This window comes from Ixodes scapularis, unplaced genomic scaffold (assembly GCF_016920785.2).
Source record: "Ixodes scapularis isolate PalLabHiFi unplaced genomic scaffold, ASM1692078v2 PGA_scaffold12__126_contigs__length_90152505, whole genome shotgun sequence".
Taxonomy (NCBI): domain Eukaryota; kingdom Metazoa; phylum Arthropoda; class Arachnida; order Ixodida; family Ixodidae; genus Ixodes; species Ixodes scapularis.
The window spans coordinates 56,310,252-56,454,430 of record NW_024609838.1 but is presented as its reverse complement, the minus strand read 5'-3'; the positions used below and the strand labels follow the sequence as shown (position 1 = coordinate 56,454,430).

Genomic DNA, 144,179 nt, shown 5'->3' with positions numbered 1-144,179 from the left:
TGGAGTGCCCTAAAATCTATTATAATGCCAAATTCTAAGTCTGCCACTATATATGAACTGCGAATGGAGTCCAATTTCTACAGAGGACGTGACATGGCTAATGCAATAAATGAATATTTTATAAACGTTGGTGCCCACAATGGTAAAAATACTATCAGACCTGAGACCCTCGCGCAAACGCACCTGGAGCATACAATTATGCTATATCCTGTTACTTCCACTGAAGTTGAAGCGATAAGGACTTTGAGAAATAAGGGCTCCTGTGGAGATGATAATATAAAAGTTGCACCAATTAAACACGTGTCTTCCTTGATAAGTAAGCCACTAGAACACATAGCAAACATTATGTTTGAAAGTGGTACTTTCCCAAGTCCGTTAAAAACTGCGAGAGTTACTGTAATACATAAAAGTGGCGACAAAGATAACATCAGTAACTGTCGTCCGAGTTCTATACTCCCAATTCTATCCAAGGTTTTTGAAAATCTAATAAATGACAGAATACGAAATTTCCTAACATCTTTCTCAGCACTCTCGCCAGCACAGTACGGGTTCCAAAAAGGCAAATCAACTGAGCATGCACTATTGCACATCAAAGATGAGATTCTAAATAATTTTGAAAACAAGTTGCTTACACTTGGAGTATACTTGAATTTCCGAAAAGCGTTTGATAGCATCAATCATGACGTCTTATTGCACAAATTACCTCACTATGGCATTAGGGGAAAGGCCCTAGATTTAATAAGTAGCTTTCTGCAAAATCGCGAACAATATGTACAAATCAATGGTATTTGTTCCGATCACATGACACTTAAGTGTGGGGTTCCGCAGGGTTCTATTTTAGGACCGTTACTTTTTTTATTATCTACCTTAACGACATAGTCAACATCGCAAACTCTCCAAGTTTAATTATGTACCCCGAAGATACCAGTCTCTTTTTTTCTGGCACCACTATTGACGTCATTGAACGCGATGCAAATAATTATTTACGAACTTTAAACAGCTGGCTAGACGCAAATAAAATGCAACTAAACACTAAGAAGACAAAATATATGCTATTCAGGGCAAAAAATAAAAACATTGCCAGACAACCACGCTTGAAAATAAACGACTGCACTATCGAACAAATATCTGACTGCAAGTTTTTTAGGTGCATGGTTTAATGACCAATTATCTTGGACTACACAGACCATGAACATCAAGAAAGAGTTATCTAGAGCTATACGAGCCATTTATAAAACAAGGGATATCTTGCCTACCTGGCTAAAAGTAGAACTATATTATGCTTTGTTTTATCAAAAACTGTATTATTGCATTCTTGTATGGGGTACCACTTGAAAAACAAACTATAATGAGCTCATTCGTTTACAACAACGCATAATACGAATCGTAGCCAGCGCAAAATACGATAGCAATACTAATGAATTAGTTGAAAAACTTAACATTTTACCGCTCATTAGGCTATACCACTATAAACTTAGACAGCTAGTTCATGCAAAAGGAATAAATAGCTTTGATTTAATTCCCTGAAATCTAATGGACTATAACCTAAGGGCAAAGTCAGCTTATAAACTACCACGAACTAGAAAAAATTACGGCAACCAAAAGATCAACTTCCAAATACCCCAGCTCTTAAACGCTCTAGGCAACAACGTATTGCTTGCCGGCACCAAAGGGGCTTTTAAAAAACAGTTTCGCTCCTTCTTGGTCGAACATGAGATACGTATTATGTATATATGAATATACTAATGGTTTTTACTTTTGCCTCTATATGTTCTTATTGTTTTAACGGTGAATTATGGGCAAGGAGTTTTTTCCTGACCATTTTTATTTGTCACTGTTTTAGCTTGTCTTTTTGACTGACGACCGTAAAATATATGGTACTTTTTAATCGTGTAATGCTTTCCATACACAAGCATTATACTTATTTTTACACTATGTACTTTGTACTATGCAATTCATGCGTATACTCATTTTTACATAGCACACTTTATAGGCCATTTTTTTGCTGTCTTAATTCCATATCGTGTTTCTTCTCTATCACTCCCTGACAATGTCTAATGGCGGGCGGTGTGATTTATTGTGCTTCTTGGTGTTGTTTGTACGCTTATGTATTTTTTTTTGCCTTGTATGATGTCTGGGTGTTATCACAATGTTGTGTTACTGTGAGTTTCTCCATGCGCGGATTTTTTTTTTTTTGCTTTTTTGTATTTGCCGCTGGATTTTGCCGTCCTAACCGGCCGCTTCCACCTCGTCATGCAACCTGTTTGCCTTTTGTGCCAGCGGACCGTTCAAGTGGAATTTGTATTTGACTTGAAAAAATGAAATTATTGATTGATTTATTGATTGATTGATTGATACTTTGGAACGGCCGTGCGACGATCTTGGCTGTTGACCAGATTCGACGTAATTCCCGGCTCCCAGTCGCTTCCTTCTTTTTCGGACACATTTCAAACTAAGGTGAACTTCACGCATCACGACTAATCGGTAAATTTACTTTATGACGGAGATATGGAACGCACACAACCGGCGAAACATTCAAATTAAAATTCTGGATTGGATTGGATTGCATTCGTTGGCTATTTTGGATGCCTAGCGACTTCACGGAGGCTATGTTCGCGTATCTTCAACATGCTTGCAATAAAACGATCAGCAAAGCGCATTAAAACGATTAGGAGACACAGTTATAATGAAATATTGAGCGTGCCAACATTACCACATTTTTAGCAATACAATCCTGAACTGGTAGCAAAACATAAATACGAGACTAACCACACCATATGTATACAAACGAATTCAGCAGACATATTACTTCCTAAAAAAGCAACTCAAACATGCTGCGCGTGTGGCCTTTTTTGTTAACGCGTGGTGCTGCTGATTTTATGGTCGGTGGTTCGAATGCCAGAAAAGACAAGTTTTTTTTTAATATGTTTTTATTTGTGTTTATTGATTTAAATATTTGCTTTTTTTTTGCGGTCGCCGGCCACCTGCTTTTGGGTAAAAATCACTCAAAATGTGAAAATAGAAAGTGCGAGCCCAAGTTTGAATTGATGCACTGCACAAGCCGTGGCCCTCTTGCTTTGCCGGGATAATTCGCTCGCTCCGTGCTAATAGGTGGGTCAGTGTAGTAGGCCAACGGCGCAAGTCCTTTCAACGAAGTAAGGAAGGTAATAATAATGGGAGTATTGAGAGCAATATGGGAAAATGCGTAAGTTGTCAAACTGCCACAGTGATGCAGCGAAAGTTTGTCTGAAGGCGGTCATCTTTACCCACTATTGAAATGAAAATACCGCTAATTTAAGGCGGTCATCTTTACCCACTATTGAAACAAAAATGCCGCTGTTTTAAGGCAGTTATTTACCTAAGCTCATTTCGCGCTACGTAATAAGCACATCTCTTAATTTTCTGACTTCCGGAAAGTAGTACTTAATTTTGTTTTGGTACATCCTGGTTTTACTTATCGAGGTTGCACTCCGCAGTTTTATTTTTTATTAGGCCTAGACATGTTTTTATTTCTGACATTCAATAACAGTGCGGATAATTAAACTAGCTTTCAGAAACCGTATCGTTCGGTGTTATAACATTTGTTTTGTAGCGTAAGGGGTCACATTCACAAGCCAGCAGTGTAAACATCCACAGCGCATTGGTGTTTCTCGTTTTTTCCTGCTAAAAAGAGAAGAAAGGTTTTTTATATTCCCTCTTTTCTGGTGCGGTAAGTCGTATAACATAAGCTATGGGGGACAGATCGTCTGGCTATGTGAACATTTGAAATATTTCTGTTAAATGATCGTAACTAAGACATTCCATTGCTGCCTGAATCAGCATATTTTCACACTCAATTAAAATCACCAAAAACATGATCTGAGGAGAGCTGTGTACCTCTCTTAGCGTCATAAACAATAAACACATTTACTTTTTCTACTTTCTGGAGAGTAATGTTTATTGTTTTTGAAGCTGAAAGCGCGTGCTGATTCCTGCCACGTGGTTTCTTTTCATTCAGAGGCATCAGTGGCTTCGCAATTGGGGAGGGGGCGGACCGTCCCGGGTGCGCCGCTCAGAGAGGGGGGCTCTTCTTTTAGTCTTAATCACTATTCTGCTGCAAGATGATTGCATTTGTTCATGTTTACTCGTCAGTGCACTAGTTTTTTCTCTTGTTTTGTTTCCGGTTCACTGGATGTCTCTGTAATAAACCTAATAAGAGTCCAGATAAGTCATGTCTTGCATCTAATTTGGCTGTTGCCTATAAACATAGAGATTTATTGCTCTGCGTTTCGGCAATAAGCTTTTTTGCTAGAATACAGAATACACAAGACTGATAAGGTCACAGCACAGAACACGAAACTGACAACTTCTGAACAATGTTGACTTCAGGTATTGATGCGTGAGCAATAGAAACCCCAATTCGAAGAAAAACCCGCGTGGTCGACATCGTCGGCGTAGTGTTCAGCGCACTGGGGTGAACGATGTAATTAAAAAAAAGACTTACAAAAAAGTTATATTTTCCATGACTTCTGTAGAACATATCTTGAGGCGCACGTCCACAGGCTTCCCATAGGCCTCACAGATGTCCCGTGTAGCAACACAGAACGCTCCCCTAGCGTGCGGCACCCCTACAGCCGCCGGCACAGCGTCGTACTTGTCCTATGGGTTTGCTAGGCTCTATCCCCACATGCTACGGGGTACCTACAGCAACTCACGGAATTTTCTGTATGTCCCATAAAAGCCAGGGTTTTATCCCCACATACTCTGTGGGTTACCTAAAGACCCGCCACAGGCTGTGTGGGTTACCCAAAGGAGCCCTGACAGGCTGTGTGGGTTACCCAAAGGACCCCACACAGTAATCCACATGTCCCATAGGCCCGCAGGCCTAATCCCACAGAGATTTTAGGACACCCATACAACCCCATGGGTGCCGCATAGCGACTTCTAAGACCCCACACAAATTTTCTGTGGGTGCTCTGTGGGCATTTGGACCAGGGACTTCCATCGAAGAACGCCTTGCGATTGCCCTGAGGTATAGTATTCTCAGGAGCTGCCTCTATTGTTTACATTTGGGTCAGATATTTCCGTCTAGGGTGATAGCCATTTCTTTGAGTCTGCCTGCGCGTAATGTGTGAACAATATGGCAATGGAAACTTCCCATTCGCATCACATAGCCCTTCCAACGAACGACAGCTAGCGACGAAGGTTACAATCAGTCAGCCAAACATGCGTAGACTGGTCGTGTGAAGTAAGATGCATCAATGAACCTTGCAAAGGTTGCAGTCTGTATTTTATTCTGTTCTATTGCAGCTACCTATCATCTGGCCAACAGATCAATGACGTGGTCCTGCTATACAGGGTTGGGCTGGAAACAGCGCAACAGGCAGTCCATCTCACGTGCCGGGCCCGGTGGGAGACGCTGCACCAACCATTCATGGACGTATGTTCTCCTAACATGATGTGATATGTTTCACATTTCTTTGTAAATAGGAAAAAAATCAAAACATGGTTATGCTTGAAGCGAAAAAGTCAGCGACGTAACTCTATTGATAAAAATTTGTAGGCATTTATAAAAATGCAAACAGGTCGCAACCATTCTAACACGAACAAAACCTTCAGAAAGCTGCCATTCATACATTATTGTTACCACAATTACTCAGTTGGAAAGGATACTTGGTGACAGATCCGACGAGAACCTCGAGAAAAAGCTTAGCACGTCATATCTGCATCAGGGCTTCGAGTCCGAGACCTCCTCCTCCAATTTCGGCAGGGGGTCGGAGACCCTCCCGTTGTACCCGAGGTTACTCGGTCTTAATCAAGTGCTTGGGGAACAGAGTCCTGGTAAATTGTAAGAACGCATAGCTGTAGATGTGTGGGCTTAATGTTTTTGAAAAAGAACAAATAGAGCCCCCCCCCCCCCCCTCCCCCCAAAAAGCGTTACTTTTTAACTTTTTTTTAGCAGCATTGTGTTTCAAAGTTTGTTTGGGGGGTTGCGGGAGGGACTACAGTCGGGGAGGTACAAATGCTGAAAGCATGTTTGTTTGTGCATCGAATGTTCTGCCAGAGCACCAGCGCCACGGCGTTCATTTTCGTTGCCTGCGGCGCCGAGCTCGTAGTCGCTCTTCTATTAACACGCACACATAAGCGCCTACACATCGCATACCCTCGCAGGCGTACATCATCTGTACATACAAGTGCGTGCATCCACAATATGGATGAAGAGGTTCGTCTCAAGGGTGCTTTTGCTAAACCGTTTCTCAGAAACCACTGCAAGGGACGGCGGTAGCTTTTTTCTTTTCTTTTTCGATTGCTTTACACTACGAGAGTAGGCAATTTAAAACTTTGCCCGTCTTTTGACCGAACCTGACGTGACGTTTCCCTTCCTTTGCAACTTTGGCACATGGTTCTGCTTACTGTTGCTTGGAATTTTTATTTTTAGTCATTTTCAATATGTGTGCTTCCTCACAAAACACAAAACGGTGGAAGGGATTTTTGAATGAGCTGTTTATGCCCACAGATTGATCAATCCAAGTAATAATAGCAGAAAAAAAAAGAAAGATGCTTGCTTTAGTGACAAAGAAGCATCGTAGTCAACATGTGCAACAGTGGTAAGCAAGCTGCTATGCCGCGCAACTTGTGAGCTAAGAAAGAAACAAAATAGACATGAACAGGATGAGACGTCTGTCTAGGTGCTTAATTTTCCCCAGAATGTAAGCATTATTTCATTTCAGCAAGCATACTTTCATGAGAATTGACAGATTAGGTTGCTACATTCCATGATACAACGAAGTACCAAAATACCTTAAACAAGAATGTTTCGCAACTTGATTTTGTCCTTGTAACTTTCTTTTCTCCTTGTTTAAAATTTAGTGACCTTTATTGTGTGAAGCATGCTTCGTCTTTATCACGTACCCTCGTCCTACATGTTTCACTACTCCAGCCTTTTTTGGAATATATCAACAATCGCTCTTTTTGATCTTGGCTGTGGGAACCTTCGCATTTTTGTATGGCCACTTGTAACACTTCATAAGGCATGTTAGGTTCCACTAATGGCTTCTCTTTCTAGCCTCCTATTGAGGCTCAGTGGGTGAAGATCGCGGAGGGGTTCAGGCGGAGGTGGCAGTTCCCAACTGCCTAGAAGCCGTCGATGGCAAGCACGTCGCAATCACCTGTCCCAGGGACTCTAGCAGCGTTTTCCACAATTACAAGGTGTATATCACATGAACAAGATGTCTAAATAAATCATATTGTACAAGTTAAAGAAAGTGGTAAGAAAATGACAAACTATGAAGTGGGAGAAAAAGTCAGAGGAGGGTTACGGCTCAGCGTCATTTTTGAAGAACCCCATTCCAGCATCAGTTTTTGAGAAGAAATCTGTGAAACCTCTCAACTCACTCTTTCTTGAATGCGTGGGTAACGTTGAAGAAAGGAAGACTATCATCACTATCCTGAAGGATGATATAAATTGCCTGGCGAGACAGTGAACCAAACATTGTCAACGTTAAGTTCAAAGCTTCCACCTAAAGATCACAAACTAGTGTCGCTAATCTCGTCAAGCATAACTTTGTGCCCAAAGTTTGCGGAACGCGCTAATTGGACTCTCGCGATGCTGACGTCACGCCGAGCGAGGTGTCAGTCATTCGAACGCTCATTTCTTTGAGAGAGGCAGAATGCTGCGAAGTTCATCGAGTCGCGTGTGCAGCGCGGGAGGGGCGCGAGGAGCCCGCTGATTGAACGGCTTCGCCGATGACGTAGCGCCCGTTTGTCCCTAGATCCTTACGCCAAGCTAAAATTAATGCTTTGCAGATTGTCCCCAGGCGACCGGCTGACGCTCCAAATCCCTCCAAAGTTTGTGTTAAAAATAAACCTCGTTTGTCGAAGTTGTCGCTGACGTCAAAATGACGTTTCCGAACTTTGCGAGAGGCATGGTTTGAGCTCGAGATCTTCGCTTCGGATCGAGGCGAAGTTAAACTTTGTCAACATGGCGGTGCCGTACGCTGCGGCCGAGCTTATCTTCCACCATTGTCGGCGTCGCTACCGAAACCACCGGGGATAGCTTTCAACTCCCCGACGACGACTTTCGGCCACAGTACCGGCTATCGAAAGCCGTTGCGCGTCGACTCTGCGACGAGCTTCGTTCGGCGCCCGGATTTCGAGGCGGCCGGCAATCGCGTCTACTATGACCGTGGAACCACAAGTTCTCTGCGCGCTACGGTTCTTCGAGACCGGTAGCTTTCAAGGCATGGTGGCGACTGACGAGCCCCTGTCAGTCTCGCACATCACTGTGAGCCGGGCTGTCAGAGTTTTTGCGGCTGCCATCGATTTTTTCTGTAAAATCCGAAGAGGTACTTACTAATAAGTTGGTATACAATTCAGAATGCTGGAAAACAAACAAGAGCCGGGGTAATTCTAGAGAAGGTCGAGTCTCTTGGCAGCCGGCATAATCATTTGCCCGAAATTTTACTGGTAGTCGTTGTTCATTGGCGGTCAAATCAGTTCATCGAACGAGGTGTCATCGAAAGATCGCTTCATCGGCACGCGATGTAATCACAGAAAAGAGATTTTCTTCAGTTAGAGGTGTATACACATTCAACATTTTCACAGCTTTATACATGTAAGTGGGGTGTCCTATAAATAACCCTCTAATAAGTCTATCAATAGACATTATAAAAAATGTAAACCTCACACATTTAAAAATTCGTGATTTTTCTAACACGTTCCTTAAAACGTGTGATACTGCACTACACCTTTTTATAAAGATGTAAAACTACGATACCCCTTCTTGTCAGGCACGTAGCCAGGGGGGGGGGGAACCATACGGCCCCCCCAAATCTTCCAGTTGCTGAGGCCTCCTCTCCCCCTTCCCCTTCATAGAGCACTTTGTCATGACCGCCCCCCCCCCCCTTCCCCTTGAAACAAAATCCTGGCTGCGTGCCTGCTTCTCGTCAAGGTGTAATTACCGCAGTAAATTTCTTTTTTGGGGTGTACACAGTGGCCCGGTACACAATAAAAGGACTGAACAAATAAATTACGCAAACGAGTCGCTGAAGCAGCACGTAGCTTCTTGGCGAGTGTCGAGGCAATTTCAATCGAAAAGCGGCTTCAATACTGGCCGAGACCACCGATTCGTTGGAAGTTTGTGTTTGTCCGTCCTTTCTCGTTTTCTTCCTCAAGTTTAAATACTGGCCGGATGTACGGTTTTGCGCCTCATCCCGACAACCGGCAGGTATGGGTGTACCGATGCAAATAAACGATTTATGTCTAATAGCACTGCCACCACTGATCTCTTAGTAGGCTGGATCGCGGATATAGGCCTGTATTGCTGGGGTCGAGCGGCACCACCGGCAGTCATCGCTTGACACGATCTAATCCATGCTATAGGAGAAACGGGAAAACTCAATTTTATTGGGTTAGTAGGTTGTTCTCGATAATGAAACTTCTATCGTACTTCCCCAAATAACATTTAATATTGTGGGCAAGAATATTAAACGCGTTAGAATACCAATCTTGTTTAAATAAAAGTTCTGTGGTTGAGGGTGGAGCGCGACTTTTTGGGGCGTTAACTGTGATGTGTCTAATGAGACAAGGGCTACCGAGAGTTATTGTGGAGTCATACGTGATCCCGGAGTCATCAGAGCTCAGCAAACGATAAGTTAGAAGGCCTTTACTGGGGACATTCACATCGCATCGTTTTAACCGCTTGTCATAGTACTTAATGGTGGAAGCTTTTTCTTTGAACTGCTGCGAGGGCTTCCGTGACAAACTGAAACTCGGAGCGTGCGGTTCAGTCGCTGAACGTGCCATTTATTTAGCAACCGAAGCAATTGACGTCGGTAAAATCGGTGGTCCTCCGGGCCATTTCTTTTAATCGATGTTCGAAAGTTTGACGAATGTCTATTTGATCTTTAAGCACCCGATATAATCATCGCAGCACGTCATAAAATACTCGCCCTCGAACACCGCATACAAGCTTACTATTTTTGCGTGATTCTCCCTTAGACTGGCGTGTATTGCCTCATGGTGTAAAACGCCAAAAAAACAAGGACGAAACCGAAGGAAGAACTAGACAGTACGCGGCGTATTGGCTGTTGTCAAGCAATGGCCGCCGATGAGGCCAGTGAAGGGCTCCCGATCCGCGATCCAGACTTGCAGTGTGAGAGTTCTAATTCATTGGAACCGCGGAATGCTGCACCGAGAACAGGCCCCGAACGAACTTGCCGAAGGCACCAAGTGCAGACTGGTACTGACGCCGTAGGTGTTGTAGAAAAGTACCGACCTCAAACCGAAACTAGCGCCTTTTTGTTCGACGTGATGGGTGGGCATGCGAGGGCGCAGTCGCTGCCATCGTTTATCTATAAACTTTGGTTGCTGCAACGTGTAACTTATATTTGCGATTACTTCCAAATAAGGAACTCGGCTGTTAGAAATATCTACAGACGGTGTAAGTTTCCGAAACCAGATGACTACAAAACAGCATACACTTGAGAAAATTGGCGGCGCTGTACGCGCAAGAGCTTGCTTAGTTTTAAGCATAGTATTATGAGGGAACGACTGAAAGGATGCGTCTTAATTCTAGTTCTTTGGAACATCTAACAATAAGTCTCGTGAGACTTTTTATTTCCCTTGTGAGAGCATAAGGAACGAGAGCTTTCTCGAAAAAAAAAATACGACGGGGCAAGATAGCTGCGGTTCAAATATGACTCTGCGTGATCCTCGGGAAACGTCCCCATGTGTAGCCTTCCCGGACGCTGAGTGAAGGCGTCGCAGGTTTCTGGCGTGGGAGCTTTGTCGAAAATGTTCCACTTTTCGCCCGCACATACATGATGCGATATCTCGCGGCCTCGATGTTTGTCCTGGGCCTTTCATTACACACTGGTAGGTTTCAGCGTCTGCATGGCAACAAAGCGATTCAAATTTTACAAATAAAACGCGGGTCGTCGATTCCTCCCTTCGTAAAATATCACACGCTTACAATTCAAGCTCGCGTTTGGGTATGTGGCCCGCGGGACGCGATTTTGAGCGGAAAACAAACTTTTTCTTTCGGTTCCGCTGCGCGGATGCCGCATCATAGCAGACTAACTCTCGTCGTCTGCTCTCGCTCCTTGCCTGGGCGAGGCATGACTGGATTGTCGGGGCTAGAGTGCTCAAAGACAACGTACAGCAAGCGGCGTGAACGCTCGCCTCCCCGCTCTGTCTCGTGCTCTCGTGCACCGCCTTGGGATCGCGGGGGATTTTTCGTCAGAAGTTGCGAAGTGGAGCGCGCGCAGGGGGAAGGAAAGTTTGCCGCGTTCTTTTGGACTCCTCACGTTACGTCAGAAAGCGAAGAATGTTTTTCTCCACGAGTTTAGCTACCCAGAAATGTCTTCCCGCGCACGTAATCAACCAAAATAAACTTTGCAGTATATGGCCTCTAAATTTCTCTGAGGGCAGAATGTAGTGAGTCTGGAAAAAAGTCTTCTGCTAACAAATTGAGAACTAATTGATGTTAAGATGTCCCCCTCTTTCTTGTGTCGTATACTTCTGCTTCCAAGTTTTTCTTTTTCTTACCGCAGTCTCGGTTTCAGATCACATTGATTGCACTCATTGTGCGACTTATCCCTTGTGAGTTTGCCTGAGACTGTAAGGTTTTACACGTGTACAGGCATTCCATGACTATAACCCCTACCCGGCATTTGTGGAAGTGTTTTCGAAATTTACCACTGTGTCGTGTTGCCTAAACTCAAGGTCCAATTGCGACACATTATGTGTGTCTTTAACAAATGCAGACCTAAGATCTATCGGTATACCACTGCTCCAGCCAAGCACATAGCAAGGAGTTCTTTTTCGAGGGGAGGGGGGAAGCCCATCGTTGTCAGTTTGCCCTGGGTGAGGGGGAGGGCGTGCCATCAAAATTTGTAGGTGGTCCCGAGAACCCTGGATATGTGCCTGGTTCCAATATCAACCTCTACTCTGTCTGATGCACGCTTCTTTGATGTGCACAATAATCTTGTGAGTCTCCTTCCACCATCAGGAGGCTACTAATTTACACAGTGACATTTGCTAAGTACTGTGGCCGGCAATTTAACTCTGTTATTTCAAGTACTCTTCATAACGCATGGTATTTAGGATAGTTTCTCTGCACATTCGAATTTCACCTCAAATCGAGTCGTCGAAATATTTTATGGGAAGCTCGTAGCTGGTAAAGAAGCACATTAAGTTTAATTTAAGACGGGGCAGTCTAAAGGCTTGTCTAGCTTGAAGGTATTGCAAACTCAGAACATGAAACTCGGTGATGCTGTCCTTACAGTGAATGCCTTGATGAACTAAGTTGCCCTATATTTGTTTCAGGGCACCTACTCCATACTCCAGATTGCTGTGGTAGACAGCAAGCACACGTTTGTGCTTATTGACGTCGGTGTAGAGGGACGACAAAGTGATGGCAGCATTTTCAAGGCTTCCAAGATTGGTCAAGGCCTAGATCAAGTCACTCTCAACCTGCCGAAGCTGGGAGTGATCCCAGGGTGTCAAAAGCCACGACTAGCATCCTACGCATTTGTGGGCGACGAGGCGTTTCAGCTTCGCACTGACTTTCTCCGCCCATATCCGGCGAAATGTCTTGCTGATGAGAAGAGGGCCTACAACTACAGACTCAGTCGAGCTCGCTAGGTTCATGCCAGAGCCGTATATGGGGAGAATTAGGCCAGTCTATGATCTCACCGCCATAACGCCCCCCTCCCAAGTGAGCCAGTCAGCCTGCGGCGCAGAGCGAGATAAATGAGCGCATGCGCATCAACTCCCGGCTGCTCCCAGCTGCGCGGGGAGGGCCACCATTTTCATTCATTCGTCCGGCGAAATCCATGGGATTGACATCAAATTTGGGTTTTCTCTTTTGATTTGGCAGGTTCTGGCAAGAAAATGATATAGTGTTATTCCTCGGTGGCGTAAAGAGCTAATGAATGAAGTTTTTCCATGTTTAGACGCACACTTTTATTCAGTCGAAAAAGAAATAAGCCCGTAGCAGACAACTCGTAGCCTCAACAGTGCTTAGCGCGCCGACAGCGTCACATCAAAAGAGCGGTAGTCTTTTCTTTGCTCCCTTCTTTATCTCTCGCTGCTTCGGCACTCTCCTCCCCTTCTTTCACTTTTCTCCTCTCCAGCACCTTCGTCGCCACACCCACTGGCCAGATTCTCCTCATATACGGCTATGGTTCGTATTGTACAATCAAACCACCAGACAGATAATTGTGGTGCAATGCATGTTTTGATGACTGCTATAGATAAGAAGTTGGAGTCAAGATTAATGAAAATCTTTGCACTAAGACAAGCTTGCTAAATTGGCAACATCTGAGCACATGAACACAGTCTTAAAAGGACACTGACGACAATTTGCATGTTCTATTGAAAATTGAAGTACATGTCAGGAGTTTCCCCGGCTATGTTGACCATGTTCTAACCGAAACTGAACTTCCGTCAGGCACAAATCATGAAAGCAGTCCTCTTAATAATCATACTGTCAGCAACACTTCTCGGGGTATCTAGTGACCGGGAAAACCGGGAATCGTCAGGGAGATTTTAACTACCGAGAGAAATCAGGGAATTGTCAGGTATATTGTAAAAAAAGCGAGCCCAGTCAAGGAAAATGAGGCGGCAATGCCATCGAGTTCCCTGGGCAAAGACTTGAGGACTGGGGGGGCAAAAAAATAGGCAATAAGTTCTGCTTAGAGCGGAGCACGGGCTCTGCTCACCTGGTGTTGAGTGCAATACCCGATGCAAACGAAACGACCGACAAATCTAGTCCGAGCCATGGATTGGATTAGATTGATGGAGCAACACTAGGCTCCATCCAGTTAGAGCTACTAGATTCATGCCGTGTTCCAAAATTCACTCAATCTTGCTCCAGGGCAGGGTTGTAAAAGTTACTTCAAAAATGTACCTAAGATACAGTTACAGTTACTCATACAAAAATGTACCTAGGTGCGTATCTATCTACTCGCTTAAAAATGTACCTAGGTACAGGTACAGTTACTTCAAATGTATTTTTTATTTTCACGTCAAGTATTTTTCTCAAATTTGTCATAATATTATTGGAGTCAAATTCTTTGTATACTGGGATATGCACAAAAACAAGTTTGATAAACGTGCTTTATTGGTGTCAATGGGAGAAATAAGGCAAAACGCTCACCAGAGCATTCGAAGATTGTGTCTTTTTCAGTAGAGTGCTCGATCTGACCTCAGAATCAGGACTTCTTCGATATGTTCATCCAACATCTTCGATAGCAGTTTGGTAGCAATTGTTCCTCCTATGCTAAAAACGCGCTCTACCGCCGCACTGCATGGAAGCCCTGTGTTGAATTTTAAGAACACTCTTTTCAGCAGTGGCATGTGCTTGACACAGTCCAGACTTCTTGTCGGAGCAAGTTTGGTGTACTGTACAGTCGGCGAGAAACAGCCACCGGAGGAGCCTCCAACTCGGTAGAAGTTGGCAAATGGCAAAACAGAAGGGCCCGGGGGGCCAATAAGGTCACTGGAGCGAGGCACGTGACGGCGGTGCACAGATGTCCACATCGGAGTTGAGTCCTCGTATGCCTTACTCTCACGCTCCAATTGACTCACCGAGGACACAGCTTCCACTGTTTACGACGTCCCGCTTAAACTCGCTTGTTGACGTGGCTTGCCCTTCAGCGCCAGCACTGGCATCGAAGCCATCGGCGGGCCCTGAAGACGTCGGCCGCACGGAGAAACGAAGAGTCGAGTGCATACGCACCTAACCTTCGCAACGCAACGAAGCGCGAAAGTCTTCAAGCTTTGACGTTTTTTCTTTCATTTCTGGGAAGGAGGAAAATATTGTAACGCGAGCGCGGTTAGGGGCTTGTGTCACGGAAAATCCGTCGGATGGCAGTGGCGTGACGGGAAATTTCTGAATGGTCGATAAGGTCGTGACGTCACAGCCACATGACTTCGCGCGGGAATTTCAATCAACCCACAACGCTCACGTGAAACGTGACGTCACGCGTGGAATGAAGGTGGTTAAAGACATACGAATTAATGGTCGCAGCATGTTTCAAATTATCCCACTTGATAAACTAATTCATCTGCCTTAAAGAAAAATTTGAAAAATTTACGGAGGATCGCACCCACGACCCTTCGGTTGCGAGCCAGACATGATACCGACTAGGCAACGGAGGGCTTGGGAATGGCACTGCGATCCTGCCGTCATTAGAGTGCCTCGATATCTGTCTGCGTCAGGGTTAAGGCAATATCGCAACGAGTGTTCTTAGCACGTGCCGAGCAAACACATAAATATACCTTGCGGGGTAAAATGGCATCAAAGCACTGGCAAAAGCTCTTCGATCGCGCCGGGAGTGTTGTATCATAAGAACTAGGTCGTTGTGTAACTCAACATCATGAGAAGCGATTGAGAAGGCCATGCGAACGGGGCCCGATAACCCTATCGCGTTCAACTCTTAAAGGCGAAGGTGAATAGTCCTCAGAGTTTGTTTTTTTTTCTTCACAAACATTTTTGGTTTTGTAAAGTGCAAATTTGGAGTTCGATTTATTGAGTGGAAACACTACGTGATGGTAAATTGCTTTACGATTTAGTTATAATTTATTTTCAGTTATATGTTATATTGTATTTTCTACGATTTTGACGAAGTGAATAGAAAAGTACCTGTAAAAAGTAACTTCACTTAGTTACAAGTTACTGGAAAATGTACATAAGATACAGATACAGATACCGAGAAATGAAAGTATCTAGTGTACCTCAGGTACAACAAAAGTACCTAGATACCGATTTACAGTTACTTGTACCTAGGTACTTTACAACGCTGCTCCAAGGTAAGGATTTTGTACCTTAGCGTTCTATAACCTACCCGCGTCCAGCGCTTTTCAATCGGCGTCGTCACGTGACACGACCCTCCGGAGTAACTCGGATCCATTTGGGTAAGATTTGGAACACAGCCATAGTAACAAATAAAAAAGCGGCAGACCCCAATCTAAGCCAAAAAGATCCGAAGGTGTATCTGGCGGCTTTGCCGCGATTTGGTTATTGACGTGCATAGTTGAGCTTCGTGTTTCCGGAAGCGGCCTCTTCACTGCAATGTCTGCAGCAAGAGAATGCAAGTTTAATCCGGACTGGACAAACCGGAATATTTCGGAATATGCAAGTTGGATTAAGCCTGTGGAAAATTATCCTCACAGTGCTCAATTCCTTGTGTTGTAATTGTCTTGTATATTTAACCAAATTGTTTTATATAGTTAACTGGTCAGGGAACTTCGCCTGAAATTGTCAGGAAAAGTCAGGGAATTTCAAAATAATAAGTTGCTACATACCCTGCTTCTATTTTGGGGGACGAAAATCCAGTTACTTTTGATTTTGCCAGCTTATTTGCAGATGCAGGCACAGGAGTTAACAAAAAGGACAGTGACAAGTTTCGGCGTATTGCAAGTCCTGAACATCTTGAGAGTGGGCTATCCAAGGAGGCTATAAGTACTAGGAGGGTGCACATTGCAATATGTGTGAAGCCCAGTCATAAAAAGTTTAAACAATGTTGTGCCAAACTTCACAAAAGATCTTTCTGGCGATCGATACACGTGACATGTCACGTGCGAGATGGATGGTTGATTGTAGCAGGATTCCTTGCAGGTTTGCGCGCGCTCCGTCCGGTAGGTTTTATCAGATCGAAGGCTAGATGTGAAGCAACCAGCTCCGTCCGGTAGATTGCGTCTTGGGCCGATAAGTAAGGAGGGTAAGGAGGAAAATGAGAAAGAGGCGAGGCGTCAAGGGAGCTTGGCTTGTGGAGGCTACACGGCTGACGTCATGCCCCCTCCTACCCTTCTAATCTAATCTTCCAATGGACAACACTGGTTTGTCGATTGTGTCCAAGCACTGCAGACAGTGCCAACAGGGCAAGCTGTCTTGAATTTTTAATTTCAGTGACCCTGGTCACACTGAGCAGGATCCCGCGGATGACCTCAAGCTCGGAATACACCGGATGTGCTTAACTCGGGAGCTCATCACTGTGCGAACTTCCACCTCCTCCTCTAATTTCACTATCTTGAGTTTAGAGCTCTAGCAGCATTGTAGTCTACTACGAGGAGGAACTTTTTTAACCTCTCGCGTCTACAGAAATGCGCACCTGCCTTGCAACAGAAATTTTGCCATATTTTTTTTCTTTTTGCTCCAAATAGTATTACTTTTATATCTGCCTCTTGTGAAGTGCTCAACACATTTAAGAAACTATCGTAGACTTTTGTCATAATTACATAAACCTTGCAATGATTTTGTGAATCGATTTACACTTAGGTTTCATCATACTCATTTTTTAGTCCCAAGTCTGTTCATAAATTGCTTAGAAGTGCATGCAGCTTCTATGTCTAGAACATCTGTCAGTGTTTCACTATTCCTTTTATTCCAGTGCTGCTGTGTGCACTAATCAATTTAATAACTTCTGTCAAACAGGAGATGTGCTCAGAATGCCTTTGGCATCATGTCTGCCCGGTGGAGAATTCTCCTCCGGACAATCAACCTCCTAACAGAGAACGTCGATTACGTCATCACATCCTGCTGTGTATTGCACAACTTTCTCTTGGTACACAACAAACACCCAGCAGCCTATGCTGATCAGGACGACAACATGGGAAACCCCACGGCAGGAGGGTGGCGCCGCGAGATCCTGACTCGGCGAGGGAATTGCTGTTTCCACTAGAGGCCACACCTGCACGGAACTTTGGTGATGATGCAGACTTCGCCAGGAAAATGTACTATCGGGGAAAAATGAAATGCGAACAGAGGAGCGCGTGGCTCGCGGTACAGGCTGCGCCGCCTGGAAGTGAACCTAGGGGCGAAGGTGCGTGGCCTACTTCGATGTGTTCACGCCCCTCGATTGGCGCTCCCCCAGCTTCGGCAGTGCGCCTCTCAGGGCGCTGAAAGCTGTCACCGCTATCTTTGCTTGCTCGGCGAGTGCGGCGAGCTTCTTTGCACCGCACGCGCTGAGCCAGCAAAGATAGCGGTGATTGTTTTCAGCGCACTAAGAGGCGCACTGCTGAAGCTTGGGGAGCGCCAATCGAGAGGCGTGAACACATCGGAGTAGGCCACGCACCCTCGCCTGTAGGCTCACTTCCAGGCGGCGCAGCCTGTATCGCGAGCCACGCGTTCCTCTGTTCGCATTTCATTTTTCCCCGATAGTACATGTATTATTTCTTTAGTTCTGCTGGCGTGGTTTCCTGGCAGTGGGAGCAGCCTGGCGTGAACAAACAGGCTGCACGAAGCAACCTGTGAAAGCTCGGAGTCCTTGTCAACCTCATGTAAAATTTCGAGCCAAGTTGACATTTATTTGGCAAACTTCGGAAGGCACAAAACAAGATATTAACTAGATTCTGAACTGTAATAAACACAGTAGACCATTCGCAATATCCCCCAAGCGCCCTGGCCCGTGTAAGAGGAATCACGGGAACGGTGTCCCTTCAGCTCCTTAGTGATCGGTAATTTCGACCCAATTCATTGTTACATAGCTTTTTAGCGTAATTCGGAGTCACCCTGAACAAGCGCCTGATATACCCCAAGGACGTATCATATCGCTCTTAAAATTTCTCAATGTCAGCGTTTTCCACACCGTGCATGCTCTCCACCCTTCAACCTGGACGAGCTGCAGAGATCTCTTGCATTATTATAATTTTCGTACAGCTTAAAAGACGCTGATATTAAGTTGGAAACACTAAAAATGTTATAAGCCCCACTGACTCCGAGCTAAATCCTGTTTTTTGTTGTTGTGAATTGTCGGCTTTTTAAACCATTGCCGCTAAAACAGCAATCACGAGAATGATAATATTGCAAGAGATTTCTGAAGCTCAGCCAGGTTGAAAAATAGATCGCCCGCACAGTATCAAATATGCTGACATTCACGAGCAATTTTAAAAGTGATACGACAGGTCCTTGGGGTAGGGTGATTCCGAGTTGTGCTCAAAAACTATGTAACCATGGAATTGGTCAAAATTAGCAATCACCAAGGAGCTGAAGGAACACTGTTCCCATGATTCCTTGAGTGCGGGCCGGGGTGCTTGCGAATATAGCAAATGTTCTATTGCAAGAACCGTACATCACCAGAAAATATCGTGGTAATTAATAGTACATTTTTGAACAAAAAAATACATTGCAGCATAAAGTGAATGTCTCTACTCGTCACCTCAACAGCTGTAACAAAAAAAGAAAAGAAGAAAGGATGGGGTTGCATGTTCAGAGATAACATTTTAGCCAGTAGATCCATCTTGCTAACCGTTGAGTGCAAGTGCCACACGGCAATGACTAGTTAATTCGACTAACCATGATTATTTCAACTAACCTGTACATGCAGCTCCAAGTCCCGATTACATTTCTATCCAGTTGCTTCATTAGTAAGTTGCTGTTTGGAGACACTTAGCAGATGCTGTAGGTATATTGATTCACAACAAATTGTCAAGATTAATATTTCTCACATTGCATATTTTGTTTTGAATTTTGTATTTCACTAGTTATATCAGTGTATTTGAATTCTTGAATAAATATTCTGTAAATAGATGTAACTTGAACTTACCACATCTTTGTAAATTGCCTGCTGCAGCACTACAGAATCCACGACTTATAACGGTAACAGTAACAACACACCAGGTACATATAATCAAAGTGAAACTCATAATAGAAGATTAGTCTTGACAACTTGCATTCCTAGAAATAAGATATTGTTAATAGTACGAAAACAATGCTTGGCCGCAATATGCTATGCAGCAATCTTACCAAAAAAAAAAACTAAGTTGTACACAGGTAATGTATTGCACACAACAGCCTCATGTCTGTAAATGCCCTGCAACTGTAGACTAAATGTACTGAATGTTACATTCCACTATTGCACCCCAAGTAGCTTTTAAACATTAAAAATAGAACAAGATTAAACCAGGTACCCCTTGGCAGCGCGAAGTCCCACTACAGACAGGGCAATTTATAGATCCTCCTGCTGAAACACGGAATTGCTGGGATTGATCCGGCTCGATGCCACCTAGCAAGGAACGGCGGGATTACTAGAAAAAATTGCCCCATCTGACACAAGCCTAACTTATCTACTACTGGCAGTCTTCAATAGCCTGTAAGATGTTTTCACGCATTCTTAACATCTTGGATGGATGAATAGACAGCATTGGATCGCACAACGGGGCAAAGTATTCATGAGCATCTGGCTTTTTCTGGCATGCAACACTAGTACTTATATTTTGGAGCTCCGTCGAGAGCGGGTCAGGATTGCTCTTTTTCCTTTTCTTTTGCAGATCGTTCGTAGCGCCGCTGGAAAAAGCTGGAGGGAATGGGACTCCCACCCACCCAGAATGGTGCTCCTCGTCCACTTCATAGACTTCGACAATGCAAGCCTCCGGCTCCGGCCCATCCGCTGCTGCACTTTCGTCTAAATAGGTTCCCTCGTTCACCGGACGGATGAAGTCGTTATTACACGATGTACTAGATGTCTTCATGTTTCCTCACATGCTGTTGATTAAGGAGGAAAAAAAAATACTTTAATAAAACAAACGATCAGTGCCGCACATCAGGGGCATAGCCAGTAATTTTTGGTTAGGTGAAGGCTAGGCTCTCGGGGGGGGGGGGGGGGGGGGGGGGGGCGAAACTGCTAATGTAAAGTCCAAGTAGTGACCCACTAGTGCAGTGAACGATTGTGTGAAGCGCTTCGACAGATTTCGCTGAATTAGCATGAAAATGGTCATAGGTCACTGTACACTGCTATACAAGGTGCAGCACCATTTCCATGTTTGTGAACCTCTAAACATAGTCTCATTCTATTTCGTTCTTTCTGTACCTTTGATCACACTGAGTATTAACCAGTAGAAAGTTCACATTGTGCAGGAAGCTTATGCTAGCCGAAATTTTCGATTGGGGCAGCTACTACGCAGCTCCAAATCTACTCAGATCTTAGTGTATCAGAACGTCACTAAAAGCGTCGTAAAATCGCGTAATTATAATAATGATAACGTTTATTTGCACTCAGATGCCGGTGACAGCAGAAAGGCCGAAGAGCCATACCAGAGGCATGCACACGTGGAATCTATGAGTGGCGATATATTATTTGGGGACAGCGAAGCTTGGACGGCTATCAAATAATTTAATCGAAGAACACTCTCGGAGAACTCACATTGCACGCATTACCTTCGATGCTCCAGGGTATCTCGCACAAAGTGCATTTGTTCAAAGTGTGGCCACGACAACGGGTGTTCGACGTCGTCGGCGCCGGCACCGCTGGTCCTGGTCTTTCTCGTGTCGCGCAGCAAGCGCACCAGCTTGTCCCGGAGGGATCTCCAACGTTTCTAGACTTTGTCCACTAAAATAAAAAGAAGACTCAGATTCAGGTGGGCACTTTCGCTGGTGAAAGTTAGGACTTACCGCGATCTTTGTCTCCCGGCAGAAGGTCGCCGAGTTCACTCCAAAGTGCCGATATTTTCTTGGTGTCCTTGTAATCCTTCCATTCCGGCTGCCAGTGTGCAGGACGCTTTTCTACTTCGCTAATTAGGCGTTCGTTGTTTACCGCAATTCTCGCAAGGCCCGTGGCAAAACCTACAACTGTCCTACCGTGGAGAAAACTGAAGAAACTTCAAACGCTGCTTGCTACTAAACACGGCCGTTCATTGGTTGTTTCCTCCTGGACGCAGCCTGAGACGCGCCGCCTGGACGCAAAATATCTGACTCCTCCAGATACGCCGGAATGCGCCTAAAAACACTGCGCTTCGTCCCTGCGCCGGAAGTGACGTCAAAGCGCAGGCACAGACGCGACGCAGACGCGGAGAAAAATTCACCTTGTGGGCTAGCCAACGCTTTTTCGTGACGCGACACGAAAAAGCGTTACGCCGACGCTTTACTGTTACGCCGACGGCGACACCCCTCAGGCCGGAAACGGGCGCCTAAGAGCTACGCTCTATGATGAAAGAAACATCAATCAATTAAGGTTTTAAAGTCTCATGACTAAGGTTTTGTAGGCAAAAATGCATTGTGTCTAAATATTCCTCGAACATATGGAAGCACCCCGGCGATGGTGCCGCGATTTGGCTGGTACAGTGCCGTCATTCGGTGGTGTCAAAACAGAGCCCAATATACCCTTTAGATATACCAAGGATAAAACTTCATATATTTTCAGCAATATCGTTTAGAAGCTGGCAAAACGGCAAGTGTTGCCGACATGTAGCTGTCTTGTTGTCGGCATGCCGCAATTTTTTTGGAGGCTGGGAGAAATGGCAAATGTCGCCGTCATGTAGCCGTCGATGCCACTCATGAGCATCGTCAGGGGGGTCCAAAAGGAGCAGTTGCCCCTTTTGGCTTATATCTGGTCCCATCCAACTGTACAAATCACACATCCTTTTAATACTGAGGTTTTTGAGAAAATAAGGTGTTCTGTTCACTTTGTTGCTAATTCGCGACACTCGGCATTCAGTGATTAGCAAGTCGCAGTCTGGCTAATCTAAAAAAAATGTATATATGGGTGATTTCATCTCAACTCAGGCACGGATTTAGGGTCGAATTTTCAATTTTTACGAAAAAAATATATGTTTTGGGGCAATTCCTATAATAAAGGAAGACGGAAACGGTTATTTCGTCGGATTTTTTGTTCTCAAGTTATGGACCGTTGAAGCGGTCAAGGTGGAAATTGAAGTTTTTCCAGCCTATCGGAGGTGCCATATTTCACTCCATCCCTTTTCCCTACTTTTTACGCTACATCAATATAACTTTTTGGGAACACTCTAAACATGGGCTTTTTCATGCTAATTAAGCGTCTAGGTCATAACATTCTTAATGATTTTTTTTTTATTTGTCAAACCGCCTCTCTGTGACGATATTTGACGAAGTTCAGCAAGCTGTGCTGTAAGACCTAATCAACATACTTTTATGATCTTTATATCACCGTAAAGCACCATTTATGCTCTTTCTTTTGATTATAATATCAATATTTTGCCACAAGTATATAATGCGCTACATGTGCCTGAAAAACGAATATTTCGAAAAACCATCAAGTTTGGAGTCGATTTTCTAAAAAACCCCACTTTTTATTTTATTCATTTTTTATTCACAGTTAGCTAATATAGTAGTCTATCAGGAACTATCAACAGAAATTGTAATATATTGTTTATATGGCCGCTATTAAGACTCGAATCTCGTGCTATGAGCGTTTTGAACGGGACTTCGCACAGGCGCTCTGCTGAGCAAAATGTTGGCCTATATAAGGTTTTCTATTTATCGTTAGCAGTTACCTAATATCCAACCATAAACATTAAAAACAATTTTGAATAGTACTCTTAAAAAAAAGTTCCTTAGAAGTCCGTATTCACAAGTGCGAGCGCATCTTTTTCTCCCAATACGGGGGAATGCAGATCGTTAGAGAAGTCCTCTGAGGCCTTTTGCTTTCGGCTCCGAAATTTTACAGATGCCACCCCAGTCAGGCGGCGTGTATAGAATACTTTATCTTGAACATCACGGGGCTACCGCCTCTATCTTCGTCGGGGTCCTGGAGCCTCTAAGGATTATGCCTTTGGATCCGACCGACACGGAAACCCTGATTGTCGGGAGAACAGGCGTTTCAAGGTTAGAGTTTAGGTCGCAAGCCCCCCTCTGTCTCTCCAAGCTCCACTTTTCGTCCTTCTAACACAACCGTGCCACTAATCCGCGGGCGCTAAAAGAGACGCCGCTGCAGCGTGGCACTCAGATTACTCGCGAGGCGGAGAGCGAATGTTTAAGTATGGATCGACGGGAAGATTGGGGACCCAAAGGAAGCCGAATCTTCGCACGTCGTCTAACTGATAATAGCCTTCTCGGTCCCTTTCTGGCTCTTGAATTCCTAAGCCACGGCGGAAAGCTGGTACTCATTCTACCTCCGTGCTGTCTGAGCTGGATGAACTTAAAACTGCTCCTGCTTTCAGAAAGCCTGAAGTGTTCGTTACTGCCATGGCTAATACATTATTCAGTTCAGACCGGAAAGTGTGCGCCGACTATTCAAGGAGACACGAGAGAAGAGTGTTTTACGGACGCCATTTTCGTCAAGTCTCGGAGCTAAACCTAAGTTTTCTTAAGCAAGTTCTACCGGCTGAGGACGCCCAGCGCGTAAGCCCTTGAGATGTTCTGTGCAATAACTGCTACAAAATGTCCTGGGTCAGATTGAAGAACATAAGCAAGGACGGGAAATGTTGTCATCAAGCTCATCGTCATCATCCCTGAAACCAGCGGACAGATCATTCGTTGACGAAGAAGCCCTGGTCCAAGGAGTGTCTGAAGCAATTGATGCTGCCGAAGTAAGTGTGACACCACTTAAACTCCCTTCTAGCGTGACCCCATGAAGTCGTACCGGCTATGTTAAGCGAAAAAAAATCCGAGATAACCGCGGACTTCAAAAAGAAAATTGGTCGTAAATTAAGTGACGTGTACGGAGAACCTACGGGCACAGACAAAGAAGATCCATGCTCCTCGTGCTCCGACTGGGTCAGCAATTTACGAGCAGCCTACGTCAAGAGCGCGTCGCAGCTAGAACGCTACCGCCTCTTAACTCTCTTTCCAGCTAACCTCAGAAAAAAAGTTATCCTGAAAGCAATTCCTGAAGTGACGAAGCATGCTTTGGACCAATCAAGAAAGCTGAAAAAAATGGGGGTCTGGGCGTCACCTGACCCATACCAAGGACATGCGCTCAACGAAAACGATGTCGCTCTTGCGTTGACTTACTACACATCAGATGCGAAAGACTGCTCAAGACAAAGCCCGAACAAGAAGGATGTCGTAAGGCTTTTAATTGATGGACAGGAAGTCTTCGTCACGAAGCGATTTATGACGAGATCTATTAGGGAAACCTACAAAGAATTGAAGGCGGCCAATCCCGAGTCAAAAATGGGCCTAACAAAATTTTATTCTCTTCGGCCCAAGTGGGTTAAGAAACACCCTGTACATGAAGAGTGTGTGTGTGTATGCTGCGCCAACTTCATACTCTGTCTGACATCTCTGTCGAATGCGGCGGGGAAGACCATGACCTTTGAAGACGTCCACAAAATTTTTCATTGTGAAAATACTTCCCAAAACTGCTTCTTGCTGAGGTGTGAAGCCTGTTCGAACCGGAAGAACATATCCCTCGAGATGCTAGGGATGGGCGCTGAAGATGAACTGGAGTTAGCACTGTGGGAATCTGGTGGCGAGTTGGTGAAAAAACATTTGGAGGCCACTGCTTTTCTTAACGAACTCAACAAGTGGACGAAGAAATACATACCCCACCATTATATTCGGCGCGTACAACAGAGAGCAATATGGCTTGAAAAAGCAAATGTGAAGCCACGTGTCGTAGTCCTCCACTTTGATTTCGCCGAAAACTGGAGTATTGTGCTCCAACATGCAGTGCAGGGATACCACTGGAAAACCAAGATGGCGACAATCTTCACCTGCGTTGCGACGACCACGAAGGGAACACTAAGTTTCGGCGTCGTGAGTGACGATACCTGTCATGATTCTGCACACGCGCTCTTTGCGCTCACAATGATTGAAGACAGGCTCGAGGAACTCTTGCCCGTTTTTTTGGAGCTAATCTATGTTTCAGACGGCGCTCCAAGCCATTTCAAAAATCGGCACCAATTACACGAATTTCAGAAGAAGTTTGTTGTCAGCAGGTGGATATACTCGGCGTCAGGGCACGGAAAAAGCGCGTGCGATGGAGTGGGTGGTGTGCTGAAGCATCATGCGTCACTGCATAACTTGAAAACAACTGAGCTGAGCTCCATAACTAACGCGCGTACGTTCGTTGAAGCTCTCGGCCAGAAAATCAAGTGGATAACGCTTCTCTTCATCGACCAAGAGGAGCAGTCCCGTTATCGGGAGCTTAAAAGGAAGGGGTGGGAGAAGGTAACCCCATCGAAAGGCATCCAATCTTCTCATGTGTGGAGCAAAGCAATGGGGGAAGGGGGAGGTTATGTGGTCCTAGAAAGAGTTTACCAAACCCCAGAATAGACAGAGCTAAATGGTGGGACCGTAAAAAGGCCGGACCGTTTCAACAGTGCGTTCATCCTTGTCCCCCTGTCAGTGCGCGCTGTGTGATCACACGACCCGAAATAGACTTTGACACTGAACTGACTGCAATTTGGACAAAGCGAAAACTGACACAGATTCGCATCAACCTATTGTCTCGAAATGTGCTATGTCGAAAGATGACTATCCCTATCCCAGGTGTTTATCACTGTTTTTGTGTGAGCAGCGCCGTGTAGTACTGTAAAGGTACTGCGTCGTCTATCCGTAAACCAGACGGAATTCGGGGGTGTTCAATTCGTTTTAAGGTTTATATTTGTATTAACTTTGAGTGTATTTTATGTTAATTAGGAGTATGTGAGACATTTGGTCAACACATTTTGATATATTTTATGAAAGGAACATGTTTAGGCTACAACATGAAATATTACTTCCCTTCTCTGGTTACGTGTCGCATCTTGAGTTTAAAATTCCGAACTTTATATGTAATTGTCATATTTTCTTATGTCAAACAGATATGCAGTGCATATACATATGTGCGATTTAGTATCTGACGCTTAGGAAGTACGGTCTATTTTATGCACATACGGGCTCCTTCGTAAAATAACGAGCATTTCGTGGCGTGTAAGGACGAGCATTTCGTGGCGTGTAAGGCTTCAAATGCGTTAGTCATGTGTTTAGGCTTCATTTCTATTTGCAGCGATTCATGCCAGGCTACTTAGACTTTTTCCTCGTGACTTAAGTTTGTCCGTGAGTTTAGATGTTACGTACTTCTCCGTCAATACATAAGGCGAAGCTCACACACCTTTCAAATCACCCCCGGGGCCAAGTAAATAAATATTGTAAGGATAAATATTGTTACTTCACTTGCTTTTACGCTCAGATATTGTGGTAAGTACTAACATTAAATAGAAAACTTTACATTGGCCAAAATTCTGCTCAGCAAAGCGCCTGTGCGAAGTCCCGTTCAAAACGCTCATAGCACGAGATTCGAGTCTTAATAGCGGTCATACGAACAATATATTACAATTTCTGTTGATAGTTCCTGATAGACTACTATATTAACTAACTGTGAATAAAAAATGAAAAAAATAAAAAGTGGGTTTTTTTAGAAAATCGACTTCAAACTTGCTAGTTTTTCGAAATATTCGTTTTTCAGGCACATGTAGCGCATTAATTACTTGTTGCAAAATATTGAAATTATACTCAAAAGCAAGAGCATAATTGGTGCTTTACGGTGATATAAAGATCATAAAAATATGTTGATTAGGTCACACAGCACAGCTTGCTGAACTTCGTCAAATATCGTCACAGAGAGGCAGTTTGACAAATAAAAAAAAAAGATCATTAAGAATGTTATGACCTAGACGCTTAATTAGCATAAAAAAGCCTATGTCTAGAGTGTTCCCAAAAAGTTATATTGATTTAGCGGAAAAAGTAGGGAAAAGTGATGGAGTGAAATATGGCACCTCCGATAGGCTGGAAAAACATCAATTTCCACCTTGACCGCTTCAATGGTCCATAACTTGAGAACAAAAAATCCGACGAAATAACCGTTTCCGTCTTCTTTTATTATAGGAATAGCCCCAAAACATATATTTTTTTCGTCAAAATTAAAAATTCGACCCTAAATCCGTGCCTGAGTTGAGATGAAATCACCCATATATATATTTCTCACTTGCCACTTAGTTTCAATGAGCCATACTTTATATTTTGTAGGTCATGGAAGCTGGCTCCTTCTATGGGAAGAAAAAAATTCCGTGTAGGACGCGAATACCACCCGAGGACGGAAGTGACGACAGCTGCCTAAGTGACACTGACAATGAGGATGCGGACTACAACCCTCCACAACAGTTCAACGCGCCCCCCGATGACACAAGCGAAGAAAGTGAAAAAGAAGAAGAATCGGTGCCAGCTCCCTCGAAAGGAGTGCATCGGCCAGTGCATTTGTCAAAAACACCTTCATCTCTAAGAAATGCCGTTCCTCAGTGAAAAGGCCCTGCGCATGAGAGCGCGGCCGTCAGGTCCCCAATCGAGTACTTCAAGTTATTCTTCGACGACAACGTGTTTAATCTAATCCAGCAGCAGAGCAATCCATATGCAGTTCAGCAAAACCCTAATAAGCCTCTCGCCTTGTCTCGGGTGGAACTTGAACAGTTTTTAGGCTGCACAGTCCACATGTCGATCTTCCAGCTACCACGATTTCGTTTGTACTGGTCAGCTGAATACAAACTACCAGTTGTGACCAAAACTATGACGCGCTATAGGTGGGAGATGTCGGGGGGCCTTTTTACATAAGCGATTAGAACTGCGAATTAAGCGCTGTTGAAGCCAACATTTGTTTTAAAAATGTACACGTATAATATTTTGCAAAATTGTTGCGGGAATGTATTGGTTACGCCCCTCCCTCTCCCCCCCCCCCCCCCCGCCCCTAAAGAAAAAAAAAAACCAACATCGGGTGCGAACGTTTTGCCCCCCCACCAAAAAAAAATCCTGCAGACGCCCAAGGCCGTCATGTAGCCGGGATGCATCAATATCTTTTGGAAGCTGGCAGAAACGGCCTATGTTGCCGTCATCTACCCAAGATGGCGCAATATTGGTTGGACGCCGGCAAATAACCGCCTCGATGGCTTCAAGGCGAGAGCGCCGGCCTACAGATCCCCAGGTGGGGGGTTCAAATCCCTAACGAGGTGCCCGCAATATGACGGAGGCTTATTGCGAGGAGGCGCCGTGTAACCTAGCTTTCGGTTGGACGTCAAAAGATCCCCACGTGGTCGAAATTAATCCTGTCCTCCGCTGGGGCGTGCCAGATGCCCGTCGTAGGTTTGGCACGTAAAACCCCCAAATATGACTTTAGAAACGGCAAATGCTGCGTCGTGTAGCCAGTCTAGTGCCAGCATCATGAAATGCTGGCTCTAGACTGGTCAAGCTGGCACAATATATGGGGCCACCTTAACCACGCTGAGACCAATGTTGGCACAATATCTTGTGCTGCCTGGAACGGTTTCCCTGGCAAACTCCTCGGCCAAAAATGGAGATTGCTATCGGCGCTTCTGACTTCGCGCATCTAGAAAATTTTGCGTTGTGTCGATACTCTGGCAGCTACGCTGCCATATACAGTCGCTCTAGTCACTCCAAGCCGATTGTACTATCCCTTCAATCCACTTCAGCCTTGGTGAACAATGCAGCCTGCACGCTCACGTCTCCAGTAGCTGCCAAGCATGAAGGCCGATGTCTGCCAAATTCTTGTCCTCCGATAACAGTTTTGGGCAGGGCCACGCTAATCCGGCCTCACACGACCCGTCAAAATTACTCAGTTTATTATGAACGTTTTACGTCACAATAAGTACCAGCCAGTGTGTTCCAGAACGTATTAAGCCGGCCATGTCGCGTCGGCGCAAGCGATACCTCCTGTCTGTACGTATTACAGTGGAGGATACGTTTTCTGGTTTATCAAAGGCTGGAACGCGCACTTCATCACGCTTAGGTTCTTCTGGACACATTCCCCTTTCAGATCCACAGAAAGATTTCGAAAATTAATAACCGGAACCAAAATTACAAGAGCAGAAGCCTCCGCGTCCAACTACTTCCGCAAGGGACGGAGCAAGCGAGAATCGAGATGGATTTTTTTATGGCGTATTGGGGCGTCAGTAGTGACTAGCCAAAGACGTTCCTCTGCGGCGATCGCTTGTTTTTTTTCAATATTTTTCGGGTTTATTGACTATTTGGGCCAAACGGTCATGATATATTTGGATGCAGCAGGCATAAGGACGTCGGAATCAACCATTAATTTATATTGATGAAAAAATTCTGGCTCCTGAGCTCTCCTTTAAAGTACAGGGTGTCGCCGAATACGACATACCGCGTTTATTCTTTCAACGCAATAATAAACCTTGCATTGCCGAGCGCTCAATCTCCGAGCGAAGTAGCGCCAGAGGTCCGAACTAAAACCACTGAATGAATATTTTAGTTATTTACTGGCACTAGTCCGAACCAGATGCCAGAGTTTCATCGCGAACCGACATTTTTTTCTTTAGTTTTAAGAGATTTTCATAAAATGAGAATGTGAAAATAGGGAACCGCGTATCTTTCGCATACATTGAGCTCTATAATTTCGGGTTTTACTCGAGCTAGTTGGTACATACTGTAAGCCATCAGGTCAAGTAACACGGAAAAACAAGGACAACAATGAAAGGACTGAACAAGCACACCGCTGACTAGCAACTGAGTTTTTCTTTTTCGTTTTCCCAGCCTAGGCCGTTTCTTTTTCGTCCCACAGCATATTAAACACGTTTAAAACAACCTTTTTGCCTTCCACTCAACGGGGTGTTGCGAACCGCAAATGCGAGCGTTCCTTTAGCGAACCGTAATTTACGAGGAGCTGACACATTCTTCATCTTTTTCTTCAATGGCCAGGACCTCGAGAACTTTTCGCGCGAAGTAGTTCCTGGTCCTATGAAGGATAGTTATGCTGGTGAGATCTGCATCACATCCACAGGCCCGGCAATGAGCTGACAAATGTCTCGCTGGTGTACTTTTCATCGACGCTGCGAGCTACCTTGCTCTATCATTAACACATCGACCAGTTTGGCCGATGTTGCTCTCTCCGCAAAAAAAAGGGGAATATGATAGACGACCCCCGTTTCGCATTGGGCATAGAGTGTTTTATGGGCTGTGTCACATATCGGCTACTGATCGCGTCTTTTGTTGACCTTGGGGTACATGACGATTGCTTTGTTTGGTTCCCAACAAACAACCTGAATATCTTGCCTGCCTGCGACCTTCTGTGGTCCGTGGGTCACTCCATAGATCTAGAGCACAACCGCGATTGTGGATCGCGTTGGTGGATTCGGCGCTTTCTCGTCGCTTGCTGCTCTTAGCTTCCGTTTCTTGGAGTGGCGCTCACATACTCTTCCTTGAAGAGCATTCGAGATCGTTTAGTCGGGCGTACTGTTTTATGAATTTTGTCTCAACTTGATGATGCCAGGACTTGCTTAGCGCAAAGAAAAAAAGCAGTACTAGCAACAGTTCTGTTGATGGTCTTCGAATGGCCTGATTCGTAGGGAAGAAATCCCTTGCACAATCGAGAATCGTAGCGCCAACAAACGTGACCTTCTTTGAACTCCAAAAGGAGGTCCAGGAACTTGATTGACTTCTCCAGTGGTAGTTCGTAAGTGAACACCAATTGCGCGCAACTTTTTTGGAAACAGGTGAAAACATTTTCTTTACATCCGCTCCCCGGATCTTCCGCCATGGTGTCGCATAGCACCAAATACTCATCAACATGCCTAAAGATGGCTTTCACCCGTGCGTCATTCAGGTTCTCTTGCAGGTTCCTGCCGTATGTTGTAAGGAACAAATCGCTAAGATAAGGAACGACCCAAGAGCTGATACAAACGCCGCTTTTTTGTACGAAGTCTTGCTCTTGATGGGCTACAACTGTCGCCGTCAAGCATACACTAAGAATTTCCAGGAAGGTGTCGGCGGTAATTGCAGCCGAGTTTCAAATGTTGTTATTCCTTGCTCTTCGATGGTTGCTTGAAGAATCAACAAAAGGCCTGATTGTGGAATTAAGTAATACAGGTCCTGGATGCCAACTGACAGTGCCTAGACGACGCCAGATCTATGCTCTTCAAGATAACTAATTAGTTGTCCTGATCCTTGTATTTTGTAAGGATCGTTGCAGTGAACCAGGGACAGCTGGTTCACCAAAACGGGTGACACTTCGGCTTGCCATGTTGCCCTTTCTGACACAATGGCCCTAAAAGGTGCGCCGCGCTTGTGCGTCTTCACTGAGAAAAACGCCTAGATTTTAACATCGTCTTTTTGATTTTGGTATAAATACTTTTTAGGCGGTTCCTCTCAATTAGCCGCACAATGGTCCCAGTCAACGGAATGGCATCTTGAGGATGTACTGTGGATGTCGAGTCCAGGATGATGGGTAATCCCGAGGACACCCTGAAAGAGTATCGCATGATCCTCAAATGATCTTTTTGTCCAGACCCATTATGTCCTGAGAACATCCTGAGTTGCCAGCCTTAAGGACTGCATGGGGACCTTTCTGGGATAAAGGCACCCTACTGGTTCAGTCAATGCATATTGTCAAGGAAGCGTTTGACCATTAACGAAGTTCAGAAATATACAGGGTGTTCCACGAAAGGTGGACAAATTCGATATTGCCAAAACTAAGCGTCGCAACAAAAAAAGACTTGCGTCATTTTCGTCCTGGGCCAGGGGCCTATTCAGGAAAATTATTAGAGTTAGGGATAATTAGATTGCTAATTTTTTGCTTAATTAACTCTTTAATATTGGGCATGGTTTCAATTAAGAAATTGCTCAGTATCATCGAAAAACACTAAATCAACAAATTGCAGAACGATAGAGTGCACGCGCAGCATTTTAGGGCTTTCTCAAAACCACACAAATTCGACGGGCTTTTAAGTTCCGGTTTGCTATCAGAGCGTATCTCGGCCCCGACGGCACCGCGCCCCGTGTAGAAATAGTGCAACCAACCTCTGCTGCGCTGTCATTGCCCGACGCTGCAGGGGCTGGTTGCACTATTACTCCACGGGGCGCGGTGCCGTCGGGGCCGAGATGCGTTTTGATAGCAAAACCGGCACTTAAAAGCTTGTCGAATTTGGGCTGTTTTTCGGAAAACCAAATGTTGCGCGTGCATTCTATCGTTCTGCAATTTGTTGATTTAGTATTTTTCGAAGATGCTAACAATATAAAAAGTTGATTACGCAAAAAAATTAGCAATCTAATTATCCCGGACTCCAATAATTCTCCTAAATAGGCCCCTAGCCCAGGACGAAAATAACGTCGTTTTTTTGTTGCAACGCGTAGTTTTCACAATATCAAATTTGTCTACCTTTCGAGAAACACCCTGTATATATACAGGGTGCCTCAGATAACATGCAGCGAAGTTCATAAAATAATGAAACACTCTAGATGGATAAACGCAACTATATGATGATGCGGACATCTTCAAAAAATGTCCCTGTTTATTTCATTGTGGTTAACTAATTAGGTAAAATTAATTTATCAACTTTTTATTTATTGGTCCAGGAGCTCAAGTGAGATTTGAAGTTTCAGAATGTCATGAGAAGTGATTGATTATAATTTTTACAACAGTGTGTGCTTTGACTAGTCCTCTTTGGAAGGCAAGAAAAAACACCCATGAACCAAGGCACACAGACCGCTATTACAAGGTGGGTTGTCAAAGGACGTTTTAAAATTCCTGAGGTATTTTTGTTTTGTAAACAGGACTACAGAAACCACACCTTGTTTTAAACAGTATAATTGTAGCTTTCTCCTGATGCTCTACAACATTGCTAATCACAGTTCAGCGTTTAAACCAATATTTAAAGAGCTCACTTAATAAACTTTACAGAATTAGTCACAATGAAAAATATAGTGACAAATTTTGACACCACTGCTAAGAACATACAGCTGATTTCATTCACCTGGGGTGCTTACTCTTTTTAATGTTTGCTGCATGTTATCAGGGCACCATGTCTCCAAAGTACCATTAGGCGATGCTTGATAGCTGACTGACCTTTTTGGGGTCACCCATGCAAATGCTGAACTGGCTTGCGATGGATGCTGGGAAGGCTCCTTCAAAACCATAAAACCAATACACACAAAAAATTAGAATTATTTTAACAGAAGAGTGGGCAGAAAGTACCTGCCAAAATATTTATTGAATAGAACAAGCAAGAACAGTACTCTGAATCAATTAAAGGCCAAACTTCAAATTTTGTCCTAAAAAATTTTAAAAATACCTAAGAAGATAATTTCCTCTCAAAACAAAACTCCTGGCACGCTAGCGGACCCTTTAAAAATCCCGGTCCTCGTTTCCCATCTGGGCTCCTCCTTTCGGTCATCGAGGGACGTCATGGGAAAGCCTTGAGGAATGACAGCGACAAGGCTTCCTGCGACGTCCCTAGATGGACGGAAGGAGGCGCCCAGTCGGGAAACGGGGAGTGGGATTTTTAAAGGGTCTGTTAGCGTGCTAGAATGCTTGTTTCGAGAATTTTTTTTTAAATATTTTCTTATTTAGACAAAGAATGTATGAATTCGGGCTTGTTAGGGCTCCTAAGTAATATAACTGGAAACAATAAAAATTAAAGAACAAGACGATGGTACTAAGATTGAAAAATAAAATAACGAAATGATAATCACTTCTGGTGTTGTGCAATTGTGGCTGCTGGTCTAACAAGTTATTATTTAGCTGAAGACAAGAGGCATTCATTGTGCCTCAATATGAACACCTGTAAAACGATTAAGGTTGACTACCTTTGTCAGGCAAGAGCAATACTTGAAAACAAGAGTAAAATTACTATAAATAATGAGCAAAAAAATATTAAATAAAGATACTAGAATTTGAACACTAAAATAACTGGAAATAATAATGACAAACTAACAAAACTTCGTCTGATGTGTAATGGTGGCTGCGGGTCAAATAAGTATTACCTGAAGATGGGCTTGAAGAGAGAAAATAAAGCATGAATTAAAAAAGGTGCACACTATACATGGATATAGATGCTCATAAAAAGTTAGGGGATGTTGCCAACACCAGATTACTCAAGCTTCCTGAGCTTCTCCGCCGCGTGTCGTAGCCACGTCTTGATTACCTCTTCAATGTCGTGACGTGTCGTTGTCATACGGGGTTTCTTTTTACAGCTTCTGAAAAGTTGTAAGGTTTGCTATTACTGGTCACCCAAAATCCAGAGTGCTAGCTATAGGGCAAAATCGCAACAATGGCAGGAGCTGCTCATCCCTTCCTTGAGGTGATTGAGAATTATCAGAAATACTTTCATTACTATAGCCAGCCAACTGATCCCACCGTGAAACTGTTGTGTACTTTCAGAGCATATATTAGATATTTATCGGTTATTTAGGGGAAAAAACACTACTTCCAAACACCATTCCTTCAAAGAAGCATTGCCATAATGTGTTGTGTACTTGCGATATATAAGCTCAACACACGGCAGCTGTTGGAATTTCGCCTTGCCCTTTCGCCCTTTCCAGCTGATATTCACCGCAAGGTTTTGAGTCATTAGAGCTTCCAGCAGTCGACGAGTAGTGGCCCCTAAAGTCTTCCCTTCGAGTCCCACGAACCGATTTACCTGTGTCACAGAAAAGCAAGTTTATATAAATACCAGGCAATTCCATGGCATCTAGCCAAATGCTCCATAATTCCACTTACCAGCTTTTGCTCATGGCTTCACTAGCCTGCAGTTGGCACTCAAATTCCATGAAGGTGTCGTAGCTTCTGTGTGGCTCCTGAACGGGGCAGTTGTCATCGTCCTCCTTGTTCTTGTTCAGAGCTTCTAACACAGTGCCCATCAAGGCTGTCAGATTATCAAGCTTCAGCCGGATCATGTGTAGAATTTCCAAGGTGTGCCCCGTGAAACCTGAACCATCAACAGGAGCATTGTATAAAATTGTTAAAACTAACTATCAAAGGCAGTCAAAAAGGTTTCACACCTTCAGAGTCAGGTTCCTCTGATACAGTTTTACTGGCAACAATACGGCAAGGAGGTGGAGAGCTGGATGTTGTACTGGATTGCTTGAATGCTGCATACAAATACACACCCGAAGGAAAAATCCATCAATGTAACCCTGTGTGGCAGTCTGTGTTTTCTAGTGGACCGCTGACCGTGCCTGACTGTACGCCAAGCATGTCTGACTGTCCAACAAGTTACTCTGACCGACAGTCAAACTCCAGTCAGATCCCGCTTGTCGGCTTTCTGATGGTTTCCTGGTGGCAGTCGGCCGCCGCGAAGTGCCGTCAAGATTTCTTGGTGGTGATTCTGATTGTACATCGACTGTCTCTGACTGTACGTCAAAAAGCTTTGACGTGCAGACATACATACGGTCAAAGGACGTAAAATTCGTTCGGATACCACTATTTCGTCTAATCTATTAATACGAAAAATAATCTATGCACGTGAAAACGATTTCGGGACGTGAGCCCATAAAACCGCTGGTGTTAGAGATATGACACGCAACCGACCGACAACCTTGATCAGAAGCCCGCCGAAACGCCGAACTTCTTCGCCGAGCTTCCATGAACGATCGCTCTCGACTCGTTTTGTTTGCCCGCTTGCTCCAACCTGTCGATCCTGCCCGGGCTCTGCATAATCTTACGTTTTAGTAGAATTTCTACTCGACAAGACCCAGCCTGTTGTGAGATCCGACGATGTAAGGCACTTTAGCGGTGTAGTTGAAGACGACAAGGTGTACTACTGGGCCGGAGACGCTCCAACGAAAGGAGGATTCTACGACGCGAAACTACTCTGCATGGCAGGTGAGTAGAGCTGAAGTACGGCGATTGATGTACGATTGCTTGGTTTAACTGCATATACAGCCGAAGCACTTTTTAGAGCGATACACTCATTGTCGGAACCTCTCGCTGCAATACTGAAATGCTCTAGACTCGGTCCGAGAGGTTTAGCGCATTGTGTTGTCTCGTTTCTACTCTTCGTCCCTGTCGTGAAGCGCTATTATGTTCTCCAAGTAGGCAAGAAAGTTTATATATTTCTATCTGGTGTGCACGGTAAAAACGTTCCGTAAAAAAACGTAGAGCTTCTCATTAAAAGCTACGGAGAAGCATCCGTAATCTGAAATACTATTGACTTCTCCATAAATCTAAAGTTACGATTCTTTAAACAACTGAAACTGTTTGCGACAAGCTGAAAATTGTTTTATTTGGTTTAGACTAATAGACAACGGTTCTCACATTTTAAAGGATCATTTATTGCACTCTCAAACAACTAATGATAAACGTTCCGAAACGAGGTGGCGCTAGTTACCGCTCAATTGAAATGCACGAGGTGAGATTTTTGTCTAGTATAATCACACTGCCGCTATCTCTTCATCTACCCATCTCGGCTCGCTCGTTTTGCTGCCGTTACTGCCGCGCTTGTCTTGTCGAGGGGTAGAGGTGCCTGGTGGTTTCTGTGCGAGCTTTCCTTGTTGTGATCAAAACGGTGAGTTTGTTCTGCTCTTTTTATTAACATTGATTGGGGACTGCCATATATACGTTCGTATTTTCGACGCTTATTTGCTCGAAAGAAACGAACCCACGGATTTGCGTCGCTTGAAACTTTCGGGTTCAATGACTGTCGCCGCTATATCAGTTCGTGTTTGACGTTCTTCTCAGAGTTGAAAGCTCAAGTCGGGTGCTCGTTTGAACCTTGTGTCATGTCGCGAGCTCGCTGGGACGCGCGGTTCGTCGTTTGTGGCGATTGGGAGGCTATTCGCGCGTGCTGGCTGGCAAGAGTTGCAGTAAAGCACGTGACAACGCATCGTCTGAGTGCGTGATTGCGCTTTACGAGTTTCGCATCGTTGTTCGCGCGCCCTGTAGCCTTCTCATTTCGCCGAGGGGTCCCTATCGTTTCGTCGAAATTCGTTTAGCGGCAGTACGTTTCGTGGACAACTTTTTATGGACACGTTTCGTCGACACGAACGTTTCATCGACACTCGTTACGCGAATTTCAAGCTGCAGGGACGTTTCGCCACTCGTGTATCACTGAAGTGCGCGTAAACCCACACCCCCGCCTGCGTTCACACCACTTCGCGGCGACAGTCTGCGGCTGCTCGTCACAAAAATGTTAACCCACCTAACCGACCCGTACAGGTCGCTTCGCGGCGAGTCTTATGCAACTTGCCCCCCCCCCCCCCCCCCCCACAAGAAAAAAGAAAAAAAAAGGTTAATTTGAGCTGTCGATGAAACGATCTGTCGAGGAAACGTCATTCCATGAACTGATTCCCATTGGTGTATCACCACTGCGTATTTCACGTTCACTGGTTGGTTAGCAGTCATAATGCAGCCGATGAATTTCTCATTTCACAGAACGCACTCGTGTCACCGTACGCTGATTCCCCCAACCAGATGGTCTGAGACCATCGTATTGATATTCATTTTTATGCTCATAATATTCTATGTGTATATTAAAGCAATATACCTCCGCTCAATACTTGCACGGCGCCACCCAGGAGGGAACGTAATAACACTGTTCCACGGACTGAAAAATTGTATGCATTCATCTTGGCTCCTCAGTCAGACTGTTTGTAAGGAACATAGCCACCGTTCCTGCAGTTTCAAATTGTCTGAGATGCAAGCTCATATTTTTTTCAGGAGGCGTCTTCAACGACAATTGCTTCCTTGTCACTGAGCATCGGCCAATGTTTAAAGAGTCTATGCCATTCTTGAAGGCGGTATGCGTCTTGTTTGGAGCTTTTTACGTGTTGAATTCACCTATTCAAAGGAAGCCTTGGCCACTCTCGAGTTTATGCAAATGTGAGAAAATCTTGAAATGTGTCAAGTCCACAGGATGTGTCATAGAATGACATAATCTATATTACCCTATCATTTATCGTGCCGTAGCCCCCTTTTTCACAACTCGCACAAACATTTGAGCTGTACTAATTTTACAAAGAATTACGCTGCTGCATATTTATAATGAATTGATAACGTGGGAACACTGGTTGTCATTAGGCTGTAACTTTCAAGGCAGGGAAGCATGGTTATCTTGTATAGACCAGCACGCGGCACTGACGTCACGCAGCTGCGGTGGCACTGTCGGCGGCACAGCGCTGACGCTTCACTCTAGCGAATTTGGTTTTTGCGCACGCACAGTGCTCACACCTGGCGTGGGCAAACGCGGGCTTGCTTATAAACAGGGTGTCGGTCTATAGAATGTGTGCTTGTTCAGCAGTCCTTCAGGTTTAACATGTTCCAACACTACCATAGTCTGACTTGATAGTTGAAAATAAATGGCTTCACTTTTGAGTATGCATGAAGCAGGCATGGCATTAATGTTAGATGGTGCAATATATCCTCCTAGACCAATCTTCCAAATCAACCTGGAGAAGGGGTTGAAGAGAATGGGAGCAGTGAAGCGAACGACGGCCAAGCGCAAGATTTAGAGATGCTGAGGGGCTTCAAATGAAGTCTCCACAGAAATCCCTTGAACCTGTATGTTTTTTTATGGTAAGTGCAAATTTGAATTCCTACACATCTTGCATGTACCTAAGAGTAAGACAACTCTAATGTGGCTGATGCCAATCTTTTGAGAAGCGCAACAAAGGGCTTTGTGAGTATTCATAACTTTCAAATATTGAAGCGAATGATGTCATATTTTGTTTATACTTTCATCGGATAGGACGGTTCGGCAGTTGTACGAATTTTCAATCTGAGAATGCTCCAGGACACACCATCGTAAAAAAGCAACTGAAACGACTCACAAAAGCTTACACAGAAGTCTGGGAACTGTATACAAATAAAACTTATTTCAACTCGTTTATTTAAAACGGGAAGTCATCCTGTAATTGTAACCAAAGATGGTTGATCAGTAAAATGTTTGAGCCCCCAGAGCCAATACATGATTTGCTGCGGTACGCTGCTGTGAACCGGTGATGCACGCACGCAGTGCGAGTGCTACAGTGTCAAGGCAGATGTGGCCGATATGATACGGTATTCATATCCGGTGTTATTGGGAGTCTGCGTCTGTTTATTTACAGCAACCGGCATCCTGCCACTTTACAAATTATCTCCTTGCAACTTTTTTGCGCCTTGCTCTCGCACAAAATAATTTTTCGTTTGATATTTAAATGTATTATTATTAGAGGGGGGTGCAACGATTTTGTGATTAAAAGAATTTGCATCTCGTCATTTTTACGTTGTTTATCACGTCCCGGAGGATACAGAAAACATCTCCTTCATTAAGAATGTTGCGATTCCGCTGCATAATCGCAAAACGAAAGCCAAGCTTTTTCCCCCACCTGCAGCCGCAAGTGCCAGCCGAAGGAATTACGGCCAGAAGATTACGTGCCCTCGCTCGGCTCCAAGCTGCAGCATAACGCCCGCTAACGTCAGCAAAGAGAGAGAGAGGAAGCGTCCTCCAAGATAGCACACGGGAGCCTACACGGCACTCCGAATGACGTCACTAGGAGTGCGACCAGGTGTGACCCTGAAGACTGGGAGTGAGTTGAGGGGTGCCCGAAATGCCAATGGCTATCTTTTTTCTTTACGCAACAGCTAGGACGCGCAGGCGAAATCGGTTTCCTCTTCTTTACTTCAGAAGTGTCGGAGAGCAACCTCCAAAAATTTTTGACCGAAGTCCGGAAATCGTTGCACCCCCCTTTAAATAGTAACCTTTAAGCTTTGAACTAAGTGAAGCCTCATGGGTCTTTTTTTTTGTTTTATAGAGGTTTTTCAAAGCACAAGTCGGCCGGTCTGCCAGCCACCTGCAGCCATGCTTGCACTGCATGATTACTTAGCATCAGACTTCTACCGTACGCATTACAAGTAATCAAATTACTTGTAATCGATTACTTTTTGGAGTAATTTTGTAATCAGTTGATTACTTTTATTAGGCAGTAATCACAAGAGTAATCTGATTACTTTTTGAAGTAATAAAATTACTTGTAACCGTTACAATTTGTCCACGCCCCCCCCCCCCCCCCCCCCCCGGGTACAAGCCTTTTTTTTATGAAAAAACAAAAATAAACTTTTTTTTTTTTTTTCGAACGGAAAAAAGAAAGATTTTTGCGGAGCTGTAGGAAACGAGGTCAATCTCTTTCTATGTACAGTTTCCGTGGAATGTCAGTTTTTTTTTTTTCGAGCTGGGACTGGGAGTGGGGAGCTCCAGGGAAGCCACAGTGCGTGACAAAGGCTATTCAGGGCGAAGTTTGAGGAAGCAGAATGTAGCTTTGTGAGTCCTTCGTTCAAACTAGCCCCCTCACGCACGCACACAGAAATAAAAAAAAAATAAAAAAAGATTCTGCTTAGGGTACCTACTCGCAGCCCGAAGGAGAACTGGAACCGAAGAATGCCTAAAGCGGATGCAAAATATAACAAAGGCAGTTGAAATATTTCCCCATTTCCCCTACGTGGTCCTTGTGACAAGCAATGTTTCGAGTTGAGAAGTGGTCGGGGCGATCTCTTCCGCTAATGGATACTACACATGATCCGTTTCAAACCTTGGAGCTGCTGCTCTTTTGTATAACATGCGAGCTCATCCACATGTGAATAATAAAATGAGCGACGCAAACTTTGAGCGACAACCCTTGCTCAAGCTTAACAAGATCTAGAACCCCCCCCCCCTCCACACACACACACACTGGCGAACGCCCAAATCATTAAACGTCTTCAAACAAATTCTATGCTTGTGTCCGCATTGTGAAGGTGCAACGACCACGAAGAGGGAGCCAGTTTTTCTTCTTCAATACTTGTGAAAATGTGAAATATAGGTTGGAAGTAGTTCATTGTTATGAGCGCTAAAGATGTGTCTTCACACAATAAAGTAATCGGAAAAGTAACGATTACTTCTTTAAGTAATGTCCAATTACTTTTGCCGTCGAGAAATCAAGTAATCTAATCGAATACTTTTTAGCCAAGAGTAATAGTAATTGTAATCGATTACTTTTTTTTAGTAACGTGTACAAGACTGCTTAGCATGTCCAGTGCCAACTGCTATTTAAGCTGCTCTAACCAGATTAAATTGACAGTCTGACAATCTTGTGTCTTGTTTTTCAGAAAATACAGTGTGCACCTTAAGACGTCGAGCAATGTTTGACGATTTAAGCATTTGAACCAGTTGAATTACGGAGTCAACTTCGCTTTTTTTTATGGTAAGTCACGAGTTTGAGTTCTTACAGATTGAGCATGTCCCTGAGGACATGCTCAATGTTACATGCAGCATCTGAAAAAAAGGCCGAACACCACGGGGGGCTCTACTTTGGCTCTTCAAGGACCCAAATAAAGTGTTCGAAGGTACTTTTCTTATTTTCTCAACAATTATTCAGGTGACATTGCATGATTACTGCAAGCAGCATAGGAAAGAGTACTCAATATTCGTTTAAAGAGATCCTTTTCCAATTAAAAATTTCATTACTTTTTTTTTATAGAAAACCTGGTTGTATCAGCGTCATAATGAACATTACTTTATGTATAGTGCAGCATCACTAAGGGACGGGCTGTTAAATGAACTGGAGAAATCTGCACCTACAAGCATTGAGCTCATATTCTTACCAAAGGTATATTTTAGCAGTGAACACCATTGTGACATGTAAAGGCACAGCTCCGTCTCTGTGGAATGTGAAAACAGCATTCTCTTTATTTTCAAGCATGAGTGCCGACGCAGATGAGTGAGAGTGATGTTTGGTGTTGTCGAGAAGGTGCTTTATATCGCTGTTTAAAAATGCAATGACTGCGGTGGTCAGTCAGACTGCAGATAATGTTTTGTAATCCCACTAGCTTCTATAATTCTGCACATTGGTCTGAATGCCAGAACTGACAGAAGAAAAAACAACTGACATTGAGGAAACTTCCTGCAGATGCATTGCTCAGCTGTGTTGCCTGCTTTCCACAACAGGTTGTGGCAGCTCTCGATTGTATACATTGGTGCCCATTGTCAAATTTAAATAATGTAGTTCTATTTTTCACAGACTGGAGTTGCACCTTAAAAGTTTTCATAAGAATCTGTGTCACAAAAATAAAACCTTTGATAAGTTCAGCTTGCTAGATGAAGGCATTAATTCTTCGAGCTCATTTGTCAGCCCACCTTTCTATTGACTCCGCCCTATGTGGAGAGCAAGTCGTCTGCTTCTTGCACAGACATTACGGTGATGTCAGAACGGTGACGAGCTCTCATTGGCTTTGATTGGAAGGATATAGTGGGTAGACCACAATGCTAGACACCATGAGGTCTACCCTTATTTTTTTTGTTCAATTAGCTAATAAGAGCTCAGACTTTTGACATCACCGCAACGCCTGTGCAAGAAGCAGACAAACTTGTGCTCCCCATAGGATTATGGATACTCAAGAGTGCTTTCCGTAATATAGGTTACGGAAAGCCTACTCTGTTTGCCCTTTTACCGACAACTTTTAAGCACTTCTACGGATACTAGAGTGATTTCCGTAATAGGTTTTACGGAATGCATATTCCAGTCCGTTGTTTTACGGACAGCTCTTGAATAGCGTTACGGATAGTAGAGCACTTTCCATAATCTGTTTCTAGGAATGTCCTTTTCTTTACGGATTGTGTATGTGTTTAAAAGGATTTTTCCGTTATTAGAATTACGGATGACCTTTCCAGCAGCATAGGTGCCAGAGAATTTCTCCGTAAAAGAGGGCAAATTTTTTTACAGATGGGCTATTGGCATTACCGCTATGTCGCAGCTCATTATTATTGTTTCATGAAGAGCGCAGACAAAAAGCATCCGCGAGCGTAGTTCAGATATCTCTGCTGCTCGTGTTCATCCGTGGAAGCCAGGGCTGCCTGTCGTAGCATGCATGCTTGCTCTCTAGCTTCAGCAGAGTCTTGTACGTTTTGTGAATTAAAGTATACGGTCGTCCCGAAAGGTTGACATCGAGGGCGTTTCTCTGAAACACGCTTTGGGTGCACGTGGGCTCGTTTGTGAAGGAATGTCCCTGTTGCCTAAAAAACGCAAATTTCAAAAGTGAAAGAAAAAAACAAGAAATAAGGACGGGTATACACTTATCCCCTTGTCCGAATTCAATATAAGCAGCTGTCACCATTGCTGAGAAACCCTCAACACCGGCATTAGGTTCCAAGTTGTTATAGCATTTTTGAACTTCTGCATTGGAAATGACGCAATAAAATTGGTAAAATGTTTGCTCCAAAAGTGAGAATGTCTGCCCCAAAACCAGAATTTGCCTGCTACAAGAGCTCCAAATCACCATTTGTCAGTTCCACCATTGCAGTTACCACTTGCTTTAACTTAATTTATTCTAACTGTGCTGTTTGTTTTACTTTTTCAGATCGAGCATCGCTCAAGGCAGGCGTTTTCTGTGACCTAATAAAGGTGCAAGAGGTTTGATTTTGCATATTACTTGTGATTTTATTGGCTGCTCTCCTTGAAGTTAACTTGCAGTGATCCTATGGCAGTCAAAAGTATGTAATAGTTTCTCTGGCAACGCTGCAATCTGGTTAGCCTATCCTATCAGCTCAGCAGTGATCACAATCACACCTTTCATCAAATATGTTCCATCAAAGACCACCACAATACGTTCCATCAAAGACCACCACAGTACGTTCCATCAAAGACCACCACATACGTAATTTGGGACATTTCATCAGTGTCAGTCAGACGTCGTCTGATGGACCATCAGGGCACGTTCCACCAGGGCTGCTGACTGGCAGTCAGTGTCCCAAATTACATACCTTGATGGAATTTTAAATAGGGCAATTTCACTGAAAACAAATCAATGACAAATAGGTGACCTCAGGACCGAACAGTCTTAAAACCCTTAGAGGTCGTGAGCACTTATTCTATTTGGTATTGTTCCCGTCAGGAACTATTTTGTGTGTTTTGCACACAGCACAGGAAGAGCACTCGTGTGAACGAACACATAGCAAGTGATTTACCCAGTTTTTTTTTTTATTCCCGAGGTTTATAAAGGTACTTCTAAGGACAAAGGTGTTATTTTTTTCCTATGCTACTAGTTTTTCATAGACAGCATCACAGTGGTTTTCACTGGAATCGCTAGAGCTTGCCTGTTTAGATGAGTCTGAATAGGTCTCAATTGGCGCAACACTGTCACTGACACATCGGGCAAGCTTTCGGCGAAAGAGGCGACCTGCGGCCATTATGCAACAAAGAAGACATTGCACTAAACACAATTTTAAGCTTGAGCAGATACTCCTGGCTAGCCTCAGACCTGTGCCGACGCTTCACTAGGAGACCTAGCTTCCTCATTCTACGCTGCAAACGAATGTTGAATGGTAATTAAAAGTTACTTACCCAATTCGCACATCTCCTCGAAAAGGTACCCAGCTTCTTTCCCGCGCAAATAACATCCCGCCTCCCTTTCCTTTCGTGGCGGCGTTGGCGGCGTCAGCGGCGTGCGGTTTGTAGTGCGGCCAGTGAGTCCGGCGTCAGCGGCGTGCAGAAAGCGGATTCGGCCGTTGATTCGGCGGCATAGTGTATTTTACAGCAAAATCTTTGAATATTATAATCCACTTAGGATTTTATGTTGATTTTATGTCCGACTCCATTTTTTGTGGTTTTGTTTTAAATACGTCTTGAACGTTTTGGGCATTTGGGTCAAGCTCTAAAACAAAAGCCGCATTGCGACGACATCACGCAATTGCTGTCTGAACTTGGCGCGCGCTGGTCGGCGGTTTAAACTGTTTTAACCTTTTTAGCAAAATTTTGGCTTTGCAGTGGTTTCTTTTTTTCTATACTTGATCCCGAAAGCTTATTCGAAGAACCTGCAAGGCATTGCTCGAATTTAGCGGACCAGGATGCAAGGACCTTCTGAGAATGTCCTTAGGACGCCACGTTGATGACGAATTCCGGATGGCCCGTAGGATTCATCCTGCGGACATTCCATGGACTACTTTTAGCGGACGAGGATGATAGGACCTTTTGAGGATGTCCTCAGGATGTTGTGTTTTGACTGGGGTGTGTTTAATCCTTTGATTTGTTCTAATTCGACATTGATAAAGTTTTCACTTGCGGGAAGAGCTACACTGGCCAAACTAGGGTGCCCCAATGTTCTTCTGTTTAGGGTGATGCCACCCGCTGTAGTACCTGATGCCGACAGCACGCGCTCATGAAGAAAATACAAACGAATCGACCAGAACAAAATGCAGCCATAGAACAGCCAGCGCCGCAAACGTGTGCAGAGACACAGTCGCTCACGCGCTTCTGATAAAAAGAAATAAAAATAAACGTGTGGGACAAAATGGCGTGATGCCACCGCCTTAAGCAAAGATCACATGAAGGCACGCTGGGCCAAACTGGCCGACGTATAAACGACAAAGAAAGGGAGCAAGCAGTCGGTGAAAAGTATATCTGCGGAAGATTTGTCAGCTCATTGCCGGACCTGTGGATGTGGTGCAGAGCTCACCAGCATCACCGTCCTTCATAAAACTCCTTCGCTATGAAGTGCTGGAGGTTTTGGCCTTTAAAGAAGAAAAAAAGAAGATTGCGTAAGCACCTCGTCAATTACGGTTAATGAAAAAGAACGCCAGTGTTTGTGGTCTGCCTCACCCCATTAAGTGGTAATCTGAAAGTTTTTTTTTTTTTTAATTTGTTTATTGTGCCATAGGACGAAGAAGGAATTGCCTAGGCTGGGAAGAGAAAAACGTAAAAATCAGTTCTTAGTTAGCAGTGTGTTTGACGAGTTCTTTTCTTCTTATCAATGTTTTTCCGTGTTTAGTTGACCTGACTGCCAACTGCTCTATGATACCAGAAACCAAAAACTGGCAGAAATGTTTAACATTTTCCTATTTAAACTTTAAAAACAATCAATATTAACTTTTGAAGAACGTATCAGTTCGTGCTGAAACCGTGGCATCTGCTTCGGACCTCTAGCGCTGCATTAGGCCGGAGTATGAGCGTTTTTCGATGCATAGTCATTTTTTGCGGTTAAAAAAAAAGAACAATGCTAGTTTTGTTCGGGAGGGAGCGGGTTTCCTTGTACATTAATATAAAGAAGGGTACAAGAACTGTTCCCTGAGGGACATGAGACTTAAAGTGTACTTGTGGCAGATTTTGCTTCGTTAATAGAAGTGTACTTAGTACGATTAGTGACCAATTCATAAATCCATTTAAATACAGAGGGGTGGATGGCAATATTACTTAGTTTTATTAGAAGACCTGATGAAGAAATCTTCTCAAATGCTTTGAAGGAGTCAATGAATATGTCGTCAATTTAAACATTGGAATCAAAATTTGAGCAAACGTCTGTTAGAAATGTTCTCAGCTGAGGTTCACATGAGTATGATTTACGAAACCCGCGCTGATAATTAGAATGAAGGCAATGAGACTCTAGAAATCGTATTAAGCTCAAATAGAGCATATTTTCAATGAATTTAGATAAACGCCGTTAAACGAGATAGGACAATAGTTACTGATTAGTTGACGGTTGCTTGTTCTATGAAGTGGTATGACGCTAGCACATTCCTAATCACATATAAATTCAGAAAGTTTTAACTACTGAGGGATTATGTCGCAGCGGAAATCAGAAAAAAATATGTTTAGTGTTTATTAATATTTGAGTCATTTTTTTCTTCTCTGGAGCTGCAGGACACCTTCAGTTGATCAATTGCCTTAAAAATTCCAAAGTGGCCAATGAAAATCGTTAAGTCACATGTCTCGTCGGCCTCGTCGGCCGTGTTTAGACGTGCACTTCTTTTCCAAAGATACGGCGATCTGTTAGAGATATCCCTGTATAAGTGATGGTTTTGGGTGTCGCAGAATTCCGCCTATCACTTAAGCTTTGTTTTATAAGCTCCAAATTTAGGTTAACTTTCTTTTAACGGACTCTATTTTCAGTAGTTATCAAGCACTGTCAATATTACTCGAACATTGCTGCCCGCTAGAAGCGAATGATCAAAATATGCTTTATACTTCAATTCTCATTCAGGCGGCTATATGCGAAAGAACCTCCTTTTGAGTTTTAATGGTGATTTCAATGTTAAGATGATTTGTCGGGAATGGGACATAAAATTTTTGTCCAAATTCTGGAATGCTCCAAAACTGGAAATTAGAAATTCAAAGCCACAACAGTATTTTTCTTAATTATCAGGAAACATCCAAAGCACGCCACTTGAAGCCTTTTCTCTAATGTGACGGAACAAAAAAACGTCAACATATAATCGCGCAATTTTTCGTAACTAGGTGATGTAAAAGTAAAAATAAATTTGATCATCCTCTTTAGCAAAAACAAAAAACTGTATATTTACGACTAAAATTTATATTCACAGAACACGTTATAATTAGACCAGAAACATTAATATAGGGCACCTGTCTGTGATTCAAGGTTCCCATTGTTATAGATGAGTGATTCGCGAAGTTTGGTACAGCGTGCGGTAATTTAAATCTACAGGGGCCTGCAGTTTAATGAAGGGACAATAAAGAAAAAAACATAGCTTAAGAGCTGCTGCCCAGTTTCTGCGAAAACATATAAGCCGTCATAAAAGAAAATATACTATTTTCCAATCACACCTCAGTTTTGAACTCTACTCAGAGCGAGTTCTACAGCCATGGCCCCAGCCTCAACATTGTTCTGCATCGCGACAGCTCTTACGCTATTTACTGGAACCTATCTACAGCCTTCTCCAAGGCCATTTTATCATTCCAAATGTAAGAAATGTAAGTATTCAAAACCTTTATTGACGTCCCTCATAAAAGTTTAATTTAAACTGTACTTATAAGTGTTCTGCGCACTGTAAAAATAATTTAGACTTTAGAATTACATGCAATCCTAATCCACGTTTTTGTTGTTGTTGAAACTTATGCATGTTTTTTTTTTTTCAATAAAAAATAATGACAGGAACACTAAAGCCCAAATTAATACTCAGAGTCTGTCGAACACCTATAATTTTACAAAGGGCATCCCCTCCGCAGCCAACGCGTCATTTGAGAAAATTTTATCAGCTAATATAATTTAATACGCATTTCTGTAATAAAGACCACACAGGTTCAGTGTCTCGAAAGTCTGTCGACGTAAAATAGGAATTGTGTCTATTAAAGAGATACTACAACGAAATTTCGGCGCTCATTTTTTGGTCTATTCTATATGTGTTCAAAAAAGCAGTATCACATGGAACATACCAATATCTTGTTAAAAAAGTCTCGAAAAAGAATTTTAAAACGAATTAAACGATTAGCAAAGAGCACCTGGTGGATGTCGCTAACGCCTCGTTTGTAATGCTCGTCTAGGAACCTTGACAGCTAGTGACGGAGGTTGTCTCGTCTCCGGCCACGACGAGAGAAGGGGGGAAGGAGGAACTCCCCTCTTCCTGAGAATCCCATTTGTGTGTCGCAGAAGTCGCTATTGTCCCCCTAGAAGATCATAGAAGATTAACCCGTCGCTCACAATTCGTACAAAAGCAGCCGCTTTGGTGACTGGAGCGACCAGGCCCTTCTCTCGACGTCAGCCTCGCCGTAGCTTGGCTCGTCTTGAGACGACCTACGTCACGATTGCGTTGGATGTCACGTGCTCTAAGCTGGGCCTTCTCCGAGCGCTTGCCAGAGTGGGCCGTTTATAACGAAAAATACAGCCTCCAGGATCAAAATACAAACGTGCGATTGTCATTTACGGATATTGTGGATCATATTCAACCTATTTTTGAACACGACGGGAATATTTCGAATTTCGTTGAAGTATCCCTTTAAAGGCAGGAGAGTAAACTCGCCCTTTATTGCGTGTCTGCTGACAGAATCAACGAAAAATACGTTTAGTATGAAGAGTGCAGCAGCGTAAAAAAATATTAAAAGCTTATTTTCTCTAAAAGTGACAAGAAAATAATGCACACGAATGTCTAATTGATATGGGGTAAACACTCTCCTCAACTGCGTTAGACAGGACGATGGCCGCAACGCATCCTAGACTGGTGGAGTGATTAATTTCTCGAAGCCCCTCTCTTCAACCTCTTTTTTGACCGCCAGCCACGTCATTAGATGACGCCGCAAAATGCGGTACCGTTGGAGGGGTGTTGTGTAGGGTACCGGTCCCACCGTCACGAGTTATTTGCATTTCTTAGTTGTGGATATTTTCGCTGTACTATCGGGTAGTGTCCTGTATCCCTCTAGTAAAGCATCTGTATTTCAATATTGAAATACATTTTTTGTGTATAACTTGTATCGTGATACAATCCCGGGCCAATCGTCTACGTATGTGTTACGTTATGGGTCCAAACAAAGCGTTGCTACGGTCGTCGTTATGGACAAATACATGTGGCTAGGTTTCGCGGCGAAAACGTGACTGTTCAAAATTCAGGAGTGGGATTTATACTTCTAAAGATCACAGTTATAGCCAGCTTCAATGTCATATGTGTTTCGACAGAAATGTGCCGGTAATCGCTTGTTTCTAAAATATTTACGACTGCAACTTCCGGTCCTCCAGATGCATGCAGCAGACGACAAATGCAAGTATGCCATCTGCCACACACCAGCCGGCCAAGCCGGTGCCGTCGTTTCAATCGTGTGAACAAAGACGATATTCTGGCATTGTATTTGTTTGAAATATAATGAGTTTCAGATAAGGATGCATAGTGGAGTGCGATGGAAAATATAGTTTTATCGAAAGTCCGGGCGTCGATCGAGATTATCGTCAGCTAAGGATCGCATTGCACCGGCGAGAAAAGCACTTCAGGCGATCGGTCAAGATCCCAAATTTTGCTTGCGGACTCGCTCTATTCGAGGGTGCTTCGTTATTGATTGTAACCATCCTTGCGATGGTTACTGCGAAATTGCGATAGAAATGCAATTCTTTAAAGGGATACTACAACGAAATTTCGGCGCTCATTTTTTGGTCTATATGTGTTCGAAAGAGCAGTATCACATGGAACATACCAATATTTTGTTAAAAAAGTCTCCAAAAGGAATTTTAAAACGAATTAAACGATTAGCAAAGAGCACCTGGCGGATGTCGCTGACGCCTCGTTTGTAGTGCTCGTCTTGGATCCTTGACAGCTAGTGAAGGAGGTTGTCTCGTCTCCGGCCACGGCGAGAGAAGGGGGGAAGGAGGAACTCCCTTCTTCCCGAGAATCCCTTTTGTGTGGCGCAGAAGTCGCTATTGTCCCCCTAGAAGATTATAGAAGATAAGCCCGTCACTCAAAATTCGTACAAAAGCAGCCGCTTCGGTGGCTGGGACGACTAGGCCATCCTCTCGACGTCAGCCTCGCCGTAGCTTTGTTCGTCTTGAGACGACCTACGTCACGATTGCGTTGGATGTCACGTGCTCTAAGCTGGGCCTTCTCCGAGCGCTTGCCAGAGTGGGCCGTTTATAACGAAAAATACAGCCACCAGGATCAAAATACAAACGTGCGATTGTCATTTACGGATATTGTGGATCATATTCAACCTATTTTTGAACACGACGGGAATATTTCAAATTTCGTTGAAGTATCCCTTGAATAACCTGACGACATCAATAATAATAATAATAATGAACGCCTTACCTCGACGGTGTACTATTTGCTTCTCATGCTGACCTGCACTACGGCGGTAATGCACTTCATGTCGTCGTCGTAACTGATCTGCAAAACATGGTTTGAATTTGCGGCATTTTCAATACCCTCTGAGCTAAGCTGCGTTTTTCACAGAAAAAGCAACGCACATTGTTGAGGCCTCCATGGCCGTTTTGATGCAGTTGTTTTTGTCGCTCGTTTACCGACGCATTCAATAAAGATGCCAGCTGCAACAAAGGCCAGCATATATGTCGAGTCGTCTGCTACCAAAGCAAACCGGAGTGTAATACTTCAGAAATGCCTTTTAGTGTTGTAATACGACACTGAGACGACAAGCACATCTTCATAATTAGATATTAAGAAGTTAGGTTGCTTACGAAAAATTATTTACTTGCTTGAAGAAAAAATCTAGCCTGTGGAGTCTCCATGCATTACTCCATAGCAACGTCCCTAGCGAAGTTTTGTGTGGAACTAGACGCCATGTTGTGACGAAGTCACTTACGGGGTCAATATGTCTCATTGCAATATTCGAGAAGTCAGTGAACCCTAGCAATAGCTCAAAAGAATATTTCTTGTCTTCTTTCGTGCTTCAGGGGGTAGAAGGTACAGTGAATGGGAAAATGAAGCTTTGTCGTCAATCAGACTAAGTTATGTTTCAAACATTCTGACTGCTACATTGGTGACTCTCTCCTCTATCTTCTGAAGTTAACGCATGTCTTTCGGAGTGCTTCAGTCTGACAACTATTTTTCTGGTATCTCAACGTTCAAGGCTCTGAGCAATCTACAGCTTTACAACTGTACATTGCTCTCCCAGCCCCATTTAGTAGTGCGAGGAAAACGTTTTCACCTTTAGTTCCTCAGATAAGCAGAGCATCATTTCATTCCAAGGCGACGTCTTGACGTAACCGCAAAAAAAGTGCTGACAAGGGATTAGAGGATAGTGAGCTTTTGTAGATATTTCTGTGTATGTAAAACAAATTTAGAAGTTCTTCTGACATTGCTTCATAAGCGTGCAATATGTCTAAAGGACGACTGCACTGCATTATATATGGAAAGTATTTTAACCTGCTGAATACTCGCTTAGTTACTACATATTCATGTCAAAAGGAAAATGTCGATTTTAGAAGAAAATATTTTCGGGCTCTAGAACGCCCTAGTTCAAGTTCAATCTTTACCTTGCGATTAGTATGAGTTCTCGATTTCAATGGATGACAAGTGTTTCACATTCGAAGTACAGACCCTGTCAGCAAAACCTACCCATATCTACCTCCCAGCGTGGCCGTATATATATATATATATATTGCGTTGTTTATAACTTTTTTGGTGTGAAAAAGGTCTTTGTTCATTTTAATTTGAGCCCGCGTTCGTTGAAGGCACGCTTAATCGTTTTCGCTAACATGACTCTCTGCCCAAATCGGTAGCGGCTGATCGACGAGCTATTTAGAAATCACCTTAAGTTATTATATGAGAAGTTAAAAAGTTAGCACACAGTTGTTTCACTTCTGTTTTACATATATTGCCACGAATAATGAGGACCAAAGGAAGCATAACAGAGGAAACTAAAACGTTTAATGTGGCGGACTTGTGCCCAAAACAAAAAGAAAACAGAGGATAAAAAAAGAACGTCGCGGGTTTTGAAGTCAACGTAACAGCGTGATCGAACGCTGGGGCAATACTGACTCCGCTTGCCATGTGGAGTGTCTTATGTAGCCGCTTGGGTTTCTAAAACATTCGGCGTAGAACTTTCGGCGAGTAGAACATTCGGAGTTCGATCAGACGAGAACGCCAAGATAAACGAATAAAAAAAAAAAGGACATTCCGCTGATTGTAATCGAAACTAGATCCTACGCGGAAAACTGAAGCGCGTTTACAATTTGGCAAACTTCTTTTTCCGATTAAAGAAATGTACATCACAAAAAGGCTTTTTAATAATGCGTGTCAATATTAGTTCATTGCGAAGTGGAATCCTGTATTTGTATTCCAAATAACTTTTTTTTTATTTTTTAAATGTATTTCTGATACTTATCATAATTCTTTTGTGTGAATGGATTTCGGTATCAGTATTTTAGCAGTCTCTGTCATGTATCTCAGCATTCGTATTTCCAAATATATTTTAGAGTATCTCTGCCAAACACTGGCCTTGAACTAGTCTCTTACTGCTGAGTGTAGCCCCCCATTTTAAGACACTGAATTTTCGAAAGCTAATTTTATGAATCTTTATAGCTTGATTCATGTTTGGAACTCTTTAGTAAGTGTAGGACTTTAATCGGCCTCCAAGATATGTAATTCGCTATAAAAATGAAAGACCTTCACAACTCCCAGTAACGCCAAATTAGTCGGCAGCTCTTGAGAAGGAGGAGGTAAGGGTATGCCACTCCTATCCGTACACGATCCTTCTCCGCTCCTCTGCTCCTCCCTCTTCCTCTGCTCCTCCCCTCCTTTCCTCCTCCACGTGCTCCTCCCTTGAGGTACAGCAATTTTGCGATATACTGTGCTAAAATATCTGAGAAAGACACACACACACACATACACGCACACACACACACATATATATCTATATATATATATATATATATATATATATATATATATATATGTTATTCCCGCTCTCTGTTTCTGCGGAGAAAAGAACCCTAGTAGCACACTTCCCCGGCTCATACTTGGGCCAGTTTGGCGCAAGCTTGTGCAACGCTTGAGCCAAGTTTGCTCTAGCTCGCGCCAGTCTGGCTCAAGCCTAGGCCGAGGAAGTGCGCTACTTGGGAAATATAGTTCTCGCATATGAACGCTCCACTCTAAGTTCTGCCGGTGCCAGGAAATAGGACAGCAGGATCAAGGCGGGAGATCAAGACATCTTTAGAGTCAACGCTTTGACGAAGCACGTGATACTTTCGATGTCATCCTACTTGCTGTCGGCTCTGTCGAAGACTGCTCGGCGTTTTTTATTTCCTCGGCAATAGTCTTGAGCGTGCTCCGCCGAGATGGCGCAGCAGAAGAGCGAGTGCACATCCCTCGGGGCCAATGGGATGTTTTCCTGCATGACTGGTATGAAGTTCTTTTTCTTTTCATGAAATATTTGGTGAGTGCCGTAGGCGAGAAATACAGAGCTACCGCGGGCAAGCCATTGGCGACCCTTCCGGCACACATTTTACCAACTGACGTACCGCAGAGATTAATGGGTACAGCACAGACCCTTACCCATGTAGATGGTTACTTGGATAACGAGTTCACCACGTTTTCGTACGTGCCTTCCATGATTTTTGAATGGTGATATCACTTGCCTGCACAACGGGTAGCTTGCACCTCCCCTCCTCCTCCCACCTCCGCCCTCCTCCCTCCTCGTTATCTCCTCCTCCTACCTACTCCTCTCCTCCTCCGTCCGTCCTCCTCCTTTTTTTCTCTCCTCCTCCTCCTCACCCCTCCTACTCCACTCCTCCTCCTCCCTACTCCTCCTCCTTCTCCCCTCCTCCTCCTAATCAATTCGACACTCTTGACCCTGGTCGAAACGTCATTCTTTACTTCAATGACCCTCGTGACGCCACACGTGACGTGATGTGGAACGTTATAATGAGAAACGTTCCATAGTGCAACGCGCGGTCACACGGGACGTCACAGGTGACGTCCCGTGTGACGTGATTATGGGAGACGTCCCATAAAGCAACGCGTTTTTGACCCGACGGCGACGACGCTCAAGCCGGAAACGGGCGCCTAAGAGCTGCGCTCTAAAAACACCAGCAGTAGCGAGCATAAAGTACACGACCGTTCCAATAATCAATTAGTAGGTATTGCGTGATCGATAACCAATCAATAGGTATTTTGCCATAGATCTTGACCCTCGTGACGTAATGTTGAGCCGTCCTGTGCCGCTTGTGACTTTGTGGCATAAACCTCGTGACATCGCGTGATCGCGTGATCACGTGACGCCTGTGTCGGCGCGCTGCCGTCAGGTGTCACGTCCCGTCTACCAGTATCAGAGCCGTATATCTAGAGAGTTCGGTCATTAATTGACCCCATCAGTGTAACGTCTCTGCTCCAAGCAAACCGCTGCGTAGGGCGTTGTTACGGAAGGATACATGAGACTGGATTTCGCTCCGAAACAACGATCAGCCAAAAATTTAACGTGGAAATTACACGTTTTAACAATGAATAGAGTAAGCCTATATTTCACAATTACCACGGCAGAAGTCTGCTGAGAATCATCTGTTTCTGAAATATGCGACAAGTGCAGACCGGCAAATACATGACGAATTCGCACGCGGAGTCACTGAAGCCTGCTGTCTGCAAAAGTTTGAATCTTTGGTCACGTACGCACGCAACGACATGGCGACTCTGCGGGAGAACTGTTCTTCGCTCGACCGAGCCGCCTCCGAGAGCTCGGATTACCTTACCCGACTGAAGCGCTGCGTCGTTGGTGGATGTTACTCCATGCTTACATAAGTTCCGCTCAACATCTATTGCACAACTTTGGATAAAGCCCTGGCAATCACACCATAGCACAGCGAATACTGCTGTCTCGTCATGCTGACCTATTGTCTCGCGATCGCACCAGTTGAGCTACCGCAAGGTAACTCGCCGCACAAGGGTTTAAAAAGGAGTCGGAGCAAAAGACGGCACTCGCCGAGACGACATGGGACCAGTGGCCTGGACAGATGCCGACATCGCTCTTTCATCATTATTATAAATTTAGTCAAGAAATTATTAGGTAAATAAACAAGCGGTTAGAGTTCTGACCAAACGTTCCAGACTATATTAACTTCTAAGTCGAGCCTAGAAGAACCCAAGACGCTACAAATCCTTTCCACAATTATCCGATTTTAAATACTAACTATTTCGACAATGGCCGGTTAGAAAACTCTCCAGATCTATAAAAACGAATTCTATCTACGTGCAATATTCGACACTGTCTGAATCATAAATTATACTGCCGCGTACAGCACCGAGAATGAACGCTTCTCCTTACATCTAGAAGCTTCGTGCTTACACTTACCACAAGCCTAAATGATAGGAGGCCGTCATGACCTGGCCTTGTAAGTCTCAAACTTTGAAGGTTGAATATTCGAGATACCCAGTGTAGTAGAGAAGGTGTTTAGGGTGAGCTTGGCCGACTCACTCAGATTCTGACGACGAGGCACATTCCGTCTCGCTCAACGAGCAGTCACGCCCACGCCTCGACGTACGCTGGTTCTGTTTTGACGCATTCCTTCTGTTGTTTCTGGCACAAGTTCACTGGTAAAACCTTTATTTTTAGTTTATGTTCGTACAGCCTTTCCATCCGCGACATTTCTGGTGATGGTGCAAGGAAAAGGGGAGAGCGATCCTTCTCATACATCTGGTTTATATAGCAGATGTTGAGGCAGGCCTTCTTTAAGACCAGCCCAGTTGTCATATATCTCAAAAAGCGTACCTTGTTTGCGATATTAATTGCGCAAATTTTGGCATTCAGTCCAGCTGAAACCAAAACCAAGCGTATACTGCGCAGGAGGGAAAACCCGGTGACGAAATCCACATCATGATTTTAAATGACGGCGGTTCGGAAACATTTACGGTTGTCATTTAGCTGCGCTTGTAAATAAAAAGACACTTCATCTGACGGGCCCGTATTCGCGTATTTGCCGCCTCGCTAGGCGTGCGATATCTCAGTTAGTTAAGGTCGAAAGAAAGCATGACGCTTGACGTTACAAGAAGAACAAAGGCAGGCTTAGTACGGGTAGGTAGAATGGTCAATTCTGTGACAGCTGCCACTAGGACGACAATACGGCTCGCATTGGCCTCCAACAAAGACGCGCGTGTAGGGTAGACTCAGATTTGCTGCTCTGCTTACGGGCTTACCGTTGCAGAGCACGCGACACTCCCCCCCCCCCCCCCCCCTTAAAAAAAAGAAAAAGGAGGATTGCATCACAAAAGTGGCAGTTACTCTACAGCTCATTGGAGTGGAGGCGATCAAGACTGTCTTATACGCGGCCTCTTGGGCTACAAGGGAGATCAGATCATAACAACAACAATGTGCTTCCGCCCTATGCGCAGGCGTAGTGTGGTAGAACCCTCCTTTTCTTTATACGTTCCTTTCAGGCTTGTTGCCTATAGTTTGTACAAATCCGAGGAATTTGCTTGTTTTTTTTTTTTTTTTTCTGTTTACCTTTTTTAAATATTCCCAGGCACCACACAATATTTTAGCGATATTTGCCTCGGGTCGCAAAAGTCGTGCGAGTATAGCCGATTTTTTCGTTGTTTCGGGAAAATTGTGCGGGTACCGTTTTGATTCTGCCGATGTCGACAGAATATCTGTATATTGCGGCGACGCAACCATGATATGTATGGTATACGAACCGTGTTTTTCCATGAATATTGTTTTTGAATCGGCAATAACTGCGCAGCGTTAGGCATTTTTGGCCGATTCGAAAATGATATTGAAAGAAAGCCGGTTCCATTTAGGCACGACGGATGTCCACAAAATATATGTTATGTTGCACCGACGCAAACCCGGTAACGACGATTGGACGAATATGTTTTTGTTCCGTCCAAAAAGATAACTTGGAAGGGGAGAGGATAGAGGAGGCATAATAGGAGGAAGAGTGAACCCAAACTTTTCAGGTCAACCTCACGTGACCAGACTCTCTGGCGCCTTGGAAAGCAAACTTGGAAAAGGAGATGGAGAGAGGCAGTTGTGACGCACCCGTCTTTGGTAAATCCATCGAAACAGGGCGCTCGGGCTCAAAGCAAGGTTAGGTTAGGTGCGCGTACGGGGGTCTGTGGGTGTGTGTGTGTGTTTCAAGAAGCGAGAGGCAACGGGCGTTGACTCATGGCAGTCGCAAAATGCTTCGGAGAAGGTGCCCCCCCCCCCCCCCTTTTCGGACGTGACAATCTGCTGGCCTTCCCCCCTCACCAGGAGCAAGAAAGGGACCACGTGTCCCAAGCAAACGGAAACAGAAACAGGCCAGGGACATTCCAGCAGTACCTCCGACTGGAAAGATCTCAAGTTCTCCCCACCTTTTCTGCGGGGGAAATGGACGACCACGGAGGGGAGCAAGAAGGAAGTAAGAACGGGGCCGGTGGCTGGGCGTACTGCACGGTGCGGAGACGTGGAGGCAGATTTTTCCTTGCACGGGACGGCCTGGAGGCAGCGAGATATCGACGGACAGAGGGGATGTTGAGGAAAAGATGACTTCCAGCGCCGTGGGAACTCGACGCGACTTCTCCGAGACGACCAGATGTGCGAGTGCTTGCGGAGTAGATTTTTTTTTTGGCAGTGTCTTTTCTGCCGGCAGCCGGCAGAATAACCGGGGGGGAAATGTGCCGACAGTAGTCGCCTATTGGGTCTCGTATAAAACGGATTGTAAAGACGCCTAATCTAAGCTGTGGGTTAGCTCAGTGGGTAAGATGTGCGCCTCATACGCAGCAGGATCTTAGTGCAATCCCCCAAGGGAATTTTTTTTTTTTACTTCGTAATTTTGTTTTTTGTTGAGGTATTAGGCGATATTTACGACATCTCTCTTTTAGTATTAACATTCAAAAAGGAACACAAAAAAAAAAACACGAATGTTGTTGACGAAACACTTCCTTTTTGGGGGTGAATGGAGGACAGCGGGGCTTGGGCCAGCCGGCACGCCGCCGCGTACTGGTGGGCCAAATAGGTCAATATATTTCTAATGAGCAGCCGCAGACTGGGGGGGGGGGGGGGGGGGGGCTATGTTAACGGGCTCCCCACTGATACACGCGCCGTCCGAAACTGCCGGCATTTTTTTCCCCGGGCTTTTGTGCCGGCTGCCGGCGCAATAGTCTCACCCAAAATTTCATTATTTTACCGGCTGGTGTCACGCGACTTCAGGCAGCCAATGGGAGGTGACTGCCGGTAGAATTTCGGAAAAATTATTCTGCCGGCTGCCGGCAGAATAGACACTGCCTTTTTTTTCGCTTGATACTACGTGATTTACGTGGATTCGCGGAACAAGTCCTGCTACGGTTTGAGTGACATGCGTGGCAACTTGGCATCTAGTCAACGATGACACTGGTCGTTATCGATATACCCCACTCACGACAAAGAAACTTCTTGGAGTTTGTGTTTAAATGTTTTCTTGGTGGATAAATCGGGACGTGTTGATACGATAGACAGTTGAGAAACAACTTATTTCTGGGTTTTCTTGGTCATAAAGGACGCAATAGTTGTGCTGCAGGCGATGTTTTTTTTAATCTTGTGATAAATTCAAGTCTTGTTTTTCGTCGTCATCCGCGTGCTGTTTCTTCAGCATTTATAATTATGCGTGGTAATATTCTAGTTTTTATTGGAAGGAGAATAGCAAGTTTGTGAATATTGAAAGTGCGTTGCTTGTGGTTATGCCTTTATTTATACTAATGTTACTTCATTGCCTTTGCCGCGTTTATACTAGAATCTTAACTGTATTAAGGCAACAGTGTTACTGCGTACAAAATAAGTTATATTTTGTTCTAAGACATCTCAAGCCCATAGGAAGAATAAATTATTTGACTAAATAGTAAGCCTAGTACCCCTGCCACACGGAAAAGTTAATATATTTTCATTAAATGATATGAAATTTAATGAGTTTGCGGTCATGTTTGATTATGCGAGCGTCGCAAGCTGATTTGTCGACCCCATAATGTCACTCGATTGAAAATACATTCATTTTGCCATGTGGCCTGGGTATAATGCAAGAATTCAGTCACTGCACGCGATAACAGCCGCTTACATGATCGTAAATTACGCTTGTCTAGCCGTGCCCGCGTTGACTACGTCTACCTGATTTTGAACTGTGATCTGTTTGGCTGTGTCCGATCACTGGCTGTCTCGCCATTTTGCCGAAGTATTTCTGTATAAAACATGCATTGCTACAGAAATGATTGCGACTTAATGTTTTCGACTTAAAGCAATCACATTTTTCTATAGACGCCTTATAAGCATACCACGTGCCATTTCGTACGGATTACTTAGCTATGTCATGTTTTTTCCCGTGTAATCAACTGTTTTCTATACCAATCGCTATGTGCAGCATTCATTTTAGCTATAAGACGTACGTTACGACGGTCGATCCACGCGCGTCGCCTTCGTCTCGTAGCGCGCCCCCGATGGCCTTCCGTTGCGACGTCACGAGACGAGCGCAATGGTCTTATTTCTACAACGTGGTGGTTAGTTTGCTGTTTCGCTGATGTTTGTATGTGCCGTGTATGTGTTTGCGTTATATTTATATGTTCAGCTGATGCTTGTGGTATGTGCAATGCATCTACATGTGTGTGTAATACAAATATAAATATTTTTGTAGCACATAAATTGGGCGGTATCTGTAGTCCGTTGCAACTCGAGAAGGTAGGGCGAGGGTAAGGCGGGCCAGGGAGAATGAAGCAGACGTAACGGTAAAGTGGGGAGGAGGTTTCCCCCTCTCTTCTCTGCAGCGTTCCTTTTGCTTCCGCCTTTCCTGTGTCGTCCGAGCACGGCTTCCGCCGTGCTCGGACGACACTGCCAGTACAACATTGAAATTCTCGACCCCCGGCGGAAATTCAGCCGACGCTTTAAGTACTCTATAGATATCAGTGTTGTACACCTTCCTCGAAAAGAGGAACGGAACCTCGTTCCTTGTTCCTCTTGATTTTTTGGAACGCGTTCCTGTTACAAGTTCCATCTGCGAGAAAGGAACTGGTTCCCGTTACAGTATAAAAAATGGAACGTGCCGTTACATTTACGTCACATTTGTATTTTGCTGTCTAAAATATTTAGTTAGATGAAACCAACGTTTTTTTTATCTATCCCATTAAATACCAACATACGAATTTGAATGCCGTGATGGAAGGACGCCGGGAAAAGAAAACAAGTGGAACCAAGGTTTCATTTGTTGATATATTCGCTTTTAAAAAATCTCAGCGCTTTGCCGTAGTCACGTTTGTGATGGACAATACAGACGAGCCAAATATACTGTTGCCCCCATTGCACGAGCGTTTTAGAACAACCTCCCATGTTTCAATCTAACGAAGTCCCGTGTTCGACCTTAACAAGAGTTGCTTCTCGATGCTGCTGTCAGCAAGACGAGCAAATGGAGAAGACGGTGGGGCTTTTTGAAGGTCAGTTTAGAAAACTACCAATCCTTCTTCGTGAAGGTTGGACTCGTTGTTCAGTTTGAAGGTGGGTGAAGAGGACAAAGAAGGAAGGTTAATTTTTGTGCATCTGGCGAATGTTTTCGATACAAGGGTGCGTATGATGTATAGTAACCTGTTTCTTTGGTGTAACTGGTTTCTTTGTATAGTTCAATGATGGTTGCAGTTGGCCTCAAATTTCTGGGAGTATGAGGATTTGTGGAAGCAAGGAAAGTAGCTGAGTTCGAAACGTCCCTTTTTCTGTCTTTTCCTTCGACTAAATGTTCTGATATCCGCCGCAGTCTCGGGCACTGAAAAAATATTCAATGGTCACTAGCTCTCCTGCACCCTACTGTTACCAAGCGAGGACCCCACAAAATAAACCCTAAGTAACAACAAAAAAATGAACGAGATCCTCATCTTCGTAAATATAATGTTTTTATACTTTTTTTTTCAAAATCCCCTCTTAGAGATACAATAAAAATGACCCCACCGGACGAACAAAGAGGAACGCCGTTCCTTCTTCCGTTCCCGTAAAAATGTAACGAGTTCGCGTTCCAGTTCAATGGATGCAAAATGGAACGGCGGCGTTCCTTCGTTCCTCCTAAAAAGAACGCGTTCCAGGAACGCCGTTTCGCGCAACACTGATAGATATGCGCCTGATATCCAGCAGGTGCTCAGACGACACGCCAGCTCGCTTGACGTACGCGATGCCCGTTGGGTACTCAGCCGACGCTCCAAATACTCTATGGATATACGGGCGATATCCGGCGGGTACTCCGACAACTAGATTGACATTAGATTAGCACGCAACGTCCGGCGTGCACTCAGCCGACGCTGCTAGTACTCTATAGGTATACTCGTCGTCCGGTGGGTACTAAGCCTGACGGTGGCGCCACTCCAGTGATATTGTGCTGGTAGTGACCCGCTTTTGAAACGATATTGTCTAGACATCGTGTGGATGGGAAGAACCGTATATTCTGAGTATTGGACCGCAACATCCCAAGCGGCACAAGAATATTAGGCGAGTATGTACACAATATTGTTGGCAAATACTCAGAATATATGGTTCTTCCCATCCACACGATGTCTAGACAATATCGTTTCAAAAGCGGGGCGGTACCAGCAGAATATCACTGGAGTACCGCCACCGTCAGGCTGAGTACCCACCGGGCGCCGAGTACATCTAGCAGCGACGGCTGAGTGCACGCCGGACGTCGCGTGTTAATCCAAGGTCAATCGAGTTGTCGGAGTACCCGCCGGATATCGCCCGTATATCCATAGAGTACTTGGAGCGTCGGCTCAGTACCCACCGGGCACCGCGTACGTCAATCGAGCTGGCATGTCGTCTGAGCAGCTGCTGTATATGGGGCGTGTATCTATAGAGTATTTAGAGCGTCGGCTGTGTATCTGCCGGGGGTCGAGAATTTCGATTTTGTACTGGCAGTGTCGTCCGAGCAACCGCCAGATATCGCACGTATATCCACAGAGTGCTTCGGTGGTAGGGCGAGGGCAAGACGGGCAGGAAAGGAGGAAGCAGACGGAACGCTGCAGGGAAGAGAGGGGGAAACCTCCTTCCTTCCTTAGCGTTCCGTCTGCTTCCTTCTCCCCGGCCCGCCCTACCTTCTCGAGCTGCAACGGACTGCAGATGTCGCCCAATTTATGCGCTAAAAAATATTTTTATTTGCTCACGCCACCATTACGCTTCGGGCTTTTTTTGGCCCCTCTATTATACACACATGTAGATACATTTCGCATACCAGAAGCATCAGCTGAACATATACATTAACCGCATACACATACACGGCACATACAAACATCAGCCCAGCAGCACACTACCCACCACCTCCTAGAAATAAGACCTATAGCGCTCTTCTCGTGACGTCGCAACGGAAGGCCATCTGGGGCGCACGACGAAGCGAAGGCGACGCGCATGGATCGACCGTTGTAACGTGAGCCTTATTAGCTAAAATGAATGCTGCACATAGCAACTGGTCCAGAAAACATTTTATTACACAAAAAAAAACACTACACCGCTGAATAATCGGTACGAAATGGCACGAGGTAGGCGTATAAGACGTCTATAGAAAAATACGATTATTTCAAGTCGAAAACATTCAGTCGCAATTATTGCTGTAGGAGTGCATGTTTCATAGAGAAATACTTCGGCAAAATGGCGAGACACGCAGTGATAAGGACGCAGCAATACAGATCACAGTTAAAAATTAGTTAGACGTAGTCAACGCGGGTACGGCTAGACACGTGTCATTTACGATCATGTAAGTGACTGTTATCATGTGCAGTCACTAAATTCTTGCATTATACTCCGGCCACATGACAATATTAATGTATTTTTGATCGAGTGATATTATGGGGTCGACAAATCAGCTTGCGACGCTCGTATAATCACTCATGATTGCGAACGATTAAATTGCCTCCAATTTATTGAAAATATATTAACTTTTCCGTGTGGCAGGGGTACTACACTTACTATTTAGTCATCTAATTTACTTCTCCCTATGGGCTTGAGCTGCCTTAAAACAAAATATAACTTATTTTGTATGCAGTAATACTGTTTCCTTAATACAGTTCAGATTTTAGTATAAACGCGGTAAAGGCAATAAAGTTACATTAGTATAAAGATACACATAAGCACTAACAACGCCCTTTCATTAATCATAAATTTGTTAATCGCCTTCAAATAAAAAAAATATAATATTACCACGCATTTTTACAAATGTCGACGCAACAGCACGCGGATAACGACGAAGAACAAGATTCCATTGCAGCACTTCGCATGCGTCCGATATGACCAAGAAAGCCCGTAAAAGAGTTGTTTCTCACCTGTCTATCGTATTCATACGTCCCGCTTTATCCGCCACGAAAACCTTTGAACACAAACTCCAAGAAGTCTCCTGGTCAAGAGAGGGGCCTATCGATAATGACCAGGGTCATCGTTGACTAGTTGCCAAGCTGCCCCACATGTCACTCAAACCGTAGCAGGACTTGTTCCGCGAATCCACGTAAATGGCGTAGTATCAAGCGAACAAAAAAGAACTATTTGGCAAGCACTTGCAAATCTGGTCGTCCCAGAGAAGCCGCGTCGAGTTCCCACGGCTTTGGAAATCATCCTTTCCTCAACATCCCCTGTGTCCGTCGATCTCTCGCTGCCTCCAGGCAGTCCCGTCCGAGGAAAAATCTGCCTCCTGGTCTCCGCACCGTCCCGTACGCTCAGCCCCTGGTCCCGTTCTTTCTTCCTTTTCGTTCCCCAACGGTGTCGTCCATTTTCCCGGCAGAAAAGGTGGGGAGAACTTGAGCTGTTTCCAATCGGAGGCTCTGCTGGAATATTCCTCGCCTGTTTCTGTTTCCGCTTGCTTGGGCAACGTGGTCCTTTCTTGCTCGTGGTGAGGGGGAGGAGGCCAGCAGATTGTCACGTCCGAAAGTGGCGGGGGGGTGGGGGGGAGCGCCTTCTCCGAAGCATGCCGCGATTGCCACGAGGCACCGCCCGTAGCCTTTCGCTTTTTGGAACACGCACACACACCCACACACCCGCAAGCGCGCACCTAACCGGATCTTGCGTTGGGCCCGAGCGCCCTGTTTCGAAAGATTAACCAAAGACGGGTACGTCACAACTGTCTCTCTCCCTCCCTTTCCAAGTTTGCTTTCCAAGTCGTCAGCGAGTCTGGTCACGTGAGGTTGACCTAAAAAGGTTGGGATCACCCTACCTCTTGTTATGCCTCCTCTCTCACTCATGTCGTCCCGTCTCTCTTTTCTCCCCTTCCAAGTTATCTTTTGGGGAGGGGAAAAAACAAACAATATTCGTCCAATCGTCGTTACCGGGTTTGTGTTGGTGCAATATAACAGATGTTCTGTGGACATCGGCCGTGTCAAAATGGCACCGGCTTTCTTTCAATATCATTTTTGAATCGCACAAAAATGCCTAATACTGCGCACTTATTGCCGATTAAAAAACGATAATCAGGGAAAAACACGGTTCGTGTGCCATTCATACCATGGTTGCGTCGCCGCAATATAACAGATATTCTGTCGATATCGGCAGAACCAAAATGGTACTGGCAGCATTTTCCCGATACAACGGAAAAATCAGCAATACTCGCACGACTTTTCCGACACGAGGCGAATATCGCTCAAATATTGTGTGCTGCCTGGGATGGTGTAGATACTCGCCTAATATTCTTGTGCCGCTTGGGTTTTGTTTATAAGCTGTTAGGCCTTTTCTTATACTGCGTCTGGAACTCATAAGAGCTAGGCACGTGGCTGAAATGTGTGGTTTGCTTCGCATATTTTGATTATGGTCGCCTTTGGCAGTAAATAAAAGTAAATAAAAAAATACCTTCGCAAGGGCAGAATTGGTTTAATTCATCAACTAAAACCGATACCTTATATAAAAACCTGACGCATCCTTAACTGATTAAAACTCACATATTAAATAAAAACTCGAAGTGCTGTCCTTCTGCTGCAATGTACAGCATGAATCGCTTCTTGATTAAGCTCACAGCTCTCTGGATCACATCTGTGGGAATGCTGCCATATGCCGAGACTATGCTCTGTTTGACGTCAGCAACATTACGTGCCTCTGTGACGTACACCTGGTCTTCAACATACCACCAGAGAAAGCCTTCCAGGGTTGTCAAGTCGGGTGACCACGGAGGCCAGAGCATGGGCGCAAGCGTCCAATCCACCGACCTGGAAACCTCTCATTGAGCTATATTCTAGCGAGAGCCGAGGAGTGAGGTAGTGTGCCGTCGTGCTGAAACCATGTTTGCTGAATGACTCCGAGTGGCAGATTGCAGGTGAAGCGGTAAACGACTACTTCCAAGATTTGTATCGTGCAAACTTTGCCGTTAAGGTTCCCTTCAAGTAAATAGTGTATGATACCTCTAATGCCTAAAATTGCAGACCGCGCATTGACGGAATGAGGATTCTGGTTCGACCAGAAATGGGCGTTGTCCACGTTGATGTTACCGTGCCGACTGAACTTCGACTAATCTGTCCAAACTACCTCGCCAATGAAGTCGCCGTCCTCGTCTGTCTGGATAAGGGCCAAGTTGCAGAATTCTAGCTGCTGTAGAACGTCCGAATTCGTGAGGTTTTGGTGAAGGCACTGATAATAGAAACGGAGTTTGTGCCTCCTTAGTACCCTCCAAACAGAGGTGACGCATCTTCCTGAGTTTCGAGCAACTTGACGGGTACTGGCTTCAGGGCTGGCTCTTACATACGCAAGAATGTCAACCTCATAATCTTGATTTAATGTCACAGTACTGCCGCACTTCAGGTACCATGCAAACCAGTTTTAATATTATGTTATAAAAACCGTTTACAGATCCCTTTAACGCCGAATTAGAGCGCAGCTCTTGAGGAGAAGGAGGGAAGCGTACTGAGGGTCGCGTGTTCTCGGGGAGGGGGGGGGGGGGGTCACGTGACCTGGGGGTCACGTGACCCACCTGATTTCACGTGACCTTGGTGGGATAACGTGACCTCGGGGGCGGGGGTCAGGCCCCGAGGTCAAGTGGGGGGTCACGTGACCTCGGGGAACGGGAGGGTGGCGTTACCTTCCAGGTCACGTGACCCCCCCCCCCCCCGAGGAAATTTTTCCGCTAGATTTAGCGGGAAAATATTTCTGCTAGATTTAACGTTGAAATTTTTCCGCTAAATTTAGTGGAAGAAATTTTCCGATAGATTTAGCGGGGAAATTTTTCCAATAGATTTAGAGGGTAAATTTTCCTCTAGATTTAGCGGGGAAATTTACCCATAATGCACCGCGCGGTTACGCCGAAGGCGACGCCGCTCAAGCCGGAAACGGGCGCCCAAGAGCTGCGCTCTAAAACCATAAGAACTGTAATATGGGCGGAAACCGGCAACCGTGGATAGCGAGACTCGTACAGCCTAGCGGGTAGCCTAGAATTCCGGTTCATTTCGGCGCATGCCAGAGCCATGTACACTTTTTCCATCGTTGAATACCTTGACCTGACGTGGAAAGGCATCCCACCACTATATTGTGGTCTGCTAAATGGCAACAGCCCCGCCGCCATCTCGTCTAAGTTGCAGGAGTCACAGAACTCATCAACCTATCTATCAGTACTCAATCTGCGCTTCTTCTACAGCGAAGAGGTATACATCTACCAGCCAAGGTAATGTTCATGTCGGCGTTGTAAGCAAAAAAACTCCGGCGAACAACTAAAGGCAAAACAGCATATCTCCTTTGAAATCGGGCATACAGCACGATTTCAAATACCACGATTAGGTGGACGACGTGAGGAGTGACTTGCCTTTCATAATGAAAGAACCCACCCATACCACATTTAACCTTACGTCGGGACGTAGAGGATGCTACAAGCTATCTTGCCCAACCAGGTTCTGTGGACGTGGCCCGTGATAAGCTTTCCACGCGTCGCTGTCCACCCTCTCTAAGGTCACGTGATACTCACATGGTCGCCGATTGGCTCCGATGGCTAATAATATCCGGTCCGCTTTAACGTGAGATGAAACGGAGTGTAGCAACTGATTTTATTGTTGCGGCTGCACCGCGATGAACAGGCTTCGCATAGTTAGGACTCTCAAAGAGCAGCGTAAATACTAGGAGCAGCAAAGGGAAAAGAAACTGCACTACGACCAGCGGCGGCGTGCTGCGACCGGCGGCCGCATTTCCTATAGTGCAGTAGGCAATCGTTGCAGGTGACACCACAGCTTCGCTGACCAACCGCCTACACAGCATAAATTAGAGCCCGAAATTTTTCTATTACCGTCCCACCTTCTTGCGATCGTAACTAAATGAATCGTCACCGGTATCGCACACCTGGCAATGCGGCGCGTATGGGCCCGCCAGGTGACTCGTATTTTTATTTGCCCAGCAGGTAAATGCCGACCTTGAATATTCGCGAAACGTCGTTAATCAAAATCATGACGTGAATTTCGTCACTGGGCGTAGCCCTATGAAGTGGCATAACCATTGCGCCTCCGGCGCTCCTCGTGCACTTGGTTTTGGTCTACGCTGGTTGAATAGAAACATTTGGACAATGAATATCTAAAAATACCTCACTTTTTTTTTTTTTTTTTTTTTTAGATCGGTTTTTTTTTTAGATCGATTTTTTTTTTAAATCTGACATATAAACCACTGCCTAAAGAACTGTAATGAAATAGTTAATTAGTCATTTTTTATTTATTTATTAGTCTGGTAGTTCCTTTTTTTCCAGAGTGTAATGTCCGCCTCGTCGTACAACCTATCCATGAAAACTCCATCCGTGCTGGTTTTATAGGTTATTTTTAAAAATTCGGTTAAACTGAAAAAAACTGAGCTCAGCATATAGGACATAAATGTTCCATTTAGCATAAATAGTGTGACAAGACCATTGGACGCTATATATTTGCTCACTCCGATGTACGCAGGGAAAGTGGATGCCAGCAAAAATATGAATTGCGGCAAAGCAGAATTTCGTTTCGTCGGCGAAAAGCGCGCTGAGACAGTTCATTGGACAAAAACAAGTCTCGAGAAAAACAAATAATTCTTACAATTTTTTTTTCCATACAATGCTTTAAGAATGAGCTCCAGTTTGTCGCCAAAGCTAGGATTCGCTCACAAGATTTCTTAGATGGGTCAGCCTACGGATGGCCGGCCGATAGATGAACAAAAATGGACTTTTTGATGAAGAGGTTTAAATTTAGCTCACGAAGGGTTAAACGCGTAATAACGCGAAACGTATTAAAATCCTAGAAAATTTCTATGAATCAGAGCAAAACTTAATTGTCGCAATGAAGGGCTGCTATAAATCGCTCTTCAAGCTACCTGAGAAAAGTAGACTGCCTTGTCATAATCCCTATAATAACGTCGTCAAGTCAAATCTACACCATACCAGCTATGCAATAATTAATTCTGATGTATTCCGCATGCTTGGAGTTGAAGAGACTAGCACTTTTGGAAGAGGCGACTTCATCATCATCACAGCACGAGAGAACGCCGTCCTCGGAGCTCCACATCGACCCTAAGCGTTTCGATTCTGAACGAATACGGCAGCTGATATTCTGAGCGAGTTTGTTGAAGTGTTTTGTAACAACGGTAACTGCGCGACAAACAGCGGTAGTGGAGCACCGCATCATTACTGACGACGACGCGCGCGCTGTTCACCAGTCGCCGTATAGAGTCTTCTCGGAAGAAAGGAACATTATTCAAGGTCCAGTCCAGGAAAGACTCAACGAAGACATCGTTCAATGTTTCGCTCAAGAAGAAAAAAAAATTTTCGTGGGCGTTCTTAGTTTTTTTTTTTTTTTTTCTTTAAGGGGGATTTCTGTGTTTCTGCGTAGTTTATAGTCGACTGAACGCTGTGACTAAGAAGGACGTCTATCTCCTTCTCCGTATCGATGATATGTTGACCCTCTGAGGCACTCCAGACATTTTTCATCGATGGACCCCAAAAACGGATACTGGCTTATCAAAGTTGACGAACTGGAGCGAGAGAAGACAGCGTTCGCCACGGGGAAATAGTCTGCGAGTTGGAGGCGATGTCCTTCGGACATTACATGGCACGAGCAACGTTCCGCCGTGTCATGGACAACGGACTGTCAGAACCTCTCAAAAAGACAATCCTCAACATGATCTCGATGTGTGCGGAGGTAGCACAAGACGCTGGACGAGGTACTGCCGTATGCGACGTTTCACTATAACACTGCAGGTCAAGAGAATACTTAAGGGACACCATACCGGCTGGTGCATGGCAGGGAGGTGACACAATGATTGATGCAATGCTACGCAATGACGCAGCAGACCCGAGGAGAAAAGTAGGTTCGCCAGCTCGCCAGACATCGACTTCGAGACTAACAACATGTTGACGCTCTTCGGTACCACCACCGTCGCGTTGACGTGCGCCTTCAGCACGGACACAGGGTATGGGTGTAGCGACGGATTTGCTGCCGTGGTCTCAGCGAGAAATTTCTGAAGTGGCACTTCGGTCCCACAAAGTACTTCGTCGGTCGGCGATCTGAACTACGGGGTGATGAATGACGGAACAAGAACGTCATCAAGCTGCGCACCACGACCTGAAGTCGTCCACCTCGTGCGCATTAAGTACTGCGCGCGATAAGACTGTGAACTTTGATCCCGTACAGCGCTCGAGAAAACTGTGCGCTACCACCCTTGGTAGCTCTCATTGCTTGGTTCGTTTTGCTTTGCATTGTTTCCTTCCACGTTGCATCGAGACGAGCTTCATTTTATAAAGGGGGGGGGGGGGGGAGAGGTTATGCCACGCGCGTATCCAAGCACGCGCGGCCGTGGCGGAATGGTTGCCGTGCATCACTCCAGCGCAAAGTGCCAAGGTGCGATTCCTAGGAGCGAACGTACATTTTGACGTGAAACGTTCTTTGACTAATTGTTCCGGATTTCGTGAGCCGTATTGAGTAATGCCGAATTAAGTGAAGCGGTGTAAGGTTGAATCCGGATTAATTTTTCCCTCTAGGTTTTGCGGCAAAATTAAAGTAACGTGACCTCATCACCGATTTCGTTTCCCCATTAAATATAGCGTGAAAAATGACGTCACATTTTTGTGCACGTCACCGCTGCACAAATTTAGATTCCCCGTTAGTTTTAGCGGGAAAATTAACTCCGCGTGAAATCCTCACCCATTCTATTTTCCCGCTAGCTAAAAAAGGACGTCACGTGACCTACCCATAAATTGTTTTCCCGCCAAATTTAGCGGGGAAAAAAATGTCAGATGACAGCATCTCACGTGAGCTATAAACAAAATTATATTTCACCGCTAAATATAGCGCGAAAATATACATCACTTGAAATGATGTCACGTCACCTATATACAAAGATACGTTTCCCCGCTGGATTTAGCGGCGAAAATGTACGTCACCGGACTTAAACACCAATTGATTTTTGCCGCCAAATTTAGGGGGAAAATGATATCATGCTTTTGTTCCACGTGACAAACATTTAGTTGCCCTCTAGGTTTAGCGGAAAAATTAACGCCACGTTACCTTACCACCAATCGAGGTCACGTCACAACTTCGTGTCAAGTGACCTCTATACGCATTGAGTTTTTTCGCTAGCGAAAAAGTAACGTCTTGTAACGTGCGCATAATTTGTTTCCCGCTAAATTTAGCGGAGACAATTATATCATATCACCTCACCCCATGTCACTTAAACAAAAAGTTCAAATTCCCCTCTAATTTTTGCGCCGAAATTGACGTTACCTGAAATGATGTCAGGTGACCTACATTGATTGAGCGGGCAAATTTACGTCACGAGACCTAAACACCAATTACGTTTCCCCGCTAAATTTGAAGGAAAATTTACGTCACGCTTTTATGCCACGCGACATCTTCACAAATTTAGTTTCCCCACAAGACTTAGCGGGAAGATTAACTTCACGTGACCCCATCACCAATACACTTCCCCACTGAATTTAGCGAGAAACATGACGTCACAACTTCGTGTGTCATGACTCTCTGGCTGCGCACTTTTAACCCTATTTCATTGGCTCACTCCGATCGTGGCGTCGGCTTTCATTCCGATGATAGCATACCTCAGAAGAGAGCGCGTTCTTTGACGACTCACTTTTTGCGCAGTTTCATTGGATCACTCCGATCGGGGCGTCTGCTCTCGTCTAGGTGGTAGCGAACCTTTCAAAACAGCGCCAACAGTGCGTCATCAAAGCCAGCTCTGCTGACGCACTGTTGGCGCCGTTTTAATTTTTCACTCGAATCGTGGTGACAGCTGTGGCCCCTGTGATAGTGAGCATCCGAAAACAGCGGACTCTCTGACGACGCACTTTTTGCGCCGTTCCATTGGCTCACTCCGATCGTGGCGACGGCTGTGGATAACGAACCTCCAAAAACAGCGAGCTCTCTGACAACGCACTTGGGCGCCGTTTCATTCGCTCACTCCGATGGTCGCGTCGGATTACGTCTCGGTGATAACGAATCTTCGAAAGAAGCGTGCTCTCTGACGATTCACTTTTGGCGCCGTGTCATTGGCTCACTTCGATCGTAGCGTCGGCCATGATCCAGGTGATAGCGAACCTCCGAAGACGGCGCGATTGCTGACGACGCACTTTTGGCGCCGCTTTATTCTCTAAAGGCGCGTTCACACTCTTGCAACCGAGTACGACCGAGAAAGACTTCTTGAGACCGGATGCGCTGAGCGGAGCTGGTCCTAAGAGATCGCAAGAGGCTTAAAAACCGGTTTCGTCTCTCTCGGTCGTACTCGGTTGCAAGAGTGTGAACGGGCCTTCACTCAGATGGTGGCGTCGGCCCTGGTCAAGGTGATAGCGGACCTCCGAAGACAGCGCTATCTCTGAGGGCGCACTTTTTGCAATGTTTCATTTTCTTACTCGGATCGTGGCGTCGGCTGTTGTCCCGCTGTTAGCGAACATCCGAATACAGGGCGCTCTCTGATGACTCACTTTTGACGAAGTTTTATTCCGTCACTCGGATTGTGGCGTCATCTGTGGTCGAGGTGACAGCGATCCTTCGAAGACAGCGCGCTCTCTGACAGCAGACTTTGGGCGCCGTTTCATTGGCTCACTCCGATCGTGGCGTCGGCTGTGCTCGAGGTCACAGCGAACCTCCGAAGAGAGCGCACACTTTGGCGATTCTCTTTTGGCGCCGTTTCATTGGCTCACTCCGATCGTGGCGTCGGCTGTGCTCGAGGTCACAGCGAACCTCCGAAGAGAGCGCACACTTTGGCGATTCTCTTTTGGCGCCGTTTTATTGGTTCACTCCGGTCGTGGCGTCGGCTGTGCTCGAGGTTATAGCGAACCTCCAAAGAAAGCGCGCTTTATGACGACGCAATTTTTGGCGCCGTTTTATAGGCTCAATCCTATCGTGGTGTCGGTTGCGGTTCAGGTGAAAGTGAACCTTCGAAGAGAGCGCGCCCTCTGGCGACACACTTTTTGCCCCATTTCATTGGCTCACTCCGATCAAGGCGTCGTCTTTCCTCTCGGTGATTGGAGACCTCAGAGAAAGCGCGTTCTTTGACGAGTCACTTTTGGCGCCGCTTCATTTTCTTACTCGGATCGTGGTGTCAGTTGTGGCCCCTGTGATAGCGAACCTCCGAAGAGGGTGCACACTCCTGCGACACACTATTGGCGCCGTTTTATTAGCTCATTCGGATCCTAACGTCGGCTGTTTTCCCGGTGAAAGCTCTCCCCTGAAAACAGCGCGCTCTTTGACGAAGCACTTTTTGCGCCGTTGCATTGGCTCACTCCAATCATGCCGTCGGCTGTGGTGAAAATGATAACAAGCCTCCCAAGGGAGCGCACTCTTTGACGACTCACTTTTGGCGCCGTTTTGTTGGCTCACTCCGATTGTGGCATCGGCTGTGGTCTAGAAGATAGCCACAGTGTAGAAAGGCTCGTTAGGTGCGTAGACTCCTCTCCTCGACCCATCGGAACGGCGAATAAATCACGTCCCCTAATTTCCTATGTTTTCTCCGCCTGCCCCTAGTGGGTGCCAAAAAGTTCAGGCTGTCCGGTCGCCGGCCCTCCGCCGGAACGCGGGGTGGCGATTGCTTACGCCGCCCCTAATTTTTTCCAACTTTTTTTTTCTTTTTTTTTGCAATGGTGAATCGAGAATAAAAGAGATGTAAAAAACAAAAATCCGGATTCGGAAATAGCCAAACATTTGAATGAATGCGCCGACTGCTCTCCAGCCAGGGGAAACGTTAACATTTTAGAAAGAGAAATCAACGACATGAAACCATTAGTAAAGGAGACGATCGAGATAAAGTCGTCTGCCGAATGCACCAGTCGCAGGTCCGTGCTCTTAAGTACAGAGGCCGAAAAAGTTTTGCCGCGGACTGGTTTGGGAGAACCGGGATATCCTCGGGGTGTCGCGGTGTGTGTGTGTGTTGAGTGGGATCTGTCGGCAGCTTTGTGTTGGCGCCGTCTAAGCTTATCGTTGACTAGAATTTACGGAGGGCCCGGTAAAAGGAAGAAGGAAGGGGGTAGGGGTTTTGGGAAAAGGAAAAGAAAAAATGGGGGACCACAAATAAAGTTTGTAGCTACGTTTGAGACTTCGTCCGTGTCGTTCTGTGTTCTGTCCTGTTCTGAGTGGACGCCCAGCCTAGTCTTTCGGGTAGCATGGCTATCTAGGTGGCGTCCAACCTTTCTCGCGAACAACGTCCTAGCCACACAGTTGGAGAAACAGATCGAGAAAACTTAGCAGACGGAAGATTTGTTTATTTACATGGTAATATTGTGTAATATATTGACAAAGGAGCGCACTGATGGGGCGGCGGACAGGTTCTTACATAATAAATCTCTGGATTATGGAGCTGCCATGCCATTGGTCGGCTAGAGCCTCATTCGAAAGCTGGCCTCGGCGTCAGCGACTTCCTTTCGGACCCGATGCTCGGTCGTTGTTCTCTCTGAATTGAAGGTGCCTCGTAAGGAATTGCCTTGCATGTGGTACACGCTGACACAACAGGCTGCCCATCTGTTCAGGGCCGTATTCTGTCTGGCGTTCTTGTGGAATGCAGATGCCTCCGTTGAAGGCAGACGCTTCTCCGGATTCGGTCGATCGTGCAAAGCGGTTCGCATCGCATGAGAATACGATAGTACTGCAAAGGAAAAAAACCGAGATGCAAAGAAGCAGTCTCGAGAAAAGAAGAAAGAGTCCGGACTGTGCTACTTGTAATGTGGGAAATAACTCCAAAAGCCGCTATTAAGTGTATCATGCGCGTACATTAAACAATGTTTCAACGACGCTTGAATACAGCGTTTTTTCACATTGATTTGGTTTTCATTTTCTGATGAAGTTTGTGATGATAATATCATTACACTTATATAAGAAGTGCCATTAATAAAACCGCTTCCCTTTCCTTGATGAGTGTGGTTACCATAAACTTTTGCTGCAATCTGCTACATGCAAATGTAAGTGTACTAACAAAGTGAACCTTTCAAAGAATGCTGCTTTCATTAGCCTCTGCGTGCAAAATGTGTAACTTCGTGCCGATTCGGTCAGAGTTCAATTTACCAGGACTTAATGGCTGCCATAAATTGTAAAAGAATAATCATGCTAGCTGCCACACATGTTGAAAAAAAATTAATAGTCCAATCGAATGAAAGGGAATTTGCCAACCCAGTTGGCAAATTCTTGAGTGAAGATTGAGTGAAGATTGACAAGTGCAGCTGCAGTAATATTGAGAACGAAGAGGGGAGAAGGTGATTATTGAATTTATTGCTATAAAGTTAGGGAAAGGGAAAGGGAAAGAGAGCTGGCGAAAAATTCGCCAGGAGCGGGGATTGAACCCGCAACCTTCGCCTGACCGGGGCGACGCCTTAACCGATTTTTTTTTTTTTCTTTATTCAGCGATTAGACCATCCTGGCCACTGGTTTCGGCGGACTCAATTTCTGACCAGCTCTCTGTGTACTGTTTAGTTTCGAATTCGCTTAACTGGGTAGACGACAACCATTGCTGATATATATAAATATATATATATATATATATGGGATTGAGTGAAGATTGACAAGTGCAGCCGTAGTAATATTGAAAACGGAGAGGGGAGAACTCTATATATATATATATATATATATATATATATATATATATTCCTTCCGACTTATCATATTCCTATATTTTTAATTTTATTCTTGATATGGAGTCTGAACTAAAAAGAAGAAAATAAAGAATGATTCACACAAAGCCTGTTAACGGATAATACGGAACTGAATTGTTTTAAGCACCCTTACACATGACTTTTTTCAAGATATACATATATGTATGTATATATATGTATATATATATATATATATATATATATATATATATATATATATATATATATATATATATATATATATATATATATATACATACATATATATATATACATATATATACATACATATATGTATATCTTGAAAAAAGTCATGTGTAAGGGTGCTTAAAACAATTCAGTTCCGTATTATCCGTTAACAGGCTTTGTGTGAATCATTCTTTATTTTTGTGCATACTTTTTTTTTCTTTCGGACGCCCTCAAGTTATCGTTTACCTGCGGTACAATCAGACTTTATTCATTTTACGAATGCTTACCGACGTTAGTATTGCCTTACTGAGGAAACAACCGACGAAATGTAAGCCAGGCTAGAAATTATCTACAGGAGTGTTTTTTTTTTTTGCACTCGTAGACTGCCGCGGCGGCTGGTATTAGGGAGTTACTCTTGTTTGTCCGTCTTCCATTTTTCGGGTTATGAAAACTTCAGTGTGCTGAGAGAGATGATAGTCGAAAGGACCCTTACCCCATCGTACGCGAACCGGTAGCCACCGGAAAGCATGGTGCACGCCGAGCAGGCAGCTTGCACAGGCGGCCCGATGGGTTGCCAAATGACCTGAAACTTACGGCGCCACTCGGGGGTGGCTCCGTGAAGCGAAGCGCGCGGGTGTCATTATCTGGTCGCGGCGGGGAGCGGAGTCTCTACACCTAAAGAGCCTTCTCACACCGGAGTGATAACAAACATCTTAAGACATGGAGCTCTCTGAGGACGCACTTTGGCGCTGTTTCATTGGCTAACCCGATCATGACGTCGGCTGTGGTCCCAATGATAGCAAACCTCCGAAGGCAGCGCGATCTCTGATGACGCACTTTTGGCGCCGTTTCACTGGCTCACTCCGATCGTGGCGTTGGTTTTCGTCGGGGTGATACCGAACTTCCGAAGACAGCGCGCTTTATGACGACGCACTTTTGGCGCCATTTCATTCGGCTCAATCCGATTGTGGCGTCGGCTGTGGTTTAGGTGATAGCGAGCCTCTGAAGACAGTGCGCTCTCTGACGACACAAATTTGCCGCCGTTTCATTGGCTCCCGCGGATCGTGGTGTCGGCTCTGGTCCCAGTTTTAGCGAACCTATGAAGAGAGTGCGCTCTCTTGCAACGGACTTTTGTCGCTGTTTCACTGGCTCATTCGAATCGTGACGTCGGCTGTGGTCCGGGTGATAGCAAGCCTACGGATACCGGGGGCTCTCGGACGACACACTCATGGGGCAATTTCATTAATATCTTTCGTTTTGGCACTTCGCGTATCGCCGAATTGTTTTGTGAAGGTCAAATGAACCATGAGACATATAACGCTTTAGCCTTATTAATATGAAGCAAGTGTCAAACCCCGAGCCGGCTTGCCGCGTGCGGTGGCGGGGTGCGGCGATGCGGGAGAGATTAGTCATTTGGGCACAATGCTCCTTCTAATGCGAGCGTCATCAGCATCAGGGGTTGTGTGCGCTGACCGCAAACAACCCCTGTTTTTTTCTTCATTCAGAACACAAAGCGAAAACAAGTGCAATTAGAGAGTCATGGGAAATAAATTAGTTTTTATTTTAATATAATTTAGGTAATAGTTAATGATCATACTTTAAGAGGCACTGCACTCCACGGGGCGGCGATCGAGGATGTCGATCTTACTCTCTCCAGCAGCCCGACGTATCTCCCTCGACACGAGCTTTAAGAGAGGCATTAAGACACCATCTCGGACCTTGCGTGGAGCAAGATTGGACTGGTCATGAACTAATTCTGGAACCCAGATCCCATTGGTAGCGACCACTGCACGATATCGGTCGCACCTGCGATTCAGCAAAATTGTTCTAAACGTACCGTCATCGTCATTGACTGGAGCCGTTTTCGGCAAGTCATTAAAGATCACGACACCCTCCTACACACCGAAGTCTCTCTTTAACGAGCTCTATACATGGCGGCAAGAAAGGTGGAGATCAAGTTCCGGGATGCCAACCCGAATCAACATATTCTCCACCTGTGGGATACTAAAGAAAAAGCTCAGGTTGAGTTCCAGCAGAGAGGCCGCACACACCATGACCTAATCAAGGTATGTCGCCGCACGACAGAAGCGCGGTGGTACGGCAAACAACTGTAGGGAGCGGTGGCTCGGCCCCTGCGAATCGTTTAGCCAGAGGACCAGGACACAACGACTGCGGAACAAGTTCCAGGCATTAAGCAGCCATGCAAAGGTACGCTGCAAAACCCTCGGCGGCTATGTTTTAACGTCCGCAGCACTAGAGAAGGAAGCGGCTTGCAGTCTCTTCGTACAACCGTTCCATACTCCGAACCTCTGTATACTCTGAGTGAAAACCAATTGAGGGCAACCAGGGCATAAACGGAACTTTCACCGTTTTCGAGCATGAGTTGTCGCTCCAAAGCGTGAAGATGCGCAGTGCTCCGGCAGCAGACTGCATCTCGTGGTCGTCTCCGCAACTTACCAACAAACAACGAACACCAGCTCCTTACTGAAAATAACAAGATGCGGATATCAGGAGGATTACCCGCCCACTGGAAGCACTCTCTGGTGGTCCCCACCGTAAAAGCTAGCAAGCAAGCAGATCGACTTTCTCGAGTTCGCCGATCTCCCTCACGTCGGCTTAGTGCAAACTGACGAAGCGCATGGCCACCACTTGCATCTGGTACAAATTAGAGGACGACGACTACTTTCACCCATCTCACATCGATTTTCGATAGAAATGGGGACCCCACGATAGACTCTTCCTCCTTAGGAAGACCCTCAACCGGCCGAGACGGGAAAAGCGCACTACCCGAATTACCGTGATAGTGGATCGAAAACTTTCGGCAGTGTCACATATACCGCGGTCATTTAGGCGCAAAATGAGAGCGGAGTTTGGACGCGGGTCGTCAAATTCGTGAACAGTTTTCTCAAGAACCGCATCTTCCTAATTCCAGTGACCCCCCCCCCCCTCTCATCCCCGCGAGAACCCCGGAGAAAACAAGATCTTCAACAATACAGTTAGCGTCCCACAGGATGCGATCTTCTCCCCGGTGCTTTTAAACTTAGTCATGGCCCGGCTGGCAAGACAGCTGGACACGATTGAGGACGCTGTTTGTGGAGGAGTCACGCTGTAGGTAGTACACCATACCCACGACGCCCACTACCAGGCTCAGCATACTCCAAGCCGCACTTGGCGTTATACCAAATTTTCTCTCCAGTATGGGCACATAACCCTCACCGAAAAAAAAAGTTCAATTCCTCATTTTGCACAGTACTGCGTAAACGGAAGAGCTCTTTACCCCTAACACCTGCCGTCAAGCCACTTCATTTTTATATACTAAGAAACTGCAAATACTGGACAACCCCATCAACAGTATTGTAAACACAGAGAGCTAGTTACAAGCCCTGAAACCTACTTAGTAAAAATCCTTCACTTAATCAAGCGCGTCAATCACCAAATGTAAGGCGCGGGTACTGACGTTGCCAGACGATTTGTGCAAGCACTTCTTGTATCATGGAAAATGAATGGCGCAATTAATTGCCTCCGCACAGAGCGGCACAATAATCTACTGAACACACTTTAAAATGAAGTCCTTTGAGTCATTATCGAACTCAAAAAACTCAACAAAATAGAGTCACTCCTTAGGCATTCCCACTTACCACGCGTACGAGCAATCATAGCTTAGCAACAACAAGAGGAAAGTCACAGTTTTAGCCTGCATTATACACTCGCCGGGCACATGCTACTCCAGTAGGCGGCAATCAACATCGATTACCAGAATGTTTTGACTCCGATGAACGCACCATGGAAGGAATTTAGTATCACAGAAATGAAACCACTCTCCAGTCGCACAAACAAACACTCCAACCTAGACAAAATACGATGTCTGTGCAATCCTAACAATGCGAGGTCACAGACGCAGTACCAATACCATCGATGAAAAAAGACAAAGATCTCCAAGGCTATGATTGTCCTCACCGCCGTGGCATTCTACTATGCGGAAACGGGAAAAACACGTGCGGAGAGTAGAACAGGAGATGCAATGCTCTGGGATTTACACACGAAGGAACTCCAAGCCATACATCTAGTGGTTTAATCGCTGATGAATGAACGCAGCAAGAAGGTATGCATCCCCACAGAGAGCGAAGAAAGACTAGACACCCTCACAAGCCTAAAAACAGCTGTGTCCACGTTGTCAGTCATCAAGCACATGTGCCAACAGCCCTCGGCCGAAAAAGACGTTCACGTTACGATCGCACTGACCCCGGGGTACACGGATGCGAAAAATGGGTAATACGCATGCCCACGAGGCGACAGGCGAGGTACTTAGGAATGACCGCCTCCTTCAAGAGTTTGCATAGCACATTAGGCGCTAGACTCAACCCGACGAGGCAGCCGGGTCCTGCTTAAATCCACTTGAGGAGCTATGAACCATTGAGCCCAATCCAAGTCGCTCACGCTAAAGCCCACATATCATCGTTGGAACAGCAGCTGCCCAGATAGCTTAAACGCGCGTGTCAAGTTCTAGCCCATAAGGCGCGAAATGGATTGCCACTAACTCCCAACGCGTTATTCCGATAGGGACACGTGCAGAAGTCGTCCCACAGCATCGGACCCTCAACCACACGACACAGCGCCGAAAGAACCGGAGAGACATCCCTTGCCCGGATTGTAACAAACGCATCGCCCCAGCATTTCTTGCACTTGATATGGGAATGTGCTGCACATGAGCCGCTCTGACACCGATTCTGTCGCAATCTTCGCATAACCGCCTGCAAGGACTGGGTTACCGCGACTAAGTCGAGCCAGAAAAGGCAAAACGCTGTTTCATCTTCTATGCTTTCCTCCTCATAGTAATCAAACTTCCAGCTTTCTTTATTGGAGTGTCCCCGAAATTAACACAGTTGTACACCAATTTGTTCCAAGTGTCAATGACAATAATCAAAGTTGACAGGAACTTAATCCCAACGCCTTCGTCAATTATAATTAGTTGGTCACTGAATTTAGTTCGTTCATACATGTAAATTAACTATGACTATTAACTCATATGTTTCAACTGATTTAGAGGTCAGGTTGCCTGAGATTCATGCATGATTTTTAACTGTATGCGTGTTGCCTGACTGGTTCTCTCGTAAATATTGAGAGATTTCTTATACCAATCTACCTACGCTCGACACTGAAGGATGGGGATGTCTTGTCGGTTTTAAAATATTAACGAACATTTTCAAAAGGCTTGACAATGAAACCGTATTTGACAATCTGTATTTCAATTGGGAGTATGTATTCAATTGCATAAACATTTTTACTCAAAATCAAGATGCCGATCTTAGACTGCCTATATTCTACACTCCAATATGTGACTTGCATGTTCTTGGTTTGAAAGGTTGGCAGAATTTGTTTGAAATGATTGCGGTCTTAGGCCGTACAATCAGCGCGTTGAATTTCTGCACTGATTTTTGCATCGCGTTTTGGAGCATCTGCCATCGCTGTCCTCTTAAGGTGCACTCTAAGAAAAAAAAAGGAGAAAACAGGTAGGAAACGCACGTCTTCCTTCCTTCTACCGACGCGCTCCCAAGTGTACAAGAGAAGAAGGGAGGAACTAGATGTCTTTCCCCTTGTCCAGGCAGACGGACGAAATTTTCTGCCGTCCGTCCCGCCTTATCTTCTTTCGGTTTTGTTTTTCAAGCACGTTGCGCGTATTAAGCTCCAGCGGCAGACAAGGCCGCCTGTAATTTCGTATCCCAGTCTAAACGTGCAGAACATTTTGGTTGCATTGACGTTTTTAACACTAATCTTATTAAACGAGCAAGCGAAGCCGCTTGAAAAACAAACAAAAAAAAGTTACGGAGCAGCACCAGCAGCGCTACGTAAATTGGGCTAGGATGGCCTCCCCCGATTGCGGAACGACGTTTCCACGTTGACGGCGTTATGGAAACCGCGGAACCTGCATTCATGACAGGCAGGTTTGGCTTCCGGGAGCCTATGTGCCGACTTTGTCTTTGTTTTCCAATGCCGAGTGCCAACCGGCAATCAACGTGCTTCTGTATTTCTGCATGTCACTAGCGTAGTAACAACATTAAGATGGCAGTGTTCTTCTTTGTGAACTGAAAACTGGAATTATTACCGTTGTGACCGTGTGTTCGGGTATCAGTGGTGTAACAAGATTAGATGACGTAAACTGTAGAACATTGATGCCGCTGGTCGGTCCGTGGTCGGAGGGGCGGGGTGTAGCAGATTGACATTCCGCTTTACGTTAAAGAGTTTAATTAAGACCGCTTGTGGGGATTACGCTGCAATCAATCGCCGTGCAGATAATGATGTTTTTTCAACGCTCTTCTGAAAGGTAGCTGCTATCATACAGTGACCAATATGACTCTAGTCTGCGATGTCCTCTTGTCTCCCCCGAAAGCGTTTGCACTCTGGGGAAATGACTGAACTGCATCAAAATATGACGGAAAGTCCTTATGTTTATAGTTTAGAATTTTATAATCAAGAAAGAATGGTAGGCGAAATTGTCAAAAACGCATAGCTCAGCTTCATTTTGCTGCTTAAATATACTATGATTCCTAGGGAAACTGCCCCAAAAGGCGCGCCGGGATTAGCGTTACACTTTTTCAAGCTCAACACGGTGTAGCTTCATACACTTAATACCTGCCGCGAGTCGCGGCTTGGTCTGCATTGAAGTTGATAGTAAAGCGATGTCTCTGCCCGCGAAGCTTCGCTTACACCTGAGTGAATATCCTCTCTACACTCTTAAAAAAAAAAGGAGTAGTACTTCGTCCTTTTTGGGGACTAAATCGATGTCACTAAGAGTGATCCCCTAAAAACGGCAAAACCCCGGTTTAGTCCCTCCCTTTTCTTTTAGTCCCTTTCATTGATCCCTTGAGGTCAAAGTTTTGAACCGTTAAAAGGAGTGCTTTTGATCCCCACAGCAGGGCATCAGGGACTAAGTTCAACTCTTCAGGCGATTAATTATGGTCCCTTGAGCGCCGTCGTGCTTACAATTGGGGGAGTAACTTTGATCCCTTTGGGGATCAACACTGGTGATTGGGGGAATAACTTTTTTTTTTCATTGGGGACTAAATTTCGTCCCTTTGGGGATTAACTTTGCCACTTAAAGGGATGATATTTATAGTCACGGGGGAGTAACGTTCGTCCCTTTGAGGATCAATTTTGACCCTTTTAGGGAGTAATTTTATAGTAATGAGACAGTAATTTTCGTCCTTTTGTGGACGAATTTTGACACTTTTAGAGCCGAAATTACTAGTAATGAGACCCTTCAGCTGTGAATAGGAGTGAAATGTCTGCGGCATTGAACAGCTTCCTATTCAGAAAAGGCAGATTGTACAATTTGTTTGAAAAGGTATATCTTCTAAAAAGTTGCACAAAGTGTCTTTTTAGAGCAGGTAGGTATTCAATACCGCAGACCTTTAACTCCCAATCACAGCTAAATATTGCAGTGCATATGAAAAGTCGCACACCTTTATTTGGAAAAAGCAAGCCTTTGTTGTTAAAGAAGCTGCAAAGACTGGATATGCGGACAACACTCGTAGAACTTTCAGGCAGGATTTTTTACAGCTAACATCACCATTTTACGAAACACGTTGCACCAGCTATCTGTAGAAAAAAACTAGAACTTTCATTGTGGAAATATATTTATTCTAGAACTACACAACTCTGTAAATGAAAACAATTGCACATCACAAGAAAGTATACAGGAAAATACTGCCATCTTGGCTCTAAAGAACTTGCCGAAATTTTACGTGACTAGCATACACTGTAAACGACTGAGTTTTCGCGAGGACCTATTTTTCGCGAATTGCTTACAAACGCGGAAAATACGTCCCGCGAAAAATTCGGGTAATATGTGAACGCTTACAGAAGCTACACTCGACTCGCGAAAATTAGAACCCGCGAATAAGTTCAAATTTTCAGCTTTGGCCCGATTTGCGAAATTTTGAGCCCGTGAAAATGAAGTCGTTTACAGTATAGAGGAATCTACAATGGTTCTTAGTGCTACGGAACGAGCCCGAAAAATGTGTGACTGCACATTAAACGTTAAAGCATTCACTGAATGTGCATGTTACCTGTTGAAATTGTGAGGAATTTCGCCTCCTTCCTGTGAAAAATTAGACCAACTTGCCAGGGCATACGGTGGACATGCTTGCAGCGTTAGCAATGCATGTAAACTGCGACGTCATTTTGTTCTCAGCGCGGGAAGCAGAAGGCGATCCCATCTGCTCGTTGTGCCTACCGGGAGTTACAACCATCGCTAACTCCTTCATCTGCAGACATGACTGCTGTTGACACTGGCCAGTTTGTTAATCTTATTTTTCATGTGAAGGGAGCTAAGCTTTGAAATTTCTGCAAGAAAAATTCTCATTCGGTTAAATCTTACTTTTTACATGCAGGATCTAATTGTTCTGGCTTGTTCACAGCACTAAAACATATTGTAGACACCCTAATATCAATTCAAGAACAAGAAAACTTGTAGAGAAAAAAAAAAGCTACCAAAAGACACTTCTTTTCAATGTCGTTTGTTCCCTTCTATAATGAAAATGACTATAAAAAATCAAACACCCTTGTAAAAGAGCTCGCAATCATAAAATGTGAGGCGAGTAAAATTACTAGTATATTTATAAATTAAAAAAAAAAAAACAAAAAAAAAACATGGGGAGGGTTTTTGGCCTGTAGGAACATATCTGCTCAAGAAATTACTAGTATATAAGATGACTCAAGTCCCCAGGCTCGACCTGAAATGGACCGTAAAAATGGGCGCCTGTACGTAGCGATCTAAATTTTTCGTCAAAGGTATATTTCACAGGTCGGTTTTTTTTTAATTACAAAGCGTAGCTCTTTTTCTGCAAATAATAGGGCGAATAAACTTGCCACGGTCTACGACGTGAAGGCGACGATTTTTACGGTCCATTTTTGATCGAGTCCGGTGACTTGGGTTATCCTATATTTATAAATTAATAAAAAAAAAACAGAACAAAAATTTTGGCATGGGTTTTAGACCTTCAGAAATACATGTGCTCAAGAAAATGAAAATAATGTTCACATAAATGCGAATGCATGTTTTCAAAGCATTACACAAGCCCAGAACAACATTATTTTAACAACATGTGTGGAAAAAAACTTTTTTTTTGTTTTAAATTTAGGCTGGTCAGCAGCCTTGTGCCCATGCAGCTCAGCTTTGAATATTTGAGACCTACAAGTCTCTCAAAACAAACAAAAGTGGGAAAATATTTAACGAAGTACTGAAGGTCGAAAACCCATGCCAGGCAGAAACAAAGTGCCACAGCTTCCAGAGGGCCCTCGGTCTCATAAGCCTGATTTACAAAAAGCACACTGCAGCGCTCTGTTGAGATCCTGGGACACACTGCGATGAAATAGACCGCGGGGCACGTCTGAAACAAAGGTTGGGAATTAAAACTAATAATAAAATCGAAGGCTTTCTAACAAAAAGAGAGGCCTGCCCTTGAAACAGATACAAGTAACTGATGATAAGCAGATACAGGTAACTGATGATAGACTAGCTGAAACTGGTTCAGAACATACTCCCTAAACCTAACACCCCAAACCAGTTACTTTAATATTGTTCTTGGCAAATCAAAGCTAAATTGGTCATTGGAGCAGCTGGAATATTTACTACAGGCTAGGTCATCATCGGGTACCCAAACTTCACCACGTTGCTCGACTGGTGAGCCAGGGAGTAGCACAAACAACGCAAAAGATGGACCATCTCCGGTCAACAGTAAGTTTCAGGAGCCCACTGCGATATCTAAAACTCTTAGATGTGGTTGATGTATGTGCAAAGGCTCTTAACACGGATGCATCTAATGCCTTGCATTAAAGCTTTCGTTTATAACGAAAAATTCAGCCTTCAGGCTCAAAATACAAACGTGAAATTGTCATTTACGGATATTGTTGATCATATTCAGCTTATTTCTGAACACGACGGGTATATTTCAAATTTTGTTAAGTATCCCTTTAAAATAGTTTTATACCACATTGCAGAGACACTTCAGAATTTTTTTTGTCCAACCACCATCTACACTACACTCTGTATCACCTTAGTCAGGGCGCACCGGATGCTGCGAGCCATCAAAGCAAATCCAAAGCAGTGCGAGTGTCCTATGTCCTTAGAGAGCGGGCGCGGCGACATGTGTTGTGTGCTACATTTCAAGAGCACGATTAAATGGGATTGCTCTTAGCATCCGCTGCATCCGGGCATAGGGTGAAACAGTAATACCATGCAGCCAAATCCTACCAAGTGAGAAATAAGGGCCTGATGTTGTTTCCTCATATGCACACAGTTAATAACAGATTAATCACCCATGCTACTAGATTGTTTTTAAACTAATCCATTCAATTTTGCTCAGTGCCAAGTGTCACGGCAATTCAACACAAAATAGGAAGGCTGTATTTAAGCATCACATAAGTAATGCAAATTTATATTTATTTTTAAATGCAGCCATTCATCCATTTTTTAAATGTTACTCATCCCCAGACGGTCACTCACAATTTAAAATTAATGTACAGAAGCATTTGGAATTTCAGATGCCGTACAGCTCACTGTGAGATATCTCGAATTTAATTTACATAGTTTGCACCCTCCTATCACATGAACTGAGTCGGCACCAATTCGGTTGCAATAGAAAGCTAACTGGATTGGGACTTTCTCTAAGAGTCAATGAAGGCTAAATTCTAAAGCAGGTATACCTTGTTTCTCCGATTCTTTAACATCATCCATCCTTTCAACAGTCTAATAGAAAATGTCCGGCTTTGTCTTGCCCTCTGTCAGTTCAAGGACGGTCGCCAGGTTTTCTGAGGAAATTTAAAAAGGGCGTTGCTCGGCATCGATGCTTGTGATGCGATGAAACTCAGCAAAAATCTGAAATAAAAATAGCTGATCTTTAGTGAGCCATTAAATCGTACACAAGCCTGTAGAAAAGCCGAAGATAAGAACAAAAGATTCCCAATTTATTATGAGAAAGAGAATAGTACTTAAAAATATGTCAGTGGGATAATAAAAAACTCGGGGTGCTTGCTTTTGCCATGGAGGAAGTGCGAGTTAATAAGGCTATGGTGTTGTTATCAGTTTTCTGAAAGTAATTCGTTCCAAGCAAATCTCATTATGCTTGTGAACACCTTTAGTTTTGCCCGCCATTTGAGAAATGCTGTTAATACTTATTTTAAAATAAACAAAGGAATAAAAACAAGTATGAGGTACCACAATTTTTCAGGTAAGCCAACTAATTCAGAATGCGCAGTGTTTTTGGTTGGCCAGTTTCGATCAGATGCATCTCAGCTGCACCAAATTTCGCTCAGCAGGAGGAACCTCCGAAAATATAAAGCTATTCGCTGAGTTTTCTAGCCCTCCAAAAATATAACTAACACGCAAGAATTTTCTTATAATGCTGCTATAAAAACGGCAAGCAAGGACTGGCCTATGAGGAGAATTGTTTTGGAAGGCATGCTGAACTTGAATAATTCCCACTGAATTGAGCAACAGGGCAAGGACAGTGTGCTTTCTCTCTTGAAAACGTCCAACAGGTTGGCAGGGCAGTGCCATTTTAAACCTTGTTATCACATTGGGTATGCTCTCAGATTTAGCCAGCTGTTGATCATAAAACTGGTGACCATGCTTTCTTCACATACTCATGTGCATGAGGGCAGGGTCAGGTAATGAAATACTTTTCCAGAGAGCCTGTAGTTTCTGCCAACCCTTAAGCTGAGCCCTTCGAAGGAAATTAATTACAAAAGACAAACAACGGCTTCATTTACTGCAAATGTGCTGAAAAAGAAACGTGTAATACAACAAAGGGTAAAGTGTACTTTTTTATATCTTCTGCATCATTAATCCTTACAATGATCTCGCAGAACAGGGCCGGTCTTGGTTTTCCCTCAGTCACCATGAGAACAGTTAACAGGTGTTCTGAGGCAACATTCATAAATCGCGCCTTTGCCTTGGCGCCAGTACTAACACAAAAAGACACTTCAAAGATCTTGAAGATATTTGTAAACTGCTTAAAGATATTTGTAAACTGCTCTTTTTAAAAGAAAAAAGCGAAAAAAAATCATGACTTATTAGTTGTAACAAAATCGCAAATGATGTAAGTAGGATAAAAAAGGAGACCCATCATGGCGCCAGACTTCACCATGACAGGACTAACGGCGCATTTATGCCAGGACGGAAGCCGCAACCGCAAAGCAGATCTGTGCGTTGGGGAACATTTTCCCCACCCGCGTCACCGAGCCAGTGAGATCTCCGTGCAGGAGCTTCCATTCGCTAGCAGCGCGAATGCACCATAATGGGTGTGGCCGTGGTCTTATCAGGGAACTTACTGCTCCTAAAAGCATGAGCAACATCGTTAGTAAGCAACATATTACCTGGTCTGTGAGCTTTAGGGCTGGATAGTCGACTAGGATGTTGAAGAATGTAGGGTGTATGCTGATGTACCCTCTTTGCCCAAAAAGTCTTCTCCATGGCGTCTTTCAACATCTCCATATACTTAGTCGCTCCCTTCCTTTCTCTTCTCATTGCGTCCATGTGGCCGGCTATGAAATTTCAATCTTCACTCGTGAGCGAGGATGCTTGCAGCTTCCTAAAATTAGAAGTAACGAAGTAAACCAACCTTGAAAATAGTAAAAACACTCAGAGGTTTCGAAAAAGAAAGGACAGGCAGACACAGTCTTAATAAACTAGCCCCAGTTCGTTTTCGCCCTAAACCTCTCTTCATAAATCAACCCTTTTCCATGTGTCTGTTCTCCACCTGTGGTCGAATTGTTTTGCTACATCAAAAGTATTTTTCTAAAACCATTCAAGAGACAAGGAAGCCTACAAGGCCGAAATGAATAGTTTAAGGAGCTCAATAATCAGAGATTGCTCAGTTAGTTCAATGCCTCCTAGATCGCAAGGCCTTAGTGTTGCTGGATTCTACCCCCTCTCATAGGTCATCGCAAGGCAGACTGGAAAAAGTGCTGCATTTGCATTCAGCTGGAACACATATTCTCACCAACTGAACACGAGTTCTAGGACAATGCTAACATAGCACTGTCCACTTTGTACCCTGCACTGAAATATGATAATCGAGAAAGAAAATTAAGGGCTGAGGTATTGGTATTTTGTAGGAGCTAGGCCAACTCAAAATTAAAGTGTCCTTTAAATGAAGCTATAGCAACATTTTGTGTCGTGATAACAACTGTTCATGGCATGTGCAAATTTAGTTTTACGTGTATGGGAAATTGAATGAGAGTCAAGACGAGAAAATTGCACCCTAAGGATCCCTGAAAAAAAAAGTTTAAACAGTTCGTAAGGGACACAAGTGCCAAAAAAATTAATTTTGCGCAAAAACATTTTTTAGCAATATTGACGGCGCGAGACTAATTTTCTATTAATTCTATGACTTCATGGAATGGTAACACGCAATTCTCCCTCAATAAGATTGGCATACCATTTCTCCACCTCAACGCCATGGCCAAGGCAATCCACCTCTCCTCCCCGCACCCGAAAGAAAACAAGTGGAAAGGACGTGATTACCGACTAAATCGCGTCTCGCGCAATCACTAACTATTTTAGCAGTAACCCATTTCCTGTTGTTTTTCTTTGTTTGCTGCATATTTAATATTGTTCACTTGTTACTATATTACTATCTTTATTTTATGTATGTGCCTCTCCCCCTCTGTAATGCCTTCGGGCCTTGCCGGGTGCTTTCAATAAATAAATAAAAAAAAAATAAATGAATGAATAAATAAATACATATTGCTGTAAATTTTTTTTTTGTTTATTCGCGTAAATTTATTTTTTTCACACGCGTGTCCTAACCAGACTGTTAGAAAATGCTCAGAGTCCAAAGCAATGAAAATGCTCAGAGCCCAATGGCAACACAGCTATCAATAACAAGCACAAAAAAAACATTTGAACGAAGACTACAAGAGCAGCTTTGAAGAATACAAAACACATTTCGAAGCCACGAGCACAAGTTACACAGGGCGAAAGCAAACTCCGAAGTGAGGGTCTCAAAAGCAGAAGTAATCCAAGACAAAACACCTCCACGCTGGGCTCATAAACAAGTGCATGGTTACAGCGTTCAAGTTCAATTCCAATTTGTTGATTCCCGACCATGGTTGAAACTATAAACTGTGCCGCGGAGCCGACCAGTATCGGCCGCAACATAGAGGGCCGGAAGACACTCGGAAACCCGCAAAGAAATTAAGAACATAAAATAATGCTTCACTAAACGCGCACGTGCACGACTTCGCGGCACCGCTCAATTTCGTCGATACCTGCTCCTCTAACGTTTCGTCGACTTTGTTTTGTTTTTTTCACCACGGGGTTTGCATTATTGATCTAATTTCGTACGCCGCAAGCCTACCTCAACTAAAGCGAACTTGTAGGCGACTCTGATACACCAGAAATGAATTGGCGATCGCCGCTTTCAAACCGTGCGCACTACGCGCTGAAACCCTTCGCTCCGCTCGGGGATACTTTAATAATGATCGAGAACATGTTTTTTTACGCGTACCGGATACGACCATACCTTTCGCCTGAGAGCGTAAGCGCGAAACTTTACTCACGAGGCGCGAACTCGCACCAGGCCTCATGCGAACCCCAACGGTTTCGTCAAGCTCGCATCACCTTGGTCGCCGACCGAGGCGATATGTGCGGAAAGACGCTTCCGATGAAGCGTCGCAAGGTTGGTCGATGAAACGAACACGGGTACTTTTCGAAGAACCTAAGTGGCATTAAAACGCTGCTGCGTCGACGAAACCATCTGCCGGTGTAACATCGTTTGTTTGATGAATTGATTGCCGCCGGGTCTAGTTTTGAAGTGCTAGGCCTCGTTTGCACGCTAACGTGGACGAGTACGCGCCCGACCGCGTCAGAGAACGAGCGCGTATCGTACAGGGTAACCCGGCGACTTTATGAAGTACGTTCTGAAATAATTAACATTTCTGCTGCTCTACAAGTAGCCAAAGCAATCAAAACTCACCGTCCAATCTGTCGCCACTCCGACTGCATCCGACGAGGCTTCCTCCGCACCACCACAGGTCAACTGGAGTAGGTAGCCTCGTCTCCGGCGCCTCCGCGTCGCTCGGATTCCGTTCTCATGTTTTTCGCGGCCGGAAACATTCCCCAAATATGCGCGTGTAGTCACAATTTCTAATTCCCGGGGCCAAAGTCTTGTTTTGCCAAGACTTCTTTCCGAAATAGCTACTCGAGCGATGCTTCGTCCACTTCATCGAAGGCTTGCGACAGCCATTATTGACGAGGGGACTAAAGTATTCATTAGGGGATCAACTCCAGGCGGGAGCAACAAAATTCCCGCGGGACGAACTGCTCGAGTTACCGCTTCTGAATAGGGGCGCTAGGGTCGCGGGGATGAAAGATGGCGATTGGTGCCTTTGCGCACGCTTTTTTTAAGAGTGTACAGAGATTAATTAAGGGCGACAACTGCAGCCGCACGCGAACAGTACAAATAGCAAAACCAACAAATACTACAATAGAATTACTGGCTGCTCGGGTAACCAAAAAAGTGGTCTGGAACCGCAGCCGAGTGGCTTGATTAATTTGATTTCAAATAATTACGGCGCAACCGTTTACCTTTTACTAAGTGTGCCATCCCTGATCCGTTCAAAATACTTTCAGAGGTATGACACTACTGAAAAGGAATTGTAGAAAGGTGGTGAGTGTCACGATTCTTCGGGATTGTGGACGGAGAAGGCCGAAGCTCCCGCAGAGAACTGAGCGACTCGCAGCCTGGTAGTGAGGGTTAACGATGACTGACCGGGGAAGCGTGCGATCCTCGGTGTTTATTGGTGCGTTGACCAATGTTTCCCGCCAAGCCTGGCGGCCATCGACGTGTGGACTGAAGAGGGCGCTACGTGCTTGTCACATCCCTCTACCCCAGTTTGTTTTCTATAAAAAAAATAAATGAATAAGCAAGGAACACCGTCGACACCGACTTTTGCGTCTGGTCGTGCCAAGTCCTAGCCGGGCGACGGCGATGGTTACCCCGGCGAGTAACGGTCAGGTGGCCTTCGGTGCCGCGTACTCCGTTTGGTCACTGGTGTCTACGGGTCAGGTGTGGCGACGCCGGGCGCTGCCTGTACTGGTCGCGCTCCACCCGGTGGAGTCGCAGGGACCGGATTTGAGAGTGGCACCTGTCCAACTGGTGCCACAGGACTGGAGACGCTTGCCGCCTCCGTGGTGGGTGGCGCTCCACTTGCCGAGACTGTTGCCTTTGATCCCCCTGTGGGCTGGTCTTCCGAAGCGACGGACGAGGGTACAATCCCGGTCCCGAAGCGAGGCCTAACATGGTCGGCGTGAGGGTGCCAGGTGGTCCCGTCGGGCTTGCGGACGGGTAGCGACGAGGCGCTTGCCGGAGAGACGATATGTCCGGCGGACCAGGGAGGGCCAGGAAGGAGGTTCCTGGCCAAGACTGACGCTCCCGGCTCCGGCAAAGGCCCGGGACGGCACCCTCGGTCCCCAGCCAGCTTCAGCTTCAGCTGCTTCAGGAGCGCCATGGACCGGAGGTCCTGACGTCAGACGTCCAGTGGTGTTTTGACCATCCGGCCCAGCAGAAGCTCGCAAGGGGCACGGCCAGTGACCTCAGGGGGTGTGGTCCGGCACTGGAACAGTACCCGGGCCACCTGCGTCCGGAAATCCCCGGACTGGTTCTTCTTGAGCTTGTTCTTGATTGTCTGTACCACCCGCTCGGCTGCACCATTGGAAGCGGTGTGGTATGGGGGAACCAGCATCCGGCGGATTCCATTCTCCTGCAGCCAGTCCAGGTACCCTGCGCTGGCGAAAGCGGGACCATTGTTGGACACAATAATATCCTGCAATCTCTGCACCGCGAAGACCTGCCTCAGCGCCGCAATGATCGCGCTTGCTGATGGGGTGGTGACATGCAATGCCTCGACCCACTTTGAAAAGGCGTCTACTACAACAAGGATGTAGTGGCCCTTGAAGGGTCCCGCAAAATCCACGTGCAGGCGGGACAAGGGCCTCAGTGGGAACGGCCAGGGGCTGATCTCCACGTGACGCGATGTTCACTGGGGCTCCTGGCAGTCCTGGCAGCCTTGCACCAGGTGAGCGAATTCATGGTCCAGGCCAGGACACCAAATATGCGACCGCGCCAACTCCTCGGTCGTTTCCACGCCAGGGTGCCCCGTATGCCGCCACTGCAGGACCTTAGCCCGAAGACTTTGTGAAATCACCACCCTGGAACCCCACAGCAGGAAGCCCTGCTCCAAGCTCGGCTCGGCGGCCTTGTGGCTGTAGGCCTGGTTACGAAGCTCCTGCCCTCGGGACACCGCCTGGACCACCTAGACAGGACAGGGTCCCGGCTGGTCGCCTGCGCCACCGCAGTCGTGGTGAGTACCCCCGGGTAGGCCCGATCCAGCAGGAAAGCTACAGCTGGCTCTGGAACGGCACCAGGCCCCTCCGGCAGGGGCAGGCGGCTCGGGGTGTCGGTAGGTACCAGTTCCTTCCCAGGGCAATAGACCAGCTTATAGCTGTAGGCCGCCAGAGTCAAGGCCCAGCGTTTCACGCGAGGTGAAGCTTGCACTGGAACTGCCTTGTCAGGCCCCAGCAGCCCCAGCAGCGGCTTGTGGTTTGTAACTGCCTCGAATTTCCGGCCCCACAGGTACTGGTGGAAGCGATCGATCCCTTACATGAGCGCCAGGCCTTCCTTGTCCAACTGGCTGTAGCGTTGCTCGGCCGCATGAAGCTGGCGAGCAGCAAGCGCCAAAGGGTGTTCCTGACCATCCTGACCCCGGTGCGACAGGACGGCTCCTAGCCCGTGCGGAACCGCATCTACGGTGAGCACTACATTCTTGGCCGGATCGAAGTGTACTAGCACTGGAACGTTGATGACTAATTACTTACTGAGCCGGAAGGTCAAGTCCTGCTTTATCTTCCAGGCCCACTGCTGGCCATAAAGAAGCAGACGATGCAGCGACTCCAGACACATCGACCGACTTGGCAGGAAACTCCCGTAGAAGTTGATGAGGCCAAGGTAGCTCTTAAGCTCCTTCATGTTTTTGGGCTTCGGCGCCTTGAGCACGGCCTTAATCTTCCGGGGGCCGGGCCCAGGCCGGCCTGGGTATTCACGTGTCCCAGGCAGAGGTCGGCACTTTAGGTCGCCCTCACTCACCCTCACCCTCACAGCCACACTCTCCTAAGCCCCTCACTCACCCTCACCCTCACAGCTACACTCACCTTCAGCCCCTCACTCACCCTCACCCTCACAGTCACACTCACCTTCAGCCCTTCACTCACCCTCACAGAACCTCACGGCCCTCACGCACTCACCGCCCTCACGGCCCTCACGGCCCTCACGCCCCTCACCGCCCTCACGCCACTCACCGCCCTCACGGCCCTCACCGCCCTCACCGCCGTCACGGCCCTCACGCACTCATAGCCCTCACGCCACTCACCGCCCTCACGGCCCTCACCGCCCTCACCACCCTCATGGCCCTCACGCCACTCACGCCACTCACCGCCCTCACGGCCCTCACGCACTCATAGCCCTCACGCCACTCGCCGCCCTCACCGCCCTCACGCCCCTCACGCACGCATGGCCCTCACGCCACTCAGGCCAGCTTCAGATGGGGCAATTTCACCCAGAAACTTTACGTCGCAACACCAGCAACACGGGCCGCCCGCGATCACACGCAGCAACCAATTGCTGCAATTTGCCATCGTCATCATAAAATTTTATTTTTCTTGCACTATTTAGACACAATTACGCGTTATAAACGTGTTTTTATGCATTCAAACCTCGTTAAGAACACTAATGCACCTTTCTGAAACAGTTTATTAAAAAAAAAACGATCGATTTCAAACCAGAACCAAGTCTTTCGGTGTCATCATCACCGGCACGAGTTATCACGTGAAAATTTGGCGTCCCTGATTGGATGCAGCCGCTTCAAACATCTTCGAATTGCTCCGAGTTGCTTGCTTATTTCGAGCCGGACCCCATCTCAGCAATTCGTGTCGATCTAGGGAAAGCTAGAGAACAACCCGCCATTAACACCAAAATTGCTGAGAAAGATGCTCGATCTGAAGGGGGCCTCACGCACTCATGGCCCTCACACCACCTCATGCACTCACCGCCCTCACGGCCCTCACGGCCCTCACGCCTCTCATGCCACTCACTGCCCTCACGCACTCATGGCCCTCACACCCCTCACGCACTCACCGCCCTCACACCACTCACGCACTCATGGCCCTCACGCCACCCACCGCCCTCACGCCCCTCACGCACTCATGGCCCTCATACCCCTTACCGCCCTCACCGCCCTCACGGCCCTCACGGCCCTCACGGCCCTCACCGCCCTCACGGCCCTCACGGCCCTCACGGCCCTCACTCACCCTCACACTCATGAATTTTCCTGGTTCAGGAACTTAATCACCCTCACCTCACCTGTGAAGATGAGGGTGAGTGGTGGTGAGTGAGGGCCCTCATGAGTGAGGATTGCCGAGGTATGGTCCCAGGTATTCCACATTGGGGGTCAGGGACAGGAACTTGTCCAGGCTCAGCTTGCGACCGGTGTCCTGCAATCGTGTCCGGACATTGTGCAGGCTCTGCAGGTGGTCCCCGTTGTCGGTACGGGTAACCAATATGTCGTCCAAGTACACCGCCACGTGCCTCATGCCCCTGAAGAGGTTATCCATCTCCCTCTGGAAGATGGCTGGGGCTGAGTCCACGCCGAACGGTTGGTACGTGTACTGAAATAGTCCCATGGTAGTCGATATGGTGACATACTTCCGGCTAGCATCCTGGAGCACCAGCTGCTGGTAGGCATCTCAAAGGTCGAGCTTGGAGAACTTCTGTCCCCCGGACAAAGCCGATCAGAGATCGTCTATCCGAGGCAGCGGGAACTTCTCGACGGTAGGGACGGTGTGGATGGTGACCTTGAAGTCCCCGCAGTCCTGACACTGCCGTCTCGCTTGAGGACTGGGAGAGTTGGTGCGGCCCACTCTGAAGAGTTAACGGGCACCAGGATACCCTCTCGCTGAAGCCGTTGCAGCTCCTGGTGGCCCCGTCCTTCAAAGCGAACGGCAACGGAGGCGACTTGAGGAAACGAGGCCGGTCTCCCTCGGGTACGTGAATGCCGACCGTAGTGCCGGCGAAGGTGGCCACCCCGGCTGGAACAGGGACTAGAAGTCGGTCAGGAGGCTCGGGACGTCTTTCACCACGTGCAGGGCAGCTTCCTGGTACTCCGGCAGTCGAGCATCCATCGCGTGAATCCAGTTTAGGCGCAGCAGCGTCAGTAACGACCCCTTGGTTAGATAAAGTTGAAGGACTGCCTTCCTGTCACCAAGGGGAACGCTGGCCTGGGCCCGACCCTGGACCTGGGAAAGCTGACCGGAGTAGCTGCGCAGCATGACTCCCGACCCCTCTATGCACATGCCGGGGAAGGTCCGCTTGAACAGCTTCCCGGCCATGACTGACACGCTGGCCCCTGTGTCCCGCTCCATGGTGATGGGGTGCCCGCAGACTTCGACAGACACCAAGTAAGGTGGCACGGACGATGGAAGTTTATTCGTATGCCACACGTAGAAAATGTGCGGCTCCTTGGCGACGACGTGGAGTCTGGCTGCGGAGGGACCCGTACCTGGTGCTGCTCGTCCCGGCCGCGTTCTCTTGCGACGGCCACCCTGGCCGCGGGCTTGGGTGGAACCCTGGCTTGAACCAGGCTGCTGCTGCTGGCCGCCGCTCGTCCTCCCCCCTCGGATGACACGTGCAAGGTGCCCAGTTTTTTAGCACGTGAAGAACTGTGCTTGGGCGAACTGGCACTGTGAGGGGGAGTCGGCAGTACCGCAGCGACTGCATGCAGCGCCCCTTCTCACCTTCCTGTTAACCGCTGCTTCCATCGACGGCTAGCCGGCCGCACGCGCAATCTTGCTGGCGTCCTTTGCTGCGACTTCCATCGCCTGCGCTGCCTTCACCGCGTCGTCCAGCGAGGGGTCGGGTGCTCAAGGAGTCGCGTCAGCATGGCGGGGTTGTTGATGTCGCAGACGAAGCGGTCCCGGAGTAGCGAGTCCAACTGGTCGCCGAAGGTGCAGGTATTCGCTAACCCCCGTAGCGCAGCGACAAACTGACCGAGGGTGTCCCCGTCCCGGCGGCTCCGGTTGTTGAAGCGGAACCGCTTCATAAGATTGGACGGAGCCGGGCTGAAGTGCGAGTGCAGCGTGCCGAGCAAATCGCCCAGCGTTTTCACGTGCGGTGTGGCCGGCTTGAGGAGGTCTAGCAGGAGACTGAAGTCGCGGCTCCCGCAGCTTTCCAAGAACATGCCCCGCTGTTTCGGCTCGGACGTGTCGTTTGCCCGGACGAGCACGTGGACCTGTTTTTCGTAACTAGCCAGGCGGACCCATCTCCCTCGAACGGCTCGAGACTCCCGTACAACGGTATGGCGACAGGAGCGGGCGGCGGTGTTCCGACTCTCTCGGCGGCGTGGGCCGAACCGTGCACGTTGTTTATCTCCAGTGCCGCGGTTCCTCGTCGCCAGTGTCACGATTCTTGGGGATCGTGGACGAAGGGCGCCGAAGCACCAGCCGAGAAGTGAACGACTCGTAGCCTAGTTGTGAGGGTGAACGATGACTGACTGGGGCTGCGTGCGCTCCTCGGTGCGTATTGGCACGGTGACCAATGTTTCCCGCCTACCCTGGCGGCCATCGACGTGTGGGCTGGAGAGGGCGCTACGTGCTTTTCACAGTGAGCTGCGCTAGTTAGTACCGGTTACACATAAGCGTGTTTTCTATCTTCTGTTTTCTTCAACAGTTTTCTAACGGTGCTCTCTAGTTTTAATCTTGTGAAATAGAATGAATATATCAGGAATATTATTTAGTACCTAGGTAGTCACAAAAAAATCCCTACCTTCGAAACAACCCGTATAAAAGGTTAAAGCGCAGAGCTCAGAAGAAATTAGCAGATTATTGTTCAGTTGTATTCATGTGTATCGTACTGTTTGCGGTATGCGTAATGTATTGAAATGTGTGTATAATAAACGTGTCCGAAGCGCAATGTGGCGTGAGCAAAGAATGATATTTTTGTACCACGTGAATTGGTCGGTATCTAGCGCCTCCTACCTAGCGTATCTACTATAAATCAGTTTGCTTGGCCCTTCCATCTGGTTGCAAGCGATTTAACCTTTTTCCACGCCCCAACATAATTTCTGGTAACCGTGCAACTTGGCTGCTTCAAATTTGCTTCTTTTGAGGGGTTTCGCGAATGGATTACCACTCGTCCGAGGTGTGCGGTTGACGAAGAAATTCCTGACTCAAGCGGACAATAAGGAGCGCGCTGGTCAGGCAAAACGGCCGTCCAAATAAGGCCGTTTTTGTTCGTTCAGCACGCCGACCACCAATATGTCTTGCACTGCAGCGTAAAATCAGTGTTGCATATGAAAGTAAAGCGAAGTTTCAGCGGTAGAAGCCTTCTTCTAGTCAGTGCGTAGAAATGATACGTCGGGAGCATACGGAATTACTGGAAACAATGTTTCTTCCTTTGTTACCTGCGATAACCAAGTAGCGATAGCAGAAGACAGAGGCGAAACTACTTCCTCTCCTGAGCTTTTCGGCGTTGCGACTAAACGGCGTCGATTTCGCTAGAGTCCCCAATTATGGCTCGAGGAATAGGAAGCGTAAGACGTAAAGTGCGTGAAGTAAATGGTCATCGGTTGCCTCCGTTTAACATTGCAGTGCTGATGATGAGACGACTGAGTGACTGCTTTCGAAACGAATGTTGATTTACCTGCGGAGGGAAAGCCGGTTTCGCAAACAAGCACAGTTTGTGGAAAGCTTGTGGTACGCTTTTATTTGCAGCCCGCCATCATAGGCGCCAAGCCTTATCCAGGGCCGGTCAGTGCCTCCAGGAACTACAGTGTTAATGGCTACCCGTAGCAGAAAACCCACCTCTGAGAAGCATACCACCCTGGGAAGACATTATGGTGAGACAACCAAAATCACTCACTCGCAAGGAGAGGCCTGAAGACCACCCTGAAGTAAGGGTCGCACTTGCAGTGCGTACGGACCTCATGGCGCACGCAGTCTTCACAAAGGTCTTGTGGTGTGAAGAAACTAAACGGGCCACCCTAGCGTATGCAAACGGTCGAAACTGCGACGCTCAGTCTCTCCAATATGACAGGGAGCCCAGCACGAGTCGTCTCAAACTCGATGCCATACACCTAGTGGTCTCTCACATACAAGAACTTTGGAACCGAGCAGACGGTCTTACTCGTATAACAATCTTTATGGACTGCAGGGAGGCCCTCACACGCTTAGGAAAGACCCCTCGCGAACGCACACTCCGCCAGCGGATCAAGAGCCTGTGCTCCGATTTGTTAACGGCTAAAAATGTCGAAGTACGAGTAAATTGGGTCCCGGGACACGCAGGCGGCGTCGGTAACAAGGGCGCTTACACGTGGGTGAGCGAGCACAGGGAAGACAGCAGAATGTGAACTTGTGCTGCCCTATACTCCGTTTGATACATAGCGTGCAACGCAGTCAAAGCTAGCGCTCCGGTTTGCACTGCCGACCGCCTACGTTCGCCCCATAAAATAGTGCCGCCCCTGCAAAACAAAAAAATAAAAGTCGTAAAATGTGAATTTTTGGAGCTAGAAACTGATAGTGGCGTTATGATTTCGACGGAACACCGATTTTTTTTTTTCAACAGAAAGGAAAAGATAATGTAAACTACTCCAAAGTCCATATTGTTTTCCGTTTTCGTCCGTGCGGCAGTCGCTTCGGGTTTTCGGGTTGTGCGGCGTCTCCATGCCTCGCGGGTTTTAAGAAGATGGCGTGTTACGCACGAAGCTTTCCTCTCCTGCTCGAATATTTTCGGAGATTCGTTGTGTGAAGATTTCGAAAAAGTGCAAGCAGGTGATCGCCAACGTGTGCGCGAGTTCAAGAACGCGTTTCCCGGAGACGTCGGTCCGTGAAGTCCTGGAGACGGTCAGTAACGACACGGGAGTGTCTGGCAAGGTGGCGTCCCCGAAGCGAGGACCTCGCAACATGAAAGTTTCGAGCACGCGGACCGTGTTGTGAACTGCCTTCTGTTATTTCTGGTGTTAAAATCGGCCTTGTGGCTTCAAAGTGAAACAAGCATCAAGAAGGATCTGTGTCGGTTATGAATCGTGCCTACGGTTCCGTCTTGATCGGATAAGCGGATGATTCCCGTGGTTGCATTCTGAAGCGTCTGGGTTCGTTTGCCTGCGGGACCGTAACCTAGGTCGGCTCCGTCTTCCTGAGGCACCTTAACCTTGGTCGGCTAAGTGGACGACGCACATGCCCGTGCCTGTATTCCGAGGCCCCTGCTTTCCTCAGAAAAGGAAACAACACTCGATCCTGATGTCGAGTGCCGTGTGTTGTGTACGCGTCTATTGTGAATCACTCCCGGTTCATGGGGTCGCCGGCATCAGAGCACAGAGATACTGCCGTCTGATGACTTCCATACACCGGCGAGTATTTGGACTCTGAAGGAAACTTCCATGAAGTCACATCACGCAAGGGAATGTCAAGCCGTCTGACCAGTGGCAGTGCGGTCCCCTAATCCCGGTATTCGTTGTATAAAGGACCGTCCACTGCACTCTCAAGGTATGCTCCGATTTTCGCGCTACCATGTAAATAAACGGTTTTAAATAGAGACGCCCTGGATCTCGACCGTTCTTCCGTTTTGAGAAGGCCGGCGCGGGGTTCAAACGGAACACCAGCCCCTAGTCTACCCCTTATAAATAAAAAGCAACAAGAAAATAGGTATTGAATTATACACTTCCGCAATGCGCACAAATTTGCAGAAAAAATGCGTCGGAAAAAAAAAAAAAACTTTTGCGCCCGAAGTGGATTTGAACCACCGCCACCGAGACGTCGGTATCGCCAAAGCAACGCCTTGTACTGCTCGCCCACGAAATGCGCAGTGTAACACATTTTTTGTGTTTTTTCATGTGCACTACTCAAGTACCTTTCCCAGCGTTCAGGCTATGTATGAAACGGAGTACAGCCCCCGTCTCTCCAGAGGCCATAGCACCATCCCTTCTACAATAAAGCATATCATCATCATAACTTGCAACTCCTCTTGCCTCGTACAATCGACGCAGCGTCCTCGTTAACCCTCAATAAGCTCGACTTTTTTCGATTCAGGGCCGCCAAAAGAATATGCAGGTGACGAAGGAACTTTACTCCCCGGCCTTCAGGACAAAAGTTTCTCCCTTTCGAAAGGAACATAGGTTACGAGAGCGTCTCTTCTTTCAGGGAGGTCTATAGCGACCCTTTTTTCTAAGAGTGTAGTAGCTTCTGGCCGCGCAAGTTCGGCTACGCTATGGTCAATGAGTTCAGTTGAACTTGAACTTGTAAAACGTCTATTCAATTTGTTTGAAGAACGAACTGTATGGTGGTAAGTACTTCAAAGAGTAACCCAAGTAAAAGGTGGCGTCAGCGGCCCTTAGATGCTCGGGAGCGTTATCAAATATGTTGACAGCATCCGGGCCAGAAGCTCTTGAAGCGTCTTCCAAGACACTTCCACCAGGAATTCGTTGAAAGTAACTAGGCCACTTGTTTTACACGTCTCCAATAGAGGAGCTCTTCAGCAGATATGCATGCGAGGATGCTAATATTGGGCCATCCCACGAAGGAGGCTTTCCCACATTTTGATCTCCCAAGCCGCCGATTACACCAAATGTTAAAGTTTTTCTGGCCAACGTAATACCAATGTTGAAGCGGGCCGTCCCCCTGCAGCCACGAACCGTAGTATTTTCGTGTACTTTTTACGTCATTGATATTTCGGTCAAGGGGCTGCAGAGAAATATGTTTTGTTCTGTGACCGGGTCAATCCAGAAGTATGAATTGTAGATAGGCTGATTTAGATACCTTGTACAGTTGCTTCAAACTCTTATATGAGCTGCTTCAACGTGTTGGTTGCTTGTTATACTCCATAGGCACCAAAGCCTCCACGGCATCGTAGTCGAATGTCTGCTTTGAGCCCCTTTTGGGTTTTGATTAATCTCTTCCAGTCTTTGAAATTAATCAAACAGTTTTCACGTTCATTCCTGGTGTTTTAGCAATTTAATTGGTGTTACCGCCATGTCGCCAGCAGTCAAGCAGCCGCGACCGATCGTGATCGGATACCATTTGTATGATTGTTTGGTTAGTTTCGATCCTTCCAACGTCGACATCAATACCTTGCGTTAGACAAACTCGGTGCGAAATGCGTTAACAAATGAGAGTGACTTGCGTAAAAATCGTCAAACCGCTCTATTTGTTTTTATCTCCCTCGGCCAGTTGGGAATCGGCCGCCGTCTGCAACCGGCGGGAGATGTCTGGTTATCGTCTGCAACCACGGCACGGCGCACGCATGCCCCAGTGTTTTTGGAGGCGATTTGAACCAGCAGATGACGCCCGTTGATGAATCCGTGGCACGATGAATGACGGCCTCGAAGTTTTCGCATGCAATTTAAAGGAACAGAAGAAGCCCGTTGATGAAGCAGCGGCCGGGCTCTAACATACAACAGTTTTCACAGACTGTCGCAATGAAATAGCAGATGACGTCCGTCGTTGAAACCATCGGGCAGCGCTGTTTGTGTCGTCTGCAAATATTTCAGATTACGCTTGCGACGTTGCCACGGTTGTTGACAATAACCTGGCAGTTTCCGCTTGAATTCAGACGGCGGTCGATTCAAAATTACCGACAGAACCAGTCACCCAACGTGCTTACATATTGAAAAGTAATTAATAACTTAAAAGCAATTCAGCCCTCTAAAATGGTTGTAGCGTATGAGTAAATACTTAACTCAAATTTATGAACGAATCAAATTTCGTTACTCTCGAATAAATATGTAAATCATTGTGATTAAATTGTAGAAAACATGGGTTAAATTCATTGACACTTGGATTTAATTAGTGTGCATCCCCATTAAATTCGAAGACACTCCCCTAATAAAGAATACAACACGAAATCCTGCTGTGACATAAGAGAATCCTGGTGTGACACCAGAATATCTGGTGAACGAACCCACCAGCGATGCTGATGTATCGAGCACACCAGCCTGGTGTGCCAACAGAAATGGTGGTGTGCCCGCACATCTGCCTGTTGGGTACACCAAGAGATTCTGGTGTCACACCACGAGGGCTCATGCGCTGACCAGGCAGCGTGGTGTGCACACCACGCACTTTGATGTGACACCAGAGTTGTGTTTTGTTGACTTTTCCCCCCTGTCCGCGCGCATGTTTTCTATTAGTCCCCCTCGCCCCGAGCACTTTCCCAGGCGGCCTTGAGCAGCTTGGGGCGCTCGGCGGCTCGCCTTCGAGGGTTTCTCTTTTACTTTCCGCCGGTATTCTTGTTTAAGTTTGAGAAAGTAAAGAAGTCTTCTTTGTGAGTCGAAGCCGAAAAGATATGTTGGTGTGCTTTCCTTACCTCCGACGAGCTTGGTTTGGCAGCAAAGCAACAAAGGAAGCTAGTAATTATCACAGTTTTGGGGGCCGAAATGCCTACTGCGAGCGAGGAGGGCGTCAACCACCTGAAGCGAAAGAGGATTACCCTGCGAGCCACCACAACAAAGATCAGCAACGAGATTGGCGTCTGCTGGCCACGGATCCAACCGACATCGGTGAGCTCGAAGAAACATTTGATATTCTTCTGCTTAAAGGGTAACTGCAAAGAAAAATTTTTTTTTTAAACAGCCTAATTGGGACAAGCATGTCAAAAAACAATTTTTCCGCGAGAAAAAAAAATGTTACGGCAATATTTATTGCGTGAGATTGATTTTAGTTTGCGGCTATTTCGCCCGTTTTAAATCGCGCGCCACGAAGTAGGGATTCCGTGACGTTAATCCCAATCGGCTCTCATTGGCTAAGAGTTTGATTGACAGCTTAGATCTTGGTTGTTAAACCTTTGTTATTTGTTGCAATTTCCTTTTGAGCCGCATATTTTTACGTTTAAAGAATAACCCATGTGATGAGAGTTATTATTCTTTACAAAAGGTTTACAAGACGGGCACCCGTTTGGATTCATAAAATAACAAACAAAAGCTTCGCCATTCTTTCATGGCCGCCGAAGTCTCTGCTCCCGCCTGTCTCGCCTACCTCGACTAATCGTTTCGGCGAAGTGATCTGTGTTTCGTGCTGACCCAGGTGCTTGAGTGAGACTTCTTGAAGTGAAGTAGTGTGTGTTTAGCAGCTGTCGCAGGTGTTAGTGATAGAAAGCGACACGGGGTTTTGGCTTTCATAGCGCGGTTCTTTCGTTTTCCTCTTTCCTTGCTTAGCGCGCTTTTTTGTGTTTGTTTTGCTTGTTTGCGCGTGCAAATGCTGACTTTTCGGAGATGTCAGATAAGTGATCCCGACAGTGAGCCTTCCAGCAGCCTTGTATCCCCGAAAGGAATGCTATGTGGCTGGAGGCAATCGGGCGTTCGCGTAGCGACAAACGTGTCCAGTTACGTTCTCGTCATATCGCTCCGGACGCCATCGAGATTCGCACCGGGCGCACCTAACGTCCACAACTAGACACACAAAATAAAAAAGCACCATGTTCACTACGTAAAAAGTGGTCTCAGTTCATGCATCTGTAGAGAGGTGCGAAATCTTGCCCAAATTTATTCACACCGCACGAGCGCAACACGTCGCTGTGCAAACGCAGTCCAACAACACGAAGCATAAAAACGGCAGATTGAGGAGAACAATTCGGAGTCCATTGTTCAATTAAAACGACGTAATTTATTTGAAAACGCCCGCAGCTTTTTACTCACGGTATGCGTCCGGAATCTTCCACATTTTGAAACAGAACGAAGGAAGATTTACTTTTAAAAACGCTCGCTGCGTCCTCCCGGGCCGGTTTTACTGGATCAGCTGACGACGACGGGACTGGACCCGTTGTACGTCAACCACGCATAACACACATAGCACCGCATTACGCACACCACGAACGTTTCAGCTCTGTCGCATCGCCGTGTTGCACCAAACAGAACGAGATCGCCGAAACCAACGCAGCGCTGTCGTGAACCTTGGCTTGTGGTTTCGCACTCGTGGATTCTGTGACTCCCTTCGCTTTCAAAGCACGCACGACGATTACGAACGATACTTTCCGTCTTCCGGGAACATCGCAGGGGCAGTTCTTCGGTCACGTCTTCGCTACACGTTCATCTTTATGACATGTGCTCACAAACTGCGTCAAACCGAAACAATACCACGGCCTGGCAGAGTTGCCAGATCTTGCCGGAAGTCGAGACGCTGCGTTGTTCAACTCCGCAAAGGAAGGAGAGTGAGGGGCGGGGTGTACTCCTCTTCCGCGGGGGTCGAAGAGCGGGAGTTTCAAATGTGGAGAGGATCTGACTCTACTAAAGTACGTCCGGTGGCGTAAATATTGATAAAAAAAAACATTTTTTTCGCGGAACATTTGTTTTGTGACATGCTTGTCCGAATTAGGCTGTTTAAAGAAAAAAGTGTTTTTTTTTTTTTTTTTGCAGTTACCCTTTAAGGAGGCTTCCCTGAAAGAGCTGGACAAGGAAATCGAGTCATTTGTCGAATATGATGCCTTAGAAGACGAGATTTCTGGCGCGGACGGGTACGCGGAACGGATCAGCGGTACTAAGACACGAGTCAATCGCAAGCTGAACGGCCGAGAATTGCGGAACGACAGGGCGTCCGGTTGTTTGACACGGAGCAGTGGCTCCGGACAAACTCCAGTTGATCACGGTCAACTCCCCACAACAGTAAAGCTTCCGAAGCTTTACTGTTGTGCTTTTTTGCTTTTTTGAATAAAGTAATTATGGCAGCAGCATTGTTGTCAAACTTATCATTGTATCCTTTTTTGTGAGTAAAGCAACACGCAGTCAACAGCTGGTCTGGTATCACCTTACAACAAAACCTGATGTCCCGCCAGAACACCAGACTTCTGATATAACATCCGTACACCAGATTTCTGGTGTCATACTCACACATCAGATTTCTGGTGAAAGTAAACCCTGGAGAAGGGGAACACGAGGGACAAAGGACAAACATAAATCTCCAAACACAGCTAGGTGACTGGTGAGCGACCGAAAAAATCCGCCTGGTCCGGGTATCGAACCCGGGACCTCTCCATTACAAGTGGAGCGCTCTACCAACTGAGCTAACCAGGAGTTAGACGTCAGTAGAGCAAACGGGTTTCATCAGCCGCCACCAGTCGAACACCAACAAGGGTGAAGCTTGCAATTTAAGGTTATTAAAAAAACAGCTCGCTTGCACCTTTGCATTTAATTGCATTATAATTAAAGATTTCTGTTGTCACACCAGAACACGAGACTTCTGTTGTCACACCAGAAAATGTCCCAAATCACATCTGTGAAAAAGTCTGGAGTAACATCAAGTCACACCAGCCCTCGACCTGGCGTATTTTTCACTAGGGACTGTTCTTAAACGTGAACTTATTTTCACAGGAAAAAACAGAAAAAATAAACTTGAGCTACAGATCAACTACGTGGCGAATTTTTAATTGAATAGCTATCACGCAAATAGCGCGTTTTTTATTTCCTAGAGTTCGGCGCTTTATGCATAATTTTACACATTTAATGCTGTTGGACAGAAACCGGGTATCTTTAAGTACGCAGTGCCTGTATGTACGAATGGCCTAGAGTAATTAGTGAATATAATGATAAAAGTATAATAATAAAAGTTTATTTCTATTACACCTAATTGTGGAGCCAAGAACAAAAACTGTGCTACATAACTTGACGAGTTCTCGGTCCCAGTACATTCTGCAGAAGCGTCGGAAATATCAACATAGAAACAAATGCTTGCAAAGCCACAATGAATACAAAAAACAAGAAAATAACAAGAAAATAGAAAACGCCACTGAGCACCATATCAGTTCACATTCGCAAACCAACACAACATACTTTAAAAAAAATATATCGCATCAATCTATATATGCAAAACCATGCATGACAGAACGCAATTCACCCAGACTTAATCTCTCTATAAAGACGCCTTCAGAATGCAATACATTTAAAAGCTTTGGGATTCGGTATGATAACATTTCCCTTGCAGTGTTTAGCCGACACGTTAGTACGTGCCAGTAATTTGGATTACGAATTTGGTAAGGTACGATATGTTGTTGCAAACCAGAAAATTCTACCAGGGACGAAGTGTTCTAAAAAAAATTGTGTTCTAAGTTTTCTGGATAGCCTATAGCTATAATTATTGTGAATACTGAGTATATTACAAGTTTTAAACAGGTTTTCCGTGTGCGAAAGATAAGGTACGTTTGCAATTACTCGCAACATTCTTTTTTGAAGCAGCTGCACTTTCTCAAGGTTAGTTGTTGTGGTAGCACCCCAAACCAACGGACAATAATTTAAATGGGAATACAATAAGAAATAATTTGTATAATAATATTTTAACAGATGTAAAGTATATACCGATGCCAGCATATAATGCACGCTGTTCTTGAAATTTTTTTATTTAAATGTTCAATATGGTTTTCCCCAGACATATTTTGAGAAAACACTACTCCAAGTGTTTTAAAATTATCAGCTATTTTTATATTTACAGAGTTTGAAGTAATGGTGTTTATTGGTGTAGTAGAACACGACACGCAGGGTCCCAGAGCCGGTGACGGAGAAGAAGCAGCTCGCTCCCGGCGGCTTTATTTGTAACCCACTTAACGAACACGTGGCGCCCTCTTGGTTAGTGGCGCTACTGTACATCTCTCCTAACAAAGACCGAAGATACCAGTTACGTCTAAAACCTAAAACCCTAAAACCATCAACTCTTCCCAACACCAAAACACCACCGCAACAACATCACAACGTTGGAAAGAGTACACAGATCGTAGTTATAGGTTGAGTCTTTTGGGGCGGACTATCGCCCGACCATTTCGAGACCTCTGAACTACTTCAGACTCAGGACCCAAGGGTCTCTGACTGACGACGTCAGGGGTTGCTGGACGGCTGAGAGTCTGCTGCTGCAGACCAAGAGGTCCATAATCGAATGACTCGTCTGGCTCCCGTAGATCAGGAGGTTCTGGAACAGGCGCCACTGGAGGCTTGGATGGCACCAGATGCTTCCGGTTCCGCTAGAAAACTCCTCGGAGTGTCTCTACCACGTAAGAACGCGGTCGCTGTGCTTCGCTCAGAACCTTGGCACCGCACTGGACGTCCGTGACCCAGACATCCTCGCCTGTAGCGAGCGGACGCAGATCCTTCGTCGCATGTCGACAATTGAAGTCGGTGGCCTGCCGACGCTTGTCTGCCTTGTCCTTGTTGAGGAAGACCTCTGTCGACGGCCACTCGGGTCTCAGCTTCTCCGACGACTTCGGTAAGCTGGTCCGCAGCCGTCGTCCCATCAACAGCTGTGCGGGGCTGAACCCAGACGGCCAAGGGATGTCTCTGAAGACCAGTAACGCCAGAAAAGGGTCGTCGTTATTGGAGAAGAGGCCCTTGATCGTCCAGACCGCACGCTCAACTTCCCCGTTGGATTGAGGATAGCGCGGGCTGCTCATCACGTGTTTGAAGCCATAGTCAAGGTGCGAAGTCCGCGAACTCCTGAGCCGCAAACTGCGGGCCATTGTCGCTTCGGATAAGCTCTGGAATGCCAAAGCGTGCCACCACACTTTTCACCGCCTCGACTACTGATGAGCACGTTGTGCTTCTTAGTGTGATCACTTCAGGGTATCGTGAAAAGTAGTCAATGATCAATAGGAAGTCTTGGCAGTTAAATTGAAACAAGTCAATTCCCAGGGCTGCCAGGGCAGCTCGGGCGAAGGTGATGGCAAGAGAGGCTATTCACGTGGGATTCATGTAGTGGAACACTGCTCGCAGTTCTCCACCATAGACTTGATGTGCTTGCTGATTCCTGGCCACCATACAGAGTCACGCGCTCGTGTGCGGCAGCAGTTCACACCTTGGTGACCCTCGTGGATGATCAGGAGGACCTCGTCTTGAGGCGACGACGGGATGACTAGGTGACTCCCTTTGAAGAGTAGCCCATCGCACACTGTAAACTCGCCACAGTGCTTCCAGTGATTCAGAAGGTTGACTCCCACCTTGGGTTTTACGGGCCAACCATGGTTGCAGTGCTTCATGAGCGCCATGCACTCGCCGTCTCTAGCCTGCTCCTGACGGAGCCTGTCGAGTCCAACGGGCGACGTGTCTTGGATCCCATGAACCACATTCTCCACGAAGAGTTCCATTGTGCCGACCACCGCTGACGCTTGTCCCAACGGTGCCCTGGATAGGGTATGGGCTGTCGCCAAAAGCGTGCCAGGAACGTGGAGTATCTTAAACTGGTACCTCATTAACCTGAGGCGAAGGCGTTGAATCCTTGGCGGGAGGACATCCACATCCATGCTGCCAAACAAGGACGTCAGGGGAAAGTGGTCCGTCTCTACCAAGAATATCAAGCCTCGGACGTACCCATCGAAACGTTGAACCGCCCAAGTGACCGCCAAGGCCTCCTTTTCGGTCTGGCTTACCGTTGCTCAGTGGGGGTCAAGGACCGAGACGCGAAAGCCACTGCTCTTCGCTCTCCTGAGCACTGGTTCTGCAGGAGCACAGCACCAAGTCCGAACGAGCTGGCGTCAGCGCACACAATAGTAGCCAGCGCCGGATGGTACCTTGCCATCCAGACCTCTGAAGACAGCATCTTTTTCAGCTTCAGTAAAGCAGACTACTGATCGAGTCCCCAGGTCCAGGCGCTATTCTCTCCCAGCAAAGCTCGAAGAGGCGCAGTCGTGTCCGACAAGTGTGGAAAAAAACATTCCCATGTGATTCACCATTCTCAGAAGTCTCTGGACGCCTCCAACGTCGACGGGTGGTTCCATCTGTTGAACCGCTTCCCACGTCTTAGGGTCCGGTGAAATTCCATGCTCGTTCACGACGACACCAAGGAAGTCGACGCTTGTCACGCCGAACTTGCACTTCAACTTGTTGAGCGTCAGTCCTGCCTTGCTCAGGCACTGAAGCACCTCCTTTAGGCGTTGGACATGCTCAGGACGGTTTCGACAAAACACCAAGATGTCATCAATCATATTGACCACGGCTGCCTGCCCTTTCAAAATGTGAGTAATCACACGCTGGAAATACTCCGGCGCCGATGTGATGCCAAAAGGCAGACGGCGGAAGCAATAACGCCCAACGGGTGTTATAAAAGTTGTCAATTCTTGGCAACTTTCTGTCAGCTTGACTTGATGAAAGCTCGATGTAGCATCAAGCTTCGAGAAGATCTTTGCGTCGCCGAGAAGGCCCAAGACTTGGTCAACCGTAGTGAGAATGTGGTGCTCCCGGAGGAACCACTTTGTTTAGCTTGGTAAGGTCCACACATAGCCGGTAGCCCCCCGACCACTTCGGGACCACAACAAGTCCAGCGCACCACGGCGTGGGGTTGAGGACCCGCCGGATGACCCCGTCCTTCTCTATTTTATCCAGTTCTGCTTTGACGGTGTCTCGCAGCAGAATCGGAATCCTCCTCGAGACCGCCAACCAGAATGGAACCGCGTCAGGTTGTAGCCTGATGGTATATTCACCGTGAAGCTCCCGCGAGGCCATGAAACAGCTTGGCTGGGACGTTTCCCCGTTTTGGCACAGGAACTTCCGCGATATGGTCCACAAACTTCACGACTCCAAGGGCTTGAATCCCAGGAAACCCCGAAAGAGGCACAGTCTGAGAACGGACAACGTAAAGCCTCTGTGTCACGCATTTGCTCTTCCATGACAAGCTGGCCATGAACGTTCCTAGAACTTCCAGCGCGTGCCCACCAGGGCCTGTCAGATCGCCTTCCGGACGCTGAAGATGTGCTGGGATGCCCGAAAACGTACTTGGAATGACCGACACTTCAGCACCACTGTCCACCTTGAAGCTCAGGGCAAGTCCGTTGACCTTGACCTCGACGAACTTGCTTCTAGGGCGGGTCGCCGTGCTGACAGCACCAAGTTCAATTGATGCCAACTTGCCTTTCTTTGAGCGGCAAACGGCTGCCAAATGCCCATTCTTGTGGCAAAGGTTGCATGAAGCCTTGCTCGCGGGACATTCCGTGCGCGGATGAGGAGACCGTCCACAGTAGACGCAGACAGAGGGACTTGACCCAGTTGCTGCCTGCACGCGCGCTTGTCTCGGCGGGCGGTGTCGTTTCACCTTAGCCGTATCAATGTTCAGCGCAGTGGTCCCCGAAGATACCGCTGACACTCTGAGTTTTCGTTCTGTTTCAGAATCTTCATGCTGACGCACCAGAACTAGAGCTTCCTCGAGCGTCAACTTCGAGTTCCGGCAGAGTCGGTCTGATAACTTGGTATCGAGCAGCCCGACAACAAAGCGGTCCCTTATCAGACGGTCCTCGAGTTCCGGTGGGCGGTAGTTACAACGCTTCGGCATGTTGCAAAGTGCCGTGTAAAAAGCATCCGCTGACTCACCGGACTGCTGAGTACGTCTGTGGAAACGCGCGCTTTCGTACAGTTCGTTCACAGGGAGCACGAAGTAGCTGTCGAACTTTTCCTTGACCTTGGCGTAGTCTCAGAGCTCGTCCTCGCCAAGCCCGAGTGACGTCAAGACGATGCGGGCTTGAGAACCAATGCAGTACAGCAACGTCCGAGTGCGCACTTCATCCTTTGCCGTGTAGAGCCCCGAAGCAAAAGAATAGTCTTCGAACCGTAGGATCCACTGCGGCCATTGACCTGCATTCTTGAAATCGAACGGCTGCGGCGGCTGTACGACGAAGCTGCTGGCTGCGGTCATTGTAGGTTTCTGCTCCTCACTGGCCATTCCGTAGTGCAACCGTCGGCGTCGAAAGGATCGAGACAGCCGCAGTCGGCTGGAAGGCGCAAGATGGAGCGGGCCGCCGCTTCTGACACCATGTCGTGGAACACGACACGCAGGGTCCCAGAGCCGGTGACGAAGAAGCAGCAGCTCGCTCCCGGCGGCTTTATTTATAACCCACTTAACAAACTCGTGGCGCCCTCTAGGTTAGTGGCGCTACTGTACAATTGGAGGGAGAATTTTATGCTTAGATCGAAATAGTACGGCTTTAGTTTTACTTATATTCATTTTTAAGCGTTTTTTCTTGTCCATACTGATATCTGGCCTAACAGTAGTTTTACTTTTGACACGAGCTCCTCAGGATCGTCCGCAGCATACAGAAGCGTTGTATCGTCAGCATATAATATCAATCTAGTTGCTTGGTGAATGTTCGAAATATAATTTGCATATACGTTAAAGAGAAAGGGGCCTAAGATACGTCCTTGTGCTACTCCAGACTTTGGGTTTTATACTGGATGAGAAATTATTACAGCACACATATTTTTTTTACGATTTTCGAGATATGATTGCAATAAAAGAAACATTTTTAAAGAAACTTATTACAGAAATATTCAAGTTTCTGTAATAAGAGCTTGTGGTTTAAATAATCAAAAGCTTTCGTAAAGTCAATATAAACTCCCAAAACTAGTTTTCTATCATCTAGATTACGTAAAAAATTCATTTTCTTCAAGTAAAGCAAGCTCTGTGGAACGCTGCTTTCGAAATCCAAATTGGGATTTTGTAATTAGCTGATGCGTATCTAAAAAAAAATTGAGGGCCGTGTATGAATAAGATTTTCTAGCCCATTTGAAAAAAAACAGGCAGTATAGAAACTGGTCTATAAATATTTATATCATTTTTAGCTCCTTTCTTATATAGTACAGAAAGGTTTTCTATCTGCATACGCCCAGGGAATACACCTTCAGATATACATAAGTTAAACATATAAGTCAAATGAGGCATAATTAAGTCTAAAGCGTATTTCACAGGTCTAATCTGTATATCATCTACATCTCTGCTACGAGTAATATTTAAATTATTAAATGCTTTAAAAACTTCGGAATCGTCAACCGGATACAAAAATATTGAATTTGCACTTCACTTTTAAATATATCTACTAGCATCATCATCGTAATTTATATTTACTAAATTTACAAAATAATCATTAAACATGTAAGCTAAAGCAGTATTCTTTATTTCTTCGCCGTTTATATACAGCTTCTGAAGGTGCTATTTTTTTTACTGCCCCGTAAAATCATATTCACTTTTTTTCCAAGTGTCCTCAACATTTCTATTTGTCGAGATAAAAGATATGGTAATAACGTTCCCTAGCTTTGCGTAATTCTTTTGACAGCAGGTTTTTTTTATAAAATTTGAACTTTTTAAATCCTCTTGATTTCTAGTTTAGTTAAACTTATGAAATAGCTTATTTTTTATAATAATTTTTGATAGAAGGTTTGGGGTATTCACGGCTTTTGAATTTTACGCGACGATTTACATATCCTATAGGGGGAATCCTTCGCAAAGATCGTCTGAAATCTATACAAAAAGTGTTATCTGTTATATCGGGATCAGTCTCGGTTAGAACATAGTTCCAACTTGCGCTTACAATATCGTTGCGAAACATATCAAGATTGTCAGGCGTTATGATTTGAAATTATCGTAATGAGCGACTGTCCCGTTTTGGGTGAAGAGCTTCGTTTATGCAAATAAATTTTGGGTGATGATCGCTGATCTGGGTGCTAAATATTCCTTCCTTTAGACGTGTATTATCAATATTCGTAATGAAGTGGTAGGTTAGAGTTTCTGTGAGGACAATGATTCGTGTTGGTCTGGTTATGGTATTAAGATACCCGTACGTGGCAAGTAATACTTTAAACTCATTTTAGGCGTTCTATTAACTAGCATATTGATAATCAAATCCCCACCGATTATCACACTAACTTATTGTCACTACCGAATCCTAAGAGGCTCTCGAAAAGCGCGAAAATATTCCTGATATTGCCATCTGGTATGTGATGAGCAAGAAAACTAAGATATTGTCAAGGGTGGTGACCAATAAACAAGAAATGAACAGGAAGAAATAAACGTTTAATGTGGCGAACTTGTGCCAAAATAAAAGGGTAGAAAAGATAATAACAGAGCGTCGCGGGCGTCAAAGTCGGCGTAGCAGCAGAGTCGAACGCTGGGGCGAAACTAACTCGACAAGGTCGCGAGCGGCGTCTTATCTAGAGTGAGTCACTATCTCGAAGATTCGGCGGAGAAGGTTCGAGCGTAGCGCGCTTGGGGCGAGAATGAACACGCACTTTCTAGAACAACATAAGCTGGGATAAACGATAGAAGTTATGTCCGGAGCAAGAATAAACGAGAAAGTTCTAGAAGTCCGTGACCCTTCGCGCGGCAATATTATCTGCTATCAGAGTTAACACTTCGTAGTCTCCAGTAGTAACGCACAAATTTGATAAAAATACAGAGTTAATGTTTTCTTGGACCAATGCGCCAACACCATTCCCGCGATTTGTATTCCGGTTTATACAGTACGTTTTACAGGATGAAATATGAAGTGCATCATTTTCGTTGGAATACCATGTTTCGGTAAACATAATCACGTTCAATCTGACTGAAAGTTGGCTAAAAAGACATTCAAGTTCCATCGATCTATTTTTAGCTGACCGTACATTTAGGTGAAAAGGTTTGAGTGAAGCCTCAAAACCACCCTCTATAATGTTTGCAAAGTCAACCGGGAACAATTAGGAAGACTCCATTGTAAATTTATTGAAAACCCAGTGTGTAACTAAGATCCATGCTAAAACAACAAACTAATCACTTCCAGATCATGTTCACTCCTTATCACAACCGCATCGTCACCATCCTTGCGCCTAGCAAAGATTTTTCCGTTTTTGTTTCAAGTGCATTTGAAACCGTTCGCTTTCGCCCTTTCTTTTGTTCTCGCTAAGAGTTGCCGGTTTTGTTTATTCATGGTTCTCGCAGATGTACTGTCGGGGACAAAAGTCCCCAGGATGTGCTAGCTGCGGCTGAAACCCATTGCTCTGCCACCTGCCGGCGGGTCGCCTGCTTTCGAGATCACACAAAAGCGCATGCGCGTCCTACTCTGCCTGCAAACATGTGTGTTTTCCCGCTCTTCTGCGGCACAGCACCTAACTAGGAATCGGGCACGTGGTACCGCCTCGGAGATAGCGCTGGCGGCTGACGAGCGTCTGCTACACATTCCGACACTCGAGATACCGCCTGGGGCATTGCGCCGCATTGCTCCGTGTCAGTGCACTTTGCTTTATAACCAGTGCAGCTTATCGCTCAGTTGGGCTGCCGTGACTTCTTGCTTTATACATGCCATGTCAGTAAGCGCTATCTCCAAGGCGGTACCACGCGCCTGGTTTCGAGTTAGGCGCCGTGCCGCAGAAGAGCGGGAAGGCGCACATGTTGGCAGGCACAGTAGGACGCGCATGCGCTTCTCTGCGGTCTCGAAACCAGGCGACCCGCCGGCAGATGGCAGAGGAATGCGTTTCAGTCGCAGCTCGCGTGTCCTGGAAACTTTTGTCCCCGACTGTACACTCTCGTTCCGGTTACCCTTAGCTTATTCTTCCGGTAGAGCCATGCATCCCCGTTTGTTTGAGATGCAAATCTGAGAATGACGCCTGTGATTTTGTCCGGTTTTAATGGCAGTCGGTGAATCGCACTGATATCACTTCCAGCTAGCTATAGCATTTCTAGAGTTCGCGTTACTTCATTTACCTTGCGTATCAGGTCTCGTCATTACTTTTTGCGATACCATGGAACTCCAAATTGAGCTTACGGCTTCGCCACTTCATGTCGTGAAGTTCTGCCTTGAGCTTCTTTACTTCCTCGTCCTTATTTTTTTTCTCGATTTCTGCACGTCTACTTTTTACCACTTTCATCTCTTTCTTTTGTTCGTTGACTGATTTCAGAATTTCATCATACTTAGCAGACATCATGCTGACAGATGATTCAATGCTCCCAGCAGTTTCCTTAAGGTTCAAAAGTTCTTCTAGCTTTACGTTCATGTCAGCCAACGGAACTGAAATTTAAATATCGCCATCCGGTTTTCGTTTACTGAAAGCCCCGCCTTTTGTTTTTAAGTTAACGTGGCTTCGGACACCCCCGCGCAAACTCCACAATGGTACGAATACTCGCGTTTACTACACATAATAGATTGTTCGGCATAAAGAATTTCCTCTTGGAACTTCAAACACAATGCGTCAGCCATTACCAGAAAAAAAAAAAAACATTCACCAAACAGTAAACACGGCAGGCAGCAGCAGCGACAGAGCTAGAAATGTTGATTCGAAATAAGTAACGTAAACCAACCTGCAATGACGGAACAGGACGGATTAGCTTGTGCACTGTTGTCTGTCACCGCTGCTGCCAGAATGCCGAGGTCTGGCGCCTGTGATGATTTTTAAAGCACGATGTCCCGCTGTCGGCGCCCATGTCTGGCGTCGTAGGCGTGGCCATATGCTTCAAATTGTTTCAATATGGCCACGATAGTCACTTTTGTTGTGGAGCAAGGCGTCCGACACAGCAGGCAGCACGCTGCAGCCTCACTTGCTTGTAGTGTCGGGCACACCGTTGATAAACTGCAATGACGTAACAGGATGGATTAGCTTGCGTACTCTCGTCTGGCACCGCTGTTGCCGAATGCCTTTACATCTTTACACCGTAAATAACTTCGGCGCTCTCCATTGCGCGCGCTAGGCCTAAGCCAGAGAGCAGTTACGTGCTCGGCCTAGGTCGCCGGTGTGCAATCGGAGCCACGGGCGTGTTATCTACTGTCATACCGTCAATGTCGCTTCTAAATTTTGCAGTTTTCTGTAATACGCACTCCCCAGCACCTTTGACTTCGGCGGAGCGGCGTAGCGGTCACAGCGGCCAACCGCGCGTCCACTCGTGGGTGAGGCTTGTGGCGGGTGAGGGCACGCAGACGCTTAGAAACAGACGCGCGCGTGTGCCACAGGGCTATAAAGAATCATCAAGCGGATCTCTCTCCTCAGTTTCCTCCTCTCTTTCGCCTTTGTTTTCTTTTGCGTCTGTGTGCTTTCGGCGGAAGGAATATACGCAGGCCGCGGGGAGTCCTAATCGCCACTCCGGTAAGCTTATGATGCTTCGTCCGATCGGTGTCGCTGCCGGAAGAAAAATGCAGACTTGGCTAGCTGCGCATGCGGAATTACCCCCCTCCCCAGTAAAAGCGCATCGCCCGAATGCAACACAATACAAAACTAAAAAAGAAATGGCAACATAAAAAGTCATTTGAAACACGAACAGTTCACAGTACTATCGCGCATAGAATTGTTTCAGTCGAGCGACATGTACCACCTTGGGTCATGGTCGGCGTCGTGATCATGTTTGCATTCCGTAGAGCACCACTTTGTAGTTTAGCTCCCTTAGGCGACGAAGTACCTTGTATCGTCCGAAGTACTCCTTCAAAAGCTTCTTGCTGAGGCCGCGGCGACGATTGGGCGTCCACTCCAACACGCACCCTCCGGACTGGAAGTGAACGTACCAATGACGAAGTTTGTAGCGGGCAGTGTCGACACGTTGCTGGTCTTGACTCCAGAGTTAGGAAAGCTGGCGGACGTTTTCTGGGTCTTGGGCGGCCACCTGGGCGTCGTCGCACGTACCATCAACTGAATCGTGGAGCAGCCTTTCGTCGAGCATTGTCGTTCATTTTCGGCCATGCACCAGCTGGAAGGGTGTCATTCCGGTGGTCTCTTGCACAGCCATGTTGTTCGTAACTGTTACGGAGGGCAACACCTCGTCCCACGTCTTGTGCTTGACGACGGCGTACATAAAAATCATGTCGGCGATGGTCTTGATTAGCCGTTCCGTCAGCTCGGTCGTCGTCGGATGGTAGGTCGTCAATCGACCGTGGCTCTCTTTAGTGTGCTGTGCCGACAACGACAACCCTCGGACTGTAATTAGTACGTTAGGGGCACTGTGCATGAGAACGATGAATTGAACGAAGATCTTGGCGAATTCTACTGCGGTTTTCTATGGAAGGGTTTTGCTTTCGGCAGATTGAGTGAAGTAATTGTTTGTGAAAATACTCCACGGGTTTCCTTGCGCCGATGGTAGGCATGGTCTAACCAAATCCTTTCTTATCTATTGGGACGGCGCAGCCGGAGGGGTGATCGGCTGCAGGAGTCCTCCCGTCTTTTTCAGCGGTTTCTTGCGTCGTCGGCATTCATGGCATGACCTCGTGCAATGATACAGTATTTGGACAGCAATGATGGACCGTAGTACTGTTCGCGAACTCTCTCCTGTGTCGTACTGTTGCTCGAAGTGTCCAGCCGTCGGGTCATCATGGCACGCTTGAAAGGTCTGTTCACGGATATTTTTGGAAATCAACGGAAGCAGTGCTGAATACATTGCCCCAATGTTATTTCTGTACTGCACACCCTGCCGAATGGGTAAGGGTGTTTACCACACGCACAAGGACGCGACGAAGAGCAGTGTTCTGAGCTTTGATGTGCTCAATCCTTGCACAAAGTTCTTAGCCGTTCCGCTAGTGTGTTGCCATGCCCTGGGCATAAAGTGCACCGATAAATACGTCATCGTCAACGGCGTCGGTAGACATTACAATTTGACTCGACCGGTTCCGTCGACAGAGAGTCGGAGTAAATCTGCTTGCGGCCGGACTTGTACAGGATGGTCATTTCGAATTCCTGCAGTCGAAGACTCAAGCGAGCTAAGCGTCCTGGTGGGTCATTTATGTTTGCGAGCCAGAAGAGCGAGGAGAGGACTGTTACCACGCGGAAAAGTTGTTCAAATATATACAGCCGGAACTTCTCTATCCGCATTACAACAGCAAGGCACTGTTGTTTTGTGGTTGAGTAATTGCTCTCCGGCTTAGATAGCGTCCGACATTCGTGTGCAATGACTTGCTCTGTGCGTTCCTACTTTTGGCGCAGTATGGCGCCAAGTCCGATATTAATGGAGTCTGCGTGGATTCCACTTTCTGGAAACAGATCAAAATGGCCAAGGAGAAGATTGGTTGAAGGCGTCGTGTCAGTTCGTGGAATGCCCGCTGTTGCTCTTTTGTCCACTAACATTTCACAGCGTCCTTGGTAAGGTGCGGCAGCGAGGAGAGAACTTGGCGAAGTCATAAAAAAGTGACAATATCAGTCAAAACGGACCAGGAATCTTCTTACAGGCTTTATGTCAGACGGTGGTAAAAATGCGGCTCAACGCGCGACTTCTTGATGTCCTAACGAACACATTCGTTGCTCACCACGGGAGCTAGGAGCTTCTGTTCGCGAAAGCCAAACCTACGTTCCGTCCGCTTCAGGGCGAGTCCAGCTGTTTTGATGGCCTGAAACACGGCTGGAAGGCGTTTTAATTGCTTGTCGAAGTCATGTAAAAAAAGCCCAGCGGAGCTGTACTTGATACACGGTGTGCTTCTTCTTTGTCGTCGTCTGTTTCTCGCCCTGTTTCCTATGATGAATTCCCACCAACCCGCCCAACTCTCCATTCTTCTATTATAGCTGGAAAGGTTGCCGCCATCTACGAGCGACGGCGGAAATCATACTGGTTGTGAGCTTGCTGCCGTCGCTTATAAATGGCGGAAGCTATTCAGGTAGGTCTGTGTCGACATACAGGGACACGATTCTGGGGAACCTAGCCCTTAACAGATCCGCAGTTAAAAGTAAGATGTCATCGATGTATGCACAAAACTTTGCCATTTGAGACCTGCCAGCATAGTGTCCATGACATACTGAAATGTTGCTGGTGCTCTAAATAGTCCGAAAGCCATGAACTTATAATGGTAACTTCAGCCCGGTGTGACGAAGGCAGTCCTCTCATGGTCCCGTTCGTCGATTTCTGTCTTCCTATCGCCTCTCCAATTTCATCAACAAAAATAATCGGAAGTGGGGCTGACAATTCAATGTGTCGTCTACGCGAAAAAGTGGGCATACGTCTTTTTTCGCCACAGCGTTCAGTCGACTATAGTCCATGCAGAACCGCAAAGTTCCATCTTTCTTCGAGCACAATTGAAGAGGCCCAACAACTGCTTGAAGGCTGGATGATATTGCCATGGAGAATTCCTATCACTTGATTTTATATCACCTCTTTCTTTGTTAATAAGACTCGGTACGGCGTCTGGTGGACTAAAAGTGGGTCGTCCTCGTTAACATTGCGGTGCTTCGCTAGCGTCGTTCGTCGCACCCTTGACGTCGTGGCGAAGGACTCGTTTAACTCGCCGAGAAGTTCAAGCAGCCGACGTAGTTTTGTAGCGTGCAGCTTTGTATCGACGACAAGTTCCAGGAGCAGCGTTCTTTTTTTTTGTGCTGCGATAAAGACGAAGTTTCCGAGAGTGCAAAGATTGCGGCTGAGCCTCGGAGCTCTTCGACGAGGCCAATGGCCGTGCCCTTCGTAAGATGCTCCGCTTCATTTCTGATGTTGGTCACAAGGAGCATGGTGCACCCACCTTGGATGTTGGCTACACCATTGGCGACACCGATTCCTCTTCCTAGGGGCAGTTGTACGGTTTTGTTCCAGCAAAGCTTGGCCGTTAGTGTCTTCGTTGATGCTGACGCGTACAAATACACTGGACCGGTGCGGCAGGCTCACATGGTGACCGAGGACACGGATCGTGGCTGACGTCGCTATGGATTCCACCGACAATAGAATAGGCTTCCACTGTAGATGACGGCACCATACTCGCATAGAAATTCCCTTCCGAGAAGACCATATACTAGTGTAGAGGGACGAACTTCACCGGGCAGGTTTTACCGTGAATTTCGAAGCGAGCAGTGGACCTTCCAACAGATTTAAACGTTTTCCCACCGGCAGTACGTATCTGCGGGCCGTCCCAGTGTTGTGACTTTCCGGAGGCGTCGAGAGAGCCTCCCACTCAAAGCGGAGTAGCACGCCCGTGTCCACGAGCACCGACGCGTCTTGACCGTCGACGACAACGTTTCGGTTCTTGGGAGACATTGCGGAAGCGTCTTTCCGTTGCGTGGCGTCGAAAAAGTTGGAGCTCTCCGGCGTTCTTGGAGGCAATGTGCGTCGTCGACCTACGGTTACTCTACCCTAAGGGGTTGCCGCTCATAGTTTTTACATAGATTTTTTTAGAAACGGGCACAGCTCTTAGGCTCCCGTTTCCGGCTTGAGCGGCGTCGCTGTCGCCGGCGGCGTAACCGCGCGCGGTGCATTATGTGACATGCGACGACATTGGTGACGTCACAGATGACGTAATCTATGTCGATGACGTTATCAGTGATAATGAGGTTATCAGTGACGTCATCGTGATGCCGTCAACGTCTCTTCATCGTCACATGAACTCACCGAGGTCACGTGACCCCGTCGTGAGGTCACGTGACCCTCTTCAGGCGACGACGGCGCCGCTCGGAGGGACGAGTAACAGGCAGGAAGAGGAGGTTAAGAGGAAGGAGGAGGGTTGCATCCTCCCCCCAGTACCCTTCCTTCCTCCTCCTCAAGAGCTGCGCTCTAACTCGGCGTTACAGGGAGTTGTAAACGGCTTTCATTTTCCTGCCACAAAAAGGCGACTGGCTCTCACGGCAGGATCATGTGTAGAGGCAATGCTGGGAAGTAGGGTGACGGCGAATGGGAGCCGCGGCGGGGAGATGGCGAACGGCGTAGGTATTTGCCGGTTGCCATCTCCATGACGGGGGCGCCAACGGAGGTAGTGGGAGGCGTTACTTGAAGGGCACGCTCGACATTTGTGGCACGAATGGCGAAACATTTGAAGATGTTAGACGGTGGTTCACAGCGGGCCTCCGGAGACGTTTTTTTTCACTTCCGACATCAGGATCCGCAGCTTTTTTTCTTCGGAAGCGTTTGGGCCAGTGCGCGTCATCAGGCGGAGAATGTCTGTAACAAAACTTGCGACGCTTTCATTCGGCCATTGGCGTCTTCCCTGGAGAAGTTTCTCGGCTCTCTGACATTGCTGCTGGCAGGCGAAGGTGCGTGAAGCTCGGTCTTGAAGTCTTTCCACGACGTATTCGACGCTTCGTGGGCATCGCACCAGGTGCTTGGCGTACCTTCCAGAGCCAAAAAGACATACTGTAGGCTCTGCTCAGGCATCCATATGATGAACCGGGCGACGCGTTTGTATTAGGTCAACCAGTCTTCAATATCTTCATGAAGATCATAATGGACATTCGCCGGCGTCTGGGGTGGGTACTGCACGTAGGCAATGGACGTCGGTGGCATTCCGTCATGCTGCGACGTGGCGTCCTTTTCTTCCTTGACTGCTGCGATAGTGAACCGGGCTCCTGAGGCTAGCCTTGGTGGTGACGGCTGGATCGGGTCTCGGTTTTGTCGATCTTGAATTAGCTTCACGACTCTTGAAAAGGATCGAGCGCGAGGAGTTCATCCTAGGGGTACGTTTTACGGGCACGGAATGCGGTACCCATAAAGCCACCGAAATATCCAGAATGACAATTGACGTGGCGATGAATCACTGAAGAAAACTAAACTTTTAATGGGGTTACCTTGTGCACCAAACAAAATAAGAAATGGCTAGCGCCGCAGGCGTCGATGGCAGCGTAATAGCGAAATCGAGCGTTGGGGCGAGACTCATTTGGGCTTGTTTTGTACACACGTAGTCTCTCGGACAATCATCGTAGATAGTGCGGCGCGTAGAACATTCCGACTTGAAACAAGCCGTATGGTTTTCGAATTTACCAGAACACGACATTAAGCAATTATAACAACACGTACGTCCGCCAGCAGGCATCGAACCTCGCCCGTTTAAGTAGAAGCCAAGAGTGCTGTCGATTTGGCTATCAGAGCCTGCAACAATATCTCTCCCAACTGCGTAGCCACATAAGCGCCACTAGTGGGATCGTCGAATTTAAGCTGGCCGCTTGCAAGAAGCCGAATATTATGGGCACCCTACAGATCTCACTCAGTGACGATACTCGAGCCTCTTGCAGCGGTGTCGCAGCTCGACTGCAGTGGTATACCGGCGGGTGTTGCAAGGTCCCCTATTGAAAAAACCAGCACAAGCTTGTCCCACCATCCCAGCTTCATGCTGGGTTATTGCTCCAGCATGCCCAGCTTGCCGTGCTGGTCCCACCACAAGCTGGTTCCAGCATCCCAGCTTCATGCTGGTCCCAGCATCCCAGCTTTAGGCTGGTCCCAGCATCCCAGCTTCATGGTGGTCCCAGCATCCCAGCTTCATGCTGGTCCCAGAATCCGAGCTTCATGCTGGGTTATTCCTCCAGCATGCCCAGCTTGCCGTGCTGGTCGAGCTGGTTGGATGCTGGGTCGTGCTGGGGAATGCTGGGCAAATGCTGGGCCATGCTGGGTGAACTGCCCATGCTGGTTAGACTGGTGTACTTCCCCACCAATTTAACCAGTTTAAACTAATACACAGGATAAAGAAGCCAGACGCTTCAGAAACGCCAGCTCGGCATCTAATTTATTATGTTCGTATTCGCGATCTGCTCACATGAGCTCAGATGCTACACATACACTGCGCAGACACAGTACTAACCAGCAGACATATAGTAGTTCTCGGTGCAAAATAAACAATGCTGTTAAAACTAGATTGTTTAACACGAAAAATACTAGACACACACCAAAAACAAGCAATAACAATAAAAAATACTCCACGGATGAGAGAAGAAAACCTGAATCCCGCCCGTAACAGGGGCGAAGCATCCTCTTGCGTAGTCGGCAGAGGCGAGGAAATCCGTGTGGCTTGGATGGCATTGGCGATACTCCTCGGCACCACCGTCATCCACGAGCACACAGATGTTCGAAGACACGAAACGACGCCTCAGTCGGGGCATTCGACTTCTTCCCGCGCTGAACGGACTGCCACTCGCTGTCTCCTTATATCCCGCTTCGCATGCACCGCCGTTCAAGTGGTCGCCAAGCAACGTGCACACAGCCGTCTTTCCGAAATTGTGTCCAAGATAGCCAAACGTGTCTCAAATTCTCCATTCCAACCACTCACTCTCTCTCTTTTTTTGCACACAAAGGAAGCTTGCAGCGTGCCTGAAGCGCCCGGTAGTGTACCGAAAACGAGAGCACAAAGAACAGGACGTGGCATCGTCCCCACCCCAGCCGACCTTGGCGCGCCCGTTCCCGGCAATGCCAGTTCAACAAGCTCTCGCCGACCTTGGCGTGCGCGCTCCCAGCAAGACCAGCTTGAATCAGCTTGGTCCAGATTCAGAACCAGCCTGAACCAGCATGACCAGCTTGAACCAGCTCAAGTACCAGCTTGCCCGTCTGCAGCGCCAGCTCGAACCAGCTTGAACCAGCTTGCCAAGCTTGAACCAGCTTCATTGCAAGCTCGAACCAGCTTGCCCAGCTGCAGTGCCAGCTCAAACCAGCTTGAACCAGCTTGATTATTACCGAGACCAGCTCGAACCAGCTCGAACCAGCTCGAACCAGCTCGAACCAGCTTAAAAACCACCTAAACGAGCTTGCCCAGCTTGATATCTTTGCTGGTTTTTCCAATAGGGCCGAAAGGCCTGCTTGGGCTACCACAGTGGCGGAAACGCTGCAGCAGCGGGAGTGGCGGCGCAGATCTACTGTTCTCTTTACGCCTCTTCAAAGGTGGTCACGAGCGGCGCTGCTCGCTGGGCCATCGGTGGCGGCTTCTAGCGGTTCGCAGGGTGCCCTTAGCCCATCTCACAAACATCCGCAATGCAGCCGAATTCACTATCCAGTGCCACGAGTGCCTGGCATTGGATGGTCCCTCTCATGCAAGAGTTCTCGTAAAAACGAAATATTTTCGTTGAGATATGGTCAGGCGCGTGTGCCTTTTCGTTTGTCGAAGTCCTTTGTGAGATGGAGTATAGAGTTGAACAGCAAACAAGAATATTTCGAATCTGAGGCTGCGTCCCAAAGTTTGAGTTAAAACTCGAAATATTCCCGTTGGACCATAATAGCGCTACTGGCCGCAGTTTGATTGAGTGGCAACATCATTTGTGAGGGCGAGGAACATGTTTTTGGCCGCCGTAATCATTTTGCTTTATTACAGGCATTGAATTCGTGTACGCAAAACTCGTGAATCCGCTTGTGCCCTTGAAAACACAGAAATATAAAGTACTCATTCAGGTCTTGATATATTAATCCAGGCAGACGCTTCCTTGACTCGGTGGTGAAATCAAGCGTCCCAAATGCAGTCCATTTGATATTGGTGTCGTGTTGTCATTGAACGTGGCGCATATAAACGCATTTATTTTGGTCTGTACCTGTTCTTAAATTTCGCTGATATTATCTCTCAAGTGATAGTGTTCAGTAAATTGTCAATCGCTGCTTGACACTGGGAAACAAGATGATGTTTAGGCTAGCAGGTGACAGAGTTGTCATTTTTGCGTTGTGCAGCCGTCCCTGAAACATTAGGTACCTTGAACACATTGGACGCAACCGATCCTTCAACCGCTGATTATCTTTTTTTCCCCTTTATTTCCACCTATGCGCGTGTTCTTGAAATGTTTGCGCTAGCCAAACTGTTCTCTTCAGTAAGTAATATGTCGCAGAGTTTGCTCAACGGAGATCATGTGCTGCTTGGCCGTATAACCTCGGGTTTTGGGTTTGCAAGTTCTACGCTTTCCTTTTTCCACAAATGAGAGTGTCGTCGCAGGCGCAATGCCAAGTCTGATGTAATTTTAAGGAAATTGTTAATGGAAAAATCCGTGTCCATTAAGTGTTATAATTCTTGCAATCGCTTTATTGTGTAAAGAGTGATTGAAGCATGTTATAGCGGAAGACAACATAGTTAAATCATTTTTCATCACATTCAGAAGTTAAGATGCTAGAGCGAAAAGTTAATGTTTGTTTTTTATATTATTTAGTATTGAGACTTTCAGTGAGGTGGCAGATTGCCCTTTCGCACAAACAAAGATATAGTGACTGTCTAATAATTACTGTTTGCTTTATTTGTACGAAATATTTCTCAGGGCGACTGTTCATGATGCTGCCCTATCAAAAAAGAGGTGATCTGATATTATATAAAATATATGAAAACGCAAAACGCAAAATAGACATGCATGGAACGTACACCCTAATGAAAACAAACCAGCACAAGCTGGTCCCAGCATCCCATCTTCATGCCGGTCCCAACATCCCAGCTCCATGCTGGGTTATCGCTCCACCATGCCCAGCTTTCCGTGTTGGGTGAATGCTGGGAAAATGCTGGGTCATGCTGGGTGAACTGGTCATGCCAGGTAAGCTGTAGACTTCCCCACCAGGCTAACCAGTTTCAATAATTACACAAGATAAGCAGGCCATACTCTTCAGAAAAGCCAGCTCGGCATTTATTTTAATTTATTATTTTCGTAGTCCCGGCCCGCTCACATGAGCTCAAATGCTACTCATCCTTTTGCGCTGACACAGTACTAACCGACGCACAGACAGTTCTTCTAGCTTCAAAACAAACAATGCTATTAAAACTAAATCGCTTATGTCTCAACACGAAAAATAGTAGACACACGTCAAAAACAGGCAATAACAATAAAAAAATAGTACACGGATGAGAGAAGCGAACCTGGGTCCCGCCAGTAACGGGGGCGAAGCGGCCTCTTTCGTAGTCGGCAGAGGCGAGAAAATACGTGTGGTTTGGATGGAGTTCGCTATACTCCTCGGCACCACCGTCATTCACGAGCACACACATGTTCGAAGACACGAAACGACGCCTCAGTAGGGGCGTCCGACGTCTTCCCTCGCTGAAGAAACTGCCGCTCGCTGTCTCCTCAAATCCCGCTTCACTTGCATCGCCGTTCAATTAGTCTCGAAACAACGCGCACAGAGTCGTCCTTTCGAAAATCTGCGCCAGATAGCCAAACGCCTTTCAAATTTTCCGTTCCTACAACTCTCTTACTTTCCCTTTCAACTATATAAAGGAAGCTCGCAGTGCGCCTTAAGCACTTGGTAGTCTACCGAAAACGAAAGGACTAAGAACAGGACGTGGCCTAGTAGCCGACCTTGGCGCGCGCGCTTCCAGCAATGCCAGTTCAACAAACTCTAGCCGACCTTGGCGTGCGCACTCCCAGCAAGACCAGCATGACCAGCTCGAACAGCTTGGGCCAGATTCAGAACCAGTTCGAACCAGCTTGACAAGCTTGAACCAGCTCAAGTACCAGCTCGCCCAGCTGGAGTGCCAGCTCGAACCTGCTTGAACCAGCTGGATCATATTGAACCAGCTTGACAGATTTGAACCAGCTTCAGTAACAGCTCAAACCAGCTCATGTACCAGCTTGCCCAGCTGCAGTGCCAGCTCGAACCAGCTTGAACCCGCTCGAGCCAGCTTGGTTATCATCTAGACCAGCTCGAATCAGCTTAAGAACCAGCTGGACCAGCTTGACCGGCTTTATTTCCTTGCTGCGTTTTTTCAATAAGGTATGCATCACTATTAATTGAGAATACAGAGGCCCATTTGAAGGTTTGCCTTCAAATGGGCCTCTGTTATGTACCATGTGTTTGCTCACATGGTACATAAATTTTATTGTTCTGTTCCATAAGCATAATAATTTTCTAATTCGGGAACGAAATGCATTAGGAAACATGGCAGACTGTGATGCGTGTCTTATACATAAAATACACGTATAATTTAAGATTTTCTTCGTCTTCTCAAAATTGTGAGTGTCCTCTGAAAACAAAATTGTTTTAAGGTTTTTTTCTTCGCATGCATTCTTCGTATTGTTTTAGAGAATATGAATCGGATGGGCGCATGCTGTTTAGTAGGGGAGAACTATATTTGAAGGTGTGTATTCTTTCTTTTTTTTCAGTGGACATGGCATCATTCGAATGTGTTGTTCAATTGCTGGAGGTTTTGATACAATTTGACGTTCTTAAGAATTTCGATCTTAATTCGCGTGATTCACGAGCCAGTTCGGACGTTACAGCGAGGGTAAGCTCTCATTGGCCGCGATTACTCCTCATAATCGCAGAATGCTGCGCTGAGGTTTGAGTAAACACATTAGGTATTCGGGTGAATGAGAAAGGCAGAATGTGTCTTCCGAACGCTCGACTTCCCGCATTGACTCTTTGCGTTCCGCCTTCCTTAGGCTGCGCCTGAGTGCTTAAGGTGGACCAGATGCCGACGGGTTGTCGAAGTTAGGAAGTTTACGCTCTAGCGCCTGTCCTACTCACCTTGTCGGTGACCATAGATTTGTTGAAATAATAAGTAGAGGAAATATTAGGGGTCCGCAAAACAAATGTCGGATGCGCAAATTAACAGGACGATTCTGAGCGCAGATCAGGCGTAAAACATTGCGTAAATAATCCAATAAACGGTGTGAACTGCTAGGTTTAGCAGTTCACCCTGTAAACAATTAACGTAAACGCATGCTAGTTTCATTACTCTACAATGAGTAAACTAAAACCTGCCCAAGCAGGTTCCGTGCAAAGTTCATACCCCAATCGTCAAATGTCCAACAAAAATTGCTCCGCCCTGTTCTAGCTTCGTCTTGCTAATCGTAGAAGTGTGAAAATTTTTTAGCCTAATGCAGAATAAAAGGCTTCTACCCCCAATTACGCCCACTGTAGAGCTTTTAGATTTCTGATTTCGGGCCTTGCCAACAAGGCAACTTCAAAAGAGGCGTTATACGCTTCCGCTAATGCTCTGACTCCTGGCCCACCTAATGTCTTACCATGAGGCTGTGCACGCCTGGGTGATGAGATCGCAGTTACTTGAACGATCATTAGACTGAAAATGTCGCATCTTTCATGATTTTTTTTTTTAATTTTCGCAACTTTTTTAAGTGCGTTGCCGAAATTCCACATTTAGGTGAACTTAAAAAAATGTTCCTAATGCCATCTTATGCGATGAAATAAAAATGATTTTAGTTCACCTTTCGTCCCGTGTGTAGAATAAAGTAGAGGACCGAGGCTGAATAACAACGGCATTTTACTTACATTTTCTCTATGGCACAGCCTACTGAGAAGTCCTGTACAGATGTGTACCGGACTATACCGATTCATACCGGAGTCTTGTATTCTCGTACCGGTAACCGATAGCTCAGTACCGGCGACCTGTATCCACGTACTGGCGAAGCCGATCCGCCGTACCGGCCGCCTATATCATTTACAAGCGGCCGGTACACACGTATGGCCACTGCCGGTACGCCACACCGGCAACCGGTAACCACGTACTGGCGAAGCCGATACGCCGTAACGGCTGCCCATATCATGTATAGGCGGCGAGTAAACACGTACAGACGAAGCCGGTACGCCCCACTGGTGGGCCGTAATAACGTACCGCTGGCCAGTAATCGGTGGGCGGCCACCAGCAACCCCGTATCAGAGCGACCTGTAACGCCTTACCGGCGCCGGCACTTAAAGGGAAGATGGGGCACTTCTACATTTGAGAAAAAAACGCTTGAATTGCATTCATTTGGCCTTTAGAATAGCAGATATCACAATTATATTTCAATGCGACGCGCCAGAGAGCAATAAGAGCAATTTGAAAAAAGGCCTGAAGCCCCGCCTCCCTAGCCTTGGCAAGCCAAAAGATCCGTCGATGACGTCACGGACAGCGACAGTCTTTCGCGTTTTTCTCGCGTTTAAAAACACTTGCGCGGCAAATGGTTTTGGTATTCGGGTTCACAAGGTAAAAATACACTAGAATTCACTTCTAACTCATTTTTTTCAAGAAGCTCCGTAGCTTCCCTTTAGATTGGCGGTCGGTTACCTCGTACTGACTCTACCGACATACACAATTTTAACACGACGAGAAATTATTAGACCTCGACGGGAACGCGCGCACCGCGAAACTAAAGTGTGATAATTTTTATACAAAATTTTAATCAGAAAATCACATATTAGTCCATTTCAATTCAACAGTTTCAGCTATCAAACGCAACCATGTTATGACATGCATATATAAAGTCATAAAATTCGAAAACCGAATAGCGAGGCCGAGAAAAGTGGGAGTTTGCTTATCAGCATAGCTTCCATCCCTGTACAATTTTAGTTTTGGTTTCGGTTTATTTCACACCGGATTGCATTGGATTTCGTAGCTGCAAGCCAGATTGGATGACAACAATCAGCGAGGAACAAACAATCTTTTTTTGAACAAAAAATAAACTCAACATGGCAATTTTGTATCATTTTAAATGTTTTAAAAATATTTCGAGTACTAATGGTACTAATATAAACTAAGGCAGTATATTACTTCAATCCAATCCAATACTTATGTTCCCACGCCGCAGGCCAGCTGGCCAGCGCTCTAAACCAAAGCCGCCTGGACGATAGTCTTGGTGTCGATATGTACTGCGCATACGTGATTTATGTTGCTTGCGCGAAGGAAATATTCAGTGTGACCCGTATCAAGATCGAAGTTCAAACCGGCGAGCCTTGACGACACCGACCCCGACGTGCCGAAAAGCAACTACTGGAAGGCTACTGGAGCGTGCGCCGGGGAGTCGTAAGTTGTTTTGTACGCATCAGGGGCTCGAAGTCCAGCACACCGTTAATGTTCGCGAGATCCTATTTTTTGGCGAATTTCGCGCGTCCAAAATTAGCGAAATTTAAGGGCACGTGAAAAGCGGAAACTTGGTGGTCCCCCGTTCAGGTGTCCCCCATTCCGGCGTTTAGAATTCGCGAAATGTGGTGGGCAAGAATATGTCCTTGCGCCCGATTTGCAAAGAACTTGGTGGCAGAAGCAAAGAGTTTTACATTATTGAACGAACTACAGGGCGCTCCAGATGGCAGCCACGACACTTAAAGTAAATCGCAGCAAATCAGCTTAGTAAGCTACGACAAATTTACCACATAAGTTCGACTAGGTGGTGCATTTAATTTGTAAAATTATCGAAGAAAACACTTGCTGAAACAAGGGTGTTAGCGTAGGCTAGCTGGTGAACGGTCATATTTATAAACCCCGATACAAGGAGGGGGGGGGGGGAAGGGGAACAAACACGACGACTTTGAGATGTAACTCAATGTGCATGTTTTGTTTTACGGAGGCACGAGATGAGCTGGTGGCTGCTTTGAAAAAGAAGCACGTGGCCGTCCCTATGATATTGAACTTAAGGTTCGATGTATATATGCGCCTTTAGGCTGTTTTTCTTACCTCATTCTTCGACCCTGTTCATAGCCAAGGGGTTCGTCTTTTGCGTCCCTTTTTCAAATCGGCAGCATACTTCACTTCCGTTCCCAGTGGGCAGTAATTGTGGGTAAAATTGCACGGTTAGGCCAAGGAATATCTTGCATTTTGTTCGCTTCATGAGTAATTGTTTCCATTCATTATGGCTGGTCAGGACTATCTGTATCAACGAGGTAGAGGGGCTTAGAGCGATAAACCGGGGTTCCGGTCTGCACTCGAAAGTGACCCCCATAAGGCGGCTGCCATTGTACGCAAATTTGACCACACGTCACATGACCAAACCAAATACGTGACGTCACAAGGAAGATGGCCGCGCCCATGCAGCGGCTGGCCCCAGCTGGGCCGGAGCTTCTCGGATGCTTTGTTGGTTGTCGTTCGTCTCGGCGAGTTGATTTCAGACACTGAAGCCATCATATGAGGCCGGTCGAAAGCGAGTTCAGAGTTCAGCGTGGTGTTTGACGTAGGTATAACGTGAAAATACGGAGGAACGGTGTGCATTTCGCTGGTGACCAACCGGGATATTGCCACGGAAGAGACAATCTGACCTACGTTGCTCGGACCTCGGATTGATTCGGATACCGCTAGGATAAAATTTAAGGCGACGTTTCTGTGCGCTCGTTGGCCATAGGAATCTTCGAGGTTTGCAGTGAAGCGTGTGCAATATATATGGATACACAGTTTAGCAACGGAAATTGCGTGAGTCGTGCTTGGTGGTGTGTAATCGTGGTGCAGCTTCGATCAAATGACCGAGGGCTCACTTCAGTTGTGCGGCGCACCTGAAGGCTGCCTTGAAGCTGGTAGTTCCTGTGCCGTGCTGAATGATGCTGTGCTGCTTACAAATTGTTCCGGCGTAGAAGTGCACTTTCACGGAGCACAGGTGTGCGGCGCACCGAAGAGCTGCCTTCAAGCTGGTAGTTCCTGTGCCATGCTTTAGGTGATGCTGTGCTGCTTCCGAAATTGTTCCGGCGTAGACGTGCACTTTCACGGAGCACAGGTGTTGCAGTTGGTATTGATCCCGCTGGTCTGTCGCACGTTTCGTCAAAACAAACGTTTCATCCACACTCGTTACGCGAATTGCAAGCTGTCCGGACATTTCATCGAGCGTGTTACGTACCCCGCTCACGCCGCTTTGTGGCAACAGTCTGCAGTGGCTCATTACCAGAAAAGTGGTCCCACATCCATTTTAGTTCAGTTCGTCCACGGCAGTCGCCAAACCCCGAAGGAGAGGATTTATTCGGACAGAATGCCACTAAAGCAATGCAACTTCCTCAGTGGTCAGGATAGATTCTCTTCTGCGGGTTTTGTTATACTGTCACGGATCCTTGTTGTAGTCCTATCTTCTATCAATATTCACTATTCTGGGACACTGCAGGTCATGCTCAGCTGTAATCATATGTTCTGGTGGAGGTGCTGGGCACTTTACCCATAGCCCTCCACTCTGTGTGAACCCGGCGGCTCTTCAGCCGAGTTACCCGATGATGGGACACGGCTGGCGGACTATCCTGCGTCTTATACCCCCGTCGAGCCGTAAGCAAAGTCCTGACCCGAGCCTGGCAGAACAACCGGAAGACGACCGAGTACCACAAGGAGTAACCTCGGAAATACACCACGAAGCACCTGAAATCCGAGCCAGTTGCTGCTACCAGGAAAAACCACCGGAATTCGGTCTCCTGTCAGAAAATTCGAAGCTGACAATGCCAACAACGACAAACCTGTAGCAGCAAACCGTGTCCCCTCCCACCATTGTTTGCATGCCCGTCGCAAATCACACTCCGACGCTTTTTCACGCAAACTGTATGAAGACGTCAAGGACTGGATTGAACAACATGACAGTGTCGCCCGCCACTTTGGGTGGACAGACAACCAGCTCCTGCAGAACCTGTACTTCTCGTGGAAGAAACTGCCGGCCCTGGTCTGAGAACCATGGATCCTCCTTAACGTCATGGGAAGTTTGCAAGATCGAGCTGAAGCGCGCATTCGTCAGCCAACATCAACGAGAGAGAGCCGCATTCTTGATTCTGTCCAGGACACTGCCCCAACGAGAGCGCCACCGCACTCGTGGAGGATGTTTTGCGCTTGACCGAGCACCCACGCCCACGCCGACTTTGATGCTACAGAAGACAAGAACCTAAGGATCCTATGCCCCTCACGTGAGGAACAACACCTTCGGCAGCATTGTCCGCAACCCCCCAACAACAGTCGAAGTGTTCATATCACCGAGGCTTCCAACATGGAATGTGCACTGCATGCCCGAGCCTGCCACTATGAACAACTTCCCGGCGTCTCGACACCCGAGTTGTCCAGCCACTACTTCGACGCCAGCCTCCCAGGCATCCACGAGATCATCCACGACGTTGTCTGGGAGGAGATCAGGAAGCTACTTCCTGCCATCAGTTAACCAGCTTTTATTTTGATTGCCGAGATTGTTTCGGAACAGGTTTGACAGGTATTTCAACCGAGACTTCTGCGAGCGAAGCGGCATCTGACAAACCAAGGGCAACTTACGCCACAATGGCACGACGACAGCCACCGGCTGCCCCTTAATATCCAATGCCAATTCAATGAGACACTCTAACGCCGAAGCATTCCCGACATCGTGTGTAGGTCTGTGCTCAACAAAGTACACCGAGGAAAACATAGGCGATGCGAATGTGCGACCGAAAACCACTGCTAGCACTGCATGAAGCCGACCATGTCTACCAAAGCAGCCCGTACGAATGAATTGGTCTGCGAGGGTTTCTGCCAAACGACCCTCGATTACGTCTCGAGGAGCGACCACGGGAGATTAAGGATTACCTTCGGCGACCTTTGTCCCTGATGCCGAAGGTGCTGAATCGAAGATTATGAATCCCTGATTACCCTGAAGCTCCTCATGTCCATCACCTCAACAAGAGGTAAGCATGACAAAGCAGGTGAACGGCGATGCAGTGACAGTGGATCTGGTGTCGGTTGTCGTCCAAGGACAATACCTAAAAATTTGCTCACACCAATTTTCTGTGTCCACTCTACGAAGCACACAATTTCAAACTTTGAGGGAGAATGCCCCTGAGTGACTTGAAGGAATAGAATGGTTGGTTGCTCTCAAAAGTGAACTGCAAGCATCACCAGACTTGGATAGCAAGCAAAAATTGTTGCCAGCTATCAAGTCAACGGTACAGCAAAAGGCACAGCCACGTAAGCAATACATGCCCGAGCCTGCTGCATTGATGACAAAAACTACCAGGAAATTTTTCGGATTAGAAGCCAGCCCTGCAGCTTCAGTGCATCAGACGTCAGTGGCCGCACATGACGTATGATTACAAGACAGCATCAGTCGGTCAAAGTTGCCACTCGACCAAACTGAACACCGACGTGCCAGGAGCGTCATCCTACAACAAGGTCCACAGGTACTACGACTGAACGCCTGACACGAGAGTGTCGTAGAAAGAACTCGTTATGGAACCATTTCCTAAGAATCAATAATTATGTAATCAAGTGGAAATAAACATATTTGATACACTAACCTTGATAAACATATTTCCGCTTGCCTTCATGCCTTGAGAGTCTACACACCGAGAATTGTGCCCACTGCACGCTCTGGACCTTACGAGGACACTCGCATCTCTGACCCTTCAATATTAATTAAGGGGTCATACCAGACTTCTTGCAAGGGGCTGCACTCGTTCAACCTTTCCTGAACATGTGGTGCATCCGAAAACCAACTCCAGAGATGTGAAAATGTTATTTATTAATTTATTTCTTCTGGGGGCCTTCGTAGGCATTGCAGAGAGGATACTTAAAACTACACACATGAAAATAGCATTAAAGCACACTGCTGTAACTTGTTAAATGGAAAAACAAATACACCTCTGAGCATATAGTTTAATAGTATGTGTTGATGCATTGTTATACCGCATGACACTTCCTGTATGTATGACACAATAGACCCCTTGCAGAACCTTATCAAGCAACACAAATGTCACCATTATTTCCGGCGTAAAGCACACGAATGGGCCCCAGTTCACGAATGCTAATGCAGCATTCGAGTCCAATAGGTGCTGAGCCGAATTCACAGGGATGGCGGACATAACATTCTTGTCGAACAAATGCCCAAAGTATGAAAGCCTGGGGTAATTACAGTAGTAGCTACTGTAATTTGTTTCATCAGAATTTGGCAGACAGCAAAGGCTACGGTCTCGGCGAGTCAATACACACATGGGAGAGAAGCACATGACAACATATCACCAGAGTGCTCGTCTGCACAGATTTATCACACACATTTGCTCCGTCTCTCTGATTGGCTCGAGGGGGCTGTGGCGGTTGGCCTTTTCCAAGTTACGGTGATGGGAAGTATAGACAGCCCACACTTTTAAAAAGAGTATATTGAAGAGACCGAAAGGAATGGTAGTCAACATTTTTCAACAAGACTGCTCTCCAGGCAAGGGATGAACACAAATATGAATCACCTTACCCAGGTAATTAGAACAATTAAATAATTGACCGACTAATACAATGCACTCTTGATGGAAAAGAGTATAGCTGCAATAAATCCTACAAAACAGAAAAAATGCGCAGTTAATCTATGCATGCACCAAAACAGTTGTTCTTATAGCAAGTCGAATAGCTTTGAAGCAGGTGCCTGCAACGATTTATTCTTCCTCATACTCAATAAAACGCCATCCTCGTAGCTGAAAATAAGGGTGCACTTCGCACTCACACACAAAAAAGGAAGAAAAGCGATCGAATGTAGAATAGTGGATTAGCACAAAAGGTTAAAATCGCAGGAGCTTCCTCGCTAAAAGTTGCTATGGTTGTTCGGTGACGGAGGGCTGAAACGACTTCTCCTAGGCCCTAACGCGACATATACCTTTCGCGTCGATTCTCAGACATTTCAACGTTCACACAAAGCTAAGAGAATGCGAAAATTTTATGCTAAAACCACTCAAAGTTCTATCGGTCCTCGGACACATCCCGGAATCCGAGCACAGGTCCGGCAATGCAGAGCTGATGCTGTCTCACAGGCGTTAATATCCAGATGATCCAGAGCGATCTTGCGCAAAAACGGTATAAAGTCTCATTCCTTCATATTTTCACATTATACCTGTGTCAGCGAGCACGAAGAAGCGCGAAGTCGTCGGAAAGCAGCTGCACATCACGGCTACCGCGCACCGAACAAACTCGCATCCGCCAGCTCTGGGCGCTGCCATCTTACCTGTGACGTCACGGCTCTTGGGAGGTCACGTGACGAGTGGTCACATTTGCGTAAAATATGGCGGCCACCGGGGGGGTGCCACTTCCGGACTTCCGGTTTATCACTCTAAGCCCCTCTACCTCGTTGATCTGTATAGACATTGTTTTTTTTTAAAATTGCTTTCTATTCATGTACACAGATCCAGTGGGTACCGCTCCAGGAACGTGGACCACAAGCCATACTTTAACACACAAAGAGCCGCAGCTTGGCCACTCCTGGTCTCGATTGTGCTGTAGCCGAAGTTGTCCCTCTTCAATTCCAAGAGACACTCTCCTGCTTGTTGACTCGATCGCATTATATCTGAATATCATCCTCTTCAGTCTTACGAGACGTCTTCACCTGTTCTAAGTCTCAATCTCGCTTTACACGGAGTTACATCTCTTCTTCACCATCGCAAGACGTCCTTGTTTGTTTGGCGTCCTGCTTGCGTTACAGCCGAAAATTCCTCTCTTGAATCTTTTGATCAGCTTCGATGGTCCTCTGGTTGCTACTTGTCTTTCTAGCTTAGAACAAACATGTTTCTTGTGGTTCCGAACTGCCCTAGGCACTTTGCTGTCGCTGTTCCTCAGCACGCTTGCGTAGACGTTCCTCTGGCGAGACCTGCTTTTGCTTACCGGCAACGATGATGCTCAAGTCTGATTCACAGAGCTCTCCTCAGATATTGCTATGTGCGACTGCGACCAGATGTGACACCCATTGCCATGGCAACGACGGCGTTGAGGCACTGGCACGTGCGTCAACGCAGCTCTTGCCTGCACTCAGTAAGTCTTTCGCAAATGCTTACCCATGCGTGCTCGTGGCGAGGCGGGTACGATGTCCGGCTTACAGCCCAACAGTTGTGGGTTTGATGCACAGTGCCGGCGGCATGTTTTTCTTTTCTGAATTATAATGTGCCGCCGCATGCTCGTTTTGAAAGCAGTTACAAATCCACGGACCAACGGATTCCTAAAGTGCATAGGGTTTGCTTATAAATGCTATTGTATATAAAAGTACTAGATTGCAAGTAGAAACCAACTGAGAGTTCATGTACCTCATAGAAAGTACAGTGGGTGCAAAGCAGTATAATCATAATTTACTTTCTAAATTAGAATTACCTTTTAACACAATCTTTGATCATACCCATGCATTTTTTTCTGCATCCGCTACACGCAGAGCAAACAGATGCACGTATCGTCCTTTACACTAGAGTGTGTAAAGGGCGATACAGCAATTATTTTCTGAAATGACAGTGAATACCGGATATACGGCCATGGGCATCTGGAAACATTTTTTCAGGGGGAGGGGGCAATCACAAGTATAGGGCTGAAAGCTAAACCTAAAAAAATAAAGAGGGGGGGGCAATTTAATGTGAACAATGTCTGTCCCAATCCTTTGTTGGAAGCTTATATGAAGTGAATATCTAAACACCTGGCCCTTCTTCTTTTCCAGATTGAGATGTCACCGTCCCCTGTAGTGGGTGGCGAGTCCAAGAAAAAAAAAACAGAGGCCAGGACCTCCACTGTGTCGCTTGTGGAGCATGCCTGGACGGTTGAAAAGCTGAGGTCGGCAAAGTAGAGGGTGGTGAACCGGGAGCAGGAGCCCCAGATAGAGAGGACGTTATCAAGAAGACTGCAGTAGCAGCTGCTTGCACTATTGGGTTACCGCGTAGGCAATTTTAGTTGCCCACCTCGCACACTACACATTATATGCTCATACTTTATCCGAGGGATCAAAAGTAACTTCATTTTTTTTTGGTCGCAAACAGAAGTAAGCATATAATACAGGGTTGCCTCAATATATCAATGTCTATAATTCTCTTTTCTTCTCTTGGAGTGCGAATGGAGCTTTGAGAGTTTGTTTCTTGTTGCTGATGGCGGTGACCCGGTTTTGCTCGGCAGCACTCTTGCTTTGACCGGAGAAATATTTTTCTGCAGTCCGTCAAACAATCATGCCCATTACCAAGACACCATGGTCTGTGCGCATAGATGAGGCTTGAAGTAAAAAGAGGTTGTGCAGTCGTTCACAACATTGTAAATATGCACTTTCCGATTAGCCCGGCCAGCGCACATCCTTTCTTCATTGGAGAGAAAGAATTTATCTTTGTTGACGAGGAGGGAGTGAGGAAGCTGGTACTGGGCATGACAACAGCAGCAACAAGGCTGAACTTTAATCGGGCGGCAGAATTTGCCTAGTGATGCAACTGTGCAACTAGTTAAAAGGTGACCAGACGTTCTGCTACAGCATTGAATTTCGTCAGAACAATTGAGCTTATATCTCGCAAACCGTCGGAAATGCTAGGCATGAATATTCATTAGCTATTCACCGGTATTTTTTTTTATTTTTGTAAACATGCTCTCGGCCGCCCACTGCCGGTGAACAAGTGCCCTTGTTTTTCCTCTTTTCCTTTCCGGTGTATTACGAAAAAACAAATAAGCACACTACCGGTAGTCTTCTCTGGCATTAAGTACTATAAAACCCTCAGGCCATCAAGGGACCAGGAAAGTGTTGAAGTCGGAATAATCAAGCGTGTCTGAAGTTTTGGCGTCGAAAATAATTGGTCGGCTCCTGTACCGTATTTGGCACGTTTGCGGAGCTGTGGCTTACAGGAGAGATGGTCTTGTTTCTAAACAGTGTTTTATTATGTTGCAGTTGACAATGTCCTGGCTGGCGGTATGAGGCAGCTCCTCCAGCTTGCCCAGCACCAGTTGCTGCAGCTGGTGTTCTTGTTCCAGTTCACGTTCTGCGCGCTGGTGGGGACCACGCTCGACCTTTACCGGCCGCTGATGCTGCTGCTCCAGCAGCGCATCTTGAAGCAGGCCCACCGGAGGCACCTCCCGAATGTTTGCCAGTGCTTGCAGAGGTCGCTGATGAGGTAGGTTCAGAATTTCAGAAGTCAGAAGATCAGAATGTCCTGTCTGGCGGTGTTGGGGCAGCTCCTGCAGCTTGCCCAGCAGCAGTTGCTGCAGCTGGTGTTCCTGCTCCAGTTTATGTTGTGCGAGCTGGTGTGGATCACGCTCGACCCGTACCGGCGGCTGATGCTGCTTATCCAGCAGTAGATATTAAAGCAGGCCCACCGGAGGCACCTCCCGAATGTGTGTCAGTGCCCGCAGAGGTCGCTGACGAGGTAAGTTCAAAATTTCAGAAATCGGAAGTTCAGAATGTCCTCTCTGGCGGTGTTGGGGAAGCTCCTCCAGCTTGCCCAGCAGCCGTTCCTGCAGCTGGTGTTCCTGCTCCAGTTCACGTTGTGCCCCTACAGAAAAAACCAGCTTAAGCTGGTCCCAGCTCAAGCACGGTTATTGCTCCAGCATCCTCAGTTCAGCATGCTGGTTGATCCGGTTATAGTGGTCATGTTGGTTGATCTGGTGCCAGCTTCAAGCTTGGTTATCGCTCGAGCATGCCCAGTTTGGCATGCTGGTTGATCTGGTCCCATCTTCAAGCTGAGTTAATGCCCCAGCATACCCAGTTTAGAATGTTGGTTAAGCCGGTGGACTTCTCCACTACTTTAACCATTTTAAATTGAGACACAGGATAAACAAGTCAAACTCTTTAGAAAAACCAGCTCGGCATCCAATTTATTATTTTCGTACTCGCGGCCTGCTCTCATCAGCTCAGATGCTATATATCATCGGCGCTGACAGTACTAACCGACGCTGACAGTGGTTCTCGGTGCAAAACAAACAATGTTATTAAAACTAGATTGCTTATCTCTCAACTCCAGAAATACTAGACGCACGTCAAAGGCAGGCAATAACAATAAAAAATACTTCACGGATGAGAGAACGGAACCTGGGGCCGGCCAGTAATAGGAGCGAAGCGTCCTCTTGCGTAGTCGGCAGAGGCGAGGAAATCCGTGTGGCTTGGATGGCATTGACGATTCTCCTCGGCACCACCGTTATTCACGATCAAAAACATGTTCGAAGACATGACATGACGCCTTAGTCGGGGCGTCCAACTTCTTCACACGCTGAACGAAATGACGCTCCGCTGTCTCCTCAAATCCCGCTTCGCATGCACCGCCGTTCAAGTAGTCTCCAAACAACGCGCACACAGCCGTCCCTTCGAAAAACTGCCGAACATAGCCCAACGTGTCTCAAGTTCTCAATTCCTACCACTCTCTCTCTTCTCGCACACAAAGGAAGCTCACAGCGTGCCTGAAGCGCCCGGTTGTCTACCAAAAACGAGAGGACAAGGAACAGGACGTGGCCTCGCGCCAGCCTAAGCCGACCTTGGCGCGCCCGCTCCTGGCGATGCCAGCTCGACCACCTCTAGCCGACTTTGGCGTGCGCGCTCCCAGCAAGACCAGCTTGACAAGCTCGAACCAACTTGGGCCAGCTTCAGCACCAGCTCGAACCAGCTTGACAAGCTTGAACCAGCTTCAGTACTAGCTCCACCCAGCTCAAGTACCAGCTTGCCCAACTGCAGTGCCAGCTCGAACCAGCTTGAACCAGCTTGACCGGCTCGAACGAGCTTGATTACCACGTAGATCAGCTCGAACCAGCTTAAAAACCAGCCAAACCAGCTTGGCCAGCTTGATGTTCTTGCTGTTTTTTTTCAACAGGGGCGAGCTGATGTGGATCACGCTCAACCCGTACCGGACGTTGATGCTGCTGCTCAAGCAGCGCATCTTGAAGCAGGCCCACCGGAGGCACCTCCCGAATGTGTGCCAGTGCTTGCAGAGGTCGATGACGAGTTAAGTTCAGAATTTCAGAAGTCAGGAGTTCAGAATGTCTTGCCTGGCGGTGTTGGGGCAGCTCCTCCAGCTTGCCCAGCAGGTGCTCCTGCTCCAGTTCACGTGGTGTGAGCTGGAGTGGATCACGCTCGACCCGTACCGGCCGCTGATGCTGCTGCTCCAGCAGTGGATCTTGGAGCAGGACCACCGGAGGCACCTCCCGAATGTGTGCCAGTGCTCCCAAAGGTCGATGACAAGTTAAGTTCAGAATTTCCGAAGTCAGACGTTCAGAATATCCTGTCCGGCAGTGTTGGGGCAGCTCCTCCAGCTTGTCCAGCAGCAGTTCCTGCCACTGGTGTTCCTGCTCCAGTTCATATTGTGCGAGCTGGAGTAGATCACGCTCGACCCGTACCGGCCGCTTATGCTGCTGCTCCAGCAGCGCATCTTGAAGCAGGCCCACCGGAGGCACCTCCCGAATGTGTGCCAGCGCTTGCAGAGGTCGACGACGAGTTAAGTTCAGAATTTCAGAAGTCAGGAGTTCAGAATGTCTTGTCTGGCGGTGCTGGGGCAGCTCCTCCAGCTTGCCCAGCAGGTGCTCCTGCTCCAGTTCACGTTGTGTGAGCTGGAGTGGATCACGCTCGACCCGTACCGACCGCTGATGCTGCTGCTCCAGCAGTGGATCTTGGAGCAGGACCACCGGAGGTACCTCCCGAATGTGTGCCAGTGCTTGCAAAGGTCGATGACGAGTTAAGTTCAGAATTTCAGAAGTCAGAAGTTCAGAATGTCCTCTCTGGCGGTGTGGGGGCAGCTCCTCCAGCTTGCCCAGCCGCAGTTCCTGCAGCTGGTGTTCCTGCTCCAGTTCACGTTGTGCGAGCTGGCGTTGATCACGCTCGACCCGTACCGGCCGCTGATGCTGCTGCTCCAGCAGTGGATCTTGAAGCAGGCCCACCGGAGGCACCTGCCAAATGTGTGCCAGTGCTTGCAAAGGTCGATGACGAGTTAAGTTCAGAGTTTTATGAAATATTATTTCCATATATTGGGCAAGTGACTAAGTTTTATGGTTTCCACAGCTCCTTGAATGAGGTTATTTGTATGCTTCCTTAAACTGAACCATCGTCTGGCTTCAAAATGCTGATGAGTGTAAAAGGTAGGGCCGGGCATCGATAAGATATTTCATACTAATTTATATGCGATTTTCTGTGACGTTTCCTATCTAGTGTCCTCGTTTTATGCTGAGTTTTTTTTTTCATAAATGATGTACCAAGTAGCCCGTATTAAAATTCTGTTATAATTGGTCCCCTTCTTTCGATTTCTCTCTTTACTCTGAACTCACCTAAACGGACACTGACACTTGCGAAATTTGTTTTAAATTTTTTGCCAGGCAGTTTATTATGGTGTCGAATGACTACCCAATTAATATTTTGCAACAGAGTCACGTATATGTTTATTAATGCCAAAAAACGCAACTGCTCGAGACCGAAACTGAAACACGCTCACGGAGATCAGAGAAGTGGAGAGGAGAAAGTGAGTTGCGGAAGTCACGTGGATACACCTGACCGTGACTTTTTTTTTACCCTCCAATATTTTCGCTATGGAATATTAATATAGTTACACAGACATGAAACGGGGGCTAAGAACGGTAATTCTAGTGATGACAATGTTCGTTTATCATATGGTGAGAGGACCCTTTTCGCAATGCAGTTTCTTTCATTCTTTATGGTATCTAAGTTTGTGCATTTAGGGCCCGTCGTGCCTCATTTCTTTACGCGCACTTCTTTCTGTGCTGCTAGCAGCAGGTCTGCTGGAAGTGGGCCGCAAGCGGGGCTTGAGCCGAGAGACCGTGGCGAGCGGCGCGCCTGTCGGAAGACTTTTGCGGCCCGTATCGGTTTGGAGACCTCTAGTCTAGTTCGTAAGGTGTTTGCATCCAAATCATAGGGAAGAAGTGCACGAAAGTTCATTGCAATCAATCTGTTAGGAAACTGATTTATCCAGTCCCTCCATTCAAAGCGCCATCATAGCATCAGATTTATGTGGTATATGCTAATTAATCTACGCACGGATCAATTTACAGGTTCACCTTGGCCTTGGTGTCTTGGGGCAAAAGGACAAACTCTCCTACGTCAGGGGAGCCCGGGGAGACTCCATATTCGTTAAAGAGGCCACGAAGCTGATCTTCGGCAGGGAGAACCTGCATGGGCGGAGTGTGCCTGGGGTGATATGGCGGCGCTTCAAGGGCGCCGTGCGCAAGAGGGCCTTGTCTCCAGTCAAGTTGGCAGGAGTCTGCAGTAAGTGCCCACTTCTCACAGATGTCTCATACTTGGTGAGACATTCAAGCCTGATGGCTTCCGCAGGTGCAATCTGCTACGACAAAATTAATGGGATAACATATTCCAAGGCGTTCAGAACTTTCAGTGTTATAGGCTGTGTAATGGTCATAGTTCGACTAGCTCGAGCTCTAAGAACGTGAAGCTCCGAGCGCAAAACTGAAATGAAGAGGCTTTATCTTCCTCTTTGTTTTTAATATATGAAGAAGAATAGACTGATCTTGTGACGGTCATCTAGGCCGCATAGTGGTTTCGAATGTATTCACACTCTAAAGGTTTTACAGTATTATGCAACGCGTCACAAATATCTGCTAATCCCGGTAAGTTTTTTTGTTTTTTTCGGAGAGCCAAAATATCATTGGCATGTTCACAGGACCTTCTGCTGGCTCCCCGGCAGAGCTGCGAGGCACTTATTTTTTTTTCTTTTGAACGAAAACCTGGCACTAGCAAAGTTGTGAAATTGAGTCTGTTTTTTCAATAGAGCTGCTGCATCCCAACTATGTTTGGCTCTGTCCTTTGAGTACTGCCCATAATTTGTGAACCGTCTTCTCATCGTGGGTTTTCCTCTTTTCTCGTTTATGACCTGCTCAATTTTCTTACCAGGGAACGATCTCGCATGAATGGACCAATGAAGGGTCACGACACGGATATTAAATTAGTTAAATGATTCTTGATGTAAAATCTCTGTTGGCGATTGATATACATGCCCAGAACAACAATTGTAGCTCAAAATCTTTCTTTCGCACAAAAACCGCCGGCCAAGTATTGTGTGTTCAGTGTTCATTTCAGTCGTTTCCATGGTGACATTGTTGGGCATGAAATATGTTCGAGATGCTAGGCAATCGGAGGCACATGTTCATGATTGAAAATACATATTTGGATGCATAGCATATACTTTTATTTTAGTTAACAGGCAGGCGAGCTGGTTAATGATAGAACTGGTAACCCGGCAGCGTGGGACAAAAAGGAACAGACAGACACGAAGCTCCGGAGCGTCCTGTCTTGCATTGCCTTTTTGTGCCCCCGCTCCGGGGTCTATACATTTTATAAACACTGAAATGCAAGGAACACACTGTTGCAAGTGAACTTTAAGTGCATGGTTCTGAAAAGTCACACTAGGCCTTTTCGATTTGCCTGAACCAGCCGTTCTAGTTCAACTAGTGCAAAAACTGACGCATTAGATTCAACCAGAAGTTGCATGGACGCTGAACTGGCCTGTTCGATTTATTCTAGTGCTGCACGAGCTCAGCCTCAGTTCCACAGAATCTTGCGCTGGCCAGCGTCAGTTCAGCGTTCATGCAGAAACGGATGGCAACTCTTCGGTCTTTCGGAAGCCAATTACAGGGTCGTTTGTAGCGCTGCAGCTTAACTTCATGCAGTCGCAGCCCGACT

The 144,179-nt window shown here is 46.4% G+C and overlaps 1 non-coding gene and 1 pseudogene across 1 annotated transcript; both read right to left on the bottom strand.

The window, feature by feature from the left end:
• Nucleotides 1-34,527: 34,527 nt before the first annotated feature.
• Nucleotides 34,528-136,603, bottom strand: LOC120837012 (annotated as a pseudogene).
• Nucleotides 105,800-105,872, bottom strand: Trnat-ugu. Its single transcript has one exon. It is a non-coding gene; the product is annotated as a tRNA-Thr (tRNA).
• Nucleotides 136,604-144,179: the final 7,576 nt, after the last annotated feature.